This window comes from Gopherus flavomarginatus, chromosome 4, assembly GCF_025201925.1.
Source record: "Gopherus flavomarginatus isolate rGopFla2 chromosome 4, rGopFla2.mat.asm, whole genome shotgun sequence".
In the NCBI taxonomy this organism is placed as follows: Eukaryota; Metazoa; Chordata; order Testudines; family Testudinidae; genus Gopherus; species Gopherus flavomarginatus.
The window spans coordinates 10,756,797-10,900,975 of record NC_066620.1 but is presented as its reverse complement, the minus strand read 5'-3'; the positions used below and the strand labels follow the sequence as shown (position 1 = coordinate 10,900,975).

General features: G+C 43.8%; 2 protein-coding genes across 4 annotated transcripts; both read right to left on the bottom strand.

The window, feature by feature from the left end:
* Positions 1–64,548: 64,548 nt before the first annotated feature.
* ANKEF1 (ankyrin repeat and EF-hand domain containing 1) lies at positions 64,549–95,488 on the bottom strand. 3 transcript variants are annotated; one of them, XM_050952071.1, is made up of 10 exons: positions 95,438–95,470; positions 92,225–92,612; positions 91,238–91,437; positions 87,758–87,907; positions 85,452–85,575; positions 83,714–84,533; positions 76,821–77,047; positions 72,966–73,156; positions 70,311–70,445; positions 64,549–68,377 (listed from the first exon to the last, which is right to left on the bottom strand). In XM_050952071.1, the coding sequence occupies exons 2-10, from the start codon at positions 92,568–92,570 to the stop codon at positions 68,225–68,227; spliced, it is 2,346 nt and encodes a 781-aa protein (XP_050808028.1). In that variant the 5' UTR covers positions 92,571–92,612; positions 95,438–95,470; the 3' UTR covers positions 64,549–68,224. The 3 variants fall into 3 exon arrangements, with proteins under 3 accessions (XP_050808028.1, XP_050808030.1, XP_050808029.1); XM_050952073.1 differs by lacking the exon at positions 92,225–92,612 and having other exon boundaries at positions 95,438–95,488; XM_050952072.1 differs by lacking the exons at positions 92,225–92,612; positions 95,438–95,470 and having other exon boundaries at positions 91,008–91,328.
* A 12,430-nt stretch (positions 95,489–107,918) lies between these two features.
* Positions 107,919–126,720, bottom strand: LOC127050345 (D-beta-hydroxybutyrate dehydrogenase, mitochondrial-like). Its single transcript, XM_050952220.1, has 4 exons — positions 126,387–126,720; positions 114,901–115,053; positions 112,177–112,307; positions 107,919–108,843 (listed from the first exon to the last, which is right to left on the bottom strand). The coding sequence occupies exons 1-4, from the start codon at positions 126,718–126,720 to the stop codon at positions 108,496–108,498; spliced, it is 966 nt and encodes a 321-aa protein (XP_050808177.1). The 3' UTR covers positions 107,919–108,495.
* Between the last annotated feature and the right edge of the window lie 17,459 nt (positions 126,721–144,179).

The window sequence follows — 144,179 nt, the reverse complement described above, 5'->3', positions numbered from 1 at the left end:
CCTCTGCCAATTTGCCCTGGAGGAAAATTCCTTCCTGACCCCAATTCTGGCAATCAGCTAAACCCTGAGCATGTGGGAAAGACTCGCCAGCCAGACACCCAGGAAAGAATACTCTGTAGTAACTCAGATCCCACCCTATCTAACATCCCATCACAGACCATTGGGCATATTTACTGCTAATAGTCAAATATCATTTAATTGCCAAAATTAGGCTATCCCATCATACCATCCCCTCCATAAACTTATCCTCTTAGCCTTGAAATGTCTTCAAGATACGTTAGTGCTGATGAAAGGTGGCAGATTGACAGCTCTGGTGAAAGACGCTATCTGCATCTCCGGAGGAGGTGTACAATGCCAGCTTCCCCATCCTGCCCTGACCACGTCTCATCCTTGTCCTGGTATGTCCATCCCTAGATGTGAGAGGGCAACTTGGTCTTTATACCCTTGGCCTAGTCAATCAGATTGCCTCAAGGATGCCAATTGGGTGATGTATGTGGATACTTTTCCTTTTGGAACTATACTGAGGCCAACAATCCATTTCTCAGCAGCTATCAAATGAAACAACTTTTGGTCATTACTGACTGGGGACAGATTTGAAGCACTGACCTAGAGGTGAAAGGATTCATATTCCATTACTCATTCCCTCTGGCCTCCCCTCTCCACACACAACACTGCAATTTACAGATAATACAGTCACCGCATCGGACAACTAGAACAAATACAATGGGATAGATCCTCAGCTGATGTACATGGATGTTACTCAGTTGACATCAGTGGAGCTATGCTGATTTACACCAGCTGGTCCAGGGGCCGTAGTCTGACCTAATGAACTTGTATTGGAAACATTTTTCATCTTCTGTTGCTTTTAGAAGGCAAGACAGGTAAACTGCCATCCTGATGTTCTGTAAATAGATGCCCCCTGCCTGGGAGCGATTTGAGTGATGGTACAATTTATTTAATGCAGGGACATAAAATCAGGAATGCTTTATGCCACTTAAAGGGGATTTCACAAACTTTTTGCACACTTTATATGGGAAACGGCATAAAAACAAGCCACCCACAACGTGTAGTATAGGGGCTGGTTGCTTGCATGGCTCAGTGTGGTAGTTGTATTGACACAATCCGCTCCCCTCAGGCCAGACCCTGCCTTGAACACCAGCTGATTCTGTAGACCATTCAAAGATTGCACCACCATAGAGAGTGTTCAGGTGGCACAGAGTCACTGCAGTGCTTCTTCATCACCACAGTGCAGTGGCGATGGCAGGAGAAGAGCGGCACGGCAAGAAAACCCTTATATCTAGCAAATTCCAGCAGCTAAACTGCTTTGTGGGTCAGTCACTGGCAGCTAGCATAGGTTAGAGCAACCTTTAGGCTGCTCTAATTTATGTCAGGGCCTGGCCAGGATTGGGGTGGGTACAAAGCTAGCAAAAACACCTCTCTGCCTGATCTTGTAGCCATCCAAACACCATGCCTCAAGACTTGTGCTAAGTACTCCTTGGCCACACCAGAGCATTGTGGCCTCTGCTTTTCAATGCTGTTCTCATAGCAGAGACGAGGAAGATGCATAACGGCCAATATACAGAGATAATGAAGCAGAAGGCCATTACACTATGATGGCAATGGAGATATTGGCTAAAAACAATCCTTTTGCAGATTACTTCTGCATGGTGAAATTCAGAAGAAAGCCAGCATAAAACTTATGCACCACTCTCACATAAGCCCTATTTTGAGGGCTAAGTGGGACTTAAGTGGTGCATATACCTCATGCTGGCCCTCTGCACTGGGTGCATTTCCCCTGGTAATGCAGATAGGACCAATAGCAGTGGCATCTTGTGGGCAACCAGTGGAAATATTAGGCTGCACGGTCAACTTTTCTAAGCTATTTGCATTTTTACCCTTAATATTCAGTTATATTTGCTTGTGGGAGATAAGATTTTCTTTCCTTTCTACCCCTTTGGATCCCTTCCCCCATTTCAGAGGAGCTGTCCTTGCAGGCCATGCTGGCAAATATTGATTTATTTTTTCAGTAGTCACAAGGGAGAGAGTCTCCATTTCCCCCCTCTGAAGTCGCAAAAAGAACCAATGCTCTGGCGTTAGAGTGGTGGGCAGTATCCTTAGCAGATCCTTACCTTTTCGGATGCAAACGGAACCAGCCTGCAAACAGAGCTGGAATTTCTATCTGCACAGAGACACCCACTCAGAACATTTTGCAATCTGTTTCTCTTTATAAGTGCAGAAACAACAGGGGATGCCATTGAAAAAATGCAGCTGAAATGGACAGTGTGCTCCAGGAATGAAACAAACATGCTCCAATCATGTATCCAGCACCTGCATGCGTTTGTTCCATCACCTTCTAATAAAACCCTATTAATAAGGAAGTAAAATATTTACAGCTGCAATGCCCTGAGCCACGCGGTAAATAGCAGATGACAAAGAGCAGCCGAGTTGGTTGCTGCAATGAAACTGTAACCCACACAGCACTAGGTTGAACAAATCGCTGCTGCGTGACAGAATCGATTAGTTGCAGCACTGACTTGGCATATGCGACACTATTCTCGCTTTGTCTTTCCTTCCCTCTAGTGCAGTGTTGAGTATCAGGAACCTGACTCATTCTTCCAGCACTGAGAAAAAGAGCTGAGAGCAGTTTGTGCAAGGGGGGGGAGGCGGTGTTGGTTGTGGGTCTCCTTCTTCGCGACAATTGATGTGACATGCAGTATTTTGGGGCCCCTCCCTCCTGCCCCTAGACTCACTACCCATTTCTAGTGTTTCTTTTTAGCCATCACACCATGTTAAAACATGACGAAGAAAATCAATGCGTGACCTTTCCCACGAAGGAGCTGTTGCTAACAGAATAGTTAGTGTCAGGGCAGCAAATTGAAGAGACAAACATATGGTAAGGGCTGGATTGTGATCTGCCCCAGCATGGGACCGTGCAAAGAATCTGCCATCCAGCTCTGAAGCCTGATAGATGGCATGGTTTTCAGAGATCATGACCACCCATAGTTCCTAGTGAACTGAAGGGGAACTGGATGAGCTCGGGAGAAAAAAATCAGACCATGTGAATTCTTGGTCTCTTATTTCTGACCGGCAGTTTTGTAGGCACAAGTTGCTGCTCCGTATGCCAGCAGCCATTTGACATGTGCAGAGGGATTTGCAAAGTAGAGGTGTATTTGGACCCTCAGCCAGGAGTGTGACAGCTGAGCTCTGCATGTGAGAACAGTCAAAGCTGAGAGTGGGCCATGCAGGGGCTTTGGGAATCTTCATCTGAGTGCCCAGCTGCCTCAATGCCTCGACTCTAATGCTGGCTACCGGCAGCTGTCACAGCGGGGAATGCTACCCAGTTACGGCTATGCCCTGTGGTTGCTACATGTAGAAACATCCCTCTGCTGCTCTAGGACCCAAGCATGGCACAGGAAGCCAGGAAGCATCTCTGTAATGGCTCCTGGGAAGCATACACACAAACATAGGAAACACACAAGACATCAGAAGTGCCAATGCAGTTCAGACGGGTAGGGGCAACCCCTGATAGCATGTCTAGGCTGGCTAGCTGCCAGGGACATGCTGCAGAAAAATAGCGTGCACTTAACAGATAAAGGGCTATGGACGTGTACTTCGCCTTCAAACAACACATTTCCAGTCAAAATGCAAGCCGATACCAGGCAGAGTTATTGCTAGTGGCATCTCAGATCAGAGAACGATGTATTGAGCAGGGCTCAGAGTCAATCACGTGATGGTAATTTCTGATCTCTGATCTTCACATGGGACTCTGAATTGGGTACATAGGACACTTTTCATGAGACACGGAGAGAGACAGGAACAACAATGAGCAGGGATCAGATACACACATACCTACTCCATATTCTGCTGCCCACTAGAAACCCATTCTATACGATGGGTAAGGAGTTAACTCTCATGCAGATTTGGCTGGTATTTAAATGATGGTGCCAGTCCACATGATGCAGAATTTCAGCAGTGTCCGAGCAGGGGAATGAGGCTCAACCTGATGCTAGGAAAAGATCTCCTGGCCACACAGGTATACAAGGGACTTATTTATGTCAGCTGTGAGGGTAACCCACCCACTCTGTCCCCCCCGGCCACCATGAGAGGACGATGAGCCTGCTACAGTCTTGGACAGGAGGCTCATGCTTTTAGATTCAGAGATTCCAGGGGCACTTCATTATAAGTGACATTCATCGTGTCAAAGTTGTGTGTTTGATCCCCACATGGGCCATCATTTGTAATGTTGAACCTCTGGATCTAAAGCCATCAATCTCTGTCTGAATTAACTAACCCACGTCAGTGGCCAAGATTAGAGGGAGAGCAATAACTTTCCAAGTGTCTAAAAAAGCAACCGTGCTGCTCATCCAGTCTAGTACTGGCTCACGCCCATGCATGGCGACCTTTCGCAGCAGCTGGCACAGGGAGAAGTATGATGGCAATGCATCCTAAATGCAGCTGCAGAAATGGCTGCTGTACTTCCCTTTAACTTAGAAACTGCTGCCCTGCTGTGTCAGATGTCACCTAGGACAACAGAACATGGCAGCCTGGGCCAGCCTAAGAGATGGAATAAGCATGCCCAATGGGCAAGGGAGGGGAAATGTCTTGGGAGAACCAAAGATCTCTTATGCAAATCAGCCAACACGGAGCCTCAGGGTGTGTCTACACTGAAGCTAGATACCCGCGGCTGGCCCCTGCCAGCTGACTCAGGCTCACAGGGCTTGGGCTCAGGGAGGTTTAATTGTGGTGTAGACTATAGGACTCAGGCTCCAGGATCAGGCTCCAGGACCCTGCAAGGTGAGAGGGTTCCAGAGCTGGGACTGCAGCCTGAACGTCTACACTAAAATTAAACAGCCCCTGAGCCCAAACTCTGTGAGCCCAAGTCAGCCGGCACGGGCCAGCCACTGGTGTCTATTGCAGTGTAGACATAGCCCCAAAGTCCTTGCCAGTCACTTCCCCTTAGCTGTACCTAAGGATCTTAGGTTGCAAGGTTGTTCTTGGCCAAGAATTTTCCATTGGCCCATCCTCTACTAACCATCTAGATATGGGCTTCCAGAAGATGAAGTCTTTACTGGTCACATTCTTGTGTACGGTCTCCTAGTGCTTGCTGAGTCCTTCCTCACAGAATGCTAGCCCTTCCCATGAGCTCTCAGTGGCCGAGCCTCTTCTAATTCCTGGTTCCTCCTGTAGTGTAGGTTCCCGATGATGAATCCCAGGAAAAAATTAGGTTCAGTTCTGTTCATTCTGCTGCTGTTGGTACAAGTTAAGATTCTTTCATGAATTGTCTGCCGAGTTCAGATTTGCAGTCTGTGGTTCTGTTGCTTAAAATAGTGGATGTATTGTATGGGCAAGTAGCAGGATTCATAGATTCCAAAGCCAGAGGGAACCATTATGGCCACCTAGTCTAAGTTCCTGCATAACACAGGCCATAGAAAATACGTGACCAGCTACAGCTAAATTCAGCAATAAGCCCCATTGTTTTCCCAGTTGCATCGCATTGCAGCAGAGTATAACTACTGCAGTGGCTACCAGGGAAACTAAACAAATGGAGGTTTCTATTGAACTGAATATGGACGTGAATAATACACTTAGTAGAGTATCCTTAGAGTTATTTGTTTTATATCAGACTCATCATATGTTAAACTGCCTCACAAATGTTCATCATGCCACAGAATTGTGTACAGAAATCATGTACTTGCAGTGTAAAGCTGCCATGGGAAACTGGCTGTTTTGGTAGCTGCTGGGGGTTCCATCATTAGGTTTCAGAGTCAACACATACTATGCTGAAGGGAACAGCTAACACCTATATTTGAGCTATTGTTTCAGGTTGCCTTCATGTTCAGTAAGAGAACTCTGCACTACTTTACCCTGGGTTCCCTTTTGGAAGGTTTTCTTCTCAACCATAAGGGCTAGAAAGATAGGGTCTGATTCTTTGCTGATGTAAATTAATGTAGAGCCATTGACTTCAGTGGAGCTATGTGAATTTGCACCAGGCTGGTTTTGTGATTAAGGCAATGGATCTATTGACTTACATGGCTGCTGCTGGCTATTGAGTACTTTTGAGGATCAGGCCACTCATTTATGTGCCTAAATATGGACTTAGGAATCTAAGGGTATGTCTACACTGGCAAGTTTCTGCGCCACAAGTTCTACCACTTTTATTAAAACACTGGAACTAAACTGCTGTTGCATGTCCACACTGCGGTCCTTGTGACGCTGAAGCGTATCCACGTTAGCAGCTCTTGCAACGGCAAAGACAGCAGAGCATTGTGGTAACTATCCCACTGTGCAACTGGCTGCAGGGTTTTCAGTGCCTCATGGGGCAGGCACAGTGTCATATTATGCAGGTTTCCCAATCCCATTGTTCCATGGGCATCCCACTACATTGCCAGCTACTTTTCTGCTGAAGGGAGTGGGGGGAAGAGTGTGTGACAGGAAGTGTGTGTGTGTATGGAGCGGGGACGAGAGACTGTGTGTTTGGTGGGACAGGGGCCTTGGCTACACTGGCACTTTACAGCGCTGCAACTTTCTCGCCCAGGGGTGTGAAAAGAACACCCCCCTGAGCACTGCAAGATACAGCTCTATAAAGCACCAGTGTAAACAGTGCCGCAGCGCTGGGAGCATGGCTCCCAGTGCTGCAAGCTAATCCCCGTAAGGAGGTGGAGTACGTGCTGCGCTGGGAGAGCTCTCTCCCAGCGCTGGCCCCGCGACCACATTCACACTTCAAAGAGCTCCAGCGGCAGCACTCTGGCGGCAGCGCTTTGAAGTTTTGAGTGTAGCCAAGCCCAGAGAGTGTGTCAGCAGGCTGTCTTGTAAGTTCAGACAGTGGCAGGAAGCAACCAGTCCTGAGGCAGGGGGAGGGGGAAACCCCAACATCAGCCCCCACCTCCCTCCCTTGGATCTCTGCACAGTTCTCCTTCACACACACACACACACACACACACACACACACACACACACACACACACACACACACACTCTCTCTCTCTCTCCTCTCTCTCTCTCTCTCTCTCTCTCTCTCTCTGTTCAACAGCATGAGTATTCCATGTTAATGGTTTGCTTTGTGTCCCATAGCAGATCAGCACAGCACACAAGGGCTGTCAGAAACAGTGCTTTGAAAGGGGAGGGATGCATGTTTCCAAGGCAGTCGAGTTCAAAACAATGAGCAAAGCAGTCACTTGAGGCATTATGGGACAGCCCCGTAGGCCAGTTACAGCCCAGAAAGCAATCAGGTGTTCACACTGACAATAGAGCGCTGGAGCCTCTGAGCCAATAGCCTCAGGACTCTGGTCGAGATGGTTATTTTGCAGCACTGTGACTGAGGAGTTTCTGCGCACATAGTGGCTTGGCAGTGCGTACACGTCTGCAGTTTGAGTGCAAAAAGCAGCTTTAAGGTGCAGAAATTTGCCAGTGTAGACCAGCCCTGAGCTTAGGATATCATTTGGAAGAAAGATCTTGTCTGAGAACTTGACATTATTGGAAAAGGAGATTGTAGGCTTCCAATAGGTCACACAGTATTTGCTTCTAGCTCTGGAAGATTCTTGGATATTAGACTTTAAAGCAATTACATTGTATGTCTAGAAAAGGTTTTAAAATATCTATTAACTTTAATTTTTGCCTCCCTGAGAGCCCTGAATGGTTAGATTCATGACAGCTTAAACACATAACGTTATAGACACACAGATCAAGAAAGGATCCCTATGAACTTGTTTTAAAAAATAGCCCTCTAAAATATATTGATAATAATCATTCTGTAAGGATTTGGCTCATTCACAACACACTCATCACTAGTGAATAATTTGTCTGTCTACATCTTAAATTCATGGCTGACCATCGTGTGTATGTGCGTCGAATTTTGTGTTCAGTGGTTTTATTTATATAACTAGATCGAGAGCATGTTTCGGAAGCTGTTAACTTCTGTCTCGTGACAGCACAATCCATTTTAGAGCCTGTCAGTCGTGGAACTCCCTGTCAGAACCAATTTTAAAATGAATGGTGCACAAAGACTGCACTCTTAAAGAAAGTTCCTGTATCAAATTGTTGACAAGCTGGAAATGTGAAAGCAGCAAGGCAGAAGGTCAGCCTTATCAACAGGAACTTTTATTAGCAAGGCAACTTTCTGTTTTATTTATTATATTATTCCCTGGATTTGCAAGAGGACTGGAGAGGCAGGTGATGAAGAAGAGGGCAGCTGGGGAGTTTTAGTGGGCAGCGTTGCTGCACAAAGGGGACATCACACCCTTTGGTTTATACAGCTTCATTTTCACGATGCCTTCCTTTTACCACAAGTGCATGGCATATCAGGGTCAAAGAACTGTTGCCCTTCTGCCAAGCAGCAGCAGGTTTCAGAGCTTTGCAGCTCAGTTTCGCATGGAAGGAGAAATCAGGGACATGGTTTATTTATACTTTGTGGCAATCCCTTACAGGGGCGGTCAGACAGCAAGAAGGTAATTCCCGCCTCTTTCAGGACTCTCAGTGAACATACCAATGTCTGGTTCCCAGGAACATTTGGTTAGAGAGCTTAATGCAGAGATCAAACTCCCCTGCTGTTTGCAGCAGCTTCCCCTCACCTACCAAAAAGAAACTGCATCACAACTAACAGCAGAGCATTTCTTCAAAGTCTGAATAGTGCTGTCATGCTAAGAAAGGGAACTTGAAAAAAAGTAGCAGCACCACCTTGTGATACCTGCCATAATCAGATTAATACCATATTTTACATGGACTAGTCACTTAAGGCTAGAACGTGTAGGAAGGTTTCACAGGAAACCTACCCCCTCTTCAAACCCTGGCACAGTGTCTTGTCACAGACAGACAGTCTCCTGTCCCCAGGCTCAGGTGACTACTCCTTCTTAGCACCCCTTGGGGATACAACCCACCCCAAAGAGGGAGGAGAGTTTGTAGCCTAGCCACATGCACCTGCCCTGCATCAGCCAGCAGATCCAGCGAAGATCTGTGGAGAGCCAAGCATGCTGCACCACAGTGCGCACTCCATCTGCCCACCTGCAGAAAGAATGTGCATCCCACAGCACAATCCTGCTCAGCGCTCAGGCGCACAGGGGCAGTGAGTGCATCATGCAACCCATGGGGAGGTCTAAGGCCACATGGTGTGCATTAGGCCTAAAGTTCTGGTAGAGATTCAACACTCCAGGGCTAGCTCCTGAGTTGGTGTAAATCAACAACATTGTCCTTTGGCAACAGCTGAGGATCTGACCCTACAAGCTTTAGCCTGAAACAGCAGCTGAGCCTGTGTCTACAACACAATAAAACTAAGAGGAAGCATCACAACTCTGAGCAGGCTCTTTGAAAACACAAAGTTCACTTCTAGCCAGCACGCATTCGTTCCGCATATACCTGGTCCACGAGAAGATCAGCGACAGGGCAATGACCTTGTTGCGTTCCTGGAAAGTCAAATGACTGAAGCCTCATTTCAAGGTAAAATGTCTGTTTTATTGTAGACGTAATTGCAGATTAATTTTATTTTAAAATATTCCCCCCCCAGGTATGAGGTTGGATAGCTGGGTATTACTAATTATTGTGTGTGAAGTCACAGAAAAATCCATTAGGGACCATATAGAGATGATGGGCCAGTATTAGTTTGTCAGAGTAGCATTCCTGAGAAATCAGCCCATCTTACTGAATGCTTTTATTTAAGAAGTACATGACCTGCAGAAAGGAGGAAACCAGATTATGCATTTGAAACAGAGACCCCGACACGCTGCCCATATTTCCTGTTACACACCTCACTGTTTGCAAGGTAGCACTATGCTAGCCTGCCGGGAAATTCTTCGAGAGTGTCATCAGTCCATCCTGCATTGTCACTGCCATGGCAGGTGTGATTGAATGATGTCAGAGCTGCCAAAAAAAATATGTCCCTACCGGGCTAGATCTTGTCATATCCTTTTATATGTAGTTTTAACAGAGACATAAAAGGAGTTAAAAGGGTTTGTGGGTGTCGTTAACCAAGAGTTACTGACCTTATGGACAGGCTGATGTCAGTGATATGCTCTTAAAAATGGATCATATATACCAGGACCACGTGATCAAATTTTGTACAACACAGTGTCAGAATGAGATTGAGAGTAAGTGTGATAGCTGCCATCTTGGATGACAGAACTGGGAATTGAAATGGGGACCTTCAGATCTCAAATCATAAGCTGCTGAATTCATACTGAAGAGCCAAGGTTCTGCAGCTGGGTGCTGTAACAAATCATCTTCTCTCTTGGGATCTGTAACACACTCAGTAGTAGGTTACACAAGGTGATTAGTACCATAGGAAGTGGATAACAAAGAGAATCAAGATACCTCTGAAGCCAGTTGCATTCCTGATATACTGCACAGCTCAAGGTGATGTGGAAGGAATTAGCAACCATCCAGAGTAAACCCCTTCTTCCATGAAGTCAGGGATTCGGAAGAAGATTCTACTGCAGATATAAAAGTTATGTCTGTAGCAAACCTGACTGAAAGTGAGCTCTCCACCTGGCCTGCTGGAATTGAATTCACTCTGTAACCCTAAAGCAGTAGCTACTACTCAGAAATCAATCAATGTGTGGGATACGAGGGAAGATCCTTTCATGGACTGAGAACTGGTTAAAAGACAGGGAACAAAGGGTAGGAATAAACAGTAAATTCTCAGAATGGAGAGGGGTAACTAGTGGTGTTCCCCAAGGGTCAGTCCTAGGACCAATCCTATTCAACATATTCATAAATGATCTGGAAAAAGGAGTAAACAGTGAGGTGGCAAAGTTTGCAGATGATACTAAACTGCTCAAGATAGTTAAGACCAAAGCAGACTGTGAAGAACTTCAAAAAGATCTCACAAAACTCAGTGATTGGGCAACAAAATGGCAAATTAAATTTAATGTGGATAAATGTAAAGTAATGCACATTGGAAAAAATAAACCTAACTATACATACAATACGATGGGGGCTAATTTAGCTACAACTAATCAGAAAAGAGATCTTGGAGTCATCATGGATAGTTCTCTGAAGATGTCCAAGCGGTGTGCAGAGGTGGTCGAAAAAGCAAACAGGATGTTAGGAATCATTAAAAAACGGATAGAGAATAAGACGGAGACTATCTTATTGCCCTTATATAAATCCATGGTACACCCACATCTTGAATACTGCGTACAGATGTGGTCTCATCTCAAAAAAGATATACTGACATTAGAAAAGATTCAGAGAAGAGCAACTAAAATGATTAGGGGTTTGGAACAGGTTGCATATGAGGAGAGATTAAAGAGGCTGGGACTTTTCAGCTTGGAAAAGAGGAGATTAAGGGGTGATATGATAGAGGTATATAAAATCATGAGTGGTGTGGAGAAAGTGAATAAGGAAAAGTTATTTACTTATTCCCATAATACAAGAACTAGGGGTCACCAAATGAAATTAATCGGCAGCAGGTTTAAAACAAATAAAAGGAAGTTCTTCACACAGCACATAGTCAACTTGTGGAACTCCTTGCCTAAGGAGGTTGAGAAGGCTAGGATTATAACAGGGTTTAAAAGAGAACTAGATAAATTCATGGAGGTTAAGTCCATTAATGGCTATTAGCCAGAATGGGTAAGGAATGGTGTCCCTAGCCTCTGTTTGTCAGAGGGTGGAGATGGATGGCAGGAAAGAGATCACTTGATCATTGCCTGTTAGGTTCACTCCCCTCTGGGGCACCTGGCATTGGCCACATTCGGTAGACTGGATGATGGGCTGGATGGACCTTTGGTCTGACCCGGTATGGCTGTTTTTATGTTCTTAATCTTCATATGCTGCTGGTTTTGGTATAGCTCCAACATCACCCTCTTCCACGGGAAGTTCTAGAACATATGCATCCTGAAGATCATTTATTGGACCTGACTCTGCTCAGTGGCACTGCACCTAGTGTGGTTATTTACCCAGGTGTAGAACAGAGCTGGGCAGGGCGCCAGGGGGAGGGGAGAGCAAGTGGGGCAATTTGCCCCAGGCTCTGGGCCCTGCAGGGGCTCCCAGGAGAGTTTTTTGGGGCCACTGGAGCGGGTCCTTCACTCACTCTGGGGGCCCCGGAAAACTCTCGCAGGGCCTGGGCCCCTGGAGCTTCTTCCACTCCGGGTCTTCAGCGGCAATTTGGTGGCAGAGGGGTCCTTCTGCTCTGGGACCCGCCACCAAAGTGCCCCGAAGACCCACGACGGGGGGGTCCTTCCGCCCCGGGACCCATCGCCGAAGTGCCGGGTCTTTGGCGGCAATTCGGCAGTGGGGGCCCCCTGAATCCTCTGGGCAGCCCTGGAGCAGGGTGAAACTTAGTGAGAGAAAGAAATGCAGATCTGGGTCAGCTGAATTTGCTGAATTTGCATAGATTTCAGCTAATTGCTTAGATAAAGAAACTAAAAAATAATTATGAATGGAGATGTTTCATTTTGATATTTTCAAAACAAAATGTTTCAATTTAAAATTGCTGGTTTGAATTTTTTTTTTAAATACTCAGAACAAAACATTTCATTTCTGGGCAAACAAAATGTTTTGTTTAATCCAAAATTATTTGTCTTTTGATTTTTTCAATTCACCAAAAATATTTTTAAAATCATTTTTGGGTTGGCCCAAAACAATTCTTTCTTCAATTTTTTTGATTTTCTAGTGAATTGGAAAATCCATTATTCTCAGAGCTCTAATGTAAAGTGCTACCAAAACAGGACAGCAGTGTTTTATACCCATTTTGCAACCACTTTGCACAGCTATAAATAACTCCACAAGATACAAAGCAATGGAGAAATCAGGCCGGCTGGTTGTTTTAGCACTTTGACAATCAGATAGTGGCAAGACTGTGAGCCGTTTCAGAGTAGCAATCGTGTTAGTCTGTATCCGCAAAAAGAACAGGAGTACTTGTGGCACCTTAGAGACTAACACATTTATTTGAGCATAAGCTTTCGTGGGCTACAGCCCACTTCATCGGATGCATAGAATGGAACATATAGTGAGGAGATATAGTTAGGAGATATAGTTCATACAGAGAACATGAAAAATGGGCTACAGCCCATTTCATCGGATGCATAGAATGGAATATCTAGTAAGGAGATACAGTTCATACAGAGAACATGAAAAGGTGGAAGTTGCCCTACCAACTCTAAGAGGCTAATTAATAAACCTACAGCACCATCCTCCAAGAAAGGAAATCAAATATCAAGAACTTGAGTGTGGTGAATGCAAAGATGAGCTGGAAGAATAGAATCAGATTAGTTGCTAATGAAACGGAAGACAAGATACTGGTAGCCATTAGCTTCACATGGTCTCCCCCTCCCCAGAGCAGCCCAATGACAAAACACACTCACTCTTTGGGTTTCAAGCATTGAAGTACCTCAGACTGCCACCGCTTGCTTCCTTTCTCTTTTATGTTTGGACCCGATAGGCTATTGAGCCCACTTGCATGTGCTCCTCATCCCACTACCATTTGCTCACCTTGTCTACATGTAGAGATAAAAAGGGGGTTGGCAGTGAATTGAAAGCACTTCGATATCCATCCCCTCGTCCTTATTTCCCCTCAAATTGGCAATTTCAACATTTCAACCAGCTCTAGAAACAATGTGAGGGAGGGGAAAGGAGAGAAATTAACTTGATTTTCAAATTTGTCGAAAGACAAAGTCAAAAGTATGAGGCGTCGTAAAAAGCAGCTTGTTAACTCTCTTGTTAACTCTTAACTCTCTCTTGTAAAGCCACCTTAACTCAACTGAGCAGTATTGTCTGGTTGCTTTGTGTCCATATGGCAGTGAAGAGCTAATAGAGGCCTCTATTTGCAGCAATGAATACCAGTTTTGGTTGCCTCAGGTTTTGGGTGCCCAACTTGAAACATCTTAAAGGGGCCTGATTTTCAGAAAATGCCAAGCACCCGCCCTCTGAAAAAATCAGCCCCTTTAAAAAGTGTATCTAGTTGGGCACTCAAAAATCACTAGTCACTTTTTGAAAATTTAGGCCAGAGGGTACAGGTGAATCAGGCCCAATTGTTTTACTTTAGGAAACCATTACATCTATTAAGTTACGAGCCACTCTTCTGCCAGGTGCTCTCAACAGCAAAAAGGGCTGGGTTCAGTTTTCAAAAGGAACCTTAGAAAACTTAAACACCAACTCAAGCCCCCACTCAGAAACCCAGAAAACTCCATATATCACCCTGGGTGCCCTTTATAGGCAACATTTCTCCACGTGCAGGCACTGAGCCTAGGGATTTAAAACAAAGAACTTTATATGGCGGAGGGGGAGGCACAACAGAATATGCTTAATTTATTGATTGCTGTGTTTCACAATATCTATTAGGTAAGACTCCCCTCCTCCCACCTGAGTGTCTTAATAGCCCCAACCTCAGCCCTCCACTTGCAGTTGTGATAATATAGTCTAGCCACTTCTGGCTAGCTCCCCACCCACAGTTTATTACCTAGGTTTGGAGGAGTCCAAGAATTCTGGCAGGTCTATCTCCAGCCCTAAAGGAAGTGTTGCCTAGTCTGCTCTGGGACACTACCAGCTGATGGGATTTCACCTTCGATTGCTGGGTAGGGGAGTCCACACAGGAGTCCCTCAACTAGACTGCTGCTCTCTGTGGCTTCAGCCTACGCCAGCTCAGTAATCCACCATCTCCAAGTCACCTCAGCTCTGTCTGCTGCCTCAAAGCCATCCACCACCTGCAAGCTACCACGGTGCTGAGCCTTCAGATAAGGCTCAGCAGCATAAAGGACTTTGAACAGAGTTCTTATCATCAGAAGGTAGGAACCAGCCTCTCCTTCTCCCTCCTGCTGGGCCTGATTTCAGCTGCAGTCAAGGTAACCCTTCACCTCCATCACATGTGGTGAAGTTCTCTTGTCCTTTCATTCCTCATTCTGGATCAGGGTTTTGTTGCCCCCAAACTCAAAATTCAGCTAGTAGTTTCCCCTTGCTTACCCAGAAATGCCAGCACAGAACTCCCTCCCTGTCATCTGGCCTTCTCAGGCAGCTCTGGCCTGTTCTTCTCCCTACTTACCCAGATGTGTCAATACACTGTTCTCTACTTTTTAGACTTTCAGGCCCCAAGACTTACATATGGAATTTTCTAGAGCTTCAGGCCTTCCCCGCCCATGCTCTATAACATTAGCTAAGTTTTGAAAAATAAAATTTGACCTAATATTAAGGTCAAATTTGGTTCTCAGATACACAAGTGCAAATTCTATTAATGTCAATAAAAATCCTCAAACATGTCTAGTTCAGAGCAGAAATTGGCTCCCAGTCTTTAATTTGGACAAAACTCATTTTTCACTTGAGTAGGCAGATAGGAAGTGGCAGTAAAACATATGTTTGAAAGTTAGTAGCTAACTGTAGACCATAATAATTTTCAGGAGTCATTCTAATACAATGTATCTGCACTGTATGAAACCTTTTGCATTATGTACTCTGTTTTCATATATCAAGTTTTATTAACGTTAATCTTGTTCTAGTGCTGTCTCAGTTGATGGAGTGTAGCTTCACAAATTAATTAGTCAACAGCCCTAATTCATAATTTCTGTGCATCTGTGTTCCTGTGTTGCAGCCAGAATGTTCCTCCAAATGCCATTCTGCAAATGGAGATAATAAAATCGCGGAAAGGGTGCACTAGATTCTGGGGGTGGAAGGCACTATTTGTATGCAAGGCGTAAATTGTTTTATTTGACATTATATGTGCATGCACTATGGCTTCTTTCACTAATTCATTAAGACCCTTAATTGCTTCTGAGAGACCATCAGCAACACCTGAACCATAATACTGGTTATCAGTGGGGGCTATTTGGGCCACCACACTTAGGCATGGGAACACATGATGGAGCAGATGCCAACTGCTGTTCCTACCTGCAACGTGAACATCATCTTGCCTATACATCATAGCTTTGCAAACATCTTCCTAAAGTTCTGTATATAACCCGTTCCTTCAATGATGGCCAGTTTGGACTTTGTCAGCACTAACTGCCAAGAGCTATATGGTGACTTGGACCCAGGAGTGGCGCCAGGGTTTTTGGCACCCTAGGCGGGGGTCCTTCCGCACTCCCGGTCGTTGGTGGCAATTCTGCGGCGGGGGGTCCTTCCGCGCTCCTGGTCTTCGGGGCACTTCAGCGGCGGGTCCCGGAGCGAGTAAAGGACCTGCTGCAGTATTGCCGACGATGACCCAGAGCGCGGAAGGACCCCCCGCCACCGAATTGCCGCCGAGGGCAGCAAAATGCCACCCTCCCAAATCCTGGCACCCTAGGCGACCGCCTAGGTCACCTAAATGGAAGTGCCGGCCCTGCTTGGACCGTATGCATATACAGGGGCATAAGGAGGAAGAACCACCTCCTTCACACCTCAATCTTGGGTTTTTTCATTCTGTTGTCCCCCATATTTATTTGAGTCCTAGGCCCAGTGGCTCCTTCCTTTAGGCTGGGGGAGGGGCCTTTAGCCATGGGTGGGCACCTCCAAGAACCCAACAGGACCTCAACTGTGGGTCTGGGTGCATGGGAGTAGGTGGGTGTGGAAGGGCAGGGAAGGCTAGAGCCTTGACTTTGCTTCCATCATGCACCAGCTAACAGTCCTCAGCCAGTTCTGGCGTATCATAAAGTGCTGCTGAAATAGGTAACCTGCAAATGTCTACCCTGCATCACTCTAGAGCCAGGAAGAAGCCTCAGAAGGGTGTCTAAGACGAAATATGTCCTAGGTCTGTTCCTGGGGTGGTACAGCTTACACAGCTCTCCATACTTATTGCTCTTGCTAATGTCACTATTTAGCGCTAACGTTAGGGTAACCCATACCCGCTCTGCATGGTGCTCTGTTTCTCTTTGGAGATGGCTGAGCCACAGAGAGATGTTGACGACACTGCTGTAGCCTTGGCTAACAATTGGGTGCTTTAGCTCAGGCAGTAGAGACTCGTAGTTTTAGGTCCAGAGGCCCCCAAGATCAATTCCTGCTGCCAATAATTCACCCAGGGGCAATTTGTTAGGCCGTACCTCTGAGCATGTTGTTGTGCCATGTTAGGAAATACACACTACAAGCGTCACAACAATAAGGAATCAACTGAAAGGCTGGGGTCTATGTTTTTCTTGCTCTTCCTCAGCCTTTCTGCTCCAGTAATACATATTCAGGCATGTAATGTTCTACAGGTGACTTCCAAACAAAACTATGCTGTTCAGGAACGCTTCCTCGTAGAGCTTCTTTGGCAATCTGCAATCAATGCTTAAAAGAACGTTTTCCTTTAATTGCAGAAATGGCTGGCTAAAGAAGACAGGAGCGCTCTAGCAATGTTCACCTCCTGGAATTATATAATTAGTGCCACGAGGCCATTAACAATAGCACATTGCAATAGTGACTGTGTTACTGTATAAAACCAGTCCTCCTTAATTCACAGGCACATTATTTGGAAGAAACCACCAGCTACTTGTGAACCTTCTGTTCCAGCCACAGGGAACTTGTAATAGGAGCAGTTTATGGAAAGGGAGTAGTCTTCCAAGATTGGTAAATACAAATGGCAGATAAGTATCATTGCACAAGGCACTTGGATACAAAACAGCTATTTAGCTGTTGCAAACTGAAGAGCTGCATCATCCATAGATTTATTGCTAGTTAGTATTTATTCAGCTGAGCCTAACAAACTGCCCAGAGCAAGCTATTTCTCAAACTGGCAGGAAGATAAGATGCTGCAACTGCACCAATATAACAAATAGCTAAACACCTGGCATGCTTTCTCACCTATCTGCTCTTGGAAAGAATATTTAGCAATGCCAGGTGCCATGAATCAATTCCTGAGGTGTCACTCCGCTCATTCTTAGCACTGACTGAGGCCAGTAGGAGTTGTCAGTGCTTGGCCCCACGATGGCTTTGATATTTGTGTCCAAAATAGTCTAGCTGAGCATCAGTTGTTGGAAATTGGCAGCCACTGAAGACAAAGGAGCTGTGTTGCTCTACGCCAACTGAGGATTCAGCACCTCAGCTTGAGTTCTTTTATCTCTGACCATAAAGGAAGTCAGGGGTAGGCAACCTATGGCACAGTGCCAAAGGTGGCATGTGAGCTGTTTTTCAGTGGCACTCACACTGCCCAGGTCATGGCCACCGGTCTGGGGGCCTCTGCATTTTAATTTAATTTTAAATGAAGCTTCTTAAACATTTTAAAAACCTTATTTGCTTTACATACAACAATAGTTTAGTTATATATTATAGACTTATAGAAAGAGACCTTCTAAAAACGTTAAAATGTATTACTGACACACGAAGCCTTAAATCAGAGTGAATAAATGAAGACTTGGCACACCACTTCTGAAAGGTTGCCGACCCCTGGAGTAAGTAGACACCAAAAATTGATCTAAGCTCTGGTTCTGCTCTGAAAAATAACTTGTGCAAGTAACACAGTGGGGTTCATTTATTCTTTTCTCAGGGATTCCCCTGCCAGAACTGCTCACTTTACAAAACAATTTTTTCCTCCTGCCAGCCCTTGCCAACTCGAATCAAATCCAAAGATCAGGCTGTGATCTTTCTGCCTCTTATCCCATCGCTGCACATGAAGATTCTGCAGCTAGAACCGAACACGATTTGCTATTGCTGCCGTACAGAGTGGAGTGGAATCCAGCTCGTCCTTCTACAGTTACGTTGACTTTTGGGCATTCACAATGTTGAAGACAGACCTGCTTGTGTAAGGAAAGGAGGCAGGTGTTACTGGAACACATTGGAAGCAGATGTATCAAGTGAGACAGTTTGACATAAGCACTTTTGATTCGCAATTCATTTGTAAATAAAGGCACTTATGAATCCTAGAAACAGGATAGAAATCAATAGCAGGAACAATTAAAGAGTCCTCAAAGAAAGAGAGGCAGATCTTCAGCTGATGTAAATCAGAATCACTCCTTCTGAAGACAATGGACTCAAGCTATCGATCTGGCCTATAAAATCTTAATAGAGCACACTCCTCAGGCAACCTTCGCCAGCAGGGAACCACGGCTGGGATTCTAAGCTGTGCTTCCCAGGGATGATCCCCCTCTCTTCCCAAAGCAGTTTCCCTAGGAGTGTGGTACAAGTGCCTGCCAGGAGCCCCCTGCCTCGTGGGCGTGAAATCTGACTATACTCCTGACTATACACAGTTTAATAAAGCCAAACAATGCACGTACAATCTAAGAGCCGAGACACACCTTTTCCAGTCTTCCCTTCATTCATTTCATGCCACTGATGAGTTCCATGTAGCCTGTAACTTTTTTCTGCATTATTCTCTTTTCGTCGTCCTCTCTTCACACGTTCACTGTCCCAAATGCCATTCATTACGTCCTCTCCATTTCCTGTTCATTGACTTCAAAGGTACAAGTCTTGTACCTGTGCGCTGCCAAACCAGACCTCCTACCAGCCCATGTGTGAGAGTCAATGGACACACCCCCTTGAACTCTTCATAAATGGGTCTTTGGAAAGCTTTCCTGCACGTTGCCAAAACAGCCTTAATCTCTGTTCTATGGAGATATGGCAGGTTGCCTTGGTTATGATGTTTTCTGAATTTCCCAGCTACAGCTGAGAAAACTCCGTAGCTGATGGATGCCTGCAGGTTTCAGTTCATGGACTTCACTCAGCTAACCTACGGTCTAGGTCATGGGAACTGATAGTGAATCAACCCCTGCCGCTTCTCTTAGGAGGTTGGAGTCTGATAAACTTGAACTTCTGAAGGAGACATGCTGATTTCTCCCTATACCCACCTTGCCGGGGCCAGATCCTGATCCCATTGAAATCAATGGGAGTTTTGCTATTTGCTTCAAATGGAAATTGTACAAGGAGTACATTTGTCTTGAGAGGTGTCGAACCCAGAGCTTAGAGGAAGGGGACAGCTATTTGGTGAGAGGAATCAGTGTGGTACTTTGAGGAAGGCTTTTTGTGCACCGCTCTCATCCCATATACACACAATGATGGGCTGAAGTTCATGGATGAAATTCTGTGGTTCAAGGTCGAAAGACTAAACAAAGTTCTAGTAAAAAAATATGCCAGGCAAGCACATGCAATTGACAACGTGTTAAAAGCCTGTGAGCTTTAAGGAGAGCTTAGAGTCAACAGAGAATTGAAAAGCAGCAAGCAAATAGATCTGAAAGAATTTCACACAAACACCTGCATAGGGAGTTTCCTGGCTAGGGAAAGAAAGAAAGGAGAGCAGTGAGCAGAGCCTAGGAACAGAGGCACTTTTGCAAAGAGAATGTTTGTGCTAATAGTTTAAAACTATGGGACCAGATCCTCAGCTGGTGTAAATCAGCACAGCTCTGCTGCAATCAATGGAGTTACACCTGTTTGCAACAGTTGAAGCTCTGACCCATCACCTTCCCTAAGGTGTCTACTCAATGCAAAGAGCTCTGGCTGAATAACTTATTCATAACTAGCTTTTTTCCCCTGTTCACAAACGGATTTTTATGAACCTATTGACCAATAGTTATCCGATGAGCAGTTAATGCAAAAATGGTCACCCGCTGGGTTGTTTGTAAATTGTTCACCATGATAACTACGTGCCTTGTAACATGGTATTGTTGTTGCATCTAAAAAACACCTGAATTTTTAAAGAAAAAACATAACCGGCAAAGAAAGAGCCAAGTGAATAGCGAAGACTCTTGTTTGAGCATGAAAACCCGTTTGCAAGTCAGCATCTGCTTTCCTCTGAAGAGCAGCCCTGCCTCAAACCTATGCGCAAACAACCACCACATTGTGTGCGAACCCACATGAATAGTGATAAGAAGGATCACTTGGGGGATCTTGAATTAGCCAGATTTCTCTTCAAGAAGAGAGTGAGTCATATTCAGAACCTCAGAGTTTATTTGATGTCAAAACATAGAAGTGAGGGCTGGCGAAGGCCTGCAAGTTTTTCCTTAAGTAACCAAAGAAGCTCTTGCTCCTCGAGCTGCAGCTTCCTGTTCATGGCTTGGCCCTCTGGCCAGGTCACTAAGGTCTTTCCTTTCTGGAGAAAATAAAAGTCCTTCTGGACCAGCCATCTGGCTGGCATCTCCCATGCCCTGCACCACTACCCAGTGGCTGGTAGGGGAACCCAGGCCCACCCTCTACCCTAGACTCCATCCTTGGGACCTTATAACAAGCAACCAAGCTCTGTATGGTCCTACCCATTGCTGCTGTTTCCCTAAGCTTCTTCCTACTTAGCTGGCTTCTCCCTCTTTTTGGGTTTTCCAGCCCAAGCTCCCTCCTCCCAGGGAGTGACTGTAGACTACTTCCTTGCTACTCACAGCTCCTGGGCTTTATACAGGCCCCTCCTGTTCTTGCCCAGCTGAGCCCATTTGCAGTGAGTGGCCTGCTCCCTGTCTCTTTCATGTGCAGCCTGGGCAGTTAACTGGCTGGCTATCCACTTTAGCCCCTCGAGGCCTTGTGCGGGGTGGGCGCCCTGTCACAGTCTGTAAAATAAACCACTGCCATCTATATGTCATACTTTAAAAAGGGAACTCTGCTCAGTGCTTCAGGCCACCAATCCGTAATTTCAGCAGGGAAAAACAAAACCGTGGGGCTGCTTGGATAAACTCCACACGCTACAGGAAGAAATACAGACAACTGGTGCCGTCTATTGAATTGTCAGTCTCTCCGGATGAGCACAATGGGTTTTGTTTTCTCCCCATGCCACATGTGAGAGCGCAGAGGAAGAGAAGTCAGTTAGTGAACTGGGGAGCAGGGCAGTCCAGCGTGCGACGTGCATGGTGGTAGCTGGCAGCCCCAAATAAATTGGCTGGCAGCAAGGCCTATACAGAGACCTCTGCCCAAGTCTGCCTTGCCCTCTTCTTGTGCCACCTCCAGCAGTACCAGAATTCCCCCTGCTGGCAGCCAGGTGCGCTGCAGCCTCCAGGACCACCCTCCACTGCCCCCTGCAGTGCATGAGCCACACTACACCCCGCGGCCACTGTTGGTGAGAGTTAGTCCCGTGATCTCTGAACCACCAACTGCCCTGCATGTGTTGCTGAAGCGATAGGAGGTATAATACACAGCTGGGGCTTGAGCTGAGAGGGGGCTCAGCTTGGGAGATGGGGCGCTCAGCACCTTGCAGGACCACTGCTTGTTCTTTATGACAGACAAGCAGCTAAGCAGGGACATGGAACCAGGTGAGACCTTTTTTACTTTAGTTACATTCAGATCACATGCAGCAAAAACTGCAACCATTGCGTTCTCTCAACAGAGCTTCATATTTTGTTGACCAAAACCAAGACTTATTGGTAGAGATGGTTGAAGAAGATGGGGGAGAGAGGGAGGGATCCTAGAGAACTGTGATTCTTGTGGAAATTTAAATACTGAAAGATTTAGCCAACCACGCCCCAAAAAAAATTCAGTCAAAGACTGAAAAAAGTTCTATTGCAAAATGCTGCCACTGTATCTCCTGGGTGTTATAGTTCGGGTGCCGCAAGCTCCCATAGATCAGATTCCCTGGTCAGACTACATCTACCATGATGCACCATCTTCTCCACTCCTGGAGAGATGAGGCAGTGCATCATGGGAGTCCCTGGTCATGTTTCATCATGGAAGATGTAGTTCTGCTGGGGAAGCCAACCCATACAGGATACATGGGGACATGAGACACCTATGACCCTCCACAGCAGCATTTCCAAACTGAAATATTTCCATTTTGGGGCACTGTTTTTGTGATGAAAAAGATCTATATTCTCTCTCTCTCTCACACACGCACATGCGCGCACACACACACGTTTATAGTCAAAACCCCAATTTTCAATGAGACACAGTTTCAACAGAAAATCATCCACCACGTCTACTTGGTGGAGAGTCTGACATAGGAATGACCTATTTGTTATACAGAAAGCTGCACCTTGGGAAAATGCTATCCATGTGGAGACTGGCATGTCAGCAGAATTGGCCCAGTGTGCTTCAGCTAACACAGTTGCTTGTCAGGTGAATGATCTCTACAGCTTGTAATGAAATTACCTGGGGACATCAACTCTTCTGTGTTGGTCAGCTGGAACAAAAACTAAGGAAACAATTTAAAGTAGCCTCATATGCAAACTGAGCTATTGATTAACTCCTGATTCAGTGTTTCCAAAGTGCTCCCACAGCCAGAATGCATATTTATAATAGGATGGAATATGATCAGAACTTTGCAGTCCTCTTTAAGTGGAGCAAAATTCCGGAATTACCGGTGTGTATCTATTGTTCAGCTGATACTTTATATGAGACAGTGCTCTTCCTCCAAAAGCACTTTGCTTCCCATGCTACTGGCACAGCCATTGGCAGGGTATGATAGGGATCTGCTGAACACAGCTGATTTTCAGAGAAACAAAAAGGAACTTGCCTGCTTAAAGCCACAGGTTGGATTTTTGACAGGATGTAGCTAAATTCTTATACAGGCCCTCAGCACTGCCCTATCATGAACGGATTTATTCTCACAAACATCCCTGCAAGCTATGACACTATTGTCCCCATGAGAAACCGAGGCACAGAGAGGTTAAGTAACTTTCCCAAGGTTTCCCAAAACACTGTTTTAGCATTAATCTAAAAGACAGCACTTAAGACAAGAACACAGGTCAAGGTGACAAGTGAAGGCCTGGTCTTAGAATTCAGGAGTGCCGGCTGACTGTGATTTTGAAAGGAAAACAAAAAAACTAGTTGAAGACTGCATGAAATAATTGATTTGAGACATTATTGGTTCAGGTAACCTTGATACTCTTGTTTCATGTGTCCTACATTGGCATCTCAGAATGTTATAATTGCCACATCTGGCACAATACAGAGAAAAAGTTCTCACCCACAATGAGAAGATGTTATTACACATATATTCACCAGAAGGGTCCAGTGCCACAAAGCAACTAGAAATCTGAATTGACTTTCCTTACCTAGCTGGACTCCACTGATGAATCTGACCCATAGATTCAAAATGTAATCAATTCACATATAAATATATATACACTAGTGAAAATGTTTTATTTTCACCAACTTACCAGCATGCTCTGGCTGCTTTGCAGCACTCATCTTGGTCAGTTAAACTGCGGGCTGCTTTGAATGACCAGAGTGGCAGAAAGCAGTTGGAGTGATTCAATGGATCTGTCCCATCCTTTGGAATAATTACTGCTTTACACATCGATGACATTAAAATAAACCCGCTACATTCAAAGACTATAAGGTTGCAAAATTAAGCACTCAGAAGTTGGGAAATGCCAAACGAAGGCTGATAAAATATTGACAAGTTGTTCCTTCCCTGAGCGCATCCTGTGCACTGAGTCAGGCATGGTTCCTGTGGGGAGAAAAAAGTATACAATCATATCATCAAAAACTGCATGAAAATACTGTTGGGCTAGCCTCTGAGATCACTTCCATTTGCTTCCCCAAGAACTCAGTACACCTTCGCTCTCATCACGAAGGTTCCTTTATTTGGCTTCCAGCAAAGCTACTCTGAGTTGATTCAACTCGAAAGTAGGGGGTGGGTACAGGGCATGCCACACATTCAAAGTTATACAGAAACTCCCTTCCTTCGTACACATTTATGCATGACCTCACACTGAGTATACATTTCATGCTTTGTGATTGGCTTTGACACTTTGCAGGAACCAATACCTGTACAGCGTGCTCTGTCCACACGCTCTCTGTGTTCAACTCTACTCACCTTATTTTTATAGTCCTGACTTTTCTTGTCCATTGTTATCTTGTTCTTAATAAATGGTTCCCTATGTGTTCCCTTTCTTAGCTAGCTCAGGCATTTGGTCTTCTAGCTTACTGACCCATTTACTTATTTTAGCACAAACATTCTGTTTTCAGCCCACTGATCTAGTTACCTCCCTAATTCTGTCTTCCAAGAAATGAGGCCTCCCCACGTTTAATTATTCATGTCAACCCAGACCTATTAACACATACTCACAAAGGGGGCAAATTAAGGCTGCATGGGCAGCCTTAATTCTAGCATTTCCTTCCTAACTTTTGCATGCTTGACTTTGTAATCTTAATATGTTATTTCAGTGTGTGTGTGTGTGTGTGTGTGTGTGTGTGTGTGTGTGTGTGTGTGTGTGTGTGTGTTTAAAAAAAGCAAATAAAAAAATCCATCATGTGGCATTATATTGACACCTTGTGACAGGGTGTACCAGGCCTCAAGGCTTCCTGCCGGAGGTCTAGCAATCCTATCACACCCTTCCCCAGAAAAGGAGCAGTGACAGTGAGTCCTCCAGGCCTGCCTAGAAAGGCTGCCTGGAAGCAGCCAATCAGAGCACAGCAGGCTCAGATAAAAGGAGATGGAGCAGGTCAGTTGCTGGCTGGAACCAGAAGGGTGAGGAAGGGCTGGAAGGCTGTGAAACTCTCCAGGCGAGGAGGTTGGAGAAAGACCCTGCAGAAGCAGGATACAGACCAAGAACCCAAGGACTGTAACTCTAAGGTAGTGGCTGAAGGTGATGGAACAGAGTGGAAAGCAGCCCCTGGGATGCTGCTGAAGAAGGAGCTATTAAAGAAAGCAGCATTGGCTGCTATTTGTAGGGCTTCAGAGTTGGGACCCAGAGTAGTGGGTGATCCGAGCCCCCACCAGCCATGGGCAAAGTGGTCAAAGCCCTGAGAAGGGGACAAGTTTTGTGTAGGAGCCCAAGCACAGGGCTGGAGTTTAAGGGGCTCAAGGATGGGCTGAAGACCCTGCAGAGGGCCAACCATTTGCTGAACTTTGTTACCCCTGGAAAGGGACTGAAGTGAAGGAGCGGGCTGGCTGGAGAGCTGGGGCAATAAGAACCGATAAGGCAAAGAGTCTCTAGGGAGAAAGCATGGGGTGCAGTGCTCTGTAACAGGCCAAGCATGGACTGCCCAGAAGGGGCTGAGGCCGGAGACAGGGCTAAACACTAACAAGGCCACAGGCCCTGTTGGATCTATACCCTGGAAGGGGTTTGTTCATGTCTATTGATTGTGTCTGACTTGGCTGAAGGGCTGCGTCACTGAAGGAGTTAACAGCCAATGGAGGGAACTGGGAGCAGAGAGTGAGCGTGCAGGTTTGCACGCAACCAACAGGAGGTAAGTGTCCCCGTCTCTCACTCACATGGATCACCAGCAGGGCTAGAACCGATAAATCCTTTGCACAAATCTTTGCCACTTTGGCCAACAGAGTAACTGACAACTAGAGTAGGTTGTCATTACAACGTCGACCAGCCACCAGAGGGAAATCAGACTTTGCCAGTGGGTTTCACAGATATCCAGTGACAGCAGAGGAATGGTGAGACATGAGAATCGTGGCTTCAGTTCCAGATTCTGGAGAGGAATGTATTCTAATGGTCCGCCCCTGATGGCTTCGAGCCTGACCTCTTTTGCCTACATCCCGTTTCCACCCCATACCCTGGGTTCCTCATTCAATATTCCCCCTCTCCTGGCAGTTCCTCATTCCAGTCCCAATCTCCACCCCTCCACAGGTTTCCTCATCCCAGCCCCATTCTCCTTGCCCAGCCTATCCTATCAATCTAACCTAAAAGAGTTTCCTTACACCTGTGTTTGAGGTTGGTTTACCTTTTCGTTTACCTCTTTAATTTTTCATGCCTCTGAGCATCACATTATTGGTGCACAAATGTCAGGGAATCTTGACCCTGCAGCCTCCGTCTTGGATATGAGAACAGATCTATCACTAAGGACCAGCACAATTTATTTCTTTTTGAATAAAAGCCATCAGCAGATTTTTCTCCTCTAAATTGAAATTGCTGATCCTAGTACAAAAATTACAAGAAGCTAAACTGTGGGTCAATAGTGCAATGCTTCAAAGAAGTGACAGCGTAACCCCTCCATAGTGTAGCTCTGTCCCCCTCTTCTGGGGATTCCATGTACAGGGATTTATAACACCAGTACACTCATCAAGATGTGTTACTTGGGTTAGATACGTCAGTCAGTTGAATCTCTTGCTCCTAGATCCCCAGCTCCCCTGGTCGATCCCCAAAGATTAACATCCCATCTGGGGTGTCATGTTGCAGTAGTGCTGCCATTGTTTGCCTTTTCACTGGTGCTCAGCAGGTGTGAATCAGTGTCCTGCCACTGAAATAAATGTAGCTGCACCGGTTTGCACCAGCTGAGGATGTGGCTCAAAGCTGCTATTTGCAGCTTTAATGAAAGCATATGCTTTGCTAAATTAAGAAGTGATACTTTTACCCCTTAGCAGACGCTAGATAACAATTCTGATTTATTTTAGAGATCTTCAGGCCTAAGTAAATAAGCCATAACATAATGATACATGTAGCAGCACTGTAACAGACTGTCAAAAGTTGTCATGCTACCAGCATCGTATTGAATATACCGGTTGCTAAGTGTCATGGCTAATAGCATTTGCATTAATACACAAAGCCTCTTTCAGAATTAATTAGCCTAAAGTAGAGCATCACATGTTCAGTCAAACCAGCAGTGAAACAAGCCATTTCTAAAATGCCTGCAACACTCAAGCCAAGAGGGGCTAGAAATCTTGTCCCTCTGACCTCCCGCCATGCCAAAATGTGTTTAGCTCAGTCCAGACGTGGAGATGAACAGATGGAGTGAAGAGTCACCATGGAAAAGTCTCAAGTTGATTTTAGATATGGGTTCTACCCAACAGCTCTTGTGCTACTGCCAAAGGGTATTGGGAAATAAAATGAGAGAAGAAATGTGATTAAACTGAGTAAATGGCGGAAGAGAAATGCCATAAATTCTATAAGGAACTACGCTGACTTATGCCAGTTGAGGATCTGGCCCCATATTCACATCTTGAGTCCATTACACATAAATGAACAATTACCATTGTGTTCCAGGTATTGGCTGGCCACTTTTCTTTGGGTTATCTCAAGAAGATACTCTCAGGGCTCGTCTACATGGAGAGTTAGTACGCAGCCAGCCAGGGTTTCAACCTACAGTGTACTAGCTTGTTGCTCACCAGTATCCCATGTGGACCATGCTGTAGGACTTTATTATGTGGCAAGCTAGAGCGTTGTAGCTTCACACCCTGGCTTGCCAAGCACTAACTGTATGGACAAGTTGCACCACCAATACTGGCCCTCAGCAACATATTTAAGCTTAAGTCATTCAATTGCACTGAATGGTGAGAGACTAAAGGGGAAATATTATTGCATGAGAGTTGCATAGGTTGAAATGTTCGCTCACAGCTGCTAGGATCATGGGGTATTGCAGGGAACTTAGCAGTGAAAGGTATGCTAAAGCAAAACTATCTTTTCCTTCACCAACAAGACAATGGAATGATAGTAGGTTGCCTGCTTTGGGTAGTGGTGTCTTATTATCATAATTTTAGTACGAGTAGCTTTTCCACCATCAAAAAAAACCTCAATGCACTGCCCCGTCCATTGCCATTGTTCCAATCAGGGAACAGTTGAGGCCAGGTCTACACTATAACCACATTGCTCAGGGGTGTGAAAAATCCACATCCCTGAGCGATGCAGTTATACTGACTCTACCCCTAGTGCAGACAACACTGTCAACAGGAGATGCTCTCACGGAGGTGGATTAACTATGCCAAGAGGAGATGCTCTCGCAGAGGTGGATTAACTATGCCGAGAGGAGATGCTCTCCTGTTGGCAGAGTGACGTCTTCTGTGAAGTGCTAAGGCAGCACAGCTGCACTGGTGCTGCTGCAGCATTGTCAGTGTTGACTTGCCCTGGGTGAATGAGAGATTTGTCTAAACCCTTTGGCAGGATTTATATGTATGGAGATATACCTATCTCATAGAACTGGAAGAGACCCTGAAAGGTCATCAAGTCCAGTCCCCTGCCTTCACTAGCAGGACCAAGTACTGATTTTGCCCCAGATCCCTAAGTGGCTCAAGGATTGAGCTCACAATCCTGGGTTTAGCAGGCCAATGCTCAAACCACTGAGCTATCCTTCCCATAACTTGACTGTATGAGATAGGATGTCAAATCTGCATGTACAATACACTAAAATGTTTTCCTGCTGCATAATTCACATAAGTTGAACCTGCTGCATAATTCACATTAGTCGACCCAGAAAAGGCCAGGTGCATCACCCTCGCTATGTTTTGCAGGACTGTTCTCTACCTTATTCTCACTAATTGCTCAAGTAACCTTTTTCTGTCGTGAGGCTAGATCCTCAGCTGGTGTAAATCAGTGAAGCTCCACTGAGATCAGTGGAACAACAATTTACATTATCTGAAGATTTGGCACATGATATCTTGTCTATTTCTCCAGTAGTCTAGTCTACTGACCTATTACCCCTAATAACATCCCCTTAAGTATAGATTGGACTTTTCCTCCCTTATCTTTGGACCACTGCGCTTTGTCCTGTAGTCTACTAAAACTATGAATAATTCCTTTCCTTCTTTTGTACTGTCACCTTGAAGCAGTGATCATGTCCCTTTTGAGTCAAGGTTGTGTCATCATTTCCCAGTGTTTAATTTCAGGCTTCATAATTCAGCAGTAGAAATTCACTCTGGGTTGAAATTTGGCAGGCAAGGTCTCAGTTTGGGAGCAATTACAAAAAATCAAATATTATTATTAGGTATTTAAAACTATACAAGTATGGGGAGAAAATATAGTAACTGTTAGCTGCAGTCTGTTTTTATAACTAAACAATTACTTTGTTTACATTTCCCTCTGCTGATACTCACACCTTCTTGTCAATTGCTGTTAATGGGCCACCTTGATTGCATTGGCCTCGTTAGCACCACAAAAATAATTTTATCTCTCTTGGTATTCATCCCTTCTTGTCAACTGTTGAGAATAGGCCACTTCCACCTTAATTGAATTGGCCTCGTTAGCACTGACCCCCCACTTCGTAAGGCAACTCCAATCTTTTCATGTGCTATAATATTTATTCTTCTTACTGTATTTTTCACTCCATTCATCTGATGAAGTGGGTTTTAGCCCATGAAGGCTCATGCCCAAATAAATTTGTTAGTCTCTAAGGTGCCACAAAGATTCCTCATTATTTTTGTTTACAGGAGAGATTCCTTTCTCTTTTCCTTTGAGCACTCACCTTGATATCCCTGTCTGTATAATTTACAGATGTACTCTAACAAAAATAAGGCAGGTGTTCAGATACTATGATGATCAGAGGCTGTCTCCTAGATAGATGGATTCTACATAGTGGACTAACACCATGAGCCAAATTCAAATCCACAAATTTTTTACCAGAAATCAATGTGGCCCAGTAGGACAAATCCTGCAGTTTTTGCCTTATAAAACCGTCTTTAATAACAATGGAATTTTCCTCTGTATGAAGGTAGAGTTAGAAGTATAGGGCACAGCCTCTACGTTTGTTTTTTTTTAAGCTGGAGTTATAGATCATTGTTGTAGAATCCTGCAGTGTATTTCAATGGTGTGTTTTCCAAGTGTTTTTATATGTAGATGTATTTGTCCTTACAGGTTGTTGTTTAGCTGGTTGTTCCTTACAGGCTGCTGTTTATATCAGCATTTACTTACGTGACGGTTGGAGTTACTATCTCTAGGAAGGCGTCATTAGAACTAAATAGTAAGCTAATCCTAGAATTGGTGGGTCTATCACACTAATTAAACTGAAGTTTATCAAGGAATATGGACATTGCTTAGGAGAGATGAGGGAGGATGCTGAATTACTCTGAACACCTGACGCTCCATTTTGATAAGCTTTGTTAATAGAATTTTCTCACCAAGAGGAAAGATTCAAAGCTTTCCTGTGAAACTCCAATGTGTTAAAGTGACAGCAGATGAAAAATAAACCATCCATCAAGGGAAGCATATTTCCACGCTATCAGGTGTGAGATAATAGTATCTTTAGCCTTAACTTACCCCTAGGTTCTGCAAGGAACTCAGATTGGTGCATATTGTTTCAAACCGTATGTGTCAAAACACCTAGGAGCTGCAAGGTAACCATCATATTCCAGCACAACAATAGTACATCACCTACTGATTGTCCAGCCACGAGACACCCAAATGGCCTTATGTAGGTGTTGTGCATGTGATATGAACAGCAGTTGTGAGCTACTTCTAGAATTGTATTGTGCTTTCCCTTTCATTTACATTGGCACTCTAAACCAGCACAGCATACATGTCCTCCCCCTCAGTTAGCCCTGTCTGCTGCAAGGGACAAAATGGAGGCAGAACATAAAAAGAGGCCCTTCTGGATCCTATCTTTACTTTGCTTCTTTTTATAAACAGGCGACTCTCTCTCTCTCTCATCACTTCTTTCTTCTCCAGATTCCTGGCAAGTCTCATAGCGCTGACATTCAACTTCCTTTTCCTTTTCACTAGCTTCTGGCACATTTTCCAGCTACAGCATAAATCCATGCTCCAGCTGAAGCAACTCATCTCTTCAAGTCAGTATCTATACCAGAGCCTTCTGAATAGACTCAGGTACTTATTTTCTATCTCTTGAAATGAGATCTTCAGATTTCAAGCTTAATTTTAATTTCATTTCCTTAGCAAGGCCTGACACTTATTACTTCTAGCTTCAGAGGGTGAAAAGAAAAACAATAGAGGAACTTTTACATACAATTGTTTTTTCCTAAGGTAAAATTGGTATCACCTGCATTAGCAGATGGTTTTGGAGAAGACAGTCTCCAAGCAGCACTGCCAACATTGGATGTAGTAGGAGTGTACACAGCAGAATCATGTTCCAAACGTAACCATCAATATATTGTACATTTCTCCCCTCCATATTTTAATCAATATAATAATTAGCAAATATAGTATATTTTTCATAAACACATCATTTGCCAGTTACAAGATACAATTGACACATCTTCAATTGAGCCAAAGCACTTTTCCTATATTTACAAATTAGAGTTCATAATTCCTTTGTGAGGTTGCTAACTCATGTCTAGAGTTGGTTGACAAACGTCAATTATTTTTCCATGGGAAGTTTTGGGGACAAAGCCTTTTTTCCCTGCTAAGTTCCCTGTGAAATTTTTGCCTTTTTGTGTAAAGAGTTAAATAAAAGAAAAACCAAAAAAGCTTAGTGTCCTAAAGCCATATTTAGTTCACGTTTTCAGTTGTTGATTAAAATGTTTTGGCTCTTGAAAACTGATGCATGAAAATGACCAAAATCTAAACATTTTTTTTCCAGGTTTTCATTTTAAAAAATGAAAATGGACTAAAAAATGAACACATTTTCATTAAAATTTGCTTTGGCTTAAAAACTTTTCTGTTCTTGTTGGTTTAAAGAAAAGGCAAACACTAATTACTGATTTAGAGATAATGAAAATGAAGCACAGAGCGATTAAATGTAAGATTTTCAAAAGTCTAAGTCTAACTCCCATGGACTTTTGGTGGGATTTAGGTGCCTTTGAAAATCCCACACTAAGTGACTCCCCCAAGCTTTCCCAGAAAGTTTGTGGCAGATCAGGAATGGAACTTCAGGATCCTAACGCTGAACTCTGTATAGCTGAAGAGGAGTGCGTGCAAGAGAACTGAGTCACAAAGTGGTTAAGTGACTTGCCCATGGTTACACAGAGAGCCTGTGGCATAGCCAGAATTCAGCTCAGATCTCCTGTGTTCCATGGTAGTGAAACAAACACAGGGCCATCCTTCATGCTTGTCAGAGTCTTTGTAAAACATATAATCCAGTCCAAAATGTTTATAAAAAAACAATGTCAAAGACAGGTGATGTGGGGAAAGCAGTACACGTGATATAGCTTCGCTTTAGCAAAGCTTTTGATACAGTCTCCCACAGTATTCTTGCCAGCAAGTTAAAAAAGTACGGATTGGATGAATGGACTATAAGGTGGATAGAAAGCTGGCTAGATCATTGGGCTCAGTGTCAACAGCTCAATGTCTAGTTGGTAGCTGGTATCAATTGGAGTGCCCCAGGGGTCTGTCCTGGGGCCGGTTTTGTTCAACATCTTCATTAATGATCTGGTTGATGGGATGGATTGCGCCTTCAGCAAGCTTGCGGATGACACCTAGACAAATTGGAGGATTGGGCCAAAAGAAATCTGATGAGGTTCAACAAGGACAAGTGCAGAATCCTGCACTTAGGAAGGAAGAATCCCATGTACTGCTATAGGTTGGGGACCGACTGGCTAGGCAGCAGTTCTGCAGAAAAGGATCTGGGGATTACAGTGGACAAGAAGCTGGATATGAGTCAATAGTGTGCCCTTGTTGCCAAGAAGGCTAATGGCATATTGGGCTGCATTAGTAGGAGCATTGCCAGCAGATTGAGGGAAGTGATTATTCCCCTCTATTCAGCACTGGTGAGGCCACATCTGGAGTATTGTGTCCAATGCTGGAGTATTGTGTCCACTACAGAAAGGATATGGACAAATTGGAGTCCAGCGGAGGGCAACAAAAATTATTAGAGGGCTGGGGCACATGACTTATGAGCAGAGGCTGAGGGAACTGGGGTTATTTAGTCTGCAGAAGAGAAGAATGAGGGGAGGATTTGATAGCTGCTTTCAACTACCTGAAAGAGAGTTCCAAAGAGAATGGTGCTAGGCTGTTCTCGGTGGTGGCAGATGAAAGAACAAGGAGTAATGGTCTCAAGTTGCAGTGGGGAGGTCTAGGTTGGATATTAGGAAAAAATATTTCACTAGGAGGGTTGTGATGCACTGGAATGGGTTACTAGGGAGGTGGTGGAATCTCCATCCTTAGAGGTTTTAAAGGCCTAGCTTGACAAAGACATGGCTGGGATGATTTAGTGGAGTTTGGCCCTCCTTTGAGTGGGAGGTTGAACTGGATGACCTCCTGAGGTCTCTTCCAACCCTAATCTTCTATGATTCTATGACATCAAAAAGATTAATGCTGAAGTTTTGAAAATATTCTACACTAATGGCTCTAAACACTATATTTGTAAGCTGAAGTGGGCTGTAGGATGTTTTATGTATGAAAAGAAGACTGTTTGAATAATAGGATTTGCTTCTTTTAAAAAAAAAGCTTTTTATTTCTCCTCCCTTTATAAAAAAGAGAAGCAATTTCATTTACCAGTTGACCACATCTAAATCTAGTTTCTAAATCCCTCTAACCCTCTTAAAGGCTTGGATATTTCAAATTTAGAAAAAAAATGGTATTATGCATTTTTGCATATAACAAATGAACTGCATTTCCAGATATGGATGCCTAAAAATAGACACCTAAATCCATATTTGGACCTCTGAATAACGGAGCCCTTTAGGATTTACCCAGCTCTGGTGATGACCTCAGCAGAGGTAACCAGAAATTTACTGACTTGTCAGATGACTGTTTGCAACCAATCATGAGCCAGGATCTTCCTCTGGTCTGTAAGAAAAAGGAACTATGCAACACACAGGGCCCGATTTAAAGCTTATTGAAGTTAATGGAAATGTGGGCATCGACTTCAACGTACTTTATTGAAGAGAGACCAAGTCCAAGCTTTATGACAATAATCCTAATGTATGTTTCCACTAATACAACAGCGTTCATAAAATAATACTGGAAAAATGTTTAGAGAAGAATATAACCACCTTGAATTATCTCCCTCTCCCTCTAAAAGACACAGACACTGTTCACTGCCTGGCAGTTACTGTGCTGTGACTTCCCTAAGTATGTTTCTTTAGTTTACCGTATCCCTGCTTTCTCGAAGAGCCTTTCAGAGCTGGACTGGGAAGGAAAATGCTTATGCCTCCTGGTTTTCCTATTTATAATGCATGTCAAGCGCATGTTAATAGGGAGAACTGCGGGTACCACTTTAGCTGACATGCTAATACTTTGGGATGCAGACTAGATTTGCCCCCCAAAAAACAAAACAAATCCATCCCTGGTGTAACTCCATTGAGTAGAAGGGAGCTGTACCAAAGATGTGCTTGGGGGCCAACTGCACTATGACCCTCATGTGTATGGGGATCCCATCTGATATATGTTGAGTCGATCAATGAACTGAAGAGTTTTGCACAGGGCATGTGTAATGTTTAATGGGAGTGGGAGAAGCAGCAGATAAATCATTGCTAATAGCAGGATCAAGACAGGAGACTGACAGTCGTGTGGCGTTAGGAAATGTCCTGCCAGTGGGGGAGAAAGTTCCCTTTGTCCCCACACTTAAAATTAAATAACATCCACAACTACTTAATCACCTGATCCCCCGGGCTGAAATGCTCCATTGCAAATTCCGAGGGACAGGCCTGTACCAGCCATACACAGCCAATTCTTGCTTGCCACCCTCAGGGCCTGATTCTGACACCCTTTAAAAAACACCTGCCCCCATAGGTGCCAACTTTCTAATGTGCTGGAGGGGGTGCTCCCCCTGGCTCTGCCCCAGGCCATGCACACACTCCACCACTTCCTCCAAGGCCTCACCCCCACTCTGCCTCTTCCTGCCCCAGCTCTGCCTCACCTCTTCCTGTCCCCACTCCAACCCCACCCCTTCCAGCCCCCTCCCCAGAGAGCATCCCCATTACTCCTCCCCCACAGCACCTCCTACCTGCCATGGAACAGCTGATCACTGCAGACCAGAGGCCCTGGGGTGGAGGAGGCACTGATCAGCGGGGCCATCAGCAGGTGGAAGGTGCTAGGGAAGGAGCTGATCAGAGTTGGGCTGCCAGTGGGTGCTGAGCACCCATTTTTCCCATGCATGCTCCAACCCTCGAGCATGGAATTGGTGCCTATGCCTGACCCCACAAATAATGCTATTGCTCAAAGTAAAGTGCTAAAACCTGGTCCATTGTGTAGCTCTGACTCACCTGAAAATGCTACTCAGTGCAAGGGTTGCAGAATGGTGTCCTTGTGAATCAGTCCATCCCCCCACCACAGGGATAGGAGCCACCCCCACCTAGAGGTAACTCTCCAAACTCCCTAGCATGTAGGAGGGACGTGTCCAAACACTACATGCCTTTGAAGTCAATGGACAGATTTCCAATGACTTCAGTCAGCTTTGGATAAGGCCCACGGCATGCATCCCGCTCTGTGGTAGTCCAGCTGTAGTTCACCTCCTCCCTTGCCCTCTTTAGGGTGTTGTCAGTGCCCAGAGAAGGAGAGTGGATCAGTCCCTGTGCTTCATGGAGCACAGGGCCTGCAGATCATCCAGGCCCTTACTCCTGCTATACAAGCTCTTGGCATCCTGCTCACTGCGCCTCAGGCAGGATCCACCCCATGGTTTATTGTGTAGTTCAGATATAAGCAGAGGTGGGGAACGCGTTATTATTTCAAATACCTTCTCTTTCCTGCCTGCTTGACACTTGCATCAGAAAGGTTAGAGCACTTAAGCTTGCTGAATTAAATAGCATTTGCAGAATTTGATTTTTCAAAACATTCCCAAGGGGATGACAATTGTTAAAACGCCTGCCTTTATGTACCTCAGCGTAACAGTGTGTTGTTAACAGCATATATTTAGCAGCAGTTGGTGAAACAGAAAGCAAGTGCTCGAGTGTATCAGAACACTGGAAAACAAAACAATAACACTCAAAGCTTCCTAGAGGAGTCAGGGGCATTGGAGCCTTCTCAAAACTGGGGGGGCATGGGAGCTCTGCCCCCGAGGCCATGCCCCCACCACCGAGGCCCCTCACCTTCCCCCAAAGGCCCATCCCCTGCTCCTTGTCTTCCCTCAAAGAGCCTGCCCTCAGCCAAGTCAGAAGCCAGAGTGGGGCCAGGAAGCTGGCCCCCCTTCCCCCCGAAAGCCACCCCCTGCCTGTGTCCCTGCCCCCCTGGTTCCCCCATCCAGGGCAGGTGGAGGGATTCAGATTCACCACAGCTGGGCTCTCCCTGACCTGGCTCTGACTGGTGGGCAGGAGGGGCCTTGGAGCCACATAGGCAGCTGTGGGGAGCTGCGGTGGAGCCTCCACCTGCTGCGGTGCAGAGGACCTTCAGAGAGCAGCCCCCGGCCCATGTCCCCACCTCCCCATGTCCCTCACCCAGGGCAGGTGGACGGTCCCCAGCTCCTCACGGCTGCCCATGGCTGGAATGCAGCTCCGATGCCCCCCACCCTGGCTGGGGCCAGGTTGGGGAGAGCCGCACAGACAGCTGTGGGGGCTGGCACAGAGTTGGGGACCCTCCACCTCCTCTTGGCTGAGCGGGGAGCCCGGAAGGCGGGGACACTGGCCAGGAGCTGCTCTCAGCCCCCCCACCCACACACACGCTGTGGGCAGGTGGAGGGTCCGCACGGTTCCCACAACTGCCCAGGCTCCCTGGCCAGGGTCCACGCTAGCCTTTCTAGGGAGGGAGGGGAGCTCGGGGGAAAGAGGGGGAGAAGGGGACGGTGTCCACCCCAATGAAAAGTGGATGGGCCAGGTTCTTTCACTTTCAAAAAGTGGGCTGGTTATGGCCCCCCTGGGTCCAGTACCACTGAGAAGAGTTGAATAAGAGTTTAGTTTCCTTTTCTGAAGGCTGGAAGTGATGACTAGGAGTTGGGCCCCTTCCCTAACTCTTTCAAAATATTTACTTCTATAACTTTTCTTACCAGAGGCGCAGTCCCCGAGAACGAGCACTGACAATAAGAGAAAACTATAACAAAAATCTATAAACTATTGTCTCCAGTTTGGAGATGATGAAACAGAAGCACGGGATGGTTCCCAAGGTCACCCAATGAGTCAGCGGCAAAGACAGGACTAAAACCCAGATCTCCTGGCTCAGCTTGAGAAACTGGAAAAGATAGCTGCGGAGAACAGTAACATTGCATGCTGTTTATTTATGAAAATGAAGGGATTGCAAGGCAGAGTTGAACTGTGAAAGTCTGTGATAAAGGGTGTGCCAACTGGGGCATGGGAAAACAGGAGAGTTGCGATGCAATGCCCTGAGGATATTAAGAAATGGTATCTTGGGTTCAAGACAATAAGTTACTGTATCCAAGCTGATATACTGACTTTATTAGAATAGCTCAGAATGTCAAACTTACCACTTATACAGCAAATTGCATGTTCATATTGTTCTGCAGTTAATAATTAATGGGGACAGAAGCCAGACTCTCACTTGATCAACTCGACAGAGACTCCCATTGACTTCAGTGAGCTTTGGATCAGGCCCTGTAGGAGACAAGATAGACAAAGGTTTCCACAGAATTCAGTGCGGTTAATCACTTCTACCATTTGCAGGGGACCTGATTGGTTTACATTGCTACAGACATCAGTTATACTGACCTGAAAGAATTAACGAAAAGAACCCTGCTAGCGCAGATCTGACTACTCTGAGCCAATCAGGAGTCTACAGTTCTTGTGAATGTAGCGATATTTTCTTCTGCCTCTGATGTTATTTAAGAGGCTGGAATGATTTTTTTTTTTCAGTTGAGACATGGAGAATTGATGAGAAGGGAAGTTATATGAATTTTTTGGCAGTATGGATGCAAGCTGTAATCCATATTAATAGGCTAGATCCTAGAGCTTTCAAAATGAATACAAATATGATGAGAGGTTAGCTATCACAACTGCAAAATAGTTGATGACTCACCGGAAGGATACCAGATTCTGGCTAGTTACCTTTTCCCAATCACTAGGCCTAGGAAGGTGGCTAGGAAATGTGCTCTCAGCATATGATTATAGACAACTTTGGACAGAAGCATGTAATATTCTGGAAGACGTTTCTCAGATATCGCCTAAAAACCTCTGACCCTCAACACCTTATTGTGTAACTGGATTACACTGGCTGGTTAGTGGTAGAAATGTCAAAACATACCATGCAACTACCCTCAGTGCTCTTAATGCAGTGAGTGATCACAGACTGTTTTTGATTATCAAAGGGAGGCCAAATAAAAGGAAACAGAGAGAAATAGGCAGAGGCAGTACTAGAAATACAGATCTGGAGGAAATAAAGCAATGATCTGAAAAAGGTAAGAAGAATGAAAGAGGGGTATGGACATTGCACAGATTGGAAGAGAACAGAATGGCACAAATCGTATGGAAGAGAGGGAAATGGAAATCTATTATGAGATGCAGCAATTCATGGGGACGGACAGATACAAACAAGAGGAGAAGCAGGGCAAGACACAGCAATATGATAATGAAACAGGGCACATAAGGAATGAAACATGATCAAGAAGAGGAGAAAAGATTCTAGCAAATAGCAAAGATTGGGAATATGTTTATCTTATTTGGCAGGAGTTACAAGAAAGATGGTGGAAGTGATTTTAACTAATCACTCCATCTGCCAACCCTCTATCCTAGCAAGTAAAAAAATCATTGCTTTTCCTGGATGCTATTTTTTTTAAATGATCTTTTCCCTTGACTTGAGCACTGAAGATTGAACCCTGCTCCCGACTGTTCATGAGCAGCTCTTCGGCGCTGGAATTGAGAAGGCAGCTCCCACCTCTAGTACAGTTTTGACACCCTTGGTGTTTATGAGTAGAAATAATTCAGTGTAAGTAGCGTGGTGTTTGTCTTTAAGAAATCAAAGTTGTTGTAGTGCCTGGGGCTGTGACAGGGAGAGCTTTAAAAAGGTGCAGACAGAAAGCTGCAGCTGTAAGGAGGTGCGGATTTAAATAAAAACTTCTGTTCAACCACCAAGCTTCCTTATACCACCCTCTCCCCACTTCCACACATTGTATCAGTGCACACACACACACACACACAAGCCCCTTAGATGTATTAATGAGCACAACATCCTAACAATAAGCATGGAGAATTGTGTTTCTGTAGGGTTAAGCCAAGCCTTTCTGTTTGTTTCAAGGAAGGCAGCCTGGTGCTGAGCTTTCAGATGCTGCCACAATAATGGATGGAATCGGATGCTGGGGGGTGGGGGGAAGCTCCTGTCTCTCCATGGGGAGTCAGAAGGCCATTAAGGTTTTCTGCATGCATGCACCACTGAGTGATTCAAAATATTAAGACATCCACTGCAGGAACAGAAGCAGCAAGCACTCAGGAGAATTCCTGCAACAACCTAGTGCTTTTTAAGCTTAGTCAAAGAGCATCAGTTGAAATGGATGTTTGTAACTACATTTCTCTGAACTGCTTTGTCAGGGAGGAGCTTTTGGATGCAAGCTGCTATGTAATTTATTTAATTCATTACCTTGTTTCAAGATGACATCTCCCAGCCGATAAAACTCAGAGGAAAGATCTCTTCTTCATTCCAGCACTCATCAGTTAAATGATCAAATAGTGCTAGTGAGATGTCCAAGTGCCAGCACCTCCAAACTTTTCAATACGCACTTATCTCCAGATGTTAGACTCACTTCTGCCTGCGTGTAAAGTCATCTTCTGCTTTCTGAATGGGTCATGCATAAAAGAGAGATAAGCCTGAATGAAAACCAGGATTTGATCTAGGGCCAGAGTTTGGTTCTGAGGTTTTGGCCTCGCTCCCCAGTGAAGGTTGAAAGGACTTTGAGGATACTATAATTCCATTTTGGGTCTGAGCTATTAGTCCATTAAACTTCACGTCAGTCACCAATGCTCATCCTTGCTTTCAGAGTTGTTTAGAGGAAATAGTCAAAGTATCACACTGGTCTTACTGACTGAAGCTAGGTCTATACTGGGGGAGGGGGTTCGACCTAAGATACGCAACTTCAGCTACGTGAATAGCGTAGCTGAAGTCGGCGTATCTTAGGTCAATTTACCTGGCCATAAGGACGGCGGCAAGTCAACTGCTGCCACTCCCCCATTGACTCCACTTCCGCCTCTCGCCACGGTGGCATTCCAGAGTCAACAGCAGAGCGACTTGGGATCAATTTTATCACATCTACACTAGACGCAAATAAATCGATCCCCGATAGATCCATCACTACCTGCCGATCCGGGGTTCTGAAGCTATAGCGGACAATGTCCTTGCTTGCATACGTAAAATGATACGGTCAATATGAAGGGCACAATCATACTGTAACACTCTGGTCGGCTACTCGTTGGATTGGCTCTCGGTAACCATCAGAATGCAGAGAAAGCTTCACACACAGACGCCTAGTATGAAAAATAAGTATTCACTTTATAATAGAGACTGGCAACTACTCCCTTATCCTCTTTCTCATCCCTCCTTAAGTCTCACCTCTGCTGGGATGCCTATGAAGTGTTCCCTCCCCCCACCCCCCATGGCAAGGCCAGCCATGAGCTGAGACTTCTGCTAAAGGTCTGATTAGCTGCTCACTTTCTGGTTTGCTCATCCTGTGCACATCACCCACTTCTATCTCCTGCGCTTATTGGGTCTTGGCATTGGGTCTTGGTATGGCAGCTCTTCGGGGCAAGAGCTGCCTGTCTGTAGCATGCCTGGCAAAATGGGGGCCCCCCAGGTACTATTGTATAGGGCAAGACACTGAGGTTTAACAACTCCGCTCTTGTTGAAAGTGTCATGGGACCTTTAGTGATCACATATTGCCAGGAGCTGCGTTCTACTCTACATCAAAGGCTGGCCCCTGAGGCCACCCAATGGGAAGGAATTGCTTTGAATCAGAAGCTCTAAAGGCAGGGTGGTCTACGGACAGGGCGCTGGGCTGGCATTCAGGGAACCTAAGTTCCTAGCTTGACCACTGACCTGCTGTGTAATCTTAGACATGTCATTTCGCCTCTCTCTCCCTCTGTTTCCCCTCTCACCCTCTGCCTGTCTTGTGTGTTTAGACTGTGAGCTCTTTGGGACAGGGACTGTCTCTCGTTGTGTGTGTACCGTGCCTAGCACAATGGGGCCCAGATCTCAAGTGGGGCCTCTAGGCACTACCATAATACTGATAATGAAATAGATGAACTCTGTCTGGCATAGCCAGAACCCCTCCCACTCGGGACTGCAGGGAACACTGCCATAGGGACAGCCTGCACGTCCCTCTGGGACCCAACCAGTTCAGCTCATCTGGTCGCTGCGGAGGATGCTGGGCAGAGATCACTGAAGAATGTCTGTTTCTGGAAGAAAATCTTACTGGAGTCGATGTGACTTAAGCATGTGCTTGAAAGGAAACATGTGGGATGGCATGAATAATTATACATGGTGCAAGGCAGTGGAGAAAAGTCATGTTAACTACATTACTTAAGGACTGTCTCGTAGGACAGGAGCTTGCCTAATAAGGTTTGTCCCTTATAGCAGAGTCTATGCAAGAAAAACCAAAATCAGCTATTCACTGTAGGGCATATAGTAATTGGGCAGTGGGCCTTTTTCAATGGCTGCTGTTCGTTCACCTCCGGTTTCTCTTTCAGAAATAGATACGCTTCAAAGCTCTATTTTATGACAGCCTTTCAGGAGAACAATGCACGGTAACAGAAGATGCCCACAGGTCTGTGCCTTTCACCTGTCTGACTCCCGAGCTTATGTGCCTGCGAGACTCAACCGAATGGCTACCTTTGTTGTTAACTTATTGAAAGAGAATCTATGCAGTGGTTAGAGCAGGAGAGTCAGGACACACTATCTTTGGTACTTTTGTGCCCTTACCATAGTGTCCTTCCAAAACGCTCTGACCCTGTAAGGTAGGGAAATCCTATAATCCCCATTTTACAGATGGAAAATTGAGGCACAGAGACCAATTTGTCCAAGGTTACATAGGAAGTTTGCAACAGTGCAGGGAATTGAAACCAGATTTAAGTCCTAGGGGACTTCCCTAATGCTGGCCTTCCCTTCATCTCGAGATTCAGAGTCAGACATTTCTCCTTCTAATAAAGATTAGGCCAGACTTGCACTTGTAACCACATGCATGCATAGCACAACCCTTTTCACCATTTCACCAAGACTCCTGAACTCAATACCCAGTCGGTGCTGTTACCTTGAACAATACTTTAGAACCAATTTTTTAACCCTGAGCTCCTCAAGCAGAATCAAAACATCCAGATGGGGGCATCCAAATATTCATAGATAAATCAGGACTTAGATGCCTTAAGTGGGAATTTAGGTGTCTTAAAAGAAATACATATTCAGTGCCCAGATCCCATCAGTATTTAAGCACCTAACTTAAATACTTTTGAAGATATGGACCAAGGAGCTTAAATGTAGGCACCCTTTACCTCCTCCTTTTTAAAATCTTTAAAATGATAATACTGTTTCGCTAATGCCCAAGTGTAATGAAAATTCACAAACTCATGCTCACAAAGCACTTTATTTCCTTAAATGAGAGATGGTGTTTACAAGTGAAGTATCTTGTGACTAATAAATCACTCTTCCAGGAACTGCATCATTTTAGGGGCGGGGGGGGGGGAACTTATCTGAAGACAGGAAGGCATTTTCAGCAGTTATTTCTGGACCTATGGGGTTCACAGAGTTCCTTTAAGTTTTGAAGGAATACTCCCTATTTCGTATTTCAGTGGAATAACGTTTCCACACCAGAGGGCAGCAGAGAAGCAGAAAGTTACAAAAAGAAAATTGCAGCAGTGACAGGCCAGAAGAAAAATTAACTTTTTTTTTTTTTGGCATAAGTGCGAGCCACATGGACAATTAATCTGATGGGTTTCTGGTTTGTTGACAGAGCTGGGGGGAAATGTGTTGCTTAAGTATTTGCCAAGAAGGGAGAAAAGACAGTACAAAGTGACATTCCAACCCCAGGTCCTTTCTTAGGCTGCTACCAAAATAGAGCCTTGCAAAATGCTATGCTCTTTCTGGGCCCCCCGAAGAGCCAGTGGCACAAGCCTTTCAGAGCACTTTTCTTATTCATGGCCTGAATGCAAGGTGACCCTTTTGTCCACTTCACTTGCTGCCATGAACTGATATGCCTCCCGGCATGGTCCAGCCTTGTGAGGGAAACTTAGAATCATAGAATCATCATAGAATATCAGGGCTGGAAGGAACCTCAGGAGGCCATCTAGTCCAGCCCCCTGCTCAAAGCAGGACCAATCCCCAACTAAATCAGCCCAGCCAGGACTTTATCAAGCCTGACCTTAAAAACCTCTAAGGAAGGAGATTCCACCACCTCCCTAGGTAACCCATTCCAGTGCTTCACCACCCTCCTAGTGAAAAAGTTGTTCCTAATATCCAGCCTAAACCTTCCCCACTGCAACCTGAGACCATTACTCCTTGTTCTGTCTTCTGGTACTACTGAGAACAGTCTAAATCCATCCTCTTTGGAACTCCCTTTCAGGTAGTTGAAAGCAGCTATAAAATCCCCCCTCATGCTTCTCTTCTGCAGATTAAACAATCCCAGTTCCCTCAGCCTCTCCTCATATCAGTCATGTGCTCTAGCCCCCTAATCATTTTTGTTGCCCTCCGCTGGACTGTTTCCAATTTTTCCACATCCTTCTTGTAGTGTGGGGCCCAAAACTGGACGCAGTACTCCAGATAAGGCCTCATCAATGTCGAATAGAGGGGAATGATCACGTCCCTCGATCTGCTGGCAATGCCCCTACTTATACAGCCCAAAATGCCATTAGCCTTCTTGGCAACAAGGGCACACTGTTGACTCATATCCAACTTCTTGTCCACTGTAACCCCTAGGTCCTTTTCTGCAGAACTGCTGCCTAGCCATTCGGTCCCTAGTCTGTAACAGTGAATGGAATTCTTCCATCCTAAGCGCAGGACTCTGCACTTGTCCTTGTTGAACCTTATCAGGTTTCTTTTGGCCCAATTTTCTAATTTATCTAGGTCCCTCTGTATCCTATCCCTACCCTCCAGCATATCTACCACTCCTCCCAATTTAGTGTCATCTGCAAACTTGCTGAGAGTGCAGTCCACACCATCCTCCAGATCATTAATGAAGATATTGAACAAAACCAGCCCCAGGTCGCCTTACAGTGTAAGCTTTCTTACCCACTGATCTTACCAGCCATGTCCAATCCCTCCACCACTGAAAAAAAATAGAATGTGCACAGAATACAATGAGCAAAGGGAACATATGCATTTAACCATCAGTGCCAGCTCTGTGGGTGCTTCAGGGTTCATGCACCCACAGAAAAAAAATAGGGTGTTGTGATAAATGAAGGGGAGGGAGCAGCTCCCTTTTAGGGACACCCAGCCAGTTAGCTATAAAGCCCACTTGGTGGCTGTTCTTTACTTGCTTAACCTGTAATGGGTTAAAAAGTCTCCCTGCATCCGTAAAAGGAAGGGAGTGGGCACCTGACCAAAAGGGCAAATGGGAAGGCTAGAACTTTTCAGAACTGGGGGAAGAAACTTTCCCTTTGTGTGTTTGTGTTGTTCTCCTGGAGAGCAGAGACAGGGCTGGAACTATGCTGTAAAAAGCTTTGGGGCAGGTATGAAAAATCACCAGATCATACCTAGAAACTACTCATTTAAAACCCCAGATATGTAACTAGCTCAGGAAATATCTAGGAAGATGCAATTAGGTTTATCTCTTTTATTTCTTTATGTCTTTTAGACTCCTCTGTGCTAACCCCAGATGCTTTTGTTTTGCTTGTAACCTTTAGCAGGCCCTCAAGAGAGCTATCTTGATGCTTAATCCTTGTAATGTTTTTTTTTTAATCTAGCAAAAAGCCTAAGTTCCAAATGTATTTTCTTTCTTTTTGTTTTTAATAAAATTTACCTTTTTTTTGAGAACAGGATTGGATTTTTGTGTCCTAAGAGGTTTGTGCACATGAAGTTTAATTAGCTGGTGGCAACAGCTGATTTCCTCTGATTTCTTTCTCAGCTCTTCCCTGGAGGGTGGGTGAGGGTGAAAGGACTTGAGGGTTCCCCACAGGAAGGAATTCCCAAGTGCGTCTTCTTGGGCTCTCAAAGGGATTTTTGCACTTGGGTGGTGACAGCATATACCCATCCAAGGTCAGAGAAAAGCTGTGACCTTGTCAGTTTAATACCAGCCTGGAGTGGCCAATATTAACTTTTAGAATCCTTGCGGGCCCCCATCTTCTGCACTCAAAGTGCCAGAGTGAGGAATCAGCCTTGACGGGGGTGCTCAGCACCCACTAGCAACACTGGTGCCAGGCCCCTGGGGCTGGCTGCCAATCAGCTGTTCGGCAGCAAGCAGCTGATAGGAGGCACTCGAGGCAGAGAGAAGCGAGTGGCAGGCATACAGTGGGGAAGGAATGGAGTAGGAAAAGGCAGATTAAAGGCAAGGCCTCAGGGGAGGAGGAAGAATGGGGCAGGAAGAGGCAGAGTGGGGTTGGAGCACCCATGGGGAAAAGAGAAGTCTGCCCCAGTGCATTTAACCACATATCAGGTTTCTGCCGAACGCCAATTTTGTGCTTTCCTGGCTGCACAAGGGAGAATGTCTCAATAGCAAAGCCCCACTGGGATGGTTCTGTGATGTTATGTTTTCCCCAAGCTTGTGATCATGAACTTTGGCAAATTAAGAATGAGGGGCCAGATCCTCAGCTGAGGTAAGCAGCATCGCTCCATTGACTGTGGTGGAAACTCACTGATTATTAGCTGGCCCTAGGATTTTGATGGTTGCTTTTGGCTACATTGGATAGCCAGGTTGTGTGTGTGTCAGATTACACCAAGAACCAATAGTCACCTAAGCACAGGGATCCCGCAGAAACCAGCTACCACCTCCCCTCCGCCAGAGAGGGGTCACACCAGCCAAGGGTGTGGGCAGTGGTTGCCCAGAAAATGGTGCGGTACCGCAGGCTGGGGGAGACTAACTCAGTGCAAGAGGCTCTCTAGACCTACCCCTCGGAGAAATTAAGGTGGCATCTCAGGCAGGAGCCTGAAGGAAGGGCATGTACCACCACTTGCCCTTCCTTGGAGCACACCCCACCTCAACGCTAATGAACCGATGTGTAACTTACAGCTCCTTGCTCCATCCTGGGTGAACCTGGACAGTAACCCAGACAGGCTCCCTGAGAACACGGGCTTCACTGAAGGGAGGTGGAGAACAGAGATGTTTTTAATGAAGGGTAAAGTGGGGTAGCTGGACTGATGGAAAGAGATGTGCGTGCGGGGGAGGGATGATTTACAGGTAGGCAAACATATTACAAACGTTGAAGTGCCATTCAGCACACACCACCACTTTACTTGCATGTTGCAGCCATCTTGCCCGTTCTTCATCTCTTTCATGTTGTTTTATGACACTCTCATAATCTTCCCGTCCATGTTTGGTTTCTGCAGCCATTGCTTCATGGCACCTGATTGGAACAGGATGGAGCATTGCCCAACTGACAGACTGGGCTGTTTTGGTTCTGTCCTGGTTTACAAGCTATTAACCATTCAAGCATATGGTCTCCATGGGCCTGGTGATGCAAGCCTGATGACCCTTAGCTAGATTGGCTCATTATTCTTCTGCCGAGGAGGAGAATATATGGGAAAGGACCCTATATTTGGGACAAGATGAATGGCTTACTGCAGGGGTCGGCAACCTTTCAGAAGTGCTGTGCCGAGTCTTCATTTATTCACTCTGATTTAAGGCTTCGTGTGCCAGTAATACATTTTAACGTTTTTAGAAGGTCTCTTTCTATAAGTCTATAATATATAACTAAACTATTGTTGTATGTAAAGTAAATAAGGTTTTTAAAATGTTTAAGAAGCTTCACTTAAAATTAAATTAAAATGCAGAGCCCCCCGGACCGGTGGCCAGGACCCAGGCAGTGTGAGTGCTCCTGAAAATCAGCTAGCATACTGCTGTCATAAACAGATAGCTAAGGGTTAATGTCTCTTTCACCTGGAAAGGAGTAACCTGAAACACCTGACCAGAGGACCAATCAGGAAACAAGACTTTTTCAAATCTGGGTGGAGGGAAGTTTTGGGGTGTGAGTTCTTTGTTCTTTGTCTTGTGTCTGTGCCCTCTCGGCTCTGAGAGTGATCTCTCTCTATCTCCAGCTTTCTAATCTTCTGTTTCCAAGTTGTAAGTACAAGGATAGTAAGACAATAAGTTTATATTGTTTTTTTTTTGTATTTACATGTGTTTAGTTGCTGGAATGTGTTAAATTGTATTCTTTTTGGATAAGGCTGTTTATTCATTTTTTTTAAGCAATTGACTTGTATAGTGTCACCTGGATACAGAGACTATTTTTTAATGTATTTTTCTTTCTTTTTATAAAGTTTTCTTTTTAAGACCTGTTGGAGTTTTTCTTTAGTGGGGACTCCAGAGAATTGAGTCTGCAGCTCACCAGGGAATTGGTGGGAGGAAGAAGTCAGGGGGAAAAATCTCTTTGTGTTAGATTTACTAAGCCTGACTTTGCATACCCTCTGGGTAAGGGGGAAGAGAGATTAGCTCTCTCGGTACTTGTGTTTCCAGGACTGGAAGCAGGGAATCTCCTAAGGTCGTCCAGGGAGGGGAGCCTGGGAGGAAGTAACCAGGAAACAAGGGGAGAAGGTTATTTCCCTTTGTTGTAAGACTCAAGGCATCTGAGTCTGGGGGTCCCCCAGGGAAGCTTTTGGGGAGACCACAGTGAGCTAGGCACTGTATAAATCCCTGGCTGGTGACAGCGTTATCAGGTCCAAGCTGGTAACTAAGCTTAGAGGTTTTCATACTAACACCCATATTTTGGACGCTAAGGTCCAGATCTGGGAAAAAATATTATGACATGAATGGCAGCGTTGTGGGATAGATAGAATCCAGAAGCCAGTAGGAATATTATATTTTCCTTTTCTCTGCTAAGGGCTTTTAAGCAGAGAGGGTTTGGTTTTAAAAGGAACCAGAGAGAAATTTTTTTTTCTGTTCTCTCCTGGCAGTAGCTTGCATATTAAGCAAGGAACCATTAAGGAACTATTAAGGGTCTTTTGTTATACTATAGCACTCCGATTGACAGTCAAGTACCCAGCACAATACACATGCAAATAAAGTGGTTTTTCTGGTTTACTTTACATTTAAAAGATTAACTAGAGGAAGAAAGGGAAAAAGGCACTGTTGCTAGGCAAACCCTAGGAGACAACAGAGCCAGCAGTTCAGACACTAAACACCGGAGGGCACCCCAACACAAGAAAACAGGAACCCTGACTTCTAAGGCAAAAATAGAGGCCGAAGGACAAATCAAAGAAGCAGACCACAGGCGACAACTGGAAAAAAGAGAAAAAGAGGTGGAGCTGAAAGAAAAGGAAGAAAACATCAAACTGGCAGCCTACAAAAGAGAACAAGCAGCCAAAGAGGCAGCCCACAAAAGAAAACTAGAAGAAGAAGAGGTGGCCCACCGAAGGAAACAAGAAGAAGAAGAGGCAGTCTACAGAAGACAGATAGAACTCCAGAGGGAAACCCACCGACAAGCCATGGAATTAGAAAAGGCTAAGCAAAACACAGCCTATCCTAACAACCCTGCGCCAATGATTGTTCCACAGCACAGGAAATTTCCCACCTACAAGGCAGGTGATGACACCGAGGCCTTCTTGGAAAATTTTGAAAGAGCCTGTCTTGGGTACAGCATCCCTGAAGACCAGTACATGGTAGAATTGAGGCCACAGCTCAGTGGACCTTTAGCAGAGGTGGCAGCTGAAATGCGTAAGGAGAAAATGAACGATTATAAACTGTTTCAAACCAAGGCCAGATTAAGAATGGGGATAACCCCGGATCATGTCCGTCGGTGTTTCAGAACCCAAAAGTGGAAACCACATGTGTCATTTCCCAAACATGCCTACTACGTTGGGAAAAATTATGAGGCCTGGATATCAGGAAACAATGTTAAATCCTTAGACGAACTGCACCTCCTCATACAAATGGAGCAGTTCTTGGATGGTGTTCCTGAGGACATAACACGGTACATACAAGATGGAAAACCCAAAAATCTCACCGAGGTGGGGGAGATTGGAGCCAGATGGATGGAAGTGGCAGAAAGCAAGAAAGCTACTGTCAAGGGAAATGAATACCCCCGAGGGCACACCGACAATAAACCCTCCAACCGAGGGCAGCCAAAGACCCCACCTACAACCGAAGGAAAGCCACAGACACCCTATTCTTCCACCTCACCAGTCTCCAGTAACTCACTTCGACCCAGTGACCAGTCAGCTGGAAGATGCTTTAAGTGTAATGAACTGGGACATATCAAGGCCAACTGCCCAAAGAACGCCAACCGAGTGCAGTTCATTACACCACCATCACACCAAAGATCCCCAGGCCCAGATGCCTCTCAAATACCCTTGGAGCGAAGGGAAACTTTGAGAGTGGGCAGAAAGAAGGTTACTGTGTGGAGAGACACAGGGGCACAAGTGTCAGCTATCCACCAATCCTTCGTCGACCCCAAATTCATCAACCCAAAGGCCCGAGTGACAATTTACCCCTTCATGTCACAAACTGTAGACTTGCCTACAGCTGAACTGCCTGTCCAGTACAAAGGCTGGTCAGGTATATGGACTTTTGCAGTCTATGACAATTATTCCATCCCCATGCTACTGGGGGAAGACTTGGCCAACCAGGTGAAGCGGACCAAGAGAGTAGGAATGGTTACATGTAGCCAAACCAGGCAAGCTTCCAGACCCATTCCAGTTCCTGAGCTGTCCACAGATGCCCTGTCTGTGTTACCAGAGACCCAGACAGAGGTGGTGGACCCAGATTCCATGCCAACCACTGAAACAGCCACAGCACCTCTAGTCCCAGGCCCGGAACTGGAACAGCAACCAGCACCAGCAATTGCAACCACAGCTTCAAACAACGCCAGAGGGCACCAGCGAGCCAGAACTGGCAGAAGCAACAGACAGCCATACCCAAAAGGCTCAGCCAGAGCCTGAAATACCCTCAGGTGCACCAGCGGAGAGCGGTTCACCAGCAACAGAAACAACCCCATGACCTACATCGCTTCCAGAGGGACCAAGCCCAAGTCCACAGTCTGAGGAAGAACTGGTGACCCCAGCCTCAAGGGAACAGTTCCAGACTGAGCAGGAAGCAGATGACAGCCTGCAGAAAGCTTGGGCGGCGGCACGGAGCACCCCACCGCCTCTCAGCTCTTCTAATCGATCCCGGTTTGTTATAGACCAAGGACTTTTATATAAGGAGATTCTTTCTGTTCGGCACACGTGCCATAGGTGCCTACCGCTAGTTTACTGGAAACCATAAATAATAATACCTAGCTTTTATATACCACTTTTCATCCATAGAGTGCAAAGCAGTTTCTAAAGGAGGTCAGATAATCCCCATTTTGCAGGTGGGTAAACTGAGGAACAGTGACTTGCCCGAGGTCATACAGCTGACCAGTATGACATCTGTTACTATCCAGTATCAGATCAGTGAAATAAACCTCGGCCAATGAGTGATCTGCTATTTGCTCGTTGTAGCTATTTTTACAAGTGTTGTCAAATGTAACATCTCCAGATCACCCCCTTGGAGTGAAGGCAGACCCTTCATTTACCTCACCCATTATTCCCTGGGCAACATCAGTTCTGTGGCCCAGTCCTGAGGTATGGCCCTCAAGGTGTACCTCTTAGCAAGCCCAGCTCCAGTGGGTGGGTGTAGGGTGTAAGGCATTCCACACCAAAAGGAACGTGGTTCCAGAGCCACTCAGGACAGGGTCCCCCCTTCACACAAAGGAAGAGAAACAAGCTTTCGTGGAATCTCAGCTCCCAACCTCCTAGGTGGGTGAAGACCAAGAATTCCCCTTGGGATTTCATGGAAGGAAATAAGCCAGCCCATCTTCTTTCCTCAGAGGACCCAGGCTGGCAGCACTCCCACCACACTGATCCTGATCTAGGAGCAGGACCTCTCCTTGGTTTAGGGCACCACCTCAGCTACTGAGCATTCCACCCTTGGGGCCTTCCCCCAAGTCTGACAGGGCCCGCAGGTGCAACAGGTTGGGTCTGATTGTGGCCACAGGAGTTCTTTAACCCCTTCTTGCCCCTCTACCGATGTATTATAATCTTTGAACAGGAACTGGCTGCTTTTGGAGAACACCTCCATTTTATATTGCAAGCCAACTGTTCAACATTTGGGATAAAGGTGTTCTGAGGACGACTGGTTGTCCCTTCTCCTCTCTCCCCTGGGGAATGTCTTGGCCATCCTTGCACATTATAAATGGTGTTTCAGCACTAACCCTATCATGCTATCCAGCCATCTCCTTTTACTGAGGCGTGTGCTGCAGAAGGCCCAGCATATATTTTGAGCATTAATGTAAATAATGTGAAGTATCTGCTGGACTGCTCTGGCCTTGCCCATTGAGATGTAACCTTGATGTGCGTCTTTGTCGCTTTTTTGCTCTGTTTATTGCTTCGGGGCAAATGTTGGGTCTTGTCAGCTATGAAATACAAACCTCTTATTACTAATAACTATAAGAGAATGTTTAATACGGGAGCTAGTACTGGGATTTTTACTCGACCTGTGTTTGTGGGTTTGGGATGTGTGCACAACCACTGACATTGCTGGACCTTTAAAATTGTTTCAATCTTGTGGAAGATATTATTTGACGGAATTCTGTTATTCAAGGTATTGCATATGGACATCACCAGAGGACCATTTAAGCCCATTGGTTGTAAGAACCATGGCTCAATATCATCCCCTGGTCTTCTACTTTTCTGTCAGTGCCAGTCAACAGCAAGCTTTAAAAGAAAATACACCTTTTTTTTTAACTGCTAGACAACACTGATTTCTTTGACAACTAGGGTATTTGCAGTCATCCATGTATATTTAGTATTTGCACAGCAGCTGTCAGTCTCTGATTTGTGATCATATCTTTCCAGTGGCCCCTGGTAATTGAGCACTCTCTGGTTCATCTGTCCCTGCAGCTACGGATTTATTCATTCTGTTTGTAAAATAACTCAGCAGTGACATGGAGATTTCAGCGTCAAGGTCTGCGTTTGAGATGAGTGAAGAACTTTGGAGAGGTGGTGTTAATTTGAGGGGGGGGGGAAAGACAAGGAGCTATGGAGTCTAGAGCTGAGTGGAGAAAATATGCTTTCATGAAGAATTTCCATATTTTGTTCCATCAGGCAGCCTGCCCCAGAGCCATAGACCCAGTGATTAATTTGAAATGAAAGAGGTGCCAGGGCTCAAGCAATATTTGTACTTTCAGAACCGAGGAGGCAAGCCCACAGGTGCTGGGGCTATGAACTGCCAAGCCTACAGGTGCCAGGGCTCAGCCTTCGCAAGCCCTGGCACAAGTTAAGCACTGCATGGACCCTGGAAGTCCAGACTACCCAAAAAGCAGCTAGCCCAGAAGCCAGCCAGCACACTGCTGGACAAGGTCTGTGGCTGCAGGACAGCCCACCAGGTAGACTGCCCCAGATCCAAGTTCCATTCCCTTTCATGTTAATTTTTGGTTTTCCTTCCTAACTGGAATTTCAACTCCTATTAAACCCTGATGGAACTAAAAGATTTCTCTGAAAATGAACTGAAAAAAACAGAATTAAAACTCTAGCTTTAAAGTTGTGCTGAGAATTTCCAGCCACAAAGACAAAACCAATATAACCATAACATTGGAGAATTACAACCCTCTGCATATGCACTAACAGATTGCATACTAATGAGCTGGAGATGCTATCAAGATCATCCCATGACACAATGAAAGGCGACAGCAGCTGATATATAAATCCAGCCAAGCCCTGGAAAGAGGTGTGTCTTCCACCTTTAGAGAGACTATGGAGAAAGAATGTACATTTATCTGATCCGAGACATTCACTCTCATACACATCTGCATTCTCATGGTTGTATTTTCTCATTTATTTGTACACTTACGTTCTTATGCTTACTTATTGATTTTTCGATTCAGCCAGTGTACTGAAAAACCAGGGAACATATTTGGTTTGGCTCTGAAAATTGTCAAACTGGAAAAGTCTGTTTCAGGCCAACAAACTCATGAATGTGCCTGTCACATGGGAGACCTAGATTTGAGTAGGCCTGGCTCTGGAGCAGGGACTTGCACTCAGACCCCCAGGACAAGCAGCCCCACCCTCAGGCCATAAGCTATTTTAGTAGGTTGCTCTTAATCTCTCTTTTTGAAGCAGCTCTGCTTTTTCTAAGCTACTTCAATATTCATTAGGCCAGAGAGCACTTGAATGACTCAGTTGCCTGGTGATTAAAGCATTCACCTGGGAGGGAAGCAAGGTGGCTTCAAATCCCTCTTCTGAATCATTACTCAACAGATGAGTCCTGTATCCACAATGCAGCTTCCAGACTCTGCACCCAACCACACTCTGTACTAATACTTGCTTAGGCGTTTACTATGCAATGTTTTATGGGAGGAAAATGCTGTGTTACCAGAATCACTGGCAGTTTGGTCGAGAGCAGCGATTCTCAAACTGGGTTGTGACCCCGTTTTAATGGCGTCACCAGGGCTGGCATTAGACTTGCTGGGTCCAGGGCCGAAGCCCGAGCCCCACCGCCTGGGGCCAAAGCCAGAGGGCTTCAGCCCTGGGTGGTGGGGCTTAGGTTGCAGGCCCCCTGCCTGGCCTGAAGCCCTTGGGAGCAGTGGGGCTCTGGCAGGCTCAGGTTTTGGTCCCCCATCCTGGGGTCATGTAGTAATTTTCGTTGTCAGAAAGGGGTCATGGAGCAGTGAAGTTTGAGGGGCTGCCCTAGTGACTACAGTGTTTTATTTCCAATTTTGCCTTTAATAAAAGCTCACACCATTTAATACAAATTAAACCAAGCTGAAATTTGACATCAGTGCTTTCATAACACCACAGATACATAATGAAACTCGTGAGGAAGACCTTCTTTTGCTGTTCATTTCTAGAAGGAAAATAAAGACAGCGCTGGCCGTTAACGGTTTGCATGTCCACATTTCAAATTGACCTTGTGATACTCTTACCCCTGTCCCCAGCACTGAATGGATCACATTCCATCTCCTGCTCCCATTCGAGGGTGGCCCATAAACCCATTCAACTGCAATGGAAACCAGATCAGAGAATCATATTACTTAAGGTGCTAGCCCAAAATTAAGAGTGATCAGGGTTTTTGCTCCTTGTGTGGCTGCAAAGCAGATAACAATGGCTTGTCGAAGTCAGTTCGCATTGTTAGATAAAGGAATATAACAATTCCAGGGCTAGGCTGTGTCTGGGACCTCATGCTTGCACGAGGAGTAAGGGAGAGTATGAACTCCCCCTGCATTCCTGCGCCAGTTACCCACACTTTGGATCCAGGCATGTAGGAGGAAACCATGCGTCCATTTTCTCCCTCCCTGCCCTGCAGCCAGAGTATTTGGGTTGTAAGTGGTGTGGAATGGGAGGAGCAGCTTTGGGTTCATACCCTCTACTAGCTGACCAGCAGGACCAAACTGAGCCAAGCCCTTGGGCTGTAATTAGGACTGACCGGAAAACAAAAATTGTGAGGTTTGGGAATTTGTTTATGGTACTGGAGTTAACCTGAGCCCTTCTAAAATTTAAAACAGGGGAATGAGTCCTGGCCCATTATAGCCAATAGCTCAGTGGTTAGGGCACTCTCCATCTACGTCAGAGACCAAGGTTCAAGACCTGCTCTGAATCAGAGAGCCCTAGTGTCTCTCTTGTTCTGGCCCAATGTTTACACAAAGGAGAACAGCTCTGAAAGGAAAGCTTGAGAGAGCCCCTATCCCAGATTAGTCAATAGTCTGGTAGCTATCATACAGAGCTGGGAGGTGCAGGTTCAAATACTTGCTCCTAATGAGGTAGAAAAGGGACTTGAAATGGGGTCCCCTATATCCCAAGGGAGCACCCTGACTAATGTGCTATTGACTACTCCAGGCTGTTGCGCTTTCACCAGAAATTCCACCCTGAGAAATCTTCCTAACACAGCCAATCACAGGCACCAGCTTCCTCCAGGCCCTGGGGGTGCTCAACCCCCCACTCCACCCCAGGACCGGCCCCACCCCTTCTCCCAAGCCCCTGCTCCCGTCTCCTCCTGCCCAGTTCCACCCCTTTCCCCAAACATGCCCCACCTCCGCTCCCATGCCTCCTGCATGCTGCAGAACAGCTGATCACAGCAGGTGGGAAGTGCTGGGATGGAGTGGGAGGAGTTGATCTGCAGGACCACCAGTGGATGGGAGGTGTTGGAGGGGAGTGGGGAGCTGGCTGCCGATGGGGGCTAAGCACCACTAATTTTTTTCCATGGGTGATCATTCCCTGGAGCTCATGCCAATGGAGTCAGAGCCTATGAAGCAAATATGTTTCTGCCAAAGCTTTCAACAAATTGGCATTTTCCAACAAAAAGTGTTTACTTGAAAGAATCCTGACTGTCTCTAGTGGTAATAGCTTGTGACTGGGCTAAGACGGCAGCAAATCATTGCCCCCATCCTCTGGGGCAAGGAAGAAGCAGAAGAGAGATTATGGCTCTGGTGCATCTCTGAGGCACTAGGCCTCCTGGGGCTATTCTAAGGTGCTGCCACTTATTCGCCATCCCTTGCTCAGATCTGAAATGAAAAGTCCCAGTTCAGTCCCCAGACCTTTGCTCACATGGGTAGTCCCACTGGTTTCATTAACAATAAGAGAAGGTGCAGGCAGTGCTGAAGGAAAGAGATCTTTGCTGATCATGCTGAGAGGTCAGTGTTACATTACATCAGGGGTCAGCAACCTTTCAGCAGTGGTGTGCCGAGGATACATTTATTCACTCTGATTTAAGGTTTTGTGTGTGAGTCATACATTTTAAAATTTTTAGAAGGTCTCTTTCTATGTCTATAATATATAACTAAACTATTGTTGTATGTAAAGTAAATAAGGTTTTTAAAATGTTTAAGAAGCTTCATCTAAAATTAAATTAAAATGCAGAGCCCTCTGGCCCGGTGGCCAGGACCCGGATAGTGATTGTGCCACTGAAAATCAGGTCACGTGCCGCCTTCGGCTCATGTACCATAGATTGCCTACCCCTACATTACATGCTCAGGCTCTAGCGTAGCAACCTGGCACCAGATGGCACGCCAGAGCCTGTGTCCCTCTTTCTCCAGCTACATTCAGCATACTACACCACTGACCACTGCGAGACTGCTTGCATGGACAGGGGTTTGCAAAATTAGGCCCATAGTCAGCATAGCAAGGTCATCTTCATCTGATATACATGTGAAATGGAAAAAGCCTACAGAAAAATTATCTGTAAAGCACAAGATTTCCTCCTGAAGCTGATAAAATTCTGCTTCTGTGAGGTGAACTAATGGCTTCCCAGCTAATTACAAATCAGACATTTGATTCAGCGAATCACAGTAAATGTTTTGGCGATGGATTGTTCATGGCATTTCAACATTCGTATTATCGTGTCATTCACAAACAGATATGTTTGAGTGAGCAGTCACTACTCATCCAAAGAGTGCTTTAGACTTTGCTGCAGAAATCTATTGTTCATTGGCACTCTGAACCATTGACAATGTTTCTGTTACCCATTTCCCGTTATCTAGTGATATATGGACAGGATCTGAAGGGATCGGAGTCTATTCTTCTTCCAAGAAGAGGTTTTCTGCAAAACCAAAGAGACTTTTGAAAAACTTCTTAAGAAAAGACTGAGTTTTGCTCACACAGATAATATGGAAAGCATACTATATATTTAAACAGCATTTACAATAACAATATCCAGTGTCAATTAATTTCATTAGTTTGGCCAAAGAATTAATCATGGCAAACAGCACAATATGTAGGAAGATGTGTGTGTGTTTGGGGGGGGGGGAAATGTAGCAGCCCTTATCATGCAATGGAACAGTGTAAGAGAAGCCCTTTAGTGGGTATCAAAACAAAAGCCAATGTCTGCTTGCTCTATCCCATGGGAGCTGATCTGAAGCAACCCTTGAAGGGTTCCATAGGTAATGGAAGAGTCTTTGAACTCTAAGCAAGAGAAATGCTAAGGATGAGTAAGGCACATTTTAGGATAACTTAGTCATTTCATTCACAACAAGGACGTAGGTATGCAGTAAACACAGGACTGCTGCTGCTGCGATCCAACCTGGCTGTATTCGCTGACGCAGCCTCTACATCTGGTTCATGTCTCTGCATGTGTGAGAGTCCACGGGAAGTGAGGTACCGCCTGGTGCCCTGAAGAAGCTGTGTCAACATTCAGGTTCCTGCTGAAAGAGTGCTGCTTTATCCTCCTTGAACAGACAAGGCCCCAAATGGAGGGGAGAGAGGTTAAAGAAAGATCTGAAAATGGACCCTCCAAAGATTACATGGCTAGGGAAAGAGAAGGTGAGTGCCTTGAAAATCAAGCCCAGATAAAGAACGTGAGCTAGGCTTTTTGAAGCTGGACAGTGAAACGGAGCTATAATATACTGAAAAAAAGAGTAAACGATATGTCTGAGAAATCAATGGGGGAAAGCAAAGATCCGGCCCTGCCTGCTGCTGGGAATAAGGGTGGTATTTTTATGAGGGGAATATTATTCATGCATTTCCAGCCTTCAACCCTTCTCTGTTTTTCAGACTGGTCACTTTCTTGCCCACCAAGAAGGCCTTTTTGTAAAAAGCTATTCAAGTAGCAATCCTGACTTCCACCAGATTTCAGGAAGCATCACAGCTAAAGGAGAAGTGTTTGTTGGGCCAACACATTTTCCTGAGACAGAACAAGCTGGAGCGAAAGGCAGATCCAGCTGATCATGAAAAGATGGGAAGATAAGGCATATGTGGCTTTAAAACCTGCCCCAAGGGAAGGAATCCAAGATAGATGTCTTTATTTTGTTTTCCTGATTTTTTAGTTTCTCCATATATGTAATCTCCAGATCCAACTAGTTACAGCATCATTAGTTAGTTTCACAAATACAACATAGATATATTACATGTAGCACCCTGTTTTAAATGCCAGTAGGAAGGCACACATGTGTCTTGGGACTTACTTGCAATTAAAAGGGAAAATGAATGCAGATTGTACTATTTGCCCTTGAGGGAGCATTTGAAGAGTTTGACCATCCTTTTACCGTGACCCAACTATGATACGCTTTTATCCTGAGCCAGTAAGAAGAAATATACCTGCTGAGGATCTGATCCTGCACATTTTTGGCATATGGAATTTTCCACTGATTTCCCTATAGTGATGTGTTATTACTGTGTGGATGGCAGTAGCATCTAATACTAACTAGCTCTTTTCAGCCATAGATCTCAAAGTGCTTTAAAAAGGAGGTCAGTATCATTATCCCCACTTTATAGATGGAGAAACTGAGGCACAGAGCAGTGAAGTGACTTCCCAAGAGGAGAGTGGCAGAGCCAGGAATAGAACCTAAGTCTTCTGAGTCCCACTTCAGTGCACTAGCCCAAATGGCTCTCAACCTTCCCAGGCTACTGTACCCCTTTCAGGAGTCTGTACCCCCAAGTTTCTCCTCACTTAACAACTGCTTGCGTACAAAATCAGACATAAAAATACAAGTGTGTCACAGTATGCTATTACTGAAAAAGACACTTACCCTTGGTTGAGAACCACTGCACTAGTCTGTGCTATGGAAAGAGAACTGAGGTACTAGAGATACTGAATAGTAAGTATTTCACACTCACACAGCTCTTTACATATTCAGCAGTCTGACTTTGACTTAGTCCACATGGTGCCTCTGTGAGGTAGGTGTTATCTTTGGGTTACATACAGGGAAATAGGCCTGGTCTATACAGATAACTTAAGTCAACCTAGCTGCGGCATTCAGGGGCGTGAAAAATGTTGCATTCTGAGCCCCATAGTAATGTTGGCCTAACCTCCAGAGTAGATGCAGCTAGGTAGACAGAAGGATTCTTCCACTCAATTAGCTACGCCCTCTTGGAAAGGGGAATTATCTACATCTATGGAAAAACCTCTTCTATCTATGTAGGAAGCGTCTGCCCTATGGCACAACAGCTGCTGTATTTCAGACAGGTTATGTGATTTGCCCAAGGTCATACAACCAGTCAGTGGAAGAGCTGGGACAAGTACACAGCACTTCCTGACTATATATTCAGGTGACTGGGCCAGGCAGTGAGGGTTACCAGATCTCAAATTCCCCAGGTAGAGGGGGAAAGGGAGCTGGAGGGGGGCCTTTGGGTTTTTTTTTTGAGGAGTGTGTGTGTGTACTGGGAGGGAGCATTTGGCGGTGCTAGAGGGGGTACTTGCAGCAGGGGTACACTCTGGGTGGGGGCAGTGTTGCTTCCTGTCACAGTGTCAAGGTTGAGCCCTAGCAGGGCTGCCAGGGAGTCAGGGTGGGCAAAAGGGGCAATTTGCCTCAGGCCACACAGTTGAGAGGGTCCCCAAAATGAAGGAGGCGTGGCTGGGCCCTATTTGAGCGAGCAGTGCTGCAGCCTGGTGCATGGGGTCACAGTGCCATGCAGGTTTGGCTCCTGCCAACAATAATACGAGGAACAACTTGCCTGCCCCAGCTGGGCCCAGATCCCACCATGGCCACTGCTGGCATCGTTGTACCAGGCCTGAGACAACCCACAGGCTGAGAACCTGGAGGAAGAAGCAGGGTCAGGGGGATATTGTCGTGACTGGCAGCAGGGCCAGAGCTCAGGAAAAGATGGAACCAGGACCAGCCCGCAGGCTGTATGCAGGGCAGAACCTCCCCATCCCTTTGGGGAAGGCAGCAACCCCATAGGCCTGGGTCCTCTCTGACCACACACCCCTTCCCCAACTCCCAATCTCCACAGGGAGGGCAGGAACCACACAGGTTTCAGCCGTCTCTGATCCCCCAGCCCCTCCGTTTTTCTTAACTTTTGTCTCCATGACCTTTTTTTTTGTTTGGAAGGATGGGACAGGGGTGTCCCAGATTCATATTTTGCCCCAGGTCCCAAAAACCTCTGTGCAGCCCCATCCCTCAGCTAGGCCACTAATGTTCATAGCTTGGAATAAATGTGCACTGTGAGGATTAGTTAATGTCCGTACAGCGCTCTGCGTGTATTGAGTGCAAAGCACTTCCAAACATTAGTGGTGCTAGGTTTATGCTGTTATGTTTCCACTCCACTGTACAAGTTATTCAAGCCCATTTGATAACTAGATATTTATTGTTTTTTCCTCTCTTTTCTTTCTTTACTTGCATTTCCCACTTTGTGGTGCTGCTCTGCTTTTGCTAGTCTTGAGTATTGCGTTGCTTCTTGAGCAGTTTCCACTGAAATCAATAGGTTTATTTGATGAGCAAGGTACTATTTGATCTGTATTAGCCAAGAGTGTGGCCCAATATGAGTAAAGATGGTCAACTCTGTACTCAAAGAAATGTTGACTCCGATACAGACCTCATACTATAAATATTTATGAGTGAAATCACTTTTGATATCTCCAGCGCTCTCATATCTATTCCTTGAGACTAGATCAACTTTGTTTGTTTTTTTAAAGCCCACTGATTTGGAACTCCTTTGGCATGACTGCCATTAAGACAACTTTCCTGTTAAGGGATACTGAGGCAAAGGCACAAATATATATTAAATTGGGCATGTGTAAAACTCTGATTTCCTTTCATTCTTGTTAGGCCAATGCAGGTCGCACTGCCCAAAATGTTGCCAGTATTGAGCCCCACAAGTGGAGGAAAGCAAAACCGTTCCTCTAAATATGTGGGTATGTTTCTACTCACAATCACCTTTAACTGTTAATTAACCTTTGCGTAAGACACAAGACAGTTGCATCCATAGACAAGAATTTTTTTGCGGACACTAGGCGTTCTTTAGCCAAAAAAGAGAAGATTCCTTTTATGATGGTGATTGTGTAAGTGGGATTATTGGACAATAGAGACCAGAGGTGCCTCTTGTGTCATGCAACGTCTGTAAACACTGTCTGTCATTTTATTGGCAGGGCAGTTGTCCTAGCTTGTCCTCTTGATTTATTTGCTTTGGTGCTATGAAACCGAGAGTCCCCTGACCTAGATTAAAATTGTTAGTCACTGCATGCATCTTTTGCTGTGTCCACGTATTGCAAAATGGAAATGTACAGCTGCTATAGTTTTGCAACTCAAAATAAATCACCACAATAATCCAGTCAACTGGCTGTCTTAATTCTTATGGCCTAACATAACTTTTGAATCTAAAGCAAAGGCCCCAGGGACGTCTATATGATCTTCCCAAAGTAATTTAGTATCAGATATGACCCCTAAGAATTTGAACTTTTAAACTTTGTTTTCCCACACAGATACTGTTCACATTCCTTTGTAACTTTCCTTTTTGTTATGATCAATCCTTTCATTTTAGCAATGGAGAACTTGAAACCCCAGGCATTTTCCCATCAGAGGTCTCTCGTAACTCTTTGTTCGTTCTCTTTTCTGCCACCTCCGTATTCCTACTCCTAATCCACAGGGCACAACCATCTGCAAATAGAGTGACACCTACTCCAGCATTTATTTGTTTGGGGAGATCATGTGTCATAATATAAAATAAAGTTGGTCTGAGAACAGTTCCCTGTAGTGTACCATTTTTAATATTATATATGTTTGACACACCTTTCCCAACTCTGACCTGGTCCTTTTACTCAAAAAGTCTCTAACCAGCTCAGCCATTCTTCCCCTTATCCATAGTGCACCAATTTTGTACAATAAGCCTTGTCTCCATAGCAGGTTGTATGTCTTTTTGATATCTAGAAAGAAAGCTATCATGAACCTGCTGTGCTTCATACTTTTTTGTATTTCAGTTTCTAATTTAGCAATATAATCAATGGTGCATCTTCCTCTCCTAAAACCACTCTGTATCTTGTGTATAATACTATTATTTTTCAAATAGGCAATCATTTCATTCACCATTCTCTCCATAATTTTACCCAGACAGGACATGAAGGCAATTGATCTACAGCTATCCACTTCTGTGGACACTTTACCTGTTTTTTGTATTGGCATTACTACTGTATGTTTCCACCTTACTGGTATCACTCCTTTTTCCCATCTAGTGTTAAATAATTGCAAGATAACCCTCAAATTGCTTTCAGAGAGAGATTTCAACGTTATGTTACATATATTATCTTTACCTGGGGATTATTCTTGCTGATATCGATAGCTTTCTCACGTTCTTGCATACAAAACCACTCATTCAGTATAATATCTTCATGTTCACCTCAACTGCATAATAGATCGGGATTCTCTTCAATGAACTGTCTTAACCTGGTGAAAACTTCACTTTGGTTTTCATCCTCATTCATCCCTCAGAAAGTTTCTGCTAAAACTTCTGCTTTCACATTATCAGAACTTCTAACCATAACACTAAGAACTAGGACGTGCCTATCTGAATTCCATTCTTTCTTCTAATTTGCCTTGCATATTTCCAATGTCTTTGTATTTTTGTTTAACCACCCACAGTACTTCCTCCGACTCTCTCTGATTTTTTTTTTTAATAATTCTTTGTGCTGTTACCTTACTTCTTTTATACTTCATTAGATCTTCACTAGTCATGGTATTTCTTGCTTTTTTATAGGCTTTATTCCTTTCTTTAACTGAAATGTTGACATCTCATTCTACCACAGAAGTCAGTTGGTAGTTTTAGGGTATTTTAATATCCTAGGTCTGGCTACAGTAACTGCTGCTAATAATCCCATTGTGACATTATCATTGAAATGCTCTATGTCCCCACTCTCACAACGATTATTCACAAATTCAGTGCATTTACTTGTAAATAGCACCCAGTTAGCTTTCTTAAAATTCCAGGTGGGTAATTTTCCATTATCTTCAATCTAACCCTGGAATTTTAAAGGCAAGCTTTTCAACCAACCATGTTTCCTGGGTACATATGACATCTGGTTTATTTTTTGTTTCCAGGATATTATCTTTTAGTTCTTGACCGTGTGCTATCAGGCAGCGCGCATTCCAACAAAAGATTGAAATCCCCATACTAGTCGTATTTCACCATTAACTTCATTCAAAGTTGCATGAATATATGGTCCACTCACAGGTTGCTAGTATACAAGTATTTCTCCACTGCCCTTTCTATAACTTTCATTAATTTCTGATTTTTCCCCGTTCATGATGTACAATTTATCACTTTTACCATAAACACAATAAACCTTTTTTCATTACTAGTAGATCATTGACTATTTCTTACATGGTGTTTATCATATTCTTTATAGAATGATGCTGCAGTTCCCCTTTTCTTGTGCGGATTGCCCCTTTCTTCTCCATCCGATGCTATGAGTCTCCTTTCAGTTTCCACATAAGATATGTTATTGACAGTTTTTGTCTTTTGTATCTCTTTAGCTTGCCTTGCCACAACAAATCCTCTATGTGCTCAACTGTGGTTACCACTGTAGTTACACAACTGACCTGTGTCCCTGCTATACAATTTTCATAGGAATGCTTTCCCATGTGTTTACCATGTCTTGTTTTCCCTTTACAAACAGCTGCTACATGTTCATACCATTAGCACTTATAACACCTGCCAAACCCCTTGCCTATTGGCCCAGCTGTCCTGCCTTTATAGGAACCACCCAGCCTAGTTCTCTCTCACTGGATATAGTCCACATTTACCCATCTTCTCTTCAAGTGTCCCTTACCTGTCACTGCAAGTGTGGGGTTTATATGCCGCATCAGAAGGAACAAAGTATGAAATACGCCTCCACCTCAATATAACCGACTCGATATAACACGAATTTGGATATAACGCAGTAAAGCAGTGCTCCAGGGGGGCAGGGCTGTGCACTCCGGTGGATCAAAGCAAGTTCGATATAACACAGTTTCACCTATAACACGGTAAGATTTTTTGGCTCCCAAGGACAGCATTATATCAAGGTAGCAGTGTACCTCAAACAATAATACAGTATGTAAACCTATGTAAAGTTCATTACACAAAATAACCTACAAAAATAAAACTGAAAAAGTCCTGAGGGCCACAGAGTCCAGAATGATGCCCCCTATCCCCTATATTTTTGCTGAAGATCAGAGAATTCTGCAGATTCTTCCTAAATGGAGAAGAATCTGTCTCTAGATTTCTCCAGAGGGTCAGCGTGCCGCAGCCGGCAGCCCAGAGGTTCCTCTGGGTCAGCGCACTGCCAGCCCAGGGGTTCCCGAGTCAGCGCACCGGCAGCCAGCAACCCAGGGGTTCCCCTGAGTCAGCGCACCGGCAGCCGGCAGCCCAGGGGTTCCCCTGAGTCAGTGCGCCGCAGCTGGCAGCCCAGGGGTTCCCCTGAGTCAGCGCGCCAGCAGCCGGCAGCCGGCAGCCCAGGGGTTCCCCGGGGTCAGCACGTCACCAGCCCAGGGGCTCCCTTGGGTCAGCGCGCCGCCAGCCCAGGGGTTCCCCTGAGTCAGCATGCTGCCAGCCCAGGGATTCCACTGGGTCAGCATGCCGCCGCCAGCAGCCAGCAGCCCAGGGGTTTCCCTGGGTCAGCGTGCTGCTGCTGGCAGCCCAGGGGTTCCCCTGGGTCAGCGTGCCGCTGACAGCCTGGGGGTTCCACCGTGCAGTTGCTGCTTCACTTCTCCTGCCTCCCAGGCTTGCGGCGCCAATCAGCTGTTTGGCGCCCCAAGCCTGGGAGGAGAATTAGAGCAGGACAGCGTGCTCGGAGAAGACGCGGAGCATAGGAGAGCTAGGCTGGGGAGGTACCGCAGGGCTCCCCGGGCCTGGGGGTGGGGAGCTGCCGTGGGGGGCGCACCTCAGGGCAGAAGGGAGCTGCTGCAGGGCTGGGGGGCGCAAGGTGAAGTTTCGCCTAGGCCGTGAAACTTCCTTGCACCGGCCCTGTGCACAGGGGCTGCCATTATGCACAGGAGAGGCTTTTTGCATGCTGCTTCCTCACACATCCTTTCGAAGGGCAGTCACAATCAAGCCGCACGCTGCACAACCCAAAACAATGGCAGAAATAGCATTGTACACTGGTTAGGTTAAACTCTTCTACTGTATCCAAACAAAATCCTTCTCCCTTCCAGTTGGGCCACTCATCTGAGTAAGCCAAAGAAGACATTGCCCTTAGTTAATCACAGCAGTGATTACCTAAGGGTAGGCTATTTATTAAGATATTAATGAGTAGCTGACATTAATGGTTGAGAAAACTCTCCCAGCTAATTCCCATGATACACCCGTGTCCTGAACATGGTTGTTTACCTTCTGAAATAAATGACTTATGAATCTTCCCCCTCCCCGCCGCATTTCTATCCATGAAGTCTGCTTTATTCTGGTGTGTATGATTTATCAAATCAATCCTTATGCTTTTTCTGTATGTACAGATACAGATTTATTCTTGATCTTTTGTTGTCTGCCACCTCATCCTCCTTTGCATGGTTCTCTCTGAACAGTTTTAATAAAATTTTATTATTTTGAACTATCTGGGTACAAACAGAAGTTTCACACTGACGGTCAAAGACACCACGCCCATATATTGAGAATCCCCAAACAATTTATGTCCACCCAGGACACCCTATTTCCCTTGAAAGGCCTCCATTACTCTGAAATATACGAACTACAATACCAGCAGTATTGGGACATTCTTCCACGCTAAGCATCTTGCCCTAAGAATTTTCATCAGGGCTACGATGCCAATTCTATTCTAAATAATTATATGTTAAATAAGGTCATTTTAAATTGCACATAATATTGCACTGGGTGTGTTCATCTTCAAAAGAGAGGAAGCACAAGGGCTCTGTTGATGTAAAGTCAATGGAACTACGTGCATTTACACTAGCTGGGAACTTGGCCCCAACATTTTCAAATGTCAAGCACGTAGCTCATTAAGAATTATTTTCATAACAAATGCTGTCTAAGTCATTTGCTTCAAGTTTCTGTCTCCATATCAGTGAATAGTATGTCTATCGTCCTACATGCAACTAGGGTAAAAAGCATTGGGCTCATATGGGTAACTGGGCCAGTAAGAAGCATAGGTAGAGAATTGTACAGTACCACCACTATTAAGGTCTCAATCCTGCAGTCTTTACTCAGGCAAAGCTCCCACTGAAGTCCATGCTATCCTCAGCAGTGCCTGTGCACATCCATTAAGGACAATGTGGCTGCACAGGTGTCACTGAGGGCAGAATTTGATCTGCAGAATCTTTATTACTGGGGATGATGCACACGAAGGAAAGAACCCAGCTTGACTCTCAGATTCCATGCAGAGTTGTTAGGACTGACAGAAAAAAACCCAAATATTTTCACCCTTGTAAACTGAAAAAACTGGATCTAGAAATCATGGAGGCACAAATATAAATACAAGAATTGTCACCCCGGGTCAAACCAATGGTTCTTCTAGTCCAGTATCATGTCTCAGAAACATACTTCTGAGGGAGATAGCAGCATCTCTGCAATGGAAAATTATAGAATAACCTAGCCACAAGGAAACTTTCTTCCTAACACACATTCAACTAGTAATTGGCTTAGGCTCTGAAGCATGAGGGTTTGTGTGTATATATATATAAATAAAGTCATGTCTAAAGTAACTGTGGCTGTTCTCATAATCCATATAAATGTCTTCAGATATATAGTAGTGGGGAGTTCCACTGGTTATTTATGCACTATGGAAAATTTATGTACTATTTAAATGACATATAACATCACGTTGGGTGTTTTCATCTTCAAACAAACAAGGTGTCTTATAATTCTCTTTTTAAATATGTTTTCAACCAATTTTCCTGGTGCTAAAACAAGGCCCCCCAATCTATAATTCACAAGATCACTCCTAAAGCATATTTCTAAGGTAGGGACAATATTCACTGGCCTTCATTCCTTGAGTATAGAACAGCCACTGACTTCAAAAGGCCTTGTATCAAGCCCCATGAGAGCAAAACTACATAGAATCACAGACTATCAGGGTTGGAAGGGACCTCAGGAGGTAATCTAGTCCAACCCCCTGCTCAAAGCAGGACCAATCCCCAGCTAAATCATCCCAGCCAGGGCTTTGTCAAGCCTGACCTTAAAAACCTCTAGGGAAGGAGAATCCACCACCTCCCTAGGTAACCCATTCCAGTGCTTCACCACCCTCCTAGTGAAAAAGTTTTTCCTAATATCCAACCTAAACCTTCCCCATTGCAACTTGATACCATTACTCCTTGTTCTGTCATCTGCTACCACTGAGAACAGTCTAGCTCCATCCTCTTTGGAACCTTCTTTCAGGTAGTTGACAGCAGCTATCAAATCCCCCCTCATTCTTCTCTTCTGCAGACTAAACACTCACAGTCACTCACTCACTCACTCATGCCCATCACACTGGTGATTATTTTTGAAAGAACATAAGAGTGGCCATACTGGGTCAGATCAATGGTCCATCTAGCCCAGTATTCTGTCTTCCAATAGTGGCCAGTGCCAGATGTTCCAGAGGGAATGAACAGAAAAAGGCAATTTCAAGGGATCTATCCCCCATCATCCAGTCCCAGCTTCTGGCAAGTTTGTTGAAAATATACCAGTGGCCTGAGCCTCATATGTGGTGCACTGGCTCAGAACTGGAGTAATGCAATACTGAGCAAATCCCTGCATTTGTCCATTTTGCAAGTGTGTGTGATGGAATATGAAAATATCAGTTCAGCAATTAAACCAGAACTACTCATTACTTGTCTATTTTCAGTTTTTAACTAATAGGAATGATGCCATCTACCTCTCTGGAGGATGATGCTTTCCTCCTGACTGTCCCATAGCACTGGCTAAGGACATCCCAGTAGAGGACTTATCCTGCTTGCAATTTACACTGTTCTTTTTTTAAAAAAATATCCTAATAAGAGAAAGATAAATACAAACCTACTTGCCCTTAGATGAGTCTTGCCCTGTGTCCAAGAATATGGCAGCATAAAGCTGTAGCCAACAGTGCCTATGTTTATAAATTAAAAAGGATGCATCGTTTTATGGAACTAGAGTCTGCATACCCTGGTAAATCAGGGCCTGATCCTTTGAGGATTCTAGAGTCTTGGTGCGGCTCAACCTCTTATAAGATTAAGTCCTTAACTACAGGGAAACTACATAGTTGTACAAAGAAAAAAAATGTTTTGCTACAATTTTATCATAATTGAGGGGTATTAAATAAGGGTAACATGATTTAGTCTTCAAAAAAGGAGCCTCTGCTTTTAAGCCCTTTCTGAACTTTGATGCAAAGAACAGCATGAATTAATTTAAGACGCCATTTCTAATGCACTGGCTTTTCCCATGAAATTCTTCTTAAATGGCATCATGAAGTCTTCAAAATCCACCTCATAAGTAAAGCGCTCACGATGCAATTCCCGCTTTCTTATTAGACTGGCTGTTGTCGCTTCCGGGCTCCAAGTCTGGAAAACAAAGGTAAATAGAATTGTAATAATTAAGCGCTAGTATGTTCTAACTAACTAATAATGCTTATGCAATTGTCTTAACATTTTTATATAGTTTTTTAAAAAAATTAGTATCAATATCAGACAGACAAATGGTTGGTTATTTAGTTGAATATTTGCTTTATCAGCTGGGAGATTAGTGATTTGAATCCTGACATTCGCCCTGATATAACATTACTTCCAGCCAATTAAGGGTGGAATTTTTTAAAACACCTAAGGAAGTTAGACACCTAACTTTCATTGACTCCCAAAGAGAACTGGAAACCTAATTCACTTACAAGCTTTGGGAAATCCTACCGTATCCTTTAGACACTTTAAAAAATCCTACCCTAAAAATAGTCTGTATAGTTACAAAACCCCTTCCTCATTCAGTAAAATATTCGTGGGCATTGGAGGGCACATCCAGCATTGCTTCCTGCTTCCATACCTGGTACAACCAAATAGCTTTCCCAGTTGAAAGACGTCATAGTGACAGAGAGTTCCCCAATGTAATTTCCAAACGTCTTCAGTAGCTGCCGGAAAGCATATGCCACAGGCTCTTCACCATTGTCGCTTGACAATGAATATTTGATATAGAAAAAAATGGGTATCCAGCATTCCTGCTGAATAGTCAGTGATGGCAGCAAAATCTGCAGCTTTGTGTGAAAGAGGAGGCCATAGACCTTTATTGCAAATGGAGCATTGTAAGTGAGGACAAATGTTTACAAACATGTTTTGAAAAAGGACTGGGGCCTGACTGTTCTGTCAGTTTGCATGTGCAACTCCCATAGATTTCACCTGCAACTGATGGATTAACAGGGGTCCTGGTGTGCATATCACCTGTTAATTGTTACAGTAACACAGGGATTGCCGTTCTGGATCTGAACTGTGACTCATCTAGCCCAGTATCCTGTCACTAACAGTGGCCAGCACCAGCTACTTCAGAGGAAGGTGAACTCATGGGATAACTTGCCCAAAGAGAAAGTTTCCCCCTAAGCCCCATCGGTTAGAAATCAGCTTATGCTTGAAGCATGAGGGTTTACAGCCTTTAAAAGTGTTACTTATTTTTAACATACATTTAATATAGTTACAGTTGTAACTATGGATCCACATTAAATGTCTAATCTCTTTTTGAATCCTGTTACGAGGTTGACCTCAGTGATATCATGTGGTAATGAGTTCCACAGGCTAATTGTAATTTCTTTAATTTATGAAGGAGAGGAGAACGACTAGGGAAAAAAATCAGTTGTCTTCAGCAACGTCTTTTCTTCAAAGATTATTGTTTATAACAGGAAAGTCAAATAAAATAATAACATAACTGAGAAGTAAGTAGAAAGACTCCCTAGAATGGATTTAAGCCAGACAAATGACAACCCTTTCTTCTAAAAGTACTCTCCCTTCTGTCTCCAAAGCAGCCATTCTTATAGCCCTTCCACTTAATAGCTGTAGAAGAGGTGAAGAAAGCTAATCTGGAGTTAACCCCGGTACACCAGGATCATTCCTACACCCTTATACAACTTCATTGTCAACATTGGAAAGCATCTTTCTTAGAGAGAAACCACCTGAATTTTTACAAGGTTGTTGCTCTTTGATCAATTGATTTGTAATAAAAATTCTGAAGGCTATTAGTTTCTAGAGTCAGAATAAAATGATTTCTCTTAAGCAGAGCAAGCAAAGTCACACTAGTCATGAAAGCCATATTTCTAAATCATGCAACCAAAGCTGTATATTTTTGAGACTTCTGAATATAGTGGGCCAGATTCTGTGCTGGTGTTAATGGGTTCAGCTCCACTGAATTGACTTTGACTTCAATCAAGCTGTAGATATTTACACCAGCAGAGAATACGGGTCTATTGTCATATTCATTTCAGTGTCAAAATGCAGCAGTATGAGGCTCTGCTAATATACTTACTTTTCTGGGTGTGAATGTGATATCAACTTTCTTAGTAGCTCCACCGGTTATTAAAGAATTCAGATGAATAACATTGTCCTTAAGGGATTCTTTCTTTTCTTCAAAAATAGATTTTTCTACGATTGGTGGAGGTGGCTGCAAAAGTTTAAGCACAAGACAAATACGTCACCCTTTCAAACACTGTTCATACTAGTTGTTGTAGGATACTTCTTTTACCAGCCAGCCAGATCGATGTGTGTGTGTATCCATTCTAGAAAGGATTTTTATTATTGAACCTTTTTAAAAAAAATGTGTAAGCATTTATATTGGAAATAAAAACGAGGGAAGCATTTTAAGAATCAGGCGGATGGATGCAGTTCTTGGGAATTTACAGATGAAACATTAACATTTGCAAAATAATTGGTTGACAAGTTTAGAAAGCTTGATGCTTTTTCCATGTATCACAAGTATTAATTAGCAAGCCTGCAAAGAAAAAGCCCGTAGTACATCTACACCAGGGGGGTTAACCAGAGTTTGACTTCTAGTCTCAGTCACATTCTCCCTAGGCTGTCAAGGGCAGGACTGCTGTAAGGAAAGCACTTTTAGTCCCGGAGGGAATAATTGCATTGCATCTCTAAATAACGTCCCCTGGGGCTGATTAAGAAGCAGCGCTGATAAACTCAGAAGAAAGTCATGACTGAAAATGCCTTAACTATGATGAAGTTGCTAACGCTGGTGTTCGAATGTGTATTGGGGGGGAAAGATCACGAACTCAAGGCTCTGGCTGGGGTGCAGAGAACACACCAGGGAAAAGAACACTCAGAACAGAGGCAGGGTTTGAAAAATATGACTCAAATAGCTCAACATCTGAAGAGGCGGAATATGTGATAACTGCAGACTCACTACTGGAAAAAAAAGTCAAGGGGCTTTATCCAAAGCCCACTTAACTCAATGGAAGTCTTCCTGTACACTTCAAGGGCTTTGGGTCAGGTCTCCTTTTAACATATCACAATCATGATGACAGTAAAGATTATATGAGGGAAAAGGACATTTCTCTACCTTGTATTTAGGTACCAAAGAACACACAATTCCTGGAATATCACACACCAGGCAGGACAGTGGGCTATCCTGCACTAAGATAATTACTCAATCCACAGTTTTAGCTGATGAATGAGTACTAAACGAGTTCAAAGCAGCAGGCGAGTGTCATTCAGAAACCACATGTTGCAAAGTACAGACTTTAAACGAAGTAAATACTCTTGGTGAGGGTCAAGTGCTACAATAATACATTTTGATGCCCACAACTTGGATAGTGATTATGTTCCTTGCATGTTTTCAGTGGCCAAATCTATTGACACAGCCAAGGCCACGCAAGCACCACAGGGTTCTGGGTACTGATTGTGCGGCATAGCAGAAAGGAAGGCTGAAGTTGTGGGTAAAGGTCTGACTGATGATCTGGGTTCTGTTCATGACTCTGACACAGACTTCCTGTGTGACGTTTGGAAAGACACCTAACATACTTAGATTGAAAGCTCTCTGGGACAGGAACCGTCTTTTTGTTCAGTGTCTGTACAACGCCTCGCATAATGGGGTCCTGGTCCATAATCGGGGCTACTAGGTGCACAGTAATACAACTAATAATAATAAACCCTGTGTCTGAGTTCTTCTGTCTGTAATGCTCTCCACTCTCATGGCCCATGCTGCCAGGCTCTTGCTCCCTCTGAATTCTTTACCCTGGCCCTGAAGCAAACTGCAGCTATTCCTGTTCTAGTCTGAAGATTAGGCAGAATGCTTCCAACAGCTCCTGCTGGGCCAGAGGGGTTGCACTAAAGAGCTGCAGCTAAAGACTGACAACTGAGCTCTTCTTCTGTAACATTCTCCAGATCTGCGACGTCCAGACTGCCCCTCAATCACTACCTCCGCTTGGTACAAACCTCCAGCACACACTCTCAGGGTATCATCCCTCTCACCACAGGTCAGCTCAGAAGCCTGCAGACTTTACGAAGACTAAATTCCAAACCAATCCAGCCTGAACCACCGCCAAGACTGCATTTTGGAAAGTCTGATCTTTAATAACCTTATCTCATGCTGAATCTTCCGGGATAGTAAATAAGGGTATGCAAAACTTTTTTAAAAATGGAGTCATGCTGGCAAAAAGTGACTTACATGACACCAGTGTGACAGCACTACCTTACGGGGCACTGGTAACTGTGAGGAGAGTGCTGCTAAACAGGGTTCAGGGACCAGAGAAACAGAAAAACAAGCTCAAGTTACCGTGGAACTGAAATGCTCCTTATACCATTTGTCTGGAAGCAAGCCACACGGGCTTTTGTTAATATGAAAATAGCACCTAGAGGCCTATGTGATGGGCACTCTCCCTGCCCTCAAAGAGTTTACAGTCTAAACAGACAAGCCATTTTTCAGAGGGGGAACTGCCCAAGGTCATACAAGGAAGCCTGAGTTAGGAGATCGGGGTTCAATGCCAGGAACCCAATGCCTTAATCCTTTCTCACATTCACCGGTTACAGTGCTAGCGCGGTTTGCGTAAGTATTTTGTAGAGCATCTTTATAGCTTTAGTCTGGAAAATAAATGAAGAAAATGAGCATTTGAGTAACTGTTGGCAAATCAAATCGCCTCCTGGGCTGTATTTCATTATCCCAGGCTATCTATCATACCTCCTCTTTTGCAGTTTCAGCCTCCCCCCGCGTGGGCTTCGCAGCTGATTTAGGCTTGCCAGCTTTCTTCACTTTCTTCCCTTTATCTGCTTTGGTTTCTGGTGGTTTTGGCAAACAGTCCAGTTTTTCTTGAAGCAGGTCAATTAGTCTAAAGTCAGCGTACGCCTTTGCAATGTCCAAAGTATTTTGGCCTTTTAAAAAAGAAAAACAAAAAGCAAAGTTCATGATAAGAATCGCTGTCAGTAGCCATAAAAATAAACAGTGGCACTGATCACCATAATTGCATAATGACACTGCAATTCACTGAACTCAATGAGAGATCAAGCCTGCTAACCATGAAACACATGAGTTGTGCTCACTCATGCTAGCCGTCTTGCTGACATCAATGGGAATATTTGCAGGAAGGAGTACTAAAGGCACTATTTATGTGACTAAGGATTTTTAGGATCAAGCCCCTAAACTGTCTATCACATGTATTATCGGGTTGGTCATTTTGCTTGCAAGAGTTTTTGACATTTGTTGTTTATATTTGAACTCCCGTAGAAGCAAATTCAGCAAGATGCTGACTTTACTTGGAGGCACTCAACACCTCCCAGGAAGCAGTCAGCATATTGTAGGGCCAGGGCTTTAAACCAGGCTAGAGTAGATCTCCACCTCTTTTAAGGCCCCAAATGGAACACCATCATTTTAGAAGTTATTCCTCTGTGGCAAGATTCAGCAGAGCAGAGCACCTGCAGTTCCCAGCGAACTCAGTGGGAATTACAAGGCTCTGGCCTAGAATTGGATAGGAAATGGTTTTGGGACCCCACAAAAATTTCTAGGATTTCAAAAAAAAAATTCCAGTTTAACACTGGGGGAGGGGGGAACTGAAATCTTTAGAATTTGTTCCTTTTAAAAAAAAAATCAGAGAGACACCCCTCCCCACATCCAAGAACACATTATAGTCTTGTAGGTAGGACCCTCCACCAGAATCTGAGAAAGACAGTGACTTCAACCCCCATCCCAAGTGAGCACTCTAACACCAACCTATTGGGGGGGGGTTAAGAGGGGGAGCACACACTCTTTGACCAGATAGTGCCCCATGGACCTTCTCATGCAAGCTTCAACGAAACTGACCCTTTCCGACAAAAAGTTTCACTTTTGACAAAACTATGTTTTTCAACAAGCTATGTTTCCCAGATCAGCTCTACTGATGGCCCTCTGGATCAAGTATTTTATCCCCTTTTGGATGCTCCCATATCTTTAAAAAAAACCCCAAAACTACAAGATTAAAATTTTCAGTAACAGAAATAAAAGTTTTCATTGTAAATGATGCCAGCTCCATCGATTACAGAACTCTCATATAATCATTGTTTTGGTTGAACAGCTGCTGTGTGTCTCAACCCAGGAATAAAGCCATACTTGCCAACAATTTTGACATTTCACATAATCATACCTTACAGAAAGTACTAAAATGTTTCACAATAGTTTAAAACCAAACAAACTCTAAATGTGCACTATAGCTCATGAAGGGAATGGTTTTAAGTTTGTTCAACAATTAGAAAGGGCTAGTATGAGAAGTTTTTCCCCACTACTTTTAAATCTGTTTGTCCACAGCAGTGTGATTAGAACAAAGCAGAAGATGCACATACGGAGTCTGATTTTCAAAAGGGCTCAGCTTCCTGTTGCAGACCTAAATAAGGGCCAGATTTCCAGATTGCTCAGCACCCGGCAGTTCGAATGCTCTTTTGAAAATCCAACTACTTATTTAGGCACCAGATGCTCAGCTATTTTGAAAATCTGGCCCACAGTGACGTTTACACTTGGATCATGTTTTTCCTCTTTTATTCAGAACAAACTTGTCCCCTTACTATTACTTAAACAGCATGAATTAAAGAGGACTTTAAGCCACCTTTGTGGTGTTGGCATTTTGGTCTGGTTGGCAGGTAATGCAGCCTTCAGCACAATGTAGAGTGGCCTCCGGAGCTGCTCTAACTACAGCAGCCTGCAATCTGAAGTTGGACAGAATCCCTTTCAAGGAATGAGCTGTGAAGTCTCCCTTCTTGCCCCAGCACATCTTCTATGCCCAGGCTTCTAAGGGGACTACTTAGAGCTACTGGCCTTCACCAGAAGAACTGACCTGTGGCCCTTTTCTGGCTATTGCATGGTGACATAAGAGTGCATAGGGGCCGGAGTACAGGTGGAGAATACCTTCCCTGGAGTTTGCCAGCTGATAGAGTGACCAGACAGCAAGTGTGAAAAATCGGGATGGGGGTGAGGGGGTAATAGGAGCCTATATACGTCCAAAAATCGGAACTGTCCCTATAAAATCGGGACATCTGGTCACCCTACCAGCTGAGGTCAATGGGGACAAGACTGCATCAATAAGTTCGATCCTCATACCAGCAGATGGCCAAAACACCCAGCCAATATATTTTTAATTTCATAAAGTTTATGTTACTGGGAGTGATTTCTGATGCATGACAGCTATTGGACACCTCTGCAGACTGAAGTTAATGAGACTTTCCCACTACATCACGTGAAAACCAAGTAAACTAACAGAGCTGCCCTAGATCCCTGTCTCTACTGCTGCTAGAAGGTAATAACTTCTGTATAAATCCAGATAATTTTTGTTGTCACTTTTGCTAACGCAGAATAATATCTATCCAACTGCTAAACAGGAAGAAGCACATCAAACAAGTACCACATACAGAATTCAGAGTAAAAACACAATGGCCATTACAGGTGGTCACAATTAAAACCTTTACAGTTTTGCTTTACATAACTAGCATTCCCTCATTATTGTACTCACTGATAATGATTTGCAAACCATGGAGCCACTACAGTCCTAGCAGAGTTGTTTTCAATTACACTCTATTTCACTGCAAAAAACTTTGTTAACCTAGAGTTAAGTTTGAATCTTCACATAAAGAATAAATCAAAAAAAAAACCCCCCAAAACTCTTGAGACTCATTTTTTAAAAAAAGCACAAAACGACACAAATCCTGAACAGAAAGTATCACAATGCTACGATATAAATCCATGGTATGCCCACACCTTGAATACTGCATGCAGTTCTGGTAACCTCATCTCCAAAAAGGTACATTAGAATCAGAAAAGGTGCAGAGAAGGACAACGAAAATGATTAGGGGCATGGAACATTTTCCATAAAGGAGAGATTAAAAAAACTGGGACTGTTCAGTTTAGAAAAGAGATGACTAAGTGATATGATAGAGGTCTATAAAATCACAATTCGTCTGGAGAAAGTGAATAGGGAAGGTCTATTTACCCCTTCACGTAACATAAGAATGAAATTCAGCCAGTGACATTAATAGGCAGCAGGTTTAAAACAAATGCATGCACAAGACACAGTCAACCTATGGTACTCGTTGCCAGGAGATGTTGTGAAGGCCAAAAGTATAGTGGGGTTCAAAACAGAATGAGAGAAGTTCATGGAGGATAGGCATGGCTATTAGGCAAGATGGTCAGGGACAGAACCCCAAGCTCCTGCATCTGACATTGGCCATTATCAGAGACAGGATACTGGGCTAGACGGACAACTAGTCTGACCCAATTGCTGTTCTTAATGTTCTCAAAATGTGGGTTCCACATAGTAAAAACGAAAACCCTAAACACTGGGAAATAGGAACATGGCTGCTAAATTTACTCAGACAACTTTAACTGTATCCCAAGCGCACTATGCTGGCAACAACCAGAAATCTAGTACTGCTGGCTCCTCAAAGAACATACCACTTCATTTTATTTCTTTTACAATACGGTCCACTGTTTCAACAAAGCTTATGTGTAACTGAGAAAACCCCAAACTCTCTACTGCCGTTTTAATCGAAAGTGACCACAAATAATGTGGGTATTTACCTTTTCTGTTTTCCATCTGGACTTTTGCACCAGAATCAATTAAATATTGCACTGAGTCCAGTCTACAGCTCTCAATAGCTCTCATCAGTGGGGTGGCACTGTTGATTGTAACTGCATCGATTGCTGCTCCAGACTTCACAAGCACTTCAGCAATGTCTTGTTGACCTGCATGGCAGGCATGGTGCAGAGGAGTCCACTTGAAATTGTCAGTTGCATTTACATCAGCCCTGTAAATAAATAAAACATAAGAACATATGAATGGCCATACTGAGTCAGACCAATGGTCCATCTAGCCCAGTGTCCTGTCTTCTGGTACCAGATACTTCAGAGCATGGGTTCGTAAACTGGGGGTCAAGACCCCTCAGCGGGTCATGAGGTTATTACATGGGGGAGTCACAAGATTTCAGCCTCTGCCTCAGGCCTCACTTTGCCTTCAGCATTTATAAAGGTGTCAAATATATTTAAAAAGTGTTTTTTGCTTATAAGAGGGTTCGCACTCAGAGGCTTGCTATGTGAAAAGGTCACCAGTACAAAAGTTTGATAACCACTGCTTCAGAGGGAATGAACAGACTAGGGCAATTATCGAGTGATCCATCCCCTGTCATCTACTCCCAGATTCAAACCATTCCACCTCTAGGGACACCCAGAGCATGGGGTTACATCCCTGACCATCTTGATTAAAGGTCTAGAAAACATGACCTATGAGGGAAGATTGAAAGAAACTGGGTTTGTTTAGTCTGGAAAAGAGAAGACCGAGAGGGGACATGATAACAGTTTTCAAGCACGTAAAAGGTTGCTACAAGGAAGAGGGAGAAAAAGTGTTCTTCTTAATGTCTGAGGATAGGACAAGAAGCAATGGGCTTAAATTGCAGCAAGGGAGGTTTAGGCTGGACACTAGGAAAAGCATCCTAACAAGCAGCGTGGTTAAGTCCTGGGATAGATTGCCTAGGGAGGTTGTGGAATCTCCATCATTGGAGATTTTTAAGAGCAGATTACACAAACACATGTCAGGGATGGTCTAGACAATGCTTAGCCCTGCCATAACCATAGGAGATTGGACTAGACGACCTCTCGAGCTCCCTTAGAATCCTATGATTCCCATTTCGGAGGAGCTGTACGGTGCCTGCTCACATTACTGCGAGAATGCTTCCATAAGGAGAGGAACAATAGGGTTGTCAGTGATTCATGTCACTAATCAAACATGTCACTTTTACAGTGCTGCTACCTTTGGCTTCCATTTTGGACCACCTGGACCACCACTTCTAATGCTTATGGCTGTGTTTTACATTCTTTAACAGAAGATCAGCATTCTTAGATTCTTTTTACCAGAACAATTCAAGTTGATTGTCACTTTAAAATCTGCCCTGAGTTAAGGGACTGCATGGTGCTCTGCTGCTTCAGAAGCAATGATTCAGGGTAAAGGAATCTGCCACTGAGCTAGGCTAAGAGTTTACTTTTCTCATGTGAGTTGACTCAGCTGTGTTTGCTCATTATGGGGGGCAGAGCCACAGCCTCTTCATGTCCCTCAGGGGCCTGCCTCCCTGTACACAGGAAGGTTCGTAGTAGCCCTACAAAGGCTGTGCTCTCCACAGCGTTCAGGACAGTAAGTAGGCACTTCACACTCCTGTACATACAGGGCAAGCCGTGATCTTGCCCCTAATGGAAGAGGAAGAGGAGATGAGATCGGCACTTGCGGTGGGGGTGGGATTCCCAGCTTGAGGAGACATACTCGTGCTAGCTCTGATCAAGTGAGCATGTTAAAAAAAACAGAATGTAGGCATGGCAGCATGACTGGCAGGAGGGGCTGGCCCCCGAAGTACATACCCAGCTGAGACCCTAGGTATGTACTTGGGACAGCTAGCCCCTCTCACCACTTGCGCTGCCATGGTGACACCCTACTTTTAAGCACGCTCACTAGCGCACGTTCCTGCAATCTGGAAATCACACCCCCAGCTCCAAGTGTAGACGTACCTGGAGAGGTAGAACGAGCACTTGAGCTGTGGGTAGGAGAAGTAAGAAGTCTGTGAGGGGATGAGGGAGGGAGAGAGGGAGTATGGGTTAAACACAGATCTTACTTCCACTAAAGCCCAAGGTAAAATTTCCATTCAATTCCTAAAAGAAGCTGGATCAGGGCCTAAAATGAAGCAGGTCTAAGGGCATGTCTTCACAACACAGTTAGCTCACGTGATCATCCAAGGGTTACTCTTTCCTCAACTCCCATCCACTCACAAAAATGTCCTGGTCAAATTAAATGGTGCTTTAAACCCTAGGATGCAGTGACTTACAATAACTCATCACCCGATAATCCAACCACACTGTGTAACTGCAGTGTTGTTTTGCAGTGTGGCTGTGCTCACTGGGGCTAGGTTAACTTGAGCTAACTGATGCAGTGAAGACAAGGCCCAAGGGACAGGCCACAACAAATGTGAGGCAGAAAGCCTTCCAGGTACTGTCTCTAAATTCCAGTTACATCATTTATTTCAGTTCCCCTCCCAGTTTAACATTTTCATCTGTTGAATATTCTTCCACACTCAAAGAATTACAGCCTATGGACTCCAGATAGGGATGACAGTGAAAGGAGACATGAAAAGGAAGCTCATTCAATTATCAGATCGCTTCCTTTGATTTTCTTTAGATTTTTCTCAACCTTTTTTTTTTTTTTTTAAAGTCAGTGCCCCTGATTTTATTTTGAACTAGTTACATCCTAAAAGGGTTGTGGCCAAGTAGTTTACTACCCAGAGTTCACAGTACGTTAACGGCTGTGTATTGTAGGATCAAATAATACTCACGTTTGCTTTTAACACTAAACAGCCTCTCTCTGATTATAAATTGCCAAAACCTCTGGCATAAATTAGCGTAGCTCCACTGAAACTAGAGCATCTATGCTGATTTATACAAGCTCATGATCCAACACTGCATGCCTGTACAGCTTTAGGTTAGAAAATTACAGTATTTCTTTAATTATTCAGAGCTAGAAAGAACCAAAATTGGTATTAAAAACTTCACACTGGTGTAATCAGGGGAGAGCGGGGAGTGTATTTTCAGTATTGTTTATCCAGTTTATCCTACACAGCAGTACAGCAATGATGGCATGACAGAAGTGAAATGTGCAACTTGAGAGAAAGCATAAGAGTTAAGCTAGCAGAAAGAATATCAATATTTTATTTTACTACAGAACAGAAATAATCAAAATTGCTGCAATATTGTTGACATAGCTGCTTCATAAAATGTGACCTGAACAGTGATTCTGATTATGCCTCTACACTTTCTACATCTCATATTCAGACTTTTCCTTCCTCCTTCCATATTCCCTTCTGGTTAATTTCATTTTTTTTAATATTTCCCCATTCATATTTTCTGCATTTGCTTTTTATTTTACTCACTCTTAAATTATTTTTTTTTTACTTTTTGGAAATGAAAATTTACATGCAAAGAACTGAATTAACAGAAATGCAGTGGTCTGAAGGACTGTCTTCAGTCCAATGCAATTAGATCCAGGGATGCAGACACCTGTGTGCAAGCTGAAGTTAATGAGGCCCTGTATGCATGCAGGGGTCCATCTGTGCAGGACTGGGACCCAGCTGATTGTGGGACACCTCCTTCAGGTGGAGCTCAGAACAGGAGAGGCTCCATCAGCCACTTCTCCTGGTTTCTCACTTCACCTATGTTCCTTTGCAGTTATCAAAGGGCAGAAAGATGCTCCCTCCTGTTTTCAAACAAGCCACAAGCTCCTCCCACAATCTTCTCCAAGGCTGCTACCTCTCAGAAGCCCCACTGCGTGGGTTTACAAGGAGTAAAAAACTGCTGAACTGAAGCATCTATTAGAACATTAGTCCAGGAGCCAATACCGCATACTTTACAGGAAGATGCAAGAAACCCCGCAGTTATAAGATGTTTCAGGATAAGTTTCTTCCTAAACCGCTCTGGCCAAAAGGTGACTTTATGCCCTGAAACACAAGGGTTTGCATTCCATCCACACGTCTTTTACATTCTTTACTAATGTAGTCCTAGATGTTCTTGTAATCTATATAAATGTCTAATCTTTTTTTAAAATCCCACTGAAATCTTGCTCTCAGTAACATCTTGACAATAAGTTCCACAGGCTAATTGAGTGTTATTTGTTTACCAGGTTTAAATTTGCTGGCTTTCAGTGTCTTTGGATAACACTTGATCTTGTGTAAGAAAGCGGGGGAGGGGAAGTACTCAATCATCTCCATTCCATTCACTATTTTGTACATCACTATCATTTCCTATTCATCTCCTTTCTGGCGTCAATGAGCCACAAGCCTTCCAGTCTCTCTTCATATGCAATATTTTCCATGCCTGCAATTATTCTCTCCATCTGTTCACTGAAGCCCCTCTCCTTCTATTTTATCCTTTCAGGGACAAGCTGATGAGATCTGAACAGAGAATTCCAGGGGTGGGCATAATGTTGATTTACACAGGACTTGTATGTTAGCACTGTCTCTTGCTGTATTTTTTTTAATCAAACTGATTTATAATCCTGCTCCAGCTAAACCACGCAAACAAACCACAGCATGCACTGCCGATTTCTGTTCAAACTGCACCATTTTCTAGAACCTTAGATGAACATACAGAACACTTTGTATTCCACTCGATATGGTTTGTTGAAAGACCATGTTATAAAAAGGAGCCCAGTTAGATTCCCATAGCAATATTTTCACCACGTACTGAAATTCTATCCTGCTGAAAGGTACAAAGCTGACATTTACTATGGCACTTTACCTCTGAATTTCCTGGTTTTGTCTGTTTAAAATCCCCAAATTAACAGTGCATTACCATGTTACAAGGTCCAAATGTTAAACATAAGGGGCAAAATTTATCCTAGCTGTAACTCCACTGAACTCAGCGGAGGTTTGATGAAGTCAGTAAAGATTAATTGGCCCAATGAGCATAACCACTAGATCCCAAGAATGCACAGGCTTAAACACGTACGTAACTTTAGAAACGTCCCATCAATGTTAATGGGAGTGCTGAAATGCATTAAGTTGCACGTGTTTAAGCCTCTTCAGGACTGGGGCTTGTAGGCAATATAGGCGTTACTGGAGCCCTACGCAAACTAACAGTAAGAACCAAAGGCTGTGAACCAGAGGAAGCCTCTCCTTGGGAAAATTTCAATGCACCAGGTATTAGCTAACACCAAGTAAGTACATTCCAGGCCTGAGAGGATGGTACAGAAACACCCAGATTCTCATGTAATTGCATGAACACATTCCCAGGAGATGGTTCAGGGACAGACAGACCCATCGTAAGATACTGAGGGAATGACAGGATAATGGATGAGGATGTTTTGTTAAAACTGGCAGGTGCAAGGTACAAGAAAATAATGAAAAGCATATGGAATGTAATACGGAACTTCTTTATATCGGTGTATAAAAGGAGAAGACAAAGGAGGGGCAACTTTCTGCTGGCCTAGGGGACCGGATCCTAGTGTCCTGATTGAGCTGGTACCATTGTCGCAGGCATACACATAGTGGTGTACCTGTAGCTCCTATGGCGCACTGGAACTGTGCTTTGTCTACAACGAACCTGGCTGAGCACTTCGGCACTGAACCGAGCCCATGGGCTTTATGAACATCGAGGTCTGCTGAATCAGCAAGCTGCTGGTGAAGCTGACAGATACAGGAGCACATACCAACTTCAGCAAGGCTTCACTAACAACAGAGCCTAAAACTGTAAGTAACTTAGGGTGACCAGATGTCCCGATTTTATAGGAGAAGTCCAGATTTTGGGGTCTTTGCTGTTTGGTCCCCTAAAGTAACTGCTCACCCTTGGAAATTGGAATTGCTATATGCAGAGAGTAATGCTAATGTAAATGTCATTGTCTTTAAAAAAAATAAAGTTTCTTTTTAAAAACCCATCACACTTGTGTGTAGCGATTTTTGCATATAACATAACATACTGCTCTTTTGTTCTCCTCTTTGAATAGACACCCTGTCATGTTCTGGTATAGCCCTACAGTCATTCAGATAAATGCCTAAGGGAACATCTCCCAAATTACTTTAATGAATCGTTAACTATCATTCAAAATAAAAATCCTACCTTTTATTATTAAGATTTCCCTAGTGTGTCTGCTGACTACAATTTGCTGCAGAACTTTATAAGTAGTGAATATATTAGATAGCAGTGTCTGACTACAGCCTTAAGCCTGATCTACTCAGCACACGTCAACCTGCTGAGGCTGTAGAATAGAAGTAATTCTTTTATGCACCAGTTTCATTCACATCTTTGCCTCTAAAGGCAGTATGAATCAGGAGATCCAGGATGTATTCACAATTTTGCTACAGACTGCTTGTGTGACATAGGGCCAGTCACTTAGGCCAACATTTTCAAAAAGCATCCACTAATTTTGAGTGCCTCCATTTTTGGAATGCCCAATTTGGAACACGCCAAGGCTGATGTTCAGAGGTGCTAAGCACCTGCAGATCCCATTGACTTCAACTGGATATGTAAGTACCTGGCACTTCTGAAAGACCAAAAGATCAGATCCCCTAAATTAACAAACACTCTGAAAATGTTTCAGAGTAGCAGCCATGTTAGCCTGCATCCGTAAAAAGATCGGGAGTACTTGTGGCACCTTACAGACTAACAAATTTATTTGAGCATAAGCTTGGCTTTAGCCAACTTTGAAGATCACCTTTAAGTGCTTCTGTTTCAAAAACAAGGATCATAATAACAATACCCTACCTCATGGGCGTTATGAAGCTAAATTCATTACTGCTTGCAATGCTTTGATCGTCCAGTGATAAACATTATGCAAATTCTTAAAATAAAGTTAAATATCTCCACTTTTTTTCTTTTGTGTCTAAGTGACTATCAAATATATACAGTGTGCAAAAATAACAAAAACAACCCTCCTCACAAAAACTTACCCCTTCTCTAGAAGATATTTCACAGCATCCATGTTTCCACTTCCACATGCAGCCATCAAAGGAGTTTTATAATATACATCTCTAATGTCCACTGGGACCCCCTCTTCAAATGCTTTTTTCAGTGACACAATGTCTCCTGCTTTAGTAAGATAGTTGATCTTGGTGTAAGTCTTCTCCGGCTCATCAATGTACCACGCAGAGTCATCCTGCAAAGGATGTTCAGGGGGCTGATCCCGATGAAAGCGGTTACCATCGGTCACATTCTGATAGGTCTCAATCATGTACATAGGGGTCCCACCATCTATTCGGCGTGGGCACAAGCTCTCTGGCATGACACAGATGGGCATGGGAATGGAGAACTTGCCTTTCTTGCCTTTTCCTTTCTTCCCTTTCTTCTTTTTGGGTCCAAAAGATGAAATTAGATAGGCTTTTTGCAAGTATTTGGAACCTTTAAAGAACTCTTCAATGTTAATGCCCCCAGCACGAGACTTATCATGTGCCTGGGCAACAGTTTGTACTAGTTCAGCATCCACAAACTCACACTTCTCTTGAATAATTGATGCAAAGTCGTCTTTGCTTATTGTTCCATCCCCTCTGTCCACCACCTCAAATGCCTCACGAAGGGCTGTCTGGTGTTCTAAGGACCAATCGTGCAACCTCATTGCCCAGTGTGGATTGTCTTCCTTCGGTCCAGGTTTGGAGATTTTAGCATGGAGTCGTTCAATTTTGCGCAGTTCCTTTGATGCTGCTTTAAAACCACCTTCTTTGGCAGTCATTCTTGGGGTCTTTGTTAGTAGGTTCTTCCATTTAGGATCACAACCTAAACATACAGAAATCATTTTACTGCAAAAACAAGATGGTGTATAAAACTAGCTGAGTCTTAATTCAGATTTGCCGCAAACTGCTGCAGATAATTATTGACATGGGTCTATAATTTTATACTGTCTGGGATCTAGACAGAACTATTAAATTGCACTTTTTAACTAGGGAGTGGGATAATTATTAAACACAAATACTACACTGAAAGTGTTAAAGATTTTACTTAAACCAATAAAAGAAGCCATGAAGAGCAGAGCTAAGGTTGAAATACTATTTTTAATTCACCATTCTGTACCCAAGAATTGCAGTTTGGCTATGTATGGTGCCATTACTTAAAATGTTGGACCTCATGAACAGAGCATGAACAGATTTTGCAGGTTCATGTGGAAACCGTGTTAAATTCCAGGTGTGTCACTTAATTTGATTTTAGTCAGTATGAACACAGCTTCTCTGAGGCCAGAGAATGCACATGGAGATTAAGGGGAGTCATTCAGTTAATTTCAATAGGCTCTTGATCAGTCCCTTTAAGTGATACAATGATTATTTTCCTATGAAATGTAAAAGTTTCAAAAGCAGCTGTGGGCACTCACTTCTGAGAGAATTAAATCCATCCCAATGCTAATGGAATATCGTTCCCACTTGTGTATGCCTAAATACTTAGCCCAGCGTAGTTTTAAATGACTCAAATCTATTAAGCATCCACTGCCTCCTTTGAGAATTATTCTACAGGCTCACAGTTACACAGCTAGGAAAATTTTCCTGACAATCTGTATTTGTCAGTGGATTAAATGCTCATTACAAGTGCAACTGTGACAGTTCTGGAAAGTCAAATCCTCCATTTGTAGAGAAGTGAAATCCTGTATTTAGCACAGAAGACAAAGATTTGTATGATCTATGTAAATACACATTGTTTGTTTACCTCTTTGCCCTATAAATTTGCAGCAATCCGCAAACCCCCCAGCAGCAGCGTAATGAAGTGGCGTGTTCCCATTCATAGCAATGAGCCCCACATCTCCATTATAAGCTGAAATAATTCTTAGGATCTAGAAAAGCAAAGTCAATGCCATTAAAAACCCTGCACTAAAATGACTGGGATTTGTTTTTTTGTTTTTTTTTAAAACTTTAATAATTAAAATTAGGGCTGTCAATTAATCAGAGTTAGAGTGACCAGATGTCTTGACTTTATAGGGACAGTCCTCATATTTGGGGCTTTTTCTTACATAGAGGCCTATTACCCTCCCCCACCCCGTCCCAATTTTTCACACTTGCTATCTGGTCACCTAATCACAATTAACTCAACTCAAAACAGAGTAACTCAATTAAACAATTAATTGTGATTAATCATAGTTTTAATCGCACTGTTACACAATAATAGAATACCGATTTATTATATTATTTGTGTCTCTACATTTTCAAATATATTGATTTCAGTTACAATGCAGAATACAAAGTGTACAGTGCTCGCTTTATATTATTTTTTATTACAAATATTTGAACTGTAAATAAGATAAAAATACTATTTTTCAATTCACCTCATACAAGTACTGTAGTGCAATCTCTTTATAATGAAAGTGCAACTTACAAATGTAGTTTTTTGTTACATAATTCCACTCGAAAACAAAACAATGTAAAACTTTAGAGCAGGGGTAGGCGACCTTTGGCATGTGTGCCAAAGGCAGCACGTGAGCTGATTTTCCATGGCACTTGCACTGCCCGGGTCCTGGCCACCAGTCCGGGGGGCTCTGCATTTTAATTTAATTTTAGATGAAGCTTCTTAAACATTTTTAAAACCTTATTTACTTTACATACAACAATAGTTTAGTTGCATATTATAGACTTACAGAAAGAGACCTTCTAAAAACGTTAACATGTATTACTGACATGCGAAACCTTAAATTAGAGAATAAATAAAGACTCAGCACACCACTTCTGAAAGGTTGCTGACCCCTGCTTTAGAGCCTACAAGTCCACTCAGTCCTACTCCTTGTTCAGCCAATCACTGAAACAAACAAGTTTGTTTACGTTTGCAGGAGATAATGCTTCCTGCTTATTTACAACATCACCTGAAAGTGAAAACAGGTGTTTGCATGGCACTGTTGCAGCCAGTGTTGCAAGGTATATACGTGCCAGATATGCTAAACATTCGTATGTCCCTTCATGCTTCGACTTGTAGACTGCACTATCTTTTGTTTATCTATTTTACAGGGCATATATTTGTAATAAAAATAATAATATAAAGTGAGCACTTCACACTTTGAATTCTGTGTGTACATTTGAATATGTAGAAACACATCCAAAAATGTTTATAATACATTTAAATTGGTATTCTATTAGTGTTTAACAGTGCGATTAAAACGGCGATTAATCACAATTGTTGTAATCGTTTGACAACCCTAATTAAAATAGTGTGTAATCCATGCCCACACTGCGCTGCTCTCTGTCCCTCTCCACTGATTAGTCTACATCGAAAAGTTTATGAGGTTGCTACAGTTATGTGATTCCTTAGCCAGGCAGTAGGAGCTTGTGCTTTTAAATCCAGAATGCCCACATTCAATCTCTATTACCACCAACCCATCCAAGGCTGTTGTGTTTTAAGAAGCAATTACGTGTGACAGATAGAACAATACTGCTACAGGAAGTGACCCTAGATCCAAACAACATGGTACTAATGGGGTGGGCATTGCCTTCAGGCTTCTCTATAGCAGAAATGTAGAGATCTTTGAGGTAGGAATGGGGGCGTAGTTGCTGCAGATCAGTTCCCACACCTCTGTTGAAATTACAGAGGTGTGGGAACTGATCTGCAGCAACTACGCCCCCATTCCTACCCCAAAGATCTCTGTTACAGAGGTCAAATCCACAGCTGTCCTGAACATGCCTTAGAGACAACTGGGAAGAAAAGAAGTCGCTCCCCCATCACTGGGCATCTACAAGCAATACTTCCTTCGTGAGAGACAGCCATGACCCACGGCCTTGTGAGACCCCTCTGCCCTGATGGGCCCACCTGCATCAGATATAAGTAGGAACATGCATTTATAGGTACCTCACAGGAAATTGTTGCCGATTTATAAGAGAAATACCATAATTTCTAAATTCCCTTCGATGGTTTAATAGAAGCCATTCATGAATACTGATTTCTCTGCTTAATCAGCAAAGCTGCTCGGCTTGGGGGAAAAAAACAGGCTGGGTAGCTTTGAAGTTAAGTTTCAGTACTATCAACAAAGATACCTCAAAAAAGCCTCCTTTGGCAGCAAAATGTGCAGCATTGTGTCTTTCATTGTCAAATATGTTAACATCTCCTCCTCTTTCAAGTATGCCACGCACCACCTCTATTACGCCTTCTCTTGCTGCTTCCATTAAGGCAGTGCGACCAGTAGCCTGCAAATTAAAGTTTTTTATGTTTGTTTTCGTGTTAGACAGCCCAAGCCAGTGTCACAAGGGGATAGAAGAACTGAAGGCCTCCTTTATGCATCATAAAGAAGTAAAAAAGAGTGGGTGCAAGCCCAATAATTTCAAAAGTCTTCTGCAGGTCACCTTTAAGAACCTAATCCTACAGTCTTTAAAACACGTGAGCAGTCCCACTGTCTTCTCTTGAGTAAGAGCTATAGGATCAAGCCACATAAGCCCAACCCTATAAGTAACTACACAAATAGTTTTACTCAAGTGAGTAGTCCCTATGAAGTCATTGTGCCTACTCACTTGAGGAAAATTACGCAGAGGCATGTTTATGGGATCAGCCCCTAGATATTCAGAAAAGCTCAGCTCAGCCATTTGGGTACTTCAGTGACGTGCTTCTCATCCAGCAACTGACATTGTTCTCATACACTCAAAGGGCTTGTTGGATCTTGCTTAGGAGTTCCACAACTGTGGATACAAACTTAAAACAGAGTACCGTTGTTTTTCCATGTCACAGATGACCTAGAGAGGGACACGGAACCATAGGCTCCGTTAACCCAGTGGTTTTCAACCAGGGGTACATGTACTCCTGGGGGTATGCAAAGGTCTTCCAGGGGTACATCAACTCACCTAGATATTTGCTTAGTTTTACAACAGGCTACATAAAAAGCACTAGTGAACTCAGTACAAACTACAATTTCATACAATGACTTGTTTATACTGCTCTATAGAGTGAAATGGAAGTACAATATTTATATTCCAATTGATTTGTTTTATAATTATATGGTAAAAAGGAGAAAGTCAGCAATTTTTCAGTAATAGTGAGCTATGCCATTTGTATTTTTATGTCTGATTTTGTAACCAAGCACTTTTTAAGTGAGGTTGAACGTGGCGATACGCATGACAAATCCGACTCGTGGAAGGGGGAGAGTAATCTGGAAAGGCTGAGACCAACTGTTCAAGCCAATACCAAGAACTTTTTGCAAAATGTGCCTGAAAACCACTTGTGCTAGATGTGTCCATGTGGTAAGATGGATGTGCAAGGGAAGACTGATTCAGTGCACCAGTTCTGTCAAGGAGGAGGTGAGTTATTAGAATATGGCAGGGTTTGGGGAATTCCACCAGTATTCTCATATTCCCAAGCAAAACTAGCATATACGAGTACGAACATCACATTTATGCATGACATTTGTATACATTTTGTTACAACAGAATACATACTCTTAGGAATATCTGGCTTTAGGTGACCCAGAGACCTTTCCTTATGCACAGCATATCTTCTTGGATAGTCAGGGGCACACGCTCTGCCCCTTACTTGCTACGGCAGACCCACATGTTGGAGTGTGGCTTTATGCTTGAATTCCAGTAAGATAACCACAGGATAGGGCTGTACATGATGGGTTTATTGATGCCTGGGGCTAGGCACCAATCCAAGTGTATATTGCAGAATTACTTGGATCACTACCTTTCTGCATAGCTGCCTGCACGTTTTGTCTCTTTCAAATGTGTTTATGTGAAAGGGGAATATAGTCTAGAATTATTAAGACATTGTGCTGTTGTTCTTTACACCCCAGAAGCGGGCACATTTCAATGGTGTCACACACACACACACACACACACACACACACACACACACACACACACACACACACACACACACACACACACACACACACACACTTATATATATATATATATATATATAGTTTGTGAAGCACTCTAATAAAAGAGATTCTCCAGTCAGATAAAGTATTATTAGTTGGCGAGAGGTGGAGGAAATAGAATCTCCTTCCCCTTGGCATCACCCTGGACATGCAAGCCAGGCAATGCGACTCTCTTCCTTTGAAAATTATTCTGTACAAGCTGGGGCCAAACGGTGAGTCACAGTGAATAGAAAACTATTTGTGCTAGGGAGTGGTGAAGATACTGACTGAGCAGAAAATAATTCCCTACGGCTAAGCTCCAGTATTAAAAGGTTCCTCATTGCCTATCACTGTTAGGAGGAGGTGCCAGGGATTCTTTTATCTTATTAAAAAAAATTGTTAAATTTTGCACTGCTTTTTGACCCAATAAAAACAAGCAGATTAACTTAATAGTTAATAAGTAAAGAAATTTGGTTGTTCATCCATTATTCTGGTCTATTTCAAAGGGTATATTTGGAAGTAGCTGCTGTATTGCTGGCAAGTGGCTGGAGTGATTATGCTTGTGCAAATTCCAGGCCGGCTAAATGTGTCTTGTGGGGCTCAGGGAGTTTACTGTGGAGAAATGCTATTGAGATTTTTTTTTTGGGCGGGGAGAGGGAGGGAAGAGAGGCATAGCCAGCAGGTCCCTGTTCCAGCTTCAGTCCACCAGCTGATACTAAGGGAGAGCAGGGCAATATCCCTAAGCCATTCCCTATTGAGTGTCTTGCAACATTTGTGCTACTAACACTCTCCTTTCTTTGCACACTGGAGCTCATATCATCCACAGTCAGTAAAGCCATTCCAATTGGAGGCCCCCACACTTTAATAAAGAGGGGCAGCTGGAAGGGCACTCTCTGTGAACGGCTTGGAACTCATTCCCCTCTTGGGCTGAAATAGCCTGAGTCTCTTAACCTTTAATGCATGGTCATCTTGGGAGACAAAAATGCGGCGAGGGATGATGTTTGTGGGCACATGAGGAATGTCTGGACTTTAACTAGAGTGATGAGGATAAGCTCCTGGATTTGTGGTTATCTGAAACATTTGGAACGTTGAATGTGCCTGGAGCACTGGTCTGGCTTTTTTAAAATGTCTCATTGTACTGGATAAACAAATAAATGACCTGGATTATGGTTGCCCCTTGCAAAGCTGTGCAGATGGAAAGGAGGGTAAAGGATACGGTTTCTTGTAACATCTCACTGCCTTGGTTCTCGTGCAGGATCGGCCACACCATGCTTCTAATTTTATTGGATATAATTTCAACATTTAAAACAATAGGCCAGATCCCTCGGCCAGTGTAATGGACACAGCTTCACTGAAGTCAACGGGCAATAGCACTTCACACCATTTGGGGAGATGACCTGGTTGTTTTTATGCATATAAATAACTGGATCACAACCTACCAAAATCTAAAACAGGAGATAAATGATCCAGGTGTGGGACCTCAGTAAAATAAAACAAGAATGATGGAGAGGTGCTATCAGTGGCAGTAATCTGTGCATTGCCCAGAAGTTAACGGCCTGATGTGTCTCGTTATTATTTCAATTTAAAGATTTATGGTCATATATTGTAGTGGTCTTACAACTGCATTACAATAGCATGTATACATATTTAATTATAGGAACATTCCTACCAGGTTTATCGCATTGGGGTCTGCTCCTCTTTCCAAAAATTTCAGACATATTTCTTTAATCTCGTGTGCTTGTTCACAGGCTTGTAGGAATACTGGCTTCCCATCGATAGTGCAGTTGTTAACATCTGCGCCGTATTCTAAAGCAATCTGAACACAGCGGAAGTGCCGTTTCGTAGGTAAAATACAGTAAAACAAAACGCCTGGAACAAAAAACAAAATGGCTGTTAAGCAACAAACACTAATTTGGATATAACGTGGTAAAACAGCGCTCCGGGGGGGCGGGGCTGCACACCCTGGTGGATCAAAGCAAGTTCGATATAACACAGTTTCACCTACAACACGGTAAGATTTTTTGGCTCCCATGGACAGCGTTATATCGGGGTAGAAGGTGTAACAGGAAAGGCCCTGATTCAGGAATCTGATCTGCACAGACAGACCCCTTGAACCAGTATAGAGACCCATTCATTTCTCAGGCATAAGGGTCTGTTCATTTGAATCAGATTACGGGATGAAGACTTTAGAAATGAACACATGAAATGATATTTGGGATTTCAACGGGATCACTTGTGGAGTAAAGCAATATTCAATGAGAGTGAGGGTATCAGAATCTGACCTTAATAGTTAGGTACATATAAACTAACAATTGGAGAGAGCTACGACCTAAATGCCTGATCCAGTAAAAATGTCTTCACTTTCAACACCACAAAAGCTCTTAAGAAAAATGGCTTTGTTGGGTTGGATGTGTAGTGAACACCCACCCTGGGTTGAATCTTAGGATGTTCAAGCCACAGACTTTTGCAACATGAGCCAAAGAACAGTCCTGCAGCAGAAGACTCTTACCCACTATGTTGACCAGCCACTAGAGGGGGACATAACAAACATAGCTGGCACATGATATGTGGTGAGAAAGCAGGACTGCAATTTGTGTTGATTCTGGCTCCAAAGATACTTTTTCTATCTAATATGATTAAGTAGGACTCTTTTTACCCTTTCCGTCATTATCAACTATGGTCATGTCTGCCTCAGCCTTCGCTAGTTTATCCAAGGCTAAGTCGTGGCCTAGCTCAGCTGCTTTCATTGCAGGAGTGCGTCCCATTCGGTCCTGAACATCTGGATGAGCTCCTTGCTCCAGCAAGAAGTTGCACATGTCTATGTCATTTGCGATGCATGCCAAATGAAGGGCACTATCTCCATCGACAGGCTCTGTGAAATTAATGAGTTCTGGGAATCCAAGTTTGGTCAGCTTCTCTATCTGCCTCTTGTCCTTCTGGCAAACACATTGGAGAACTTTGTAAATCTGCAAATTTTCAAGTCTTTTGTCCGTCAAAGACATCTTTGATCAACTGAAGCTAGTCTTCTTCAAAGGGAATGCTTTCTGGGCAAAAAAAAAAAACACAAAAAAACCCAGGTATGAAGTTATTCTCCTAACATCACTACCAAGCATGTGCAAACTGATTTTTAAAGAGGATTATAATTTGGCCAATTTTAGCAGATTCTCCCAACAGCCGCAGAAGGCACACCCCCGACACTAGCACAACGTCCCTGACAAATTTCAAATCCCTGCTCCAAAGCACGGAGGAGTTGGAATTTCTTGTGAAAATGGTTGTACAATATTTTTTTTTTAAATTGGGGAAAAAACCAACATTTTTCCCAAAACTCACTCTTGGAAAATCGCTGAACCATTTTTGCTGAAACTTTTCTAAATAATTCAGTTTCAGACAAACACTCAGCATGGAAAATTCCAGCCCAAGCAGTTACAGTTTGTCAAAGTTATAAACAACTGAAAACAGGATACTAAAATGAGAAATGTCAGGGAACGTTAAAACATGGGTGATGTTACCAACACCAACTCTAATTCTGTGTAATTTGCAACTAAGCTGGTATTGATTTTTTTTTTAATATTGTTCAGCATCTTGCTAGTCTGTGTTGTTCAGCAAATATTAGGAACGGAATTCATTACATAGTTTTAATCAGTTTTACCTGTGACGTATTAATCTTTGTTGGGAGGAAGGACTGATGGCATCGCCTTGAGCTAGGTACACTCCGGCAAACATCTCACATACCTATGCCAATAAAACTAAATCCAAACCTGTAACACTTCTCTCTCTCTTTAAAAACAATGAGGGAGACACTAGCTAATTGTGCCAGATTCCATCGTGGTTTTGTGATGGACTAGGCTGAGAAACAAAAAACATTTTAATTTCAGTTTAATTATTTTTCCAGTGCACCAATTAGTAGGAAGCTCTTTTTAAGCAGATTCTTGTTTCAGCCTGGAACTTGCCAAACTAGCTAGATGCACAAGGGAAAGCTTTTCAAGGGCAAGCAAGTGTGAGTAGATGATGTCCAACTCCCATTCACTGACTTTCCATGGAAGGTGGGGACCTATTTGCCCCTTGTGTCCTTGAAAATCTCCCCCACTGTGTTTCTCAAAGGCCATTATCAACTGTAAAAATATCACACCGTGCCTGATTTTCCCCCCATTATTGTTACCAGTAACACCTAAGGCACAAACCTGCAAACACCTACATACGCACTTTGTTTTACTCACAAACATAGTCTCAAGGATTACAATAAGTCTTTGATAGAGCAAGGCTTTAAGAGTTTAGAAAAGGGAAATGTTTTTCCTCTGTTTAGTGTGTGCATGTATCAGCACTTTGTGTATATTGTTGGCTCCTTGCCCATTGTTTGTGTGGGAGACACACCCAGCAACAACAACAAAAATAAACACACACAAATAAAAAAAGAACCCTGGAAAATGTAAAACCACAAAAATTGGCAGAGAAATTCAAGGACAGGTACAGATACTGAAACTACTTTTACTCCTTTTTTAAAAGCTACATTTCAAGTTGACAATGTCCCTTTTAACAATGACTGTTCACAAATCAGTAAACGTTATCACAGACTTTGTATTTTGAAAAAAATAGGCATTTTAAAACTTCTAATTAGTTTACAGACTGACAGTGTATCTAAGCCCGAGCCTTATATTATGACATAAAAGAACTTAATATGTAACAATACCTAGTGTTTATTCCCTTATACAAATAAAGGCTCCATTTGACTCATGTTTAATGGGAGATGAGCAAAAAAGTCTGATGAAAATGTATCCCAGTACAGCAAATAACTACAAGGCTACAGGTACGGCTCAGCTAGATATCCCCTTCCCTTCTAAGCCTTTTATTTTTAGCTTGTATGTCACTTCTCAAAAAATGTTCTGTTTGGACAGAGATATACTGTACAGCGTAGAGGCAAATGGACACTGAGGAGACTTCACCCCTGACTCATGCACCCATCTAGAAAATTAAAAGTCAGCTCCAGTGTCTGTTTTTAATTTGTAATTGCTAAATCTCCCGTTCCTATTCTGAGCTCCTTATGGGTCGACCTCCATGGAAGGTAGCAGGGTTCCACGCTGGCGCACGTATCTGCCTGTGCAGATCCATTGCACGACTGGAGTGTAAGGGCCAATCCTGAGCGCCACATGGGGAGACCTGGGGCTAAGCACGCCTTGAAGTTAAAGTTAAATGTGACATGCCTCTGACGAAGTGGGTATTCATCCACGAAAGCTCCTGCTCCAAAACGTCTGTTAGTCTATAAAGTGCCACAGGATTCTTTGCTGCTTTTACAGATCCAGACTAACACGGCTACCCCTCTGATACTTGAAGTTAAAGAGTAGGGGCTTAATGTATCTATTCCTCTGCAACATCTATTAAGATTAATGAGAAATACATTCACACAGTGATGGGATAACATACATTTCCAACTGACATGCTCCTCCCCAACTCTAACGAGGGATACTTGGAGAACAAACCAGAAGTGGCAAAGGATGGGCCAGCCCCGCGGCTTCACTCCTGCTCAGGCCAGGGTTCAGTGGAGTACGTGTGTCAGTATCTGCAGGAGTGCAGGCTTTAGGGACAGCCACCCTGCATTTCTGTTGCACATCTCCTCCTACAAAAGAACTTGGAAAAAGTTCCCCACAGCGATCCACCGGGATCCCCCACCCCTTCACCCACTGCTAAAATGTAGCCACCTCTGGGGGCGGGCCGCAGCACTGGCGCTGCACCCCCAGAACCGCATGAGAGCTCGGGCCCTGGAGAACACGTTACCCCACTGCAACACCCCCGGGGGGGGGGGGTCCTGCCCACATGCACTGCGGGAGGACCCTGCGCGTGCTCCCTGGGGACCCAGCACGAGGCCAGGACTCACCTCCCCCCGGTCGCGCGGCATGGCTCAGGCGCGCGCGCTGGAAAGGCTGCAGCGCGCCCCGGGACAGGCAGCGCGCGGAAGGCTGTTAGCCGCAGCTCCCATAGCAACCGGCAGCCCCACCCGCACATGCGTCATAATCCCAGCCTGGCCCCCACTTCTCGGCGCCCCGCGCAGGGCGTTCCCGCCTGGCGCGCGCTGCTGCTGTGGAGCGGGCGGGGTCCCGGCTGTGTGGGCAGCTGCGTCCTGTCGCTCCTTGCACCCCTCGCAGGCTGGCCACATGTCCCGATTTTGGGGTCTTTTTCTTAGCTCGGCTCCTGTTACCCTGCACTCCTGTCCCGAGTTTTCACATTTGCTGTCTGGTCACCCACCCTAAGCCCTCATCCGCAGCCCTCTGTCCCCTGCACCTCGTCCCTGCAACGTGCATGAGCCCCAGTTCCCTGCTCGAGTTCCCTGTGCCCTCCTCACCCCCTGTTCTGCCAGGGTTCAGAGTAGCAGCCGTGTTAGCAGGGGCGGCTCTAGGCATTTCGCTGCCCCAGGCACGGCAGGCAGGCTGGGTTTGGCGACTTGCCCCCGGGAGGTCTGCTGGTCCAGTGGCTTTGGCGGATCTCTGGCAGCCGTGCCTGCACGAGGTCCAGAAGCCGCGGGACCAGCAGACCTCCCACGGGCAAGCCACCGAAGGCACCCTGCCTGCCCCCCCCCCACCGCGGCGTGGGCAGAGCGCCCCTCGCGGCTTGCCGCCCCAAGCATGCACTTGGCTGCTGGGGCCTGGAGCCGCCCCTGCATGTTAGTCTGTATCTGCAAAAGGAACAGGAGTCCTTGTGGCACCTTAAAGACTAACACATTTGCGCACAAGCTTTTGTGGGCTACAGCCCACTTCATCAGACGCATGCCTATTCTGCGTTCCTAACTCCGCGTGAAACAACAGGGAAGATTTGCACTAACCCTGATTTGGAATGTTGCTCCTCTCTGCCCAGGAGCAAGGTGGGGCCCAGTTTGCCACAAAGCTTTAGAAAGTGGGGGTGCGGAGAGAGGGGAAAAAAGAGCAGCATAGCTTTTTTCCCTGTGCTGTCCCCTGGAAAGAAGAGACCCTTAAGGTATGTGCACACTAAATGTAATACAGTGTGGTTCTCAGATTCCTGGAATTCACAATGCAAAATGCACTGCTCCTCTGAGCAACAGGCATCCGCTAACCCCCACCCCATTCCCAATTTTGATTTGTGCAAGCAAGTTGGGTCTTAACATCACCGTGCAGCAGCACTAGGGGTAGCAATGCTCCTAATGTGAGCACATTCCGATCAGGTCACATTTATATCTTTAGAGCTTATTGTCAGAAAAAGAAGTGAATGAAATTTGTGTCTAACCCATGCCCAAAATTCCATAGCTGCTCCCTGACGATTTCATGTGGCTGTGATGTTTTGGGGATCACCCAGACCAATAACCTGGGTTGCCTTAAAACCATGCTGCTATCGCTCAATAATTGGACACCTGTAGCCAGCCTAAAACCATTAAGGTCACCCTGGGTGCCACCAACCTAGTTACTCCTTGCAGGATAAAACCTTTATGCTTTTAGGCTACCTGCACATGTCAGGGCTCTGCAGCATAATATAAAGATGCCCAAGGTTACAGGGCAGGTGGTGACAGAACCCCTTAGTGGCGTGGGTAATCTCCAAAATATGACCGCCATATAAAATCCTCAAGGGGCAGCATCACTGAAAATCACACTTGGTGAGCATTCAAAGTAGATATTTTGGGGAAAGATTCTGGAAAAAAGTGTAAGAGACTTGAAGTACAAAGCCCTTTTGAAAATCTTGTGCTCTTAAGTCATTTAGAAGGTTTTGAAAATTCCCCCCTTTGTGATGAGTGAGCTATTTCTCCTATGTCTGTTTTGATCAGAGGTTTGATTTCAACATCTGGGTCTGGACTCTGCCAGCTAGTCTGAACTCAACACTCCCATTGAGTTCAACAGGAGCTTCGTGGACACTGATTGTTGGCAGGATCAGATCCTTACATTTAACATCAGTTTGGTTATCATAATCAGGCAAGTTATCCACTTATTCAAAACAACTGTTAAAACATCTCTAAAACACCTTCAGAGCCAACTGAAGCATAGGGCCAAACCCTTGCTATGTATTAGGTCTGTTAGTTAATCGCAGTTAACTCATATGATTAATTGCAGTTTTAATTGCACTGTTGAACAATAGAATACCAATTGCAATTTATTAAATATTTTGGATATTTTTCTGTGTCTTCAAATATACTGATTTCATTTACAACACAGAATATGAAGTGTACAGAGATCAGTTTATATTATTATTTTTATTACAAATATCTGCACTGTAAATATGATCAAAATTGTGTTTTTCAGTTTACCTCATACAAGTATTGTAGTGCAATCTCTTTACTGTGAAAGTGTAACTTACAAATATAGATTTTTTTTGTTACATAACTGCACTAAAAAACAAAACAATGTAAAACTTTAGCGCCTACAAGTCCACTCAGTCCTACTTCTTGGTCAGCCAATCACTAAGACAAACAAGTTTGTTTACATTTACGGGGGATAATGCTGCCCACTTCTTCTTTACAAATTATGTTACCTGAAAGTGAGAACAGGTGTTTGCATGGCACTGTTGTAGCTGGCATTGCAAGGTATTTACATGCCAGATATGCTAAACATTTGTATACCCCTTCATGCTTTGACCACCATTCCTGAGGGCATGCTTCCAGGCTGATGATGCTCATTGAAAAAAAAATCTGTTAATTAAATTCGTGACTGATCTCCTTGGGGGAGAATTGCATGTCTCCTGCTCTGTTTTACCTGTCTTCTGCCATATATTTCATGTTATGGCAGTCTTGAATGACGTCCCAGCACATGTTGTTCGATTTAAGAACACTTTCACTGCAATTTTGACAAAATGCAAAGAAAGTACCAATGTGAGATTTCTAAGGATAGATACAGCACTCGATCCAAAATCTGAGAGGGACGGGGTGTGGAACATGCTTACAGAAGTCTTAAAAGAGCAACACTCTCATGCAGAAACTACAGAACCTGAACCACCAAAAAAGAAAATCAACCTTCTGCTAGTGGCATCTCACCTAGATGATGAAAATGGATTTGCATCAGTCTGCACTGCTTTGGGTCATTATTGAGCAGAACCCATCATCAGCATGGATGCATGTCCTCTGGAATGGTGGTTAAAGCAAAAGGGGACGTATGAATCTTTACCGCATCTGGCATGTAAATATCTTGCGATGCCAGCTACAGCAGTGCCTGGCTACAACAATGCCATACAAACACCTGTTCTCATTTTCAGGTGACATTGTAAACACAAAGCAGGCAGCATTATCTCCCATAAACGTAAACAAACTTGTTTGTCTGAACGATTGGCTGAACAAGAAGTAGGGCTGAGTGGACTTGTAGGCTCTAAAGCTTGACATTGTTTTATTTTGGAGTGCAGTTATTTTTTGTACATAATTGTACATTTCTAAATTCAACTTTCATAACGTAAAGAAATTGCACTACAGTATTTTTATTAGGTAAACTGAAAAATACTACTGTACTTCTTTTGTTTCTATTGTTACAGGGCAAATATTTGTAATAAAAATAAATATAAAGTGAGCACTGTGCACTTTGTATTCTGTGTTGTAATTGAAATCAAATCCATATATTTGAAAATGTAGAAAACATCCAAAATATTTAAATAAATGGTATTCTATTATTGTTTAACAGCACGATTAATCGTGATTAATTTTTTCAATCACTTGATAGTCCTGCTATGTATCAAATACCTTCATCAGAATGGGCAGCGGTGCATAGGCGGATCCAGGTCCAAAAGAAGAGCCATCCTGCTGCCACAAAACAGGATGTCTCCTGTTGCTTCCTCTCAGTAAATGAGCTCTTTACTGCTTCTCCTAACAGGAGTGCAATTTGCATGGTAACTGCTTCCAACTAGCACATGCTTACGGTGGTAACCTGAGTTAGCCAGATTGTAGGCCAGTTATTACTTTAGTTCAGCTGATCATTCCTGCTTTGGCACAGGTACATGCCCCATTGCATTAGGCTGGTGTCACAGTCACTGTGCTTTTGTATGGCAGGACAAAATGTAGTGTGTTCACCCATATTGTTGCTACTATTGCTATATTTTTGTACCTTCCAAAAGCAAGACTTACACTAACATGGTTGGCAAAATTCTATGCTGAGAAACTTTTGCAAATATTTCTTTTTCATTTTTGGTTTTAAAATAGACAGTTCAAGATGGGAAATGCCAACCTGCTTAATCTGAAATGTAGTTTCATGCCAAAATACTGGAGACCCAATTAAGCACACACACACAAAAAATAAGAATGAGACCTTCAAATTAATACATTATGGGAACTTTTGAGATTTGTATTCTATTCTAAGTGGAGCATAACCCCCTTTTATAGTGACTGCCTCATTCCCTCAGACCATGCAGTCTGATTGCCCTGTATCCTCTCATGCTCTTGAGAATGATGCTGGGGACTCATGATTTTAAGGGGAAAATATCCCTTTTCAGCCACTGTAGAATACACAATTAGGTATTTCACATCATTTTTACCCCAAGAGTGAAGTCTGTTTCTGCCTAGACAGTTGCCACTATGACATTATAGAACAACCCTGACCACACTCCTAAGACAGGACTAGATCAAAATCCTGCATGAGAAACTCTCAACAACATATGCTATAAGGATCTACATCTCTGAATTAAAAAATCATCAAAAAGAATTATACAGGATTTGGAGCCTGACGCTGCTGGGCTTGTTGGGGTACCATTAGAAACAACTAAATATCAAGGCTCTAAAATTGAGATACCCATCAAAATACATTCACAGGAAAATGTCTCAGGAAGTTTCTTTTTAATGACTCACAAAGTCGGATTTGAACAAAAAACCCATGTTTACAGATGAAAACAAATGTTGACATTAAAGAATCATCATATTTTCCATAACTGCCCCTGCTCTTTCTAATAGGATAGCACAGAATGACCTGAAATATAAAATGGAGAATTATTAATGGTAAGATTAGGAACTTTGATGTTTTTAATGATTTGTAATTCTGTATAGTGAAGGAGTCAGATGAGGTAGCACTTAGGCCAAGTCTTTGCTGGCATAAATGTGGCTTTGCCAATTCTTCTTTTACATAGAATTGCAAATCTGCTTAAAATGTTGTTGCTGGGAGAACAAAGGTAACATGTTGTATTGGAAGATGTAAGTAAAAGATACACAAATGTGTCATAATAAATAAAAAACACCCTTTTCCTGGGAAGGCCCTGGGCAGGGTGACACAAAAACAACATGAGCTAGAAACTGCAAATTCATCAGGAAGTATCTAGAAGTTGGGTAACTGAAGCTTGTGCAGGCGTACTATATAGGTTACCAAAAATCCAAACAGTTGACATGCTAAAACCACTTGGATAAAGATTAAGTAATCTGTAATGTGGAAATGTATAAATGACCTAACTGAACATGGACCCAAACTTGAGAGACACTGGACCAGAAAACTGAAGAACGGGACTGCCAGACCAGGCCAAGAGATCAGAGAGGGTGACAACTATCATGGCAGAATGTGGCAATTTACCAATTCTATCTTGTCTGTATTATATGTCTGGTATAAATGTATCTCCAGACAGTATAAGTGACAATAATTCTGTCAGCAATTGTATAAATAAAGGTAAAAATAGATTAAACCTAAATTAAATGGACTTGTGACTCAATTTCCCAACTTTTTACCCCCAACAAGCTCTTCTTGGTTGACAGCTCAGTTTTGGAGATGAGCCAAGTATGATGCCATGTAGGTGGTAGAGAGACTGCATTCACTAAGGAAACATGAATGGTGCAGAGCCTTGACAATGCCACAAAGATCTGTGACTGGGAAAAAACAGCTTCCATAGATGGAGGGATCAATCAGCCGGAGGAGGTGAAGAATTTGGGATCAAGACACAGGAAAAATCAGATCCTGATCTACTTTGATGTGGCCGAGCTGCCATTGATGTAGCGCTCAATGGAGCAGGCAAAGCTGCTGTATGATACCTTTGTGCTCATTTGATCTGCAGAGCTGGGCAGAGCCATTTTAACCCATGTCATAAGTTAGGGCAGCCTCAGAGCTGCTCTAACCTGCACTAATTTGTAACAGTTCCTAAGGTCTGTTAAGCTGTCCAGGAATTACTAGAGTTGTGCATGCTTTGGCCACACCCCCTTACTCCCAGCACACATCTTGACACTGCGAGGGACATGAGAGATTTGTGTAAAGCTGGCTGTGCCAGCTGGGGACTCCCCCACGTGAGGTGAATTTTCAGCTGCCCCATTTAGGGCAGTTTACAGCCCTATTGGTACTGCTGGAGGGACACAAAAGGCCAAACCAAAGGCTAGGATCTGCCCTTGACTGTGGTAAACAAAAGGAAAACTGTAACTGATGGAGCAAACTCAAGTGTTCTCCAAAGAGTTACACCAGGAATGAATCTGATCCATCAACAGAACAGGATTCCGGAGGCATCATTTTGTTCAGGCTTTAACAGCAGATTCTGATCGTTAGATGACCAGAAATAAATGAAGTATTAGTTCCTAAACAGCACTATGTCAATAAAATACTAATGTGTAAGAAGGGAATTTGTTTCATCCTGTTTTACACATGCTAAGTGTTAACCTTAATGACTCAGACAGCACGAGTGCCTCATATTATGGTGGGTAAAGCTCCCACTACCAACGTGCTCACTTTGCACAGCAGCAGGATGAGCTAATTACTCATGAAAAGATTTTGCTGCATAACAGCTGCTTCAGAGTGCTTGGAATTTAAATATAAGAGCTTTTGAGTGCTTTGTTCAGTGCGGGTGAAAGGCACCAGGCCGACAGCAACTGGAGAAGTTCTCTCTACAAGACAGGAGCAGCACACTGCTAGCAGTCTCAATATACCAGCATGCTGAATTTGTATAGTGACTTTCATCCATGGATCCCAAAGCACTAGAACTATGAAGTGGCATTGTATAATGTCAGAAATATTATGCAGATGGGGGAAACTGAGACACAAAGAGTGGTATTCCAGCCATATTGACCTCAGTGATAGCTGGTTTGGAGCCTAGTATGATTTTCGTTGGTATTACATGCTGTTCTGTATTACACTGAGCAAGTTTGTGACTTCAGCCTGTTGCTCCTCCACTCATTATCTTCCCAAGGTTAATTGCTATTGTACTCTTTCATCTAGTTCCATGTTACTGCAAGAGTCTTCCTACTGTTGTATGCTCTTCTCCGTACCAGCTTGCAAGCCTGATGCATAGTGCAAGGACACAAGCCTAGCATGTGGCTAATTGTAATGTCCATCTGGACCATAAATAATGTTAAACACTTGCAGGAGTGTGAGATCACTTTAGCCTGGCTAAGGAATGTATTAGTCTTGGTAGAGATAAATAACACATTGTTCCTAACGAAGGACTAGGTTGTGCCTAGACACTGTAGGAATGGAGGAGCTCCTGCACAACTGTCTGAGTGCTACCCACATCACTCCTCCAGACTCACGAGGGAGCAGAGAACCTCACAGGAGCAAATGAGTGGGGATCGGGTAGGGAAGAGCAGGTCTGGATCGAGCCCTAGCTTCTCCCTGTCACAACCTGGCCACGGGAGCTGGATGGGTGTATAGGGTTGGGGATACATCATAAAGGGGCGTCTCAAATTACTACCTCTCTTCTAGTCAACCCCAAATGAATTTGGTTCTGGCTTTGGTTTTTGTTGTTTCACCAAGAGAGGGAGGGGAAATTAATTTGGGGTCAGTCTAAAACAATGTCTCGTTTCAATGTCGGGCTCCAGCCAGGGAACTGAAAAATCAATTATTCACACAGGTCTACTTGTCTCCTAACATCCTAAGTACAAGTATCGGGCCCTGCCTTGCATTCTTTTCCCACCCAAAGCTCCCACTCGCTTCAGCAGGAGCTCTGGATGCACAAAAGAGAGAGGATCAGAATTTTAATGTGCTTTGGGAGACTCCACCCTTTAACTCTTTAAGGTTACTTTATTATATCCAATACCCACTCTCCAAAAGGTGCTCCAGGCGTCTTAAGCTTTGGAATTGAGGAGATATAAGTTACTGTCCCCTAACCATTCCTTAGGTCTTCTTTGTCCACCTGCCTAAGGGCCTAGGCCAAAGCCCATTGAATACAGGATCCACTTCACTCCTTTCATTAGTTCTTTGTAGACAACTATCATTAGGACAAAAAAAAAGTAAGAAAAGAGTTCTTTTTGTAGTTCTTTTGCATTAATGTTAGTGTAGTTAGGGCAGGTTAGTAATCGTGAGCCATAGCTAGGGTTGCCAATTTTGGTTGGGCGTATTCCTGGAGGTTTCATCAGATGTCATAATCTTTAATTTCTGGAGACTCCAGGCCAATCCTGGAGGGTTGGCAACCCTAGTGTATCTTAGACTGTTTGATACTGCATATGCTAATGTCCAACCCCCTGTGATCCCTGCTGTTACATTATCACTACTGTAAACTAATATGCGTTGTAGGTTCTTACTTAAGTTTGCCAGACTGATGAGAAACAACAGGCTCAAGTGAGTCATCCATCTAGCATTTCTTATGAACAAGGCGAATGAAATATTGATCACATCGCATATGCAGCAAGCAATGAAGCGATTTTCAGCTGATAATAATGCATGTCAGACAGAAGTGGGTTGAGAAAACAGCTCTTCTGAAATGCCTGCTCTCTTCCTGCAAACCCTGAATTGTTGCTGAACCTCTTGGAAATGTAACCTGTAAATGGAAACAGCATGTAGTGGAAAAGCAACATCATCTTTGAGACAGAAGGAGCAGAATGACCATGTGCTGGATTGTGAAACCCCTACTGACGTGCTGTCCCTTTCTCCACAAGCAGTGCTATTGATCTAAAAGGATCTCCTTGAGGCATAAAGTGCTATCTCAGTGTGGGAGTGTATCAAATGCTAACCCCACGTGAGCCAGGCACACAGTTTACCTACCCTATGTGAAGAATGTATAGCTACACCAGGGGGCAGGGATAGCTCAGTGGTTTGAGCATTGGCCTGCTTAAACCCAGGGTTATAAGTTCAATCCTTGAGGGGGCCATTTAGGGAACTGGGGTAAAAATCTGTGGATTGGTCCTACTTTGAGCAGGGGGTTGGACTAGATGACCTCCTGAGGTCCCTTCCAACCCTGATATTCTATGATTTTCTAATGTAAGAAAAGATGGCTGTAATTCCCAGATTAAAGCAACTTGGCTTTGTGGGGAAGGAGGGATGCTAAATCTATGGGAAGCCCCAACCCTGTTCACCTGTGCAGCCTTTCTCAGGCGGGGCTAGATCAGGAGAGCCAGGGGCTACATACCTAATAATCCCACTGCAAGCAGGTGGTGGAAGGGAAGGGGTGGAGTGGGCCACAGAGTGAGAAGAGCTCTGGTTTGACCTTCCCTACTTGGTAGCCAATGTGGCTAGTCAAGCATGATGGGGTGCGGGGGGGAGTAAACTGCTTCTCTACAAGGGATGAAGTAACTTGCTGTTCCCCTGCAAAGCAAGGGGCCCTCAGGAGAGGAATTATAACACTGGAAGTTTCAATGCATTCCTTGATTCTTCTCCTGGGCTATGCACTGCCCCTGATTCAGATCATAGCTACCAACCAACCTCATGTGCTCAGTGACTTACTTTGTACTAGTATAACTCCTTCCAAAGGAATTACTGCTGTTCCTTTGTGTAATGATTATTTCAGAGAACATACCTGCAGTAGGAAGGCAGGATTACAGCAACATGTTTGAAGCAGAGCTCGAAATGTGCCTCAGTTTTCTCAAATTAAATACTCTTATTTCTTTTTGTATTCGTTAATAACTCTTACAAAAACATACTCCTGTACTATGCACTCCCTCCCCTAATAGTCCTCTGTTAATAACAAAATTAGCCAATGGACACTGGTTCAAATCAGTCTCAGGTCTGCTGTGAAAAAAATTCATGACCATCTAGGATCCTCAGTGACAGGCCTGGAATGAGCTGGTGAACTCAGTCCAGTTCAAAGGGGGGAAGAATCTGTGTCACAGAGATCACCAACACAACTGATACAAATCAGTTTCCCTGTAACCAGGGGTTTCCCAATGTCACCAACCCTGAACTCTTCCATCCATCGGTCAACTAGTTATGTACGGTATTACCAATTTAGTCATTTTCCAATTTGTTCTAGTTGTTTTAAAAAAAATTCCATTTAGTTGGTTGGAAATTTGAATTGAAATTGAAACATTAATACACAGTTTAAAAGCATATATATGGTAAAATACTTGTACCTGAAAAAGCATAATAGGTTTGAAAAGTATGAACAAAGACTTGTGTACATGGCTAATGAATGCACCAGTGCAAATGGGAATCAAGTATTAAATTATTGCATACGTTATCTTGATGTTAGTGGAAGGCCAGGAGATGCATTTCTAGATGATCAGGTTATAGAAGACACATCAGCTGAATCGCTGATAACCCACATTTTAGAAGAGTTACATGCTTTTAAATTGGACCCCAACCAGATGGCTGCTTGTGCATTTGATAGAGCTGCAAACTTCTCTAGAAGACATGATGAAGTACAAGCTTTGCTCAGAGAAAAGTGTAACCCTAATCTCTCCTATACACACTGCAGAGGGCAGATACTCCAACTAGCACTAGTATGAGCTGCAGAATATTGAAAAGACATTAAAAAAGCCACAAATTTAAAGTCTTCGTTATACTCTTTTTTCAACAAGAGTCCAAAAAGACTGAACATCTTGGGAAAAAAAATAGATGATGCTCTGGAACTGAAGTTAAAATTAGTCCAACCTGGGAAAACCTGCTGGCTTTCTCATGAGTGATTCTTGGCTATTGTCTTAAAATTACTGCAGCCGTTATTACTGGCTTTGGAAAGTATCTACCAGGAGGGGATGGACCTAAGTAGTGAGGCTGGTGGACTAGTTTTGCTAAGACATTCAGAGAAGACAATTTCCATTCTCTCTTTGTAAGTCTACTGTTGAAACCACTTGGGTCATTAAAGAATGCCATCCAGGCATCTGCTTCAACAGTAGCAGATCTTTGTCCAGCAACAGAAGCTACACTTGGATCAATCAGAGAGATCTCCATTGAAAACATACTGGAAGAAGCAAAGGCTTCAGTCCAGAAGTTGACTAATGAAGGCATTTATATCAAATCCTTAAGTGAAGAGGACAAGAAGTGTTTGTTAAGCCAACTGAACAAACTTGATCCTTACAAATCTACAACAGCGACTTCTAGATTCTACTCAACCTCTACATAGCTTTTAAAGATGCCCGTCTTATAAAACACTGACAGGTGAATGGAGTGAAGCACTACCAGCAATGGGGCTGCCATGTGATCAGGACAGAATGGAGAATTTGAACACAGAGTGGAATGTCATAGAACAAATGAATGAAGATTTGACTTCAACTTCTTTTTTAATCGTCACTAGTGGCTCAACCTGATCTTTGTGCTGTTTCCTGGGATGAAAGAAGCAGGAATGCATCTCTTGCTACTCCTAGCTACAGCAACAGCTACAGTTGAGTGTTCTTTTTCATCACTGATAGAAGTTTGCATTCTGATAAAAATCAGCTTCTGCCTGATCATATGAATGAAGTAATGAGCATATCAGCTGAAGGATTAGAAATAGCAGACACACGAAAAGCCACCGAAGATGAACACACTGCATTTGAGAAGTTCATTAACAGAGTTGTGAAAATTACAACAAGAAACCAAGCAGGATGTAGATGTAGTGCTTCATGGAAGGCTTGAGTAGCCAACTTTCATTTGTGTGATAATTTTTAAAACATGAGTTAAATCTAATAAAATGATTGTGAAACGTTTTTCAGTTTTTACTGTGGTGCCATGCAGCCCACCTTCACCCTTATGGTCTTGCTCCTCGGCCTTCACCCCCCTGTAAATTCGAACATCTCGTCTAATTTCAGTTCCTGGGGAAAACACCGATTGGAGCAGTCTCCAGTATGGATGTATGCAGATTGATGGGGCAGCAGCTTCACGTGTGTTAATTTAGCACATTTAGTGAGCACTAAATTCATATACATCCAAAAGAATTTAGGCTCTGATCCAACTCCCATTGAGGTCAATGATACTTTTCCCATTGATTTCAATAGATTTTTCACCAGACCCTTAATGAATTCCTATATTGACAGAAAGAAATGGCACCTCTTAAACGTCAAACTGAGCTACAAGCTATGTGTGCAGACTTTCCTCAACTACTAGCTGCTGATTGTGCACTGCTAACTGCTTGCCATCTTTTGTGTTTAGTTCTCTGACCGCACTTTAGCTTAATGTATTGGTTAATCTGGACATTAGAGGCAGGTAATACATCGTATTAGGAATGAACATTCATTTGTAAGTGGAATGTGCTACTTATTTATTTTACAAAGCATATGACATATTTGCTCTGATGTTACAGATTTAAGCAAAATATCTGTGAGCTTAAAATACTTCACAATGGTAGCTATTGTTTCCATTGGTAAGGACTTTCATAATTCATTTAAGGCTTCCTAGTTCTCTGCACCCTTCTGACTCCATTCAAACCTATTTCAAGGCCCATTTCTCACTCCCTGCCTAACATTCCTAGCTCTTCCTCTAACAAAACAATAAAATACTTTTCCAGGCTCTCAAAACTATTGCATTCTTCATCCTTGCCTGATTGTATCCATCAATGCTCCTGTAGGGTAAACTCTACTTATAACTGACGTGGAAGCATTTTGTGGTACTTTCATATGAAAGATTCGATAGAAAAATAAAATGCATTAGATTCAACAGGCAAGGTATACAGCAGTGTGTGAGTTAATCCTTACAAGAAGTGGAGAAATGCTGTGTCCCAAAGTACAGCAAGTGAATTATTTTACATTCAACTCCAGATATATTTCAGTATGCAAAAGTTACAGTCCTGAATAAGAATCTGATCCAAAGCTCATGCCAGTCAATGGGAGTCTGTCCATTGGCTTCAATGGCCTTTAGACCAAGCTGTAAATCCTTTGCTTACAAAAGTTGTCCAACCTGAATTATAGACCAGAAACAGGTCAATATTCTCTCCACAGGGCTATGTGAGTTTTACTTTACTCAGTGCATAGGACAGAATTGAATCCATCACAACAGTTGGGAAAACTGTGCATATAAAAACCAACAGTTTTTCCTTTAGCTTTGCAACCATATAACGTGCTTTGGGAGCAGGTGACATTAAAGCATCCACCATGGCATCTACAACTTCATGGCCTGTGGTGCACCCTTCCTTAAGTATGTTGTTGAAAAAGTCTGAACGCTCTTGCACATATTCTTTACTATACACTGCCTTTTCCTCCTCATTAAGTTCATTCCAGATCTGCTCCGCATTGACTGGTGGCTGAACATTAGTTGAACGTGCGTAATTTCCTGGCTGAATAACACAAACCTAAAAGGAAAACAAAATTAGAAAATAACTATTAAAATATAATCAGCTGCTCTGAATTCAGTGAAATAATATGAGCAATAGAGCTCGTTGATATTGTTTGTTTGTTTTTTAACAGAATACTTCTGTTGGAAAATGTGGCTTCTGCAAAATCAAATGTTTCGTGGGAATGAGTTGATTACAATCAAAATGGAGTATATCATTTTGACTTTGTTTCATTTCAACTTTCTTGTTTCACTTCACTTTGGCTTAATTTTTTTAACTTCCTTACATTTTAATTTATGTTTATATATTTTATGTGTAATATAGTGTATTTCATATTTATATATGTATATAACTTTTTTTTATTTTTTACAACCGTGAAACAGTATCAGGACACAATGTTTTGACATTATCTAAACGAAACAATTTGATAAGGTCAGTTCGATGGATCCAAAATGAAATGTTTTGAGTTTCAGTTACATGGTAAATTTAGAGATTTCAACTTTTTGTCCCATTGAAAGAGAAACAAAACTTATGCAAGATTGGAATTTCTCATGGGATGGAAATTCTGTTTTCCTAGCAGTTCTAAGGAACAGGTGATGGACTTTGATTTCCAAGTATATAGGGACAAAGATCATGTTCCTGATCCCACTGGGGTCTGTAGCAAAACTCCCACTGATTTCTGTATGTATAGGTTTACATCCAAAGTTTCCAAATCCTTTGCTGATGGGTCTCCATTCTCCTTGCTTGCATTGGTGCTGCTGTTTTGTTAGTGTCCCAGAGACCGCAGTGGAATGTTAGGGCATGTTTGGCACTACAGTAGGCACATCTGACTTGGAATATCTGACTAGTGCTAAGTGGTTAACAGCATATGTGTTAAAACTACCTGTGTTGCATAATAGTGACACTATGGGTTTGTCTACAGTAGTTCAAAACCTGCAGCTGGCATGTGCCAGCAGACTTGGGCTAAGGGGCTTTGGCTAAGGGGCTGTTTAACTGTGGTGTGGACATTCAGGCTCGAGATGGAGCATGGACTCTAGGACCCTGCAGAGCTGCGAGGCAACCTGAACATCTACACTGCATTTAAACAGCCCCTTAGTCCAAGCCCCACAGGCCCAACTCAGCTGGCACAGGCCGGCTATGAGTTTTTAATTACAGTGTAGATTTACTCCGTAGGGCTAGATTGTGGCATTTAGCCACAGCCTGTTGTAAGTGGCAGCACAGACCCAATGCAAAGCAAGGAGCACTGGACCTCACACTCATGATGTGTATGCGGTCATGCTGGCAAGGGCAGGATAGCACAATCTTCAAAATGGCATCCCCTAGACAAAACCATGCCTAGTTTTGTCTCAGTACAGGACGGGGGACAAACCTTAGAAAAGCAAGACCATTTACTGGATGAATGGCCTGCCTTGCTACGGAGAGCACAAACTGCTGTATCCCTTTAATAGGTGTAACATACTATGCACTGGGTGGGCAGTCAGTTTGGCTGGCCAATGTATAGAGGGGATAGGCAGCAGGTTCAAAACAAACAAAAGGAAGTATTTTTTTTCCACACAATGCACAGTCAACCTGTGGAACTCCTTGCCAAAGGATGTTGTGAAGGCCAAGACTATAATGGTTCAAAAAAGAACTAGATAAATTCATGGAGGATAGGTCCATCAATTAGCCAGGATGGGCAGGAATGGTGTCCCTAGTCTCTTCTTGCCAGAAATTGAGAATGGGCAACAGGGAATGGATCACTTGATGATTACCTGTTCTGTTCCTTCCCTCTGGCATTGGCCACTGTTGGAAGACAGGATACTGGGCTAGATGGACCTTTGGTCTGATCCAGTATGGCCGTTCTTATGTTCTTATGTAGAGCCATGGCTCCATCTGCTCCCTACCCCCTTTTGGGAGAGTGGCTCCAGAAAAGAGGGAGAGACTCTCAAGGAGACGCATTCTGCCAGCCTTTAGGCGGGCTGTGCAGTGAAGGGGACAAGGGGGACTAGCTAAGGGCCAGCCACAGATTAGCCCATAGTGAGTGGATATAAAAGTAATCCTCATAAATACCACCACTATATTTATTTGCCAAGGTAATTATTAGAGAAATATAGTTTTGAACATTAAAGTCCAAGCAAATAGAACAGCTAACCTCTTAAACTAAGCACTTCCATGCACTCAAGATTATCCTTAGCTAAGCAGTTCAAATCCTCATCGTGTCGTAGATATTTCAAAGTGTATAATGCAAGTGATTTTATACTGTTTTCCAAAAGGGGGCAGCTGCTGAAACACAGCAACAGCTTTTCCACAACCAAACTGCTATGAGCAGTGCATACGGTTAGTCTTTGCTGTAGTATTTACTTCAGGGGGAACATTTAGTGAGCACTAAATGAGGAATGATTCAAAGGGACAAAGCTAGATGAGCTGTTCAGTGATCTAAGCTTTAGGTTTGCTCATTAGTGTTCCATCAGCAGAGGAGCCCCGGTTCAGGGGGTGTATATTCACCATCAGCGCAGCCGCTGGCAATCTAGTGGTGAGGGATGTCTCCTGCACTCAGGTTTTCTACCAGAGTGAACCTTCACCTCCTTCTGGAAACTCCAGAGGAGCTCTGTGAGTGAGAGACACCAGGTCAATGTACTCCCTGGGCAACCTGGTCCCGCTCCCTTCTTACCCCGCACCACTCACTTTTGAAGTCCTCATCCTCGCAAGCAGCAGCCCCACTGAAGGGAAGGTTTAGTTACAGTGTGTTGTTTCAACCTCTTCGTCTTGACAGGCACTGTATTAACTCAGGGAGAGAGACAGTTCCTGCCCCAGAGAACTTACAATGTAAACAGATGAGGCACACAAAGGATGGGAGGGGGAACACAGGGGAGGTGTCTTCCCAAAGTCCCACATTGCTGGGAATAGAAGCTAGAGCACCCAACTCCCAAGCCGGTATCCTATCCACTAGGCCACACTGGGGATCACATACCTAGAAACCATCATAAATCCTAGAAGAAGCTGTATCTTAGACATCCTGGAATCAGAGGCTGGAATCGCAGGTTTGACTCGGCTCTTTATCTTTCCAGTGTTATTATAAGCATTTACATGCCGTTTACTGGGAGGGACTTTTAAATATGGCTTTTCACAAGAGTAAGAGTCTGATTGGCCAAAATGTCCCTTTCCCCTCATCAATATGCAATATCCTCTGCGTCAGCTGCTTGCTTCCCTCCACCCCAGAAATAACGGCAGGTCGGTGATGTGTATAGAGTTTCAGGAGGAAAGGTGCTATATAAATATAGAATACATCTTTTTCTTCCCGCAAAATTAATGGTTATTTCTGAAATATATAAACAGCTTTTGTGAGGGAAAATAGCTGAAGAACTATCTTACCAGCACTCCAAACTTCTTCATTTCCAGTCTTAAGGCATCACAAAATTTTTCTATGGCTGCCTTGGTCATAGAGTAAATGCCATTCCCCAAAGTAAAGTATGCAGTAACACTAGACATAAAGACCATACGTCCTGGAGGGGGAAAAGAAACATGGTTCAAATGTTCAAATAAGTTCATATTTAAATCCCTTGTTTTCCCTCATTACCTTTCGCTCATAACTGCCTTACTCTGCAGCGAGGCTAAGATGTGCATTCCTAGCATAACCTTACTATAGTATGTTCAGCTCTGTAGCTCAGAAAACCAAGCTTCCTCCAAAAGTCTCATTTCTTGGTTATTTGCAGGTGCTGAACCAGATTAAGTGTAATATAGTCACAGCTTGCATCCTACCAGTTCTGAGCCAGTAAGTTCAGATATAAAGAGTGTAGCGTGAGGACATAAACGCAAAGATCCATGCTTTAAGCAGCAACTAGAGATTCCCTGACCCACGAAATTCCTACATTTATTGAGCTCCTTGGTGAAATATATCCGAGTCCTCTCTGGAAACTGTGGAAGACCAGGAATTGTATAACTACTTCACAGAGAGGAGGAAACAGATTGCAGCAAGGCAACTCCTGAAATCAGTGCGTAAATAAAAGAAATAAAAATGAAGGGCTTGTGCATCTAAAAGGAGGATTGTAGTAGGGGAGAGAGACAGTGTCTAATTATTCATCATGATGGGTCTGATTTCACTGTAACACCAATTTTATACCAGTGCAACTCCATGGACTTCAAAGAAGGTTAGCCCTGGAAAGGTAGTTTGATTTCCACTAATGTGTGTCTTCTCATTCCATTTGGCGGTGATTTCCATGGCTTGTGCCATTCTTATAATCATTTTATGATTTTTGTCAAATGTACCAGTCTACTGAAGTTCAAAGGTGTCCAGAACAAGGAATTGTGCTCTGGCCCATCTCAACAACTTACTCCTATAGCTGCACAAATAATTATACCATAGAACCAGAAATGTTTACATGTATGATGATACCTCAGGTACTGAGAGGCAGGATGGTCTTGTGATTAAGGACTCAAGAGATCTGGGTTCAACTCCTGTGTCAGAGTCACCAGGTGACCTTGGCAAGCCACTTAATGTCTCTGTGCTTCAAAGCTCCCCTGTAATATGGGGATCACAGTATTTCCTTTTCCCTGCCTTGCCTATTTAGGATGTGAACTGTTCAGCACAAGGATTGCATCTTATGGCATGTCTGCACGGGCAGCGATCAATCCAATGGAGGTCAATTTATCATGTCTAGTACAGATGTGATAAATCGACCGCCGATCACTCTAGCATTGACTCTGGTACTCCACCTCCGTGAGAAACGCAAGGGGAATCGATGAGAGAGCATATCCCGTCGACACACCGCTGTGAAGACATTGCAGTAAGTAGAACTAAGTATGTCGACTTCAGCTACGTTATTCATGTAGCTGAAGTTGCATAACTTAGATCAATCTCCCCCCTTAGTGTAGACGAGCCCAGAGTATGTGTATGTATGTACAGCACTCAAAACAATGAGACTCTGATCTTGGCATCTAGGTGCTATTGTACTAAGTACTGTGCTAGGAAGACACAATGGCCCAGGAACCTCAGGGCAGCCTGGCCACTCCAGGATCACTCTGCACTGGACCTATCTTCATTGGCCAGAATGAGAGGGCGCTGGGGTCAGACAAAATATAAGTTGTTACAATCATGGCAGTGTTTCAGGAATAACATCAATGGATCACCATACAGTGCCTACAGTTAAGCACATGCATAAAAGTCTTTGCAGGATCTAGGTGATAGAGTGTCAACAGCGACATATCATAGAAGGAGAGTGACCGTGTCCCACACATTAGCAATATAGCACTTCCATAGCTTCTAAAGAGGCACACGCAGTGCTGTGTTCTTGTGATATGCGCGTAACATGGCCATTCGTTTTAAGGTGTGTTAAGGATTCATTACATTTTTTTCCGTATATTGAAAAATCATAAGCAGTGTTACTAGGAGGCTGAACAGCTGCGTATTTGTGACTAAGGGATAAATGGTAGGATAAAAGCATCCATTTCTGGATCACAGGGTCCTTTCTAATTTTGTGTTACAGTAGCACCTCCAGACCTCAATCGAGACCTCATTGTGAGAGGCCCTGTACACACACGCAGTAGGAGACAATCCCTGCCTCGAAGAGCTTAAGGCAATACAGACAAAAGGTGGAAGAAAGGAAATATTATTATCCCCAATCTGTTCAAAGGGGACAACAGAGACACAGAAAGATTAAGGAACCAGCTCTCAAACTCAGAGAACCTGTGGCAGAGCCAAAATTGAATTCAGATCTCCTGAGTCCTTCTCCACAAGATCATCTTTCCTCCCAGAAGCAAAGAACAATCAAATAGTACAATCTAAATACCAGAGCAAGTCCTTGCCCATGCTGCATGTGTCCCAGTGCCAATGCTGAGTCTCCTGCATTCGAAGGAAGAATGCTAACAACTATCATTCAGCATTTCCCTCTGTTTTCAATCACAGATATTGATGTCATTGATTCCTCATAAACTAAAACTAATTACTTATTTCACCTTATACGTCCTTGTCCTCTTGTTAGGATCAAGTTGTCCTCTTAGGTAACATTTCAGGAAATTGGACAACATACTGGTTTTGTTTCAGTTAACTATAGTAAACTAATTATTCTACAACTGTAGATGACATTGGATTAGGATTACCCTTGTATTTCCTTAGAAGGGGAAGAAATGCCAACGTTGTCCTTATACAGCCAAGGAGATTCACATCCACAAATTTTTCATATTTCTCCATAGGCAGCCACCCTGTCTCGCCAAATGTCGATATTCCAGCATTGTTCACCAGTCCCCAAAAACCTGAAGGGGGAAAAATTTTCTCCTGATTGCAACATATTTAACCACCAGACAAACTGGATACAACACCGTCAGAGCCTTCAACAATGTTCATAAAATGGGCGTCATTTTGGTCTGTGCATTTGAGGACTAGGCTTCCCAGACAGAGGCTGGGTGAGGCACTCTGAAGCCCACCCAGTTGGAACTGACCTAGAATAAAGCCGAGCTCTTGCAAGCAGCTTATATATTGAGTTATCACCGAACACCACAATGAGAGCAATCTGAAATAAGTCCTTGGCTACATTATATTTTAGGTTTGTATTCATAAGCATGTGCACATTTTTCTTAAGGAAGCAACATAATTGTGGCTATTATCTGGATCATATCAGACTGTTGAGCACTATTTAATAATCATTCACTATATTGTCTCCTTAAGTTATTTATGAGTAACATGATCTGGGAGGCCACTTTCTCCTGCCAAAATAGCGCACCAAGGTATTTTAACAACGTGTAACTATGGCTACGTCTACACTACAGGATAAATTCGAATTAGCTTAAACCGATTTTATAAACAGATATTATAAAGTCGATTGTGCGCGTCCACACTAGGCACTTTAATTCGGTGGTGTGCGTCCATGGTCCGAGGCTAACATCGATTTCTGGAGCGGTGCACTGTGGGTAGCTACTGTAAAATAATGAGGCCAATAACATTGATTTGCGTCCACACTAACCCTAATCCGATATAGTAATATCGATTTTAGCGTTACTCCTCTCATTTTGCAGGAGTACAGAAATCGATTTAAAGAGCCCTTTAAATCGATATAAAGAGCAGTGTAGTGTGGACGGGTGCAGCGTTAAATCGATTTAACGCTGTTAAAATCGGTTTAACAGCGTAGTGTAGACCGGGCCTATGTAACTCAGACCACCTTTGTGAAAACAATATTAAGCAGACTAAAGGCCAAATGGTAACATTTTCAAAAGTGTCTAAGTAACTTAGGAGCCTAAATCCTATTTTAAGAAGTATATATATAGAAAGAGACAGAGATACCTATCTCATAGAACTGGAAAGGACCCTGAAAGGTCATCAAGTCCAGCCCCTGCCTTCACTAGCAGGACCAAGTACTGATTTTGCCCCAGATCCTGAGGTGGCCCCCTCAACGATTCAACTCACAATCCTGGGTTTAGCAGGCCAATGCTCAAACCACTGAGCTATCCCTTCCCCCCCAAGCACCAAAGTGATTTGGTATTTAGAAGCCCACATCCATTGAAAGTCAATGAACTTAGACTCCTAAGTCACTTTAAAAGATGAGACTGAGTGAAAAACATTACTCCAGATCCCGTCCTCAGATACTTGTTGCAGGTATTTCCAGGCTGACCAGCACTGTAATACCTGTGCAGTAGTTAAGAATCACATAGGGAGGTCTGTACTAGACTCAATAACTGAGTTAGGTTAACGTAATGTTGACCTAACTACAAGTGTCTATACAAAAATATGGCTCCAATCAATGTAACTTGCCCAGTACGCCAACTTAACAACTGCACCTCTGCAAGAGGTGTAGCACTTAGGTCACTGTAGTTAGGTCAGTGTAGACACTGCATGGCTTATATCGACCATTGCTGCCTTTCAGACACCATCCCACAATGCCCCAGAATGACAGTACAGTCAGTACAAGCACTCCTGGTGAGGACACGAACCACTAGCGCAGGGAGCGCAATGTGGACATGCGAAAGTGATTTAATTACTGCAGTGGCTGTACATCAACGTAACTTAGGTTGATTTAATTTTGCAGTGTAGACTTCCCCTAAGTCTCTCCCAGGTTCGTCATCTTTGCTTACTGCTTATTGTGAGCCCTGCCAGGGGCCTTGCACATTGTTATCTGAAGGCAGCATTTGATACAAATGGTCAGTTTCACATGCCCTACACAGAATCAGTGAAAATAGCGTATTTGTAGGGGCTGGAGTGAGTAATGGAATCTTTCCTCTTAATCCTGACATGGGGTGCTGGGCATCTGCCCAGTTATCTATGGCTACAAAGCTGTAGGAGAGACCACAGCCTGATGCAACCACACCAGCAAGGTTCCTGGCTAGGGAAGCAGCATCGCTCACAGACCTAATGGATATTATCACGCCTCTCCCAAGACCACCCCAGTGGAGCAGGCTCCAGGATCTCCTTGCTCAGACTCTCCTCTCTCGCAGCTGCCTGTGCAAAGCCACTAGGCTGGTTTCACTAGATTTTGTCTTTCCAGATGTCAAGGCAGTGCTTGGTCAGGATTTCAGTTAATGTTTATCCAGCTCTCAGAAATTGTGCCCCCCTCCCACACACACACATTCACTTGAGCTCATGGCAGTTTCTGAGTGCTGGATAGCCATTGGGCAATGTGCAGATTCTATCAGAAACAGAAGGACTGAAACTGCAAACAGAATTAGAGGACTGGGGGGAGAGTCTCACTAACACCATGGTCGTTAAAATGGATTCTGAGGACAAAGATTAACAGATAAACTAGAGGATCTGGAGGTTCACTTTAGGAGACCTCATTTAAGATTAGTGGGGCTTCCAGGAAGGGGAGTAGGCTCTCACAAGGACAGAGAAAAACTCTATCCCTGCCACATGAAATGATGTCTCATATAAAGAAGGTATCCTGATGTTCTTTCTGATGTTAGGGTAGAAACAGAGAAAAATATAATACAATTCACTCTGGTTTAAAAATATATAAAATCTTATGGAACTGGGTACACATCTGCAGTGTGGCACATTGCAAAGCTGCATATTCTTTACAACAAACCCAAATCTTTCGGCACATCCATAAGAAGCTAATGAACTCCTTGACTTCTTGCAAAAGGCTACTGGGCAGTGAAGCCCACGGTCTGTCAATCTAAATAGTTCCCTGGATAGGAAACTGCACTCTAAATCCGCAAATGAGAATCCAAGACGAAAAGACGGTGAAAAATGTGAAAAGCAACATAAAAAATGTGCTGTCTCTAGGTTTATTTCTCTTTTGCAATATCAAATTTAATTATTTTTGAGATTCTCCAGGTTATGCAGGAGCAGTCAGACAGGAAGGGAAATTTTGTATGTGGAAGGGAGTATTTAACCACACGTTTTATGGAATATAAAATCAAAGAACATGTTACAAGATAGATGCCAATTGGGTTACTGGTTCTGTGAAATATATTGTTCGCAAATATTCCTGCTTCCTTATATGTATTGCAGTGTGTTGGCAATTCAGAATCCACTGAAAAAAGTACAGTTATTAGAACTGGTTGAAAAATTTCATCTGAACTTTTTTTCTGATAAAAAATGGTCTTTTTTAAAACAAAATGTAACTGATTTTTTTTTCCAATGGAAATCTTTCATTGTCCCCTACTTCCCTGTTCTTTCCCTTTCCCACCTCTGTTTCAGTGACAAAATGAAAAAAGGAGTAAAAGAAAAAAGGGGAGAGAGAGGAAGAAAAAAAACTGATTTATTTATTTCTGTGTGTATTTGTGTGGTTTCAAAAACTGAAACATTTAAAAATAATTTTTTATTTCTATTTTTTTCATTTGAAACATACTTGCCACTTTTCATTTAGCTCTGCTTGTTATGTTATAAATAGTTTAAGAGGGTGTTTCAGTAATGAAGGCTCTGTGTTATACCATCTTCCATAGTGATGATGATGTTGATTACAGTAGAGTCTAGAAGCCCCAACCAAAATTGGAGACCCATTGTTTTAAGTATTTTAGATATACAGCGTAAGTATTTTAAGTATTTTAGATACAGAGTAACAGTCCCTTTCCTGAAGAGCTTACAATATCAATAGATGAGACAGACAAAAGACACATTATTTCCCATTTACAGATGAAAAACTGACACAGAGAGATCCAGTGCCTTGCCCAAGGTCATACAGGGAGTCTGTGGCAGAAATGGAACTAAAGTCTCCAGAGTCCCAGACCAGTGCCTTAATCAGAATAGCATCTTTCCAAGAATAGTTGGTGGTTTTGATTACATTGTTCTATTGTCATGATTGCTATTGTTGCCAGATTGAGTACATGACTGCAGGCAAACTGGAAGAAAAATAAAATAGCGTGGACCTATCCTGGATAATAGATTCAGAAATATCGGATTCAAGAATTTAAAGGTATTTTCAAGGAATGTACACAGACAGAACAATCCAATCAAGTGGAAGAAAGTACTTAATCACCTGAAAAAATAGATTTTGATGTTACAGCCCTATGAGGAACACATCTTCCCTTATGAAAGACAACAATTATGGAAAAGTGAAGTTTATGCAACCACTTATAACAAGGGGGAAAAGAAGAGAGGTTAATTAAATGAGGACTCTCCTTGTGAGTTGAGACAACTGTAAGGGGAACAGCTGGGAGACATCTTACTGCAGGGTATGTTTTTATGACAAGAAGATTACTATAATAAATAACGATCCACAGCCCGTTAAAGTCAATGGAAAGATGCCTATTGATTTCCGTGGCTTTACATCAGGCTCTGAATGACACAACCTTCTCAGACCTAAGCACGATGACAAGACCTCTGACTAAATGTATTAAGGGAACCATCTACAAAGCAGGAAATGTTAACTGGGTTCCTAGCCCTGAAAACAAATAAAAGGGGGTAACAGACCCCTAGAATCCACAATTGTCAGAAATTGTCTAGAGAAAGCAACATATCCATGGAAAACAAGTTTCAGAAGCACCTGGTTTTATAGTGTCATAAACAGATAGCTAAGGTTAATGTCTCTTTCACCTGAAGCACCTGACCAGAGGACCAATCAGGAAACCGGATTTTTTCAACTTTGGGTGGAGGGAATTGAGTGTCTGAGTCTTTTGTCTGCCTGCCTGCTTTCTCTGAGCTTTGGAGAAGTAGTTTCTACTTTCTAGTCTTCTGTTTCTAAGTGTAAGGACAAAAAGATCAGCTAGTAAGTTATATGGTTTCTTTTCTTTGATATTTGCATGAATATAAGTGCTGGAGTGCTTTGATTTGTATTCTTTTTGAATAAGGCTGTTTATTCAATATTCTTTTAAGCAATTGACCCTGTATTATATCATCTTAATACAGAGACCATTTATATGTGTTTTTCTTTCTTTTTATATAAAGCTTTCTTTTAAAACCTGTTGGAGTTTTTCTTTACTTCAGGGAAATTGAGTCTGTACTCACCAGGGAATTGGTGGGAGGAAGAAATCAAGGGGAGATCTGTGTGTTGGATTGCTAGCCTGATTTTGCATTCCCTCTGGGGGAATAGGAAAGTACTTTTTGTTTCCAGGATTGGGAACAGAGAGGGAGATTCACTCTGTTTGGATTCACAGAGCTTGTGTCTGTGTATCTCTCCAGGAGCACCTGGAGGGGGGAAGGGAAAAAGGATTATTTCCCTTTGTTGTGAGACTCAAGGGATTTGGGTCTTGGGGTCCCCAGGGAAGGTTTTTCAGGGGGACCAGAGTGCCCCAAAACACTCTAATTTTTTGGGTGGTGGCAGCAGGTACCAGGTCCAAGCTGGTAACTAAGCTTGGAGGTTTTCATGCTAACCCCCATATTTTGGACGCTAAGGTCCAAATCTGGGACTAAGGTTATGATAATAGTCTAGAATAGACCATAGCTCAACAGAGAGAAACAATCTATAAAGAGAGAGAGTATCCAATCAAGTATTACCAGTACTTTGGTATCTGATTTGGTACTGATTTTGCTGAAGTATGACTTCCCATGGGTCCAGTAGCATTAGGCCCCACATAACACTATGTTACAAATGGAGAACAGCCTTAAAAACTTGAGAAGTGATATGTCAGAGAACATGGCAAACAAGGAACACAGTGCTGTAGTGATGATGTGTTATGGAAAGCTGCCAAAGCAATCCTGATGAGTGAACGATGTTCAAAGGACCTGCAGCCTACAGAGGGGCCCTAGAAAAGATGGAAAACATAGGTTAGGACTTGGGAAGAAGGATGCTTTTTAGGTTAAGACAACAGAATGATCCAGTGATTCAGGAGATCTGGATGCCATTCCGGGTCTCTCACGGATTCCCTGTGTGACTTTGGGCTAATCACTTAATCTCTCTGCTCCTCAATTCCCTATCTCCTGCTTGTCTTATCTATGTAGACCATAAGGTCTTCAGAACACAGCATGTCTCTTACCACGTGTATATATATGCCTAGCACAATGCAGCCCTGATGTTCTCTGGGGTCTCTAGGTGATACTAAAATACAAATAGTAATGGATGTTCTGCAGAAGGCCAAAGTGGAGGAAATATTATTTAGAGATGTAATAAACACTAGAGGAAAACTGAATCAGCTCCTTAGAGAAAAAGAGTGAATAAATACTCCTTTTATGACAAAGAGAACAAAGATGACACAATATTGGCCTATCAGTTAAGAAAGGGGGCTCAGAAGACAGCTATTTGCCAGATCACGTCAGTTTAGTGACTCAAAAATTTCCAACACCACTTTCATGCATACAACTGTATTCTTCACGGTATTAAGAGCGTCAGAAAATTCTTCTGCAATACTTAAAACTAGAAACTAGCTATCCTCGTCAGTTAGAACGGGAAACCTTAGGTGAACTTATTCTAATGCAAGATGTTTCCATAGACTTTAAGGTCAGAAGGGACCATTATGATAATCTAGTCTGATTTCCGGCATCATGCTGTCCAGAGAATTTCACCAAGGATTTCTGCATCAAGCCTAGTAACTTGTGATTGAACAAGAGCGTATCTTTCAGAAAGATATCTGATCTTGATTTAAAGATTGGGTATAATATAGGATCCAGATCCCTTCATAAACTGCTCCAGTAGTTAATTACCTTCACTGTTAAAAATGTGCTCCTTTTTTTAACCTCTAATTTGTCTAGTTTCAACTTCCAGCCATTGGATCTTGTTACCCACATCTGCTAGATAAAGAGCTATCTGCTATCAGATATGTTCTCCCCATGTAGGTACTTGTAGGTCATGATTACACAGGTTAGATTTTTTTTGAATGAAAAGGGTTTTTTTGGCAAAAAAACAAAACAAAAATATGTACTTCTTTTTCAAAGATAGAAAAATATGTGAAAAAATTGACTTTTTTAAAGAAAGATTGCTTTTCCCAAAAAATACATTTGCGACATTTGTATCAAAATTTGAATCAAAACCGTTATCCAAATGGTTCGCTAATTTAATTTTTTTTTTGTTACTGAAAAACAAGTCACCTTAGGCCCAATTTTCCAAGGTGCAGAGTACCCGCAACTCCCACTGAAGTCTTCGTACTGAGGCACCCAAAATCTGTGGCCCCTTTGGAAGATTTGACTGGAAGATCATTATTATGCATGAAATAATACTGCCTAATCTGTGTCATAGCATATGGAATTCCGGGATCACAGTCCTTCTTAAGCAGGAGGAATTTATTATAAAAAACTATTGTATCTACAGGCACAAGTGAACACTTCCAGACAGCTTGAGTTCCTGCTTGATCTGGATTTGTTTAACAGGCACTACATTTTGTCTGGAACTCTATGCAGCACTCAGAGTGCAGTACTTATCTAGTGGCTAAATAATATTTAGCCTAATGAGATGTAGAATTTTATCTATAATTTTTTAAAGACAAGGGAGATGAGGTTCTCATTTTAATGTTTCATTCATTTAGGCTCTGATTCTGCAACCCTTACTCACACTAGGTAGTGCTTACTTGGACAAGAGTCCATGTGAAATCAACTGAGGTGAATAGCTTTCATCAAGAGTCCCAAGGAAGTGAATGATGTGAGTAAGGGCTGCAGAGTTAGGCCCTCAGAAATATTGGGCTAACCCGGGAGGTGAAATGTCCTCTGGAGACCATACATGCTCTGAGCTCCAGGTTGCACTGCAGAGAAAGTAACTGGTTACACCACATTAAGGAGCACCTCATCCTATCACACACACACCCTCCCACACACAAATCTGGCCCACCCTCTTACGGTGAGTTGCTCTAGGGAAATAGGAAGGAGGAGGCGAGCAACTCAGAAACAGTCTCTAAACCACTGCGTCCTCCCACATGCACAGTGTTAGAAATTCTAGGAGATCCTTATCCAGGCCTCACAAAGGAGGCAGGGTCCTTACTCTGTCCACCCATGCAGGCATAGAGGCTGGAACTACGGGTTCTGGGGGTGCTGCAGCACCCCCTCATTTGAAGTGGTTTTCATTATATACAAGGTTTACAGTTTGGTTCAATGGCTCTCAGCACCACCATGATACAAATTGTTCCAGTGCCCCTGCACACAGGACAATCATGAAAGGGGGGAGGGCACAATCTAGCCCATTATAATTAAAGAGATGGATCACCACATCCTGGCTTGTTGAAGAAGCCCATGGAGGGAGGTTGCTAATGTCAATCCCACATACATCAGTTTCTCGGCTTTTGTGCCACTTGAAATTAATGTTTTATGCCCCTATATTGTGCAAACCACTAATAAGGCCTTTGGAATTCACTGTATTGAATCAGATATTAAATTAAGCCAGTGGCTCCATTGTACTTAATATACTGTAGGAGAAAGATTGCTTAGTAATTTAGAAGTAAAGTACATGCTGGTAGGATTTGTAAAACCACTTTACCTTTTGACTACCTGGTTTTCTCCATGGCACACTCAATAGCTGCTCAAGCAGAGAGGTTGAACAAAAAAGTGAAAGGCCATCATCAGATGTATAATACATACAAGACCCTGATTATGTATAATGTAATATAACAGAATAGGTATAACTGTCTCATTAAGGGCCTGGTCCAAAGCCCATTTAAGGCAAGGAGAATCTTTCCATTGACTCTCTTAGGCTTTGGATCAGGCCTTAAAAGTCTAGATCAATTTAAGATCATGTATATATTATGATCTGGACATTCCGTGTAAATGACATGCATCTGAGGAAGTGGGTATTCACCCACAAAAGCTCATGCTCCAAAACGTCTGTTAGTCTATAAGGTGCCACAGGATTCTTTGCTGCTTTTACAGATCCAGGCTAACACAGCTACCCCTCTGATACATGTAAATAAGCTGAATCAACAAGCATAATCCCTGGAAAATTCCCTTCCCTGCTGCCCCCATGAATCAGGCCTTGCCGTAAGAGTCTTTCATAATACCCCCAATTTGGCAAGCTAACCTTGTTAATCAAGATTTCGCTGAATAGATGCCAGCTACTGCTTTGGTATAAGGTACAACTAATTGCCCCTGAACAGAAGTTTCAGGGTGATGTTCCTTTAAGTCCCTGGGCTCTGTCTAGGCTATAAACACCCTTGGGATTCAGCTGCTGTTTCTAAAGCTGAGGAAAGAACTTAAAAGGGGAAGACTTAATCAGTTGAGGTCAGGATAACCCATAAATACACATACTTAATGAGAGGCTTCTGTGCTTTTGTTTACTTTCTATATTCTTGTTCTTTTCCATGACATATCCTAACAAGCTAGTCAAGAACGTGGCCTGCATTTCCATGGTTGTGTCATGTGCTTTATTCTTCATTATAATTTTTGTGTTCATGAAAATCATTTGTTCAGAATTACAAATGCACTTAACTTCTGCTGCAAAGTACTGAGTAAATGTATTGGGCTACATCCATCCCCGATGCAACTCCATTGGCTTCAATGGATAATAGAAGTGTTTACGCCTTGCAGACTTAAGTCTATAAAGCGTTTTGCCTTGCGTGGCACATATTAATTTGTGCATGCTTTGGATCCAGTAAGTTCACTCATGGCAGTCTAACACTATTCTGATAGGATAAACAGGGATTTGTGCTGCTTGTGATTATTTTGGACAATATAATGTACCTTAAGTTCATGTATCATGTGGAGGCTAATGGGTGCTGTCATCCCCTCACCAACTTTGTGCCCAACCATCCAGTTCTGCAGAGAAATCATTGTGGGTGCACTTGTGTTAGTACACAGCCCTGCTGAAATTAATGCAGCTCTATGCAGGCAGAGGTGTCCTCCTGCATGGATCTCATTGCTCATGCTAGAGGGAAATATGACCCTTCTGCTGTGCAGGTGGCACAGGGAGCTGGTCCAAGGAGGCTTGCGTGCGCTCTTCCATCTCTAGCATGCCCAGCTGACAACGCAATTCTGGTTACATGCTGTCCCTAATTTAAGGGAAATTGCCTCATTTTTGCTACGATGGGTAACATGTCCAATGAGGAGTTCAAATGAGCACATCTCCCCTCCGCTCCCTTTGGTGTCAGGTCAGCCAGTCACACCGTATAAGGCTTAGACTTTGCATTTGCTTTTCAATATCCATCCCAAATCTGACCAAGTCCTATGCACTAGCTTTATAACACAAAACATTAGAATGATAAATAATTGGTCATTCTTGGTACAAGAGCCTTCCTCTCCGCAGCTTTCCTGCATTTATTCACCTCTTTTCAAATCACTCCCGAAGCAACTTTTTTTCTCTCTTGCTTGTGCATCTTAATTTGCTCTTCTACCAATTACAACCTGTGATTAGATCTGTGCAAAATACTCACAAAGAAACCCGCAGACAAGCAACACTCGGTGGGTTTCCTTTTTCATTACAAATTTTAGTCAAGATTCATTGGCGGCTCATGCTTGTAAACTCTTTGGGGAAGGGATTGTCTTTTTATTCGGTGTTTGCACAACACCTCGCACAAGGGGTCCTGGGTCCATGTAGGGCCTCCTACGTGCAGCCACAGGACAAATTAACAACAGTTTGGGTTGGTTTATGGCTAAGTCTCAAAAAAATAGCTGAGAGTAGTCTCAGCTGAATTTTGGGTTCATCTCAACCAAAATCTCTGAGCTCAAACCCCAGGAGCGCAAACCTCAAGCAGCCAAACCTCAGAAGAAAAATTTCATGAACCTCTGTCCCCAGCAGCATGTATTCAGCACCTCTCCCAGCACATGGTGTATTCAGCTCTGTCAAATGGTTGGACACAGCAGGGTTATGAAATACCCCAGACAAAAGGGGTATGCACCAGCAGAGCAGGTTGGGACGTTGGGGAACTTTGTTTACAATTTTGTTTCCATTGATATTTGATGGCCAGATCAATACATTTTACTGATGAAGCCTCAGAGCAAACTTGGAGCTGGACAAGAGACAAAGGCAGCAGAGTCCCTGCCCCAAGGAATTTACAACACATGGAAGTTTATTGATGATCATCTATTTTTGCCCCCATATCTGCCCCGGTTGAACTCCCAGCCCTGAGTCTAGGACCACACCCTGCTCCTACACCGGTACAAACGCTGCTCCGGATTTACTCCAGTGTCCCGAGCTCCCCCACCCATTGCCTGGCCCCGGTGCAGAGGGCGAGTGACTGCTGTCTCTGGGAAGGGCCTTTGGCAGGTGGCAGCCGGGGGCAGAGGACAGGAGCCGGAGCCCGGAGCGGCGCAGCGCCGTGTGAACGCGCTGCCTTCGGAGTAGGAGGTGGGCGCAGGATGCTCTCACCTGTCTCCGGCAGGTTGCTCAGCACAAACTCCTTAGCCGCGGCCACGTCCCGCTCCCGGGTGACATCCAGCGGCAGCACCCGCAGGCGGCCGGAGCCGGAGGCGGCTTCCCGCAGCAGCCGCCGCGCCCCTTCCCCGCCCGGGCAGAGGCAGCCGGCGAAGACGGTGAAGCCCAGGCGGTGCAGGCGCAGCGCCAGCAGGTGCCCGAAGCCGCTGTCGCAGCCGGTGATGAGCACCGCCCGGCCGGCGGGCTGCAGCGCTGCCTGCCGCGGGAGCCTGGCCAGCAGCGCCAGCGGCACCAGCAGCAGCAGCAGCAGCGCGGGAGCTTCCCACATGGTGGCTGCGCCTCTCCCAGCTCTGCTCCGTCTGGCCCGTGTCGCCGCACCGGGCAGGTCGCTAGAGAGAAATCCGCCCCCTCCTCCCCTTTGCAGGGAGCATTTCCGTGCCCCGTGAGCGGAGAAAGAGGCTTCCAGCCACACACAGCAGGGGGAGGTCACACACACACATTGGGGTTCAGGGCATCTCTCCCCAGGGTGGCCCCCAGCTGGGAGGGAAATGTAGGGCCCCCCTGGAATCGTGAACCAGATTTAACCCCGAACTTTCTGAGGAAAGTTGTCAGTATAGCTCAGGCATTTATTTCCCACAGGGTATTGATCTTGTTTGATAGTTACCACGTGCAAAGGAACAATCTTAAAGGAAGAGATGGGAAAGATGTAGCCAGAGCAGCCGTGATCCCTGTCCGATGGCTGGGTTTGTTCCACACACAGATTGGATTGGAGTAGAAAGTGCTGGTCTTCTAAGGACAAGCCATCCACAGTCCCAGGGGAGCTGGATACCTCTGCTACAATGACAGGTTTCAGAGTAGCAGCCCTGTTAGTCTGTATTCGCAAAAAGAACAGGAGGACTTGTGGCACCTTAGAAACTAACAGATTTATTTGGGCATAAACTTTCGTGGGTAGTCTCTAAGGTGCCACAATCATTCCTGTTCTTTCTGCTAAAATGATTAGCATTGAAATAGTTCACAATGTTGCCAGTTGAGGGACCATAATTAGAGTTGAGAGCTAACATATTAAGAATAAGAGAGGCAGTTCTTGCCCCTACGCACTTGTTTCAATCTCTCTTCAGACAACCTGGCATTGGTCCACATTTGGAAAATCAGTTTCAGACTCGTAAAAACAACAAGGAGTCTGGTGGCACCTTAAAGACTAACAGATTTATTTGGGCATAAGCTTTCGTGAGTAAAAAAACTCACTTCTTCAGATAACCTTACTTCTTCAGATGCATCTGAAGAAGTGAGGTTTTTTACCCATGAAAACTTATGCCCAAATAACTCTTTGTGTATCTGAAGAAGTGGGTTTTTTAACCCATGAAAGCTGATGCTCAAATAAATCTGTTAGTCTTTAAGGTGCCACCCGACTCCTTGTTGTTTTTGTGGATACAACTAACACGCCTACCCTCTGATACTTTTCATACTCGTAAGAACTAGAAACTCCTTTTTTTTTAATAATTAAAAGTTGAAGTGCTGCTCTACTCCTAAAGGTGATTGTAAAAATGGCATATCTATTGTGTCCCAATGGTTTCTGTATCAGATATGCTCCATTTATAAGCAGAATGATGGTTTCTCTAACCTTCTCTCTACCCATATGGTAATGAAAGCAGATCCTCAAGGCAGATTTATTACCAAAAGAGATCCAATATTTCAAAGGACAGTGACATTTGTAAATGAAAATGCCCTTGATTGTTCTCAGTGTGATTTACTGAAATGATTTTAAAACAACTCTTGCACCTTACTTGTACAATGTATTAATTATGGTCTGTGATTTTAGTAAGGTCGCTGTGCCAACAGTCCCTGAGAAACTGGTGTTGGAATCCAGATTAGATTTATTATAGGGATGGCCCCAGGCATTATGTGATTCTTCTGCTCTAGAATTTTCTGTAGGGTTCTCCCTTTGCCAATCCTTTTTGGCAAGTTGTACTTTGAAATCTACTCTTTCATTTAAAATATGTATGATTCTAGTCCTCATGGTTGTAAAGACAACCAGGAAAACAAGAACTAAATGTTGTCCTTCTGAGTCCCTAGACAGACTGAAACAATAGTTCTAAAATGGCTGAAGTGCCACATTCAGCTTAATATTATGTTGATGCTGAAACCTACCAATTACAATTTAAAATTGTTATTGTTAACTGTTTAATTGCTGGTTATTTTAGCAGAAATATCCAGCAAATTCGCTTATCCACAAACCTAAGCTGCCCCACACAGGTGACAAAAGCTCCCTCTGTCCCCTATTCACCTACCAAAGCCTCTACCTCACCCCTTGATGTTTTCTATACAGTAATTATACATTGCAGGACAGAAATATGTGGCATATCAAAAACTGAAAATATCAGGACAACATAAAATAAATTGAATTTAATATTAGAATTAACAACTCAGCCACTGCTGTGCTGACTGTTTTATTCATTTTCATATTTAATTAATTAAAAATCTCAGTTGGTAGTTTTAAATGATGCTACCACAGAATTTCCAGTCTGGCTTGCCAGAGGATACAGGGAATTTAAAGCCATTTCATTCCAGTTTATTGCAGAGTACACAGGACCTTGTTGAATGTGGTGCGGATACCAAGAGCAAGCAGTTGGAAGCCAGGTCTTGCATGGAAGGAGGATCTTGTGGTGAAGGCACTCAGGAGATCTGGGATCAATGCTTATCATTGTCAAGTTGCTCAATATTTTTGTGCCTCACTTATCCATCTTTAAAATAGAGATAATGCTCCTTTCTTTATCCCACACTTTGTCTTGTATTTCAACTGTAAGCTCTGGAGGGTAGGGACTCTCCTTTACTATGTGTATGTACAGTGCTTAGCACATGGGGCCCTAATCTCAGTTGGGGCCTCTGCATGCTATCAATGGGAACAATAATTACAAAGACATTTTAATATCAAAACAGATCAACTATTTCACAGGAAGGTAACACTTGTGAAGAAACATGCCCTTGACAATTCTCAGTGTGTATTCAGTTCAAGGTAGATGTAGCGGGGTGGTTACCCCACTCCTGCCCTGAAGGGCTTAAAACAGCCCTGGGAGAGGGCTGTGGCGGGGAAACAAGAAAATAGGCTGACTGGGGAAGCAGCCGCAGCTGGGCCATACCCCAATCAGGCCTCAGCTGGCCCTATAAAAGCCTGGGAAGCCAGGAGCATACACACAGTCTCTCTCTGCTTTTGGAGGCGGGGGCGTGCGGGTGGGCGTGTGGACAGCATGTCTGCTGGGAAGCTTAGGCTACCTAGAGTAAGGCAGGGCTGGGGAAAGGCCAGAGGGGCTGGGGAGCTCCAGGCTGGCAACTCCCCAGGCTGCAGGGCCTTGTCCAAGACCTCATAGAGGTACTGGGTTGCAGAGAAATGCAGCAGGTCCAAACCCTCCTTGCCAGTGATGAGTGCCCCAGGGAACAGGGGCTAGTTGGTGACTTGCAGTGGACTATGACTGAGGCGAGGTGGGGTAGGGAGTGGGGGTTTCCTGGGGATGGGAGACCCTGAGATTGAGGGGTGTATGGCCAGGGGGCAGCACCCCAGATAATGGGGCACTGGAGTTCAGGGAGGGACATGAGGGGCCAAGCATCAGCGGGACACTGGCCTACAGAGAGCACTCCAGTGGCTGGGGAGCTAATTCCCGGAGATGACCAGCAGGAGGTGCTGCAGGGGTGAGTCCCACATGCTTACAGTAGAGTACCAACACAGCAGCTGTCTTGCAATATCAGCTGATTTCTGCTAGTCCCCTTCTGCAGGTTTTCGGATGTGTCCCAGAACAAAAATCAAAGGTCAGGCCCAGATCTAGGGATACAAATCCAAGCCCTTCACCAAAAACTGGGCTTGATTTTATAGTTCCATCCCGTGCGAGGAAAGACTTGAGAAGTGGGCCTGACATGGCAGCAATATGGAAACTCCAACATCCACGAGAACAAGATTTTAACTGTCTTCAATATTATATTATTAGCCAGAATTTGTTTATGTGCCTTACTAAGGCCAGCTCAAGGTCTGTGGCCTGGGCCACTTCCCCAGTGTTGCATTCTTCCAATTCTATCCTCCTCGGGAAGGTCAAATATCTCAGCTCTGCCTAGGAGATGGTGACGGACTCATCCATCTTCAGTTCTTTAGTGGCAATAAGAGAGCAGGAATTGGGTCCAGCTGTATGTCCCCTCCCTTTCTTCTAGCTGGGTAGCTCCCCAAGGTGTTAGTGGAGGGGAGCGTATTTGATATCTATTCTATATAACTACAGTTAAGTGGCAAGATCACCATGATGCTAGGGTTTGGAAATCGTGAACTAAGACTGACCCCTGGAAAAGGCAAAGGGGTAGATTCATCCCTCCTTTGGTGCAGAGATTACAATGTGTACCTTGCCTATTTAGAGGCAGCGAGGGACCTCAAGCGCTTGCCGAACTTGTGCTCCTATTGCAATGGCTTTGCAGGAGCTTTGCTGGGGGGGCAGAAATTAACCCTAAATCTGCCTTTTCCCCTGTTTTGTGGCCTGCCTCAGAATGTCTCTGTATCCAGAGCTGCTGCAGAAGCAGTTCAGAGCAAATGGAGCAGATCCCTGCACCTGGTGTAGAGACACTCTGTGCCGGAATATTCCCCAGGAGTGGTGCAGGGTTGTTTTCTGCCTGTGTTGGGGCCAGGCCCCTGTCTATCAGTCTTACTAGTGCAATGAGGCCATAGGACAATGATGAACTGAGCCCAAATCAGGGACAGAATAATAATATTTAAAAGCTGTTTCCAGGCCCTGTGAATTCCTGTGCCGTCACGTCTGCCTGTTGCCAGTCTGCCTAGATGTACTGTGCTTTAGATGTTATCAGTGTTGTCTTCCTGCATTGTTCAGTACTAATGTTGTATTTATATCTGTAAAGAAATATAGAGAGAGATATAGATATCTATTTCTTTACAATCTAAGCAGCTCAAGGGAGCTGGCTATGCTTCTGTGAGAGGCACAGTTAGAGGCAGAAATGTCTTCCCTTCTATGCAAGAGAAGGTCTTCAGGTGTCTGCCTTCAATGCACATATCACAGTGAGAGAAAGCTGAGATTCTCATGTTATCATATGATATGCAGGAGCAACAGCTTCCATAAGAAAAAAAATTGCAAAAGTCTTGATAAAACCGCAAGAGCTGGTGAGACTGCGTCCCCCCATCTACTTCCTCCCAGTTGGAAGTTGGGATGGGGAGGTGCCATGGGTCCTCTGCCTCCAGGCCCCCACCCATCTCCTTGTGGGTGATTTGCTTCTATGGGGGGAGGGGAGTGTAGTCTCTGCTCTCTCCCAAGTTCAGGGACAGGACAGCAAATGTCCCAGATCCTTGATTAATGAAATGACAAGTGCAGGAGGGGACAAAAAGCCATTTCCCTAAAGTATGACCTAAACATGGAAACATTGCGCTAGCCCGGCTACAAACAAACTCCTAAAGATATTAAAACAAGGTGAATTATGTGATCAAAAATCCAATCAGAGAACAAAAGCATTGTGTTGTTATAGCAACGGAAACACTTAGGCTGAAAGGTATGGAATCAGAATGTAAGAGATGATTCTGTGCAAGTAGAAATATCTTCATGCTCCCTAACTCAATAAATAATACCATCGAGATCTATGATAAGCAAAACTAATATTTGCTGCAGACCTGCTTTTTTTGCTCTAATGGTTTTCGCTCTCCTCTGGTACTGTGTTATTTTATTCCAATGCACATACTTTTCCTTTTTTAATATAAATTCAGACTGTGGCTTTCCGGTTCTGTGCTTTGTGCAATATCTGACTTTGCATTGTAGTTTTCATAACACATTTTATTCTTCATTTCCTCCTCTATCTCATAATTCCTTCATGCTATGCAGCTCAGATCAGTTGTGATATTCCTGCAGCAAGCTTGATGGAAAATCTAGATTTGGAGGAAAACACTAAACAAATTCAGGCCGGATTACTGATGGTGGTCTAAGTGGGTTTGGTTATATACTAACGTGACCAGCCATATCCCATTCCTTATGGTTCTGTCAAAAAAAGAAAAGACAAATTCTAGGGACACAAATCTGTGAAACAGTAAATAAAATGTTTCAAAACTGAATATTCACCAGACCCCAACATATGTTGATTAGGCATCCATGAAATAACAGGTGACCGTAATTAAAGCTCAAGGCCAATATTTTCAAATATGTGAGCCTAAAATTAAGATCTTAAATCCCTGTATCCTCGAATATGTGGCTAGATGATCAAAAGCACTGATCACTGAGAAGGTCCCATTGACTTCAGAGGGAGTTGGTGGGTCCTTAGTACTTTTGGATAATCAGACCACTTTATTAGGCTTGGTCTACACTTAAAACTAAGGTCAACATAGTTACGACACTCAGGAGTGTGAAAAATCCACACCCCGGAGTGTCACTGGTATGCCAACCAGCCCCTGGTATAGACGCAGTGAGGTTGACATCTCCAACATCCCTCCTTCTCTGGATGCAGCTAATTCATTCCTGTTGGAGATGAGGATTCAATAAAATACTACTGAAGAAGGAAGCATTTGGCCTCTGAAATGGATCAGATTGTGCCAAATGACCAGTGTTTTCCAAAAATTTCACAAGAATATCCCTGGATTTCTCTCTTAAAAAAAATTGTAAGACACCTCACATTTCGTATCACACTGTGTGATGCCTTCAGTACCTGTGGTATGTTTTATTGAACAAGGCCATCACATTTAAAAAGTGGCATGAGATTTTAATGAAGTACATTACCTTAGATAGGTATCCTGATTATGCATCCTGCTTAGTCTTCAAAGACCTGACATTCCTCATATCATTTCCCAGGTGCAACCTTTTCTTCCTTCCTGGGTGCACTGGCAATGTTTGCTGTGAACAGGCTGTGTGGGGATGTAGCCTGGACATGCAGCTTGCCAGCCCTGAAAGCTGTAAGCTTTGTTGTGAGATCAGGCTCAGAATACTTTGTCTGTCTACCACCACATAAATCACTCCTTTCTAACTGTCTCAATGGAAAGCTAGTTTATGTGATATTAAAATACTTTCATGTAAAGATGGATTAAATTTAAGCCATTTGGCCATCAGAACAAGTAAGTAATTTGTCTTTAAACATTAGCAAAATATATTCCTAGCTCCGAAACTATTGGCTATAATTAACATGGCTACTATGGACTGGTAGGGTGGGTTCAATATGTCTTTTCTTTAGATAACCATTATTATTTATAATACAGCGGAACCTACAGGTTCCAAACCAGATCAGGGCTTTATTGTGCTAGGAGCTGTACTAACATGTAATAAGACATAGCTCCTGCTCCAAAGAGGGTAAAATCTAACCAGACGAGACAAAGGGTGGGAGAAAGGAATATAGCCTATGAAGTGAATGGACACTAGTATTGCCAACCCCTAATTTTCAAAAATCATGATTCAGGCCTCCCCCAAATCCTGAGATTGTCTTAAAAATCTTTAAAAAATAATACATTTGGGGTGTTTTTTATTTGTCTTCTGGTTCTGAGCCTTTAGGAGGTTCTGTTTTCAAGCACTCCTCTGCATCCATGAAATATGGAAGCTTATTTTTTTAAGAAAACTGAAAGTCTCACATAATCACATGACTCTGGGAGCTGAAGCTGTGAGAAAAACCACCAAATAAGTCTGGATTTGCAATAAAATCTCGAGAGTTCATAATATGGGATATCATGTTACTTGTATGCAATGAGGTTGAGGTTGATTTAAAAAAAGGTCTGTGTCCTTTAATATAAGTGTTAAAGGCTAGCGTACATGATTGTTTTCTGTATTACACTGAGCAGCATAAAAGAGATGTAGAGGCACACCTGCAAGGAACATGCAGAATGAGATAGACCTACCCAAAGAAGGTAATGCAAAATGTCTTCTCTGCCATGGGAGCCCTCATTGGAGAATCATCCGGTTCCACTGATTGGTCCAAACACACTATTTAAGCCAGAAGGAGGCACAGGAAGTTTGTCTGAGCAAGGTGATTTCCTGTTGTGGCTGCATTGGACACCAGCACTTGTGCCTGCCTCCTGCATCCAACCCTGTTCAGGTTTCCTGCTCTGCCTCTGGCTCCTACCTCACCCCTGCGTCATCTCCTGTTCCCAGCATGCTCCCGCTCTGTGTTTGTTTGATCCTTGCCTTTCCTCCAGTTTCTGCCCTTACACCTCACCTCCAATTATCAGTTACCAGTCCTGGCTCCTACCCCGGCCTATGACTTCTGACCCTGATGCTTACTTGACTCTGGGCTCTGGCATTTGGCATCTGGCCTGGGCTCTGGCCCTCAGCTTTGATTCCTGGTTCTGACTCTGGTTTGACCCTTGGCTCTGGAAACTGGCAGCTGATTCAGGCGCTGACTCTTGGCTTTGGTCCCCAACCTGGGTGCCTGCTCTGCCCGCTAGACCTGACTCCTGCTCTGACTACTCGGCCACGCTGTCTACATCCCAGTCCATAACGCATAGCTACAGCACTGCAGCTGCAGCAGTGTCAGCATAGACGTATCCCGAGTTCCTTTCCCAGACTGAACCGCAAAAGTTTGTCTCTTTCACCAACAGAAGCGGGTCCAATAACAGACACTGCCTCACCCACCTTGTCCTTGCATTCTGTCCTAACAGATTTTCTTGCCAGTTTAAACAGGTATTTTTAAGGAAAATCATTTCCACTTAAAAAAAAATTGAACAGCTTCATTGGTTCCATTTATCTTTAAATATACAACATCAGCTGTATAGAGATTCCTGTTACTCTAGTACCAACAGATAGACAGAATATTGGCAATGCCCTATTACTCATACACAGAAGCTGATAGTCTCAGAAAAGCTTGTTCCACACTTTGCCCAGCAGAAGGCATTCTGTGCAGTGAAAAAATTGATGACCCACCTGACCACCTATAATTACAGATGAAGAAAGTGAATCAAGACCATATTACCATGTCACCTTTAGTTTTGCAGACTGAAATGGACATGTTGCCCGCAGTCACGTACAAGGACAGCTGATGGAGGCCAAGTGCATACCCTGCACACACAAAAAAGTGGACAAAAATTTAAAAAGCCAATTCATGCCATGCAGATATGCCACTGCTAATTACGTACCAAGAAATCTGGCAGGTATTAAGCACATGTGACAAACTGAGACTTGTTGCAAATACTATTGAGAACAGAAAAAAACATTCAAAGGGGCTTCAAGACCTTGCAAATATGGTAGGGCAATAACATGGCAAAATACAAGCTAGTAAATCTGGGGGAGAAGGGAATAATGTGAAAGAAACATGAGAGGGAGAAAGTCTACAGAGACCTTGAGGTGGTGATTCGTGACTACGTATGAGTTTGAGTGCTGTGTGGAACTAAAGTGTTCAATGTGACTTGGGGCTGTAGATGCAGAGGCATAAGACGGAGAAAAGAAGTGATAGTTCCCTCTGCGGTTCTGCTGCAATGATACCTGGGATATTAGAGTTTGTTCTCTGCATCTCAATGCCAGAAAGATATTGATGTGTAAGGTCCTGAGGGAAGGGACTGTCTTTCCCTATATGTTTGTGTAGGGTCTTGCACAGTGATTTTCCCCAGGCTCTCTAGGGACCACTGTAATACACACAGACACAAATTCAACAATGTATACAAATTCCACTGTCATCCCTATGCCGATGGCTCATAGATCTACCTCTTCACTCTGGACCTGTCTCCTGTCCAAACTAAAATCTCAAACTGTCTCTTGGGTATCTTCTCATGGATATCCAATGCCAGATTAAGCTCAGCAAAGCCAAAGCAGAGCTCTTAATCTTTCCCCTAAAACTCTCCCTCCTTTCTGTCACAGTGTATGCCACCACCATCCTCCTTGTCACTCAAGCCTGTAATTTAGGTGTGTCATCTTCAACTCTGACCTCTCTCTGGGTCCTCACATCCAGGTTGTATCTAAATCTTGCCAAATTCTTTCTGCATATCATCTCTAAGATACAGCCTTTCCTACTCATCCACACAGCTAAAGCTCTCATTTAGGCCCTCATTTTATCACATCTTGGATTACTGCAACATCCTTCTCTCTGGTCTTGTGTGACAGGATGTGCATATCCCACACTGGGCAACAAAGGGTTAACCTCACACTATGGAAGTCCTGCCCCTCAGACTGTGTTGGGCATGCTTCAACTGCTGCCTCAGTATAAAAGGAAGCAGCCCATCTTATTCTAGGCTGACCACTGAGGAGAGAGGAAACTTGGTGGAGGCTTCAAGCCAGGAGTTGCTACAGCCACTGACTGAAGGAACACGAGAACCTGGGGACCAGACTGGAGACCTGCTACCTTCAGTCAACTGCCAGGGGTCAGACTTCCAGGGAGCTACCCCTGCCAGGGACCCCAATGATGTATGGACTGCTACCTGGACATGGACGCGGTAGGAAGTGGCCCAGGGAGGTGGGGGGAATGGTATCTCCCACTCAGGTCAGCATGTTGTGGTAGGATTCCTTGCTGACTATATGATGACCACACCTGTCACTGACAGGGCCCTAGGCTGGGACTAGTTGGAGAGGGAGGGCCAGGTCCCCCTACCCTGGCTGCCACCCATCCTTACATGGTGGCCCACTTCTCTGACTCTGGCCACTAGGCCACACAGCCCTGACCCCAATGGCAGTTGTATTGACTCTAGCTACTAGGCTGCACAGCCCTGACTCCAATGGTAGCTGCATAGACACTGGCCACTAGGTCATGCTGCCCTGACCCCAAGGACAGTTCTGTTCACTCTGGCCATTAAGCTGTGCTGCCCTGTACTCAAGGGCCACCATGTTGACTCCAGCCCCTGGGTCATGCTGCTTTCAGCCTAAGGACAGTCTGGTAGACTGTAACCATGGTGGTATCTATCATAAACAGATAGCTAAGGGTTAATGTTCTTTTACCTGTAAAGGGTTAACACAGGGAACCAAACACCTGACCAGAGGACCAATCAGGAAACAAGACTTTTTCAAATCTGGGTGGAGGGAAGTTTTGGGTGTGAGTCCTTTGTTCTTGGTCTGTTCTTTTCTCGGCTCTGAGAGTGATTTTTCTGTCTCCAGGCTTTCTAAGCTTCTGTTTCCAAGTTGTAAGTACAAGGATAGTAAGACAATAGGTTTATATTGGTTTTTTTTGTATTTACATGTGTGTAGTTGCTGGAATGTGTTAAATTGTATTCTTTTTGGATAAGGCTGTTTATTCATTTTTTTTCCTTTAAGCAATTGACCCTGTATATTGTCACCTTAATACAGAGACCATTTTATGTCCTTTTTCTTTCTTTTTATATAAAGCTTTCTTTTTAAGACCTGTTGAAGTTTTTCTTTAGTGGGGACTCCAGGGAATTGAGTCTGCAGCTCACCAGGGAATTGGTGGGAGGAAGAAGTCAGGGGGAAAATCTCTTTGTGTTAGACTTACTAAGCCTGACTTTGCATACCCTCTGGGTGAGGGGGGAGAGATTAGATCTTTCGGTACTTGTGTTTCAAGGACTTGAAGCAGGGAGTATCCTAGGGTCCCCAGGGTGGGGAAATCTGGGAGGAGGTAAAGAGGGTGGAATCCCTTTGTTTAGATTCACGGAGCTTGAATCTGTATATCTCTCCAGGAACCCAGGGAGGGAACACCTGGAGGGGAGGAGGGGGAAGGGAAATGTTTTATTCCCCTTTGTTGTGAGACTCAAGGAATCTGAGTCTGGGGGTCCCCCAGGGAAGGTTTTGGGGAGACCACAGTGAGCTAGGCACTGTATAATTCCTGGCTGGTGGCAGCGATACCAGGTCCAAGCTGGTAACTAAGCTTGGAGGGTTTCATGCTAACAGCCATATTTTGGACGCTAAGGTCCAGATCTGGGAAGAAATGTTATGACAGTATCACAACCCCACTCCACCCCCAAAGGGGGATGGGGTGTGCATACCACGTGACACCTTGACAAATGCATCTTTCCTTGTTCACGTCCATTCAGATTTCTACAGCAAAGTTCCTGTTCCTGGCTTTTCACTTTGACCATATCATCCCTCTCTTTGCATCCTTCCACTGGCTCCTTCTCCATCACACCAAACACAAACCATTTCTCTTCACTTTCAAGGCTCTTCACAGCCCATTCCCATCCTACTTAACATATATGCTAGTTAAGTACGTTTATTTGTCTTTCAGACAAAGTCCTACCTATTGTGGTCACTAGACAACCCATGGCTCTGATGTCCTGGTCAAATTGCAAACAGGACAATTATATTTAACTTGCCTAAAATTTGCCTTGTACTTTCAGTTCAATAAAGCATTCTTGGCTTCCTGTGCTAAATTATAGTGGGCCCACTGTGCCTTGTTGAAGAGCCACTGTATTATTCCTCACTGGTGGCTACCTCATACCAGCTGGGGCTAAAGAAATTCACATACAGGACCAGGCTATTGTTTTAGGTGATGATGAGTCTTGTGTGAAGGAGCCAACCAAAACCTCCTGGGACTCTGAGCAACCTTATGCCAGAGCAACAGTTGTGTGAGCCTCTGAGAAGGTGTACTGTGGCCTCCTCCTGTGCTGAGTTGACTCCATTTGGCGGTATAGATGGGGGTGTGGACATTTCTCAACTCCACCCCTTTTAGCCTGGAGCACAAGGAAGCACAAAGATTATGTTGGCTGAGTCCTGCACAGGGTCAGGTAGGAATTGGGATGGCTCATTGACCCCATGCATGTTGTTTAAGGCCAGGCACATGTGAGGCAAAGTATATATGAAAAATAACTCACATTCCTGCACGAGCATGCAGCCCTGATTCAGCCAGGGTCCTGAGCTCATGCTCATCTTTCATCAGTTGGGTAGCCTCGTTGACCTCAGGGAGGCTACTCGTGCTTATGTCCCTTGCTGAATCACGGCCTTGTTTTGGTGCCTAAATGGGAGCTATTGGCTGCGGATCGCTTTTAAAAATCAAGCCCCACCTTACCAATCAGGTAAGTAATTCTGAAAAATCATGAATAACCAAGGAGGGACAAAAAATATAAGGGAAAGCAAATCTGATTTATATCATCTAAATATGAGCTAAGCAATCCAAGAAATTATCATCTCTTTAGCCTAGCATCCATTACTTGGTATTAGTACAGGTATTATTTATGTGCTAGGTGCTGTCCAACCATTCCAGGAGGAAAGATCCCTGCCTGAGGAGCTTATAGTCTGAAGACAGACAGTATCACAGGCTACCAGTGGGGAAGGGGAACAACAAATAGAGACTTTTATTTTTATATATATATAAAAATTTTATATATATATATATCTACAAGACAACTTCATCTGAGGCAGCGCCACAGAGGTGGATGTTAAAAAGAAGGACTTAACTACGGACAGTGTAGGGGCCAGGAAATAAAATACTTGAGAGAAGAAAGGGCTAATAGCCTAATCCGTAGCCCATTGAAATCAATCAGATCCCTGTAAGGGATGCTACAGGCATTATCCAGCTGCCAGTCAGCCACCTGCCTTGCATTCATAAACCCTACTGATGCTGTTCAGGAGGATTCTAATCAGCATATTTGATTTCTCCTAGAAAGTATCATCAATAAATAATGCATGGAGTCTATGATATGGCTCAATTTCCAGCTGCCTGCAGTGCTATCAAATGTACACACACACACATCTAAGCAACTGCACAGGATAACGTTCTGACCCCTCATTTTGTGAACCATGTGCCAGGCTATGTTTCTGATCTTGGCTAAGGTAATAAAGTTCCTAGGACCATGTAGTCCATACACTGTAGAACCTGCAGGAAGGCAGTGTGGCCTACAGGATAGTGCACTGGACTAGGATTCAGGGGACCTGAGAGTCTCTAGTCACAGCTCTGACACTGGATCTTGGGCAAGTCTTTTCACCGTCCCCTGTCTCAGTTTCTCCATCTGTAAAATTGGGGTAATGATGCTGACTTCCTTTGTAAAGTGCTGTGAGATCTACTGATGAAAAGTACTACAGAAGAACTAGGGACTATTCTCAGTAATAAAGATCTCAGTTCTGTTCTGTGCCTCCTGAACTGTTCAGTACAGTAGGCGCAGCCTACAGGGGTCTCCCCCCAAAGGTTGTTTGGACCAACATTTCCATACCTGGATGTGTCCTACATTTATAGCGAGGCACCCAAAGGAAAGAGGGCTGTTCCTGAGAGGTGCTGAGCACCCACAACGCCCAATGAACAGGCACTGCGGGTTCCCAGACCCTCTGAAAAACTCAGGCCCCTTTGGGTTAGGTGCCTAAATGTGAATCTAAGAGTTGTACTCGGAGCACCCAGGCTTGGAAGTTGCAGCTGAAGGCATTAACTGAAAATTCTGGATCTATGTTCACGTCTGGATTTTGACCATTTCCCACCTACAGTGTCTGGCTTTGAGCTTGTGCTTCTGGCCTATCTTCAGTGGTTCTCTCGGTAAGTGGGTTAATTACATTTTCTGAATTCAAATGTTGTACACACCAGTTAAATTCTATTTCTAGCTCTGGCCCTGATTCTCAGGGTGACCAGATGTCCTGCTTTTAAAGGGGCCATCTCAATTTTGGGGTCTTTTTCTTATATAGGCTCCTATTACCTCCCACCCATTGTCCCGATTTTTCACACTTACTGTCTGGTCATCCTATTCTCAGTGGCACCAAGGCCCTTTCTACACTTTTCTACACTTTCACCACTCCGGCAGTGGAAAGGGGCCTTAAAAAGAGCATACGTTACACTTTAGGACCCATATGAGGTTCCAGAACAATGCTAAGGGGCCTCTTTGTAAATGAGAATCCAAACGTCGGTGCTGTGTTCAGTTAGCAGTTCAGGGCTTAAACTTCTTGCCACGATGGCAGGAGCATGTCTGCTTTTTTAAAAGCGACACATGAAGCAAAGGTTGTTAAATAATAAATGGCATAATAGGTGGCTAAGTGCTGACATTACAATAGAGCTGTCTTGCTGGCACCAGCTTCTTTAAATAACAGCAGCAGCTAGACAGTGCTCAGATGTACTCCCAGTGCTTTTCTATTTGTTAATAGGTTTTTCCTCTTCTCCATGAAATAGATTCGGTAAGAATTTATTTTTTCCCAGGTCAGGCCAACAACATGTATTCAGCAGTTAATCTACAGGACTGTGCCAGCTGTGTTAACATTAAGGGCCGTAGCTAAAGCCCATTGAAATAAAGAGTTAATTGGCCTTTAGTCACATTCAAGATTTCAAAGCTGAATTGTCGTTTACCAATAAATGGATGGAGGCTGACAACATTTCTTAATCAGATGAAAGCGTTGAAAATGCAACCTCAGTTGTGAATCTAGGCTCCAGTCCTGTGGAGATTTAACTCTGTGTCCGTCAGTGATCCCAATGGGCTCAGTTCTCCACTGAACCTGAGCAAAACTTGGGCACCTGGAGGGCTTGGGAGCTGACAGAAACCGGATCATGTCTCCTTGAGTCTGCTTTGCTCAGCCCTAGTGTAATTTAAAATGGAAGGGGAGCAGCTTTAAATTGCACTGCAAGATCAAAGCTTCTGCCAGCAACGATTGAGGCATAGTGGAGCGTCTCTCAACCACACCCAGTGCTCTTGGCTTGCCTCTCCTGATGCACTTCTACCCCTCTTTACTGGGCAGGGCAGCAGTGGTAGGGGATAGAGTGGAGAGCCAACTCTGCCCACTTTAAACAGGCCAGAGATTTCCCTCTACATAGGGGAATTCTCTAGGGGGAATCTCCAGTGAGTTACCAGACCAGAGAATCCCGTCTAATGACTAGAGTTGTGCAAATAAATAAGTTTTATTTATAAATAAGTTTTGGCTGAGCCAAAAGGGGGGAAAAATCATTTCGGGTCAACTGAAATATTTTGTTTGAACCCAGATGAAATATTTCATTTTTGTACCCTGCCTTTAAAAAAATTAGGCAAATTTTGAAGCAAAATATTGTTTCAAAACCAAAAATGGAAGTGTTTTGACTCTTCCAAATGTCTTTTTTTAAAAAGGCAGCTGAATATTCAACGCACAGGTGAAACTATTTGTTGAATTTAATATACACTTGAGAATCATTCTGGTTGACTTGAAATTGCATTTTTTTGGCAAATAAAATGTTGGTTGGAAAAATGTCCCCCAGCTCTACTTTACTGTGGTCAACGGGATAACTTGTATGCATAAATTTTAACACCTGCATAAATCTTCGCAGGACAGGGTACTGTTATGAATCTCTTCAAGCAGTTTCCATTAACCAGTCTGCAGTTTTTGGTTTGGTTTAACATTGTCTGATGATGGATTTGAGGAGATACTTATATTTCTTATTGGCCATTTACTTGATATGTGCCCCCTCCATACACACCCACATAGATGTAAAAATATTTACTGTGAAACTCAAAACTCTTCGAATTTCACATTCAAATGGCTCCAAATTCAAAATTGGTCCCATTCTGATGGAATGCTCACACCAGCTGTCTGATCCAGCTGTCATTGAAGCCAATCAAAAGACCCCCATTAACTTCAAATGGCACTGGATTGAGACCTAAAATCAGGCCATAGTGAAGCAAAAAAAGGGAACATTTTTCAATAATTTTTTTTCATAGCAGAAACCTGGGATGCACCCAGAATTTCCTAAGGCGGTGGCCCAGATCTCTCCCTCCTCTGACTGCATTCAACCCCAAACTCTCCCCACTCCACAGCCCCCCACACCCAGCCCTGCACACTCCCCCTTCTGCTGCCCCTCACCCAAACCCATGCTCTACCCCCGCCCAACACAGTTTCCCTGCCCTACTCTCAGGCCTGAGCTCTTACCCAGGGAGGCAGTCAGGCTGAAGAACTGCTTCCCCCCAGGCAGACTCACCGACACCAATTCAGGTCCTCAGAGCAGAACAGTCCATCGCTCCTATAGAAAGATGGTCTGATAACATATTGATAACACCTTAGAACCCACTGTGCATAAATTGTGGCCTTGCTTGATCCAGTTAAATTTTTTTAATCTTAATTTTTATTAAAAAAAAATGTATCTATCCCATCTGCCCCAACCCTTTTAAATTGCCAGGCCCCTGGGCAATTGACCCCTTTGCCCCCTTCCCTGTCCCCCCGTTGACATTTGAGACCTGCCCACAGGGGCCAGGCAGCTCTGGGAGCCCCAGACCCCATCCTCCTTCTGTGTCTCCAATTCCCAGGAAGCACCAAAAGCCCAGATCCAATCCTCCCACCTCCGGGTCACTGGGAGTCCTGGTGCCCTCTGCCCCACTTCTCCCCAAGGGATAGGGGTGTCTGGTGCCCATGGACACCAGAAGGACTGGAAAAGGCTGGGAAGCCAAGCAGGCATACAGGATTCCAACATCACTCAAATTTGGCCTGGCCATCCCTCCCTCATGACTGGGGGTCGGAGCAGCTGGGCCAAATTTCCAGCTCTGGTCGGGTTTAAGGCAAGCAGGGGGCTGGGCTTCCTGGGGCCAGCCCCTCATTGTACCTGTGGCAGAAACAAGCATGATTTCAGGAGCATGGCATTATTGCAATTTCACACACCAAAAAGAAAAATGGTGACAATTTCACATAGAGCTACAGCTTGAACGCAATGAGTTATTTGATTTGTTTATAATAATTATCTGCAGAACTGGTTGGAAATCAAAATTTCCATCCCACAGGAAATTCTGACATCTCAAAAGTTATTTTGACTAAATTATGGCAAAATGTTTAAATATCAAAATCTTAGACAAACTGAAAAATTCCGGGAAAATTCTACCTGGAAATGTCAAAAGGTTTTGCTTGGACATTTTTGATAGAACCAGATTGAAACGTCTTCTTTTGGCTTGAACTTTGACATTAATCTGCATTCCCCTGAGCTGCTCTGGTGCCTTCTGGGAGTTGTAGTTCAAGTGCCTCATGCCTCAGTTCTCATTTATGAGCTGGACTA

Coding starts and splice junctions, on each gene's coding strand:
- LOC127050345 (XM_050952220.1), bottom strand. CDS start 126,720: ATGTGGGAAGCTCCCGCGCTGCTGCTGCTGCTGCTGGTGCCGCTGGCG. Junction 112,308..114,900: donor CCTTCTAAGGAAATACAAGG/GTAATCCTAATC, acceptor TTCCCCCTCCAG/GACGTATGGTCTTTATGTCT. Junction 108,844..112,176: donor TGAAGAAGTTTGGAGTGCTG/GTAAGATAGTTC, acceptor TTTTCCTTTTAG/GTTTGTGTTATTCAGCCAGG.
- ANKEF1 (XM_050952071.1), bottom strand. CDS start 92,570: ATGTCTTTGACGGACAAAAGACTTGAAAATTTGCAGATTTACAAAGTT. Junction 85,576..87,757: donor CCAAAGGAGGCTTTTTTGAG/GTATCTTTGTTG, acceptor TTGCTTTTCTAG/ATCCTAAGAATTATTTCAGC. Junction 84,534..85,451: donor CAAATTTATAGGGCAAAGAG/GTAAACAAACAA, acceptor CTGTATGTTTAG/GTTGTGATCCTAAATGGAAG.